Below are 144,179 nucleotides of genomic sequence, written 5' to 3' on the forward strand. Positions count from 1 at the left end.
CGAAACCGCATCCCAAATACCTCGGCCTCCCGGCCTCTTCGCAATCTCCACATGGGTACCCGAACTTTCACCACTAAATCGATTGGGAGAGCCATTTCCAATAGTAGCCCAATAGGAGATTGTTTTATAAACACCAGTGCATATAATTAAGGCTCTGCGCTGGGCACTCGTTAAATTTTGAAGAAGATTCATACCCATCTATGCACCCAAACGGGTGCGTAAGATTATAACAGGATTTTTTTTTTTCACCTACAACTTCTCTATTTTCCCTTTTCCGGCATATCCTTCAGGTTCTTATCGTTTCAGCTCACTCTGCTTCTTTTTGCCCCGAATGTAGATCACCACCCCAAAATTTTTAACCACTTTTTTTGGAACAACCCTTTTTTCTTCCCCCGACCGCTACCCCCACCCCGAAAATAGCGTGTGTAGTGTCCAGGGACTTGGGTTTTGGCGCTCTTAACAATGCAGAGGAGGAAATCACTCCAAAAACTCGAGACTTCGGTTCCGGGTCCGTCAAGGGGTGGACCGGCAGCAAAGCCGAAGAAAACTGAAGTTAAGAAAGGAAATAAGAGAGCACGGTCTGTGTCATCGGAAGAAGAAGAAGAAGGCCCCTTGAGGTCGATGGAGGTTTGACCAATCAGCTGAATGTGCTTCTCTTTATGCTTAAACAAAATTACGGGGAAAGATTACAACAGTGTATTATTCAAACCGAGAAGGAGTTGAATCTGATTTTTAAGGGCTTTGTGGCTCTTAAAGATGTATCTCCTCCGATAAATCCTTTCTCAGGCTTTACAGACAAAGGCTCATAGTGAGAATGTGTTGGTGAAACTTGTCTATGACTCCGCAACAGATGAAGACCTTGTGAAACTTGCAGCCAGGAGGTGGCCAGCAGAATTGACTTACAACATACGGATGATCGAAGACTTACCGAAAGAAGGCGATATATGCCTTATACAAGATCTGGAGCAGGCGCGAAAAGCAGTCAAAGCAAGAGATTCGACGAGTGATGTTAGATCAGCAGAGATAATTAAAGAGGAATCTAGAGTAATGGGAAGAGATATTCCCTCCAATCCCAAACGTAAATGCTCTGTGTTTTACGACCCTTCCGCGCCGAAGGAAGAGGTGCTGATGGTGATCTTAGGTTCAGAAAAATGTGGACTTGAGGAGTCATCACACCCGGTTTTTGTGTTACCGGGAGGAAGGCTGGATGGCTTAATTAAGAAAGTACTAGCGCACACATTAAGAAGACGCCAATGACGTCAATGAGATGATCCAAAGAAACTTTACGCGCAGAGGGAAGCCAAATCTCAGGTGTCTAAGATTCCGGGATTGCGGTCTGCCCCGGCAGTGAGAGACAGCAGGACTCTAGTTATTAAATATAGCGGGAAAACATATGTGGATCTGGTAAAGTATATGAAAGAAGTCATTACAAGAGATGAGGCTGTCGAGGTGTTGTTGCTTAGAAGGGGCAATGAAGATACATTATGCATCCGGATCAAAGGTGCTTAGAAAGCGGAAGAGTTTCAATCTATTCTGAGAAACAAAGCAGCGTTCCACGAGAACTTAAAGTCAAAAAATAATAGAAGATAGGTAGTTCACATTAAGGATGTAGAGGCGAAACCACCGAACAGGAAATTAATAACGCAGTGGCCCAAGTTGTTGGGGGGGATGAGTTGGGATGAATATCGTCGGTTCAACCCACTTTTGCGGATACCAAGAATGCAACTATTATCACCGGCCTGCAAGCAGCCAAGAAACTTACTGAGGCACGGGTGAAAATAGGGTGGGTGCACTGCCGCACCTATATAAGAGAGTATGAAGATAGATGTTTTAGATGTTGGGGCACGGCCACATGTCCTGTGCCTGCTCTGGCATCGATAGAACGTCGCTATGTTTCAATTGTGGCCACTGACGGGCAGTTCGTGTAGCCGGCAGTCTGTGCAATTTGTGACAATAAGGGTCACAGGTCGATGGATTGCAGGGTCTGGAAATGAGATTCCTGCAACTTAACACGAACAGGAACAGGCAGTCGGTCAACCTGTGTTGGGAGTTGACATTGCGGAATCGCGTGGACGGAACAGAATATAACTCAATGGATGAACTGTCTTGGTTAGTCGACCCAAAAAAGGCTACGGCGATCGGATTTCCACTTCCTGGAATTTTGGTACATGCGAGTAGTTATGGAAACAGATTTGTATGGGCAGACCTGGGTGACAAGATCACTTTTTCATATCATCATACACCTAATACAGAAGTGGAGGAGTTTGTTGCCTATTTACAGTTTCTAAGGGAGAAGGTCCATCAAAATCCTGGAAGAACTCTTTTCGTGATGGGGAATTTTAATGCAAAATTCCCCGAACTCGGAGGTGTTGATCGTAATGTCCGAAGAACGTATTTTGTGGAATGCACAAAGAGCCCTGGCTCTCGCTTGTGTTAACGGAGATGCAGCTACGTTCGAACGGGGTTCATCGCATTTTGTCTTACATCTTGTGTTAATAACATCTGGGCGCATCAATGTGGTACACGGGTGGGCTGTACTTGAGGGTGGTAGTCTTTCGGACCATCCTTACCATAATCCTTTCGAGATTCGATTAGGCGGTCACCGCCAAGTTGGCCCTAGACTTGTCACCTCGAAGGCTAGTTGTGTATTTTTTGCTGAGCAAGTAGGCAGATCTCTGGACGAGGTACCAGCGAACGAGTTTCTTGCAGTGATCAAAGAAGAGTGTGCTCACTGTCGAGTCCTGGTCAATCTTCGATCGAATAATCACGCATACTGGTGGACAGCCGAACTTGAGGATCTCCGAACTCTATCTGCTCGACGGAAATATTAGCGTGCCGGTGGTCGGAATAATCCTGAAGCCAGAGAGAGATGTTACCAGGGTTTTATCGGGCCTAGGAACTTGTTGCGATATAAAATCAACAGGCGAAGGGAAAGAAATGGAAGGAGGTTATTAACAACATCGATCCGGGACCCTTGTGGTAAGGGATTTCAAATAGTCAGCGGCAGGTTCGGATGGTGACTCCCGATGCTTTCAGAGAACAAAGTTAGAGACTGTGTGGCGTTTCTCTTTCCGGCAGTTCCTGAACCATAGAGGGATGAAGTGGCTGTGGATGAAATAATCCCTTTTAACCGTCGGAATATGATTACAGCAGAGAATATACAAATAGAAAAATAGAATACACAAGAGTCCGAACCCGGACGGATCCCGGTGGAGGTGATTCCTATTATGGTTGAGGTATTACCAATTCCAGTTCTTAATATTATGAACCGCATACTTCACAAAAGATATATTCCACCCAGGTTGAAAGAGTCCCCAGACTCGTTATTTTGCGGAAGCCGTGTTCAGAAGATGTTCCAGAGGGGTACCGATCCAACTATCTCTTTAACAATTTCACCAAACTCTTCGAAAGAATGTTGTCGCGCTTGGTGGATGATATTAACATCACCAGAGGTTTAAGCGATCACCAATTTGGACTCCTAGTCAAGAGATCAACAGTAGAATCTGCCAGAAGGCTTGTCCAGCTAGCGGATAGGGCAGCGGAGGGAACGTGGAGGATCCGCTTAATTCCGGTTCTAGTGACTCTAGATATAAAAAATGCGTTTAACTTCCGGATTTGGTTTCAGGGAGCTCAGAGACAGAGGCATTAAGGGTTATCTGCGGCGCTTCGTCCAGAGTTACCTGCAGGACAAGTTCTTGGTATACAGGAAGGATGAGAGAGGGCTTAAGTTCCGTGCCGCATGTGGGTCCCTCAGGAGTCTGTTCTGGGCTCCCTGTTGTGAAACGCAGTCTATGAGGGGGTACTCGGGGGTTACCCCCAACTGCTTTAGGAATTCTAGTTACGGTTAAGAGGGAAGATTTGGTCATACCTGCAGCCAGCGGGACGGTTGGTCTTGTTCATCGGTGGCTTGAAACGAGAGGCTTACAGTTGTCCCCGGATAAGGCGAGAGTTGTCGTTATGGCAGGAATGAGAAAGAACACTCCGATAGCTATTAAAATTGGTGAATTCACCGCGGTTCCTCAACTGGCCGCTAGGTACTTACTTTTTTATATTTCAAGAATTTATTTTCTTAATTATTAATATATATTTTAATTACATTTATTTTCTTAATTTTACGAGGGTTAACTCTGTAGTAAAGACCGCTGAGAAATTTCTCTGCTTAAGGTTGGCGAATCGGTGCCGTTCATGTCTTAATTCATGTGGCGATTATATAGTGAAGAGTATAAGATATCTAGTTTAAGAGAAATAAAAAATATTTACAAAGTTTTCAGAAAAACGTTTTTTTACAATGAAACGGTTTTTACTTTATAGCTAACTTCTCGTATAATTAATTGTGTCTTTTGTAAAGCTGCTCTGATCAGGGATTTACAACGGTTTCTCTTAATCCATTCGGGCAGCCAAGAACTTGGAATATTTTCTTTTTTTTTTACATATGACTACCATACCTATCATTCCTGACGTGATTTTTGTAATGCATTATTACGTACCGATCGGAATAAAATATTTATTTTATTTTATTATACTCAGCAAGATAAGAAAAATATTATTAGTTTATGAAATAACAATTTCGTAAAATATACGGCTTATAACCATGAAATAAAACCAAGTCTAAATTCATGGTTTTAAGCTTATGATACCGTAGAAATAACGTTGACTTGTAATAAAGACTACCATCACATGTAGTGTTTGACGAACATTTTTTCATCCAATTTATTTTTTTAGTAAATTGAATCTGCTGTTTCAGATTAATAAAAAAATAGAACATGTTTGTCAACTACTGAATTAATGTGATTAAATCTAATGAAATATTTCAAAAGCAGTTATTACTCAAAATAAATAAAGGGCAATGTGGCTAAAGCTTGTACACGTTTGAAAAGCAACTTATAAAAACTAATAATTTGCCCTTTTTTACTTTTAGACCTACCTCTGTGATAAATTCATAAGAGACTAACTGATGTAACAAAATAAAAATAAAAAACAAAATAATAAAAATTACTTATAACCTCTAATATCTAAACTATTATTTTTAAGATACAGGAATAATAATAATTCTACTGACTAAAGAATAGGATAGGTAACCCATAAGCCTAAATCCGGAATAACACCCATTAACCGACAATTTCAATTTCTCTTGTATATTTTTACGAGAACACAGTTAGTGTTTTATTTTTAAGAATTATATGGTGCAATTCAATTGTTCCCAAGTAGTTTGTTGGTACTTTAATAATAATTTGTTATACTGCTACCTCAGCGTCATACTGTATAGTATAGAAAAATAAATATAAAAAATAATTGAACGATGAAAAGGCAATTTACCTGTTCTATTAAATTTTAATACTTCGAGAACTTTAAGAAATCTTCATTTATTCATTGTTAAAAACTAGTGCTTTACTTTAGTATATAAAATTGTATATGCTATATAATTATCCTAGCATATTTATTTTCTTTTATATAACCTGAGAATTTGTAAAAACTTTGTTTTTTTTTTTTAAGTTATGTAATTTTTTCCGGTTATGATCGGACATTACTGTTTTTTTTTTTTTTTTAATGAAGTATTTTTGTATCGAATAGATTTTTAAAAACTGATTGCATTTATGTTATAGCATGGTTGTGTAAAAGTTTAATACCTAAAATATAATATCTACAAATTTAACTAGAAGAAATAACACGAAATGAAGTGAACTTTTAATAATATAATACTACAAAAAAAATAATTTTCAATATTCTGAAACTGTATAGAATAAAAATATAATACATGAAATAGTGAAAAGGTTGTTTGTTATGAACCCCTACAATTGTTTGATGTCGGTAGACTTTGCCGTGCTTCACCATTTCTATCTCCTTGTCGAAATTCAAAATAGGATATTAATTATACCCTTCATCTTATGTTATTCTTTTTATATGTTCTTAAAAAAGGAGATCGAGGTCAATCGGACAGGCGGAGTAAGTTTTGAAAAAAAGAAACCTTTAAATATCTGGGTAGTGTAAGAAGCGAAATAAAATAGGTAGACAAAAAAAGAATGACCCTTTCAATAAGCCTAATTAGATCTAGTGAATAACACTTGTTAATTAAGGTTAAGAAAAAAGCTAACAAAACGAATGAAAAATATATTAAATAGTCTATGGTCCAGCCTTGAAATGTACAAGACAAATACTAGAGTATTTTTTTTATTTTTTTTTTGCTTGATGATATCGCCACATAATCTTGAAGCTTGTGCGTGTGATATAGAAATGTAGCGTATGAAAAATGTCATGCATGACCGACCGGGATTCGAATCCAGGCCCTCCGGATGAATGGCCGAGACGCTATCATTCGCGCCACGGAAGCCGGCGCGGTCTTCATGTTTCTTAATACGTTTATCAAATTTCATTCCCATACTCAGAATAATAATAATAATCCATTGTAATATTGTACTTGTAATATTTTGTTCCAAAACGACACACGGTATAATGAATACGATTCATAGCGTAACAGTAATAAAACAAGAAATGTGACCGATTTCACTACCACAGGGATTTCACTACCAAAGGGTAGAATGAGATCTGTAGCTTAAGTTGGATAGTTTACAAGAAAAAAAAGAACGTTGAAAATGTATTTAGATAATTGGTAAAAGAATGGAATAAACAGAACGACAAGAAAGAATAAAAAACCTTTTCAAACGAATATGTTAAAAAATAAAACTATAACATTTTTTTTTTCAATAAGGAGGCAATTTGAAATAAATATCTCGCCGTAAAATATTTCGTAAAATAATGGAAAACTCATACTGCTTAATTAAAAAAGTTAGGGTGAAAATTAAAAATTCTGAAATGTAGACGAATTTTTAAAATATATTATATAAAATATATCAGCTAAAAGGAGTGAGAATATGACAAAGAATAAATTTGTGCTACTAAAAGAATAAAAAACGTTTATCCGAGAAAAGTTCAGATCTTGCTGTTTACACAGTGAATGGGATAAATAATGGTTGATAAAGAATTTTCAAGACTACAATCAGGAATCAATCTCTAAAAGTAGAAAATCTAAGCTACATGATCTCCATCGTAACAGAAAACTTAAAAATGACAACGTATTCAAAAGGAAAAACAAGAAAATTACATTACTCGATATACCATATTTTTTTTAAGATAAGTAAGCAAAGCGTAATGGTAGCACACAGCCGAAATACTGTTATAAAAAGTCACATTAATCCTATACTTATATAAAAGAAAAAAGGGTTAATATGAAATTAAAAGAATTTTTACTACTTATGTAAGTAAAATATTTAATAAAGTAACGGTGCTGAAGGATCCAAACAATCCAAAATAACAATAACACAGAATCAATGATATTTTAAACAGGTTTAAGATAGGAAAAAAAATTCGATAAATATGGAATATGCATGGAAATATAAGACATTTTCTACGTTGAAATTTTTAAGGGAAATCTTAAATATGTCATTTCCAAGCAATGCGAACTATAATATTCTTAGTGTAAAGTTAATTTAGTGTGAAGTTGCCAGGAACAACTGAATTACTATTGAGCATGCACCGACAATTGACTACTAAATACTAACTATCGTGTTTTAAATGCATTTTTCCAAGTGCACTTTATGCATCAGAAGAAAATGTCACAAACTACGAGTGAGATGAAACGTAGTATTATAAGAACAAAGCTTTCTTAATATTTTAGCTACTCTAACAACCCTATTCTACAGCCTCTTAAAGCAGTTTCAGTCTGTTAAAGGACTTTTGTACCGGTAATAACAGATAGCATACTCATAATAGAGTATAAAATAGTTGAAAATAGCTTAATTGACTTGGATCACGCAACTATCTAACTGGCGATAGTCATGATATGATAATGGTAGTATATTAATTTTGGCTTAAAACTATTGGCTTAAACAAGTGCTGCCTAGACTATGTACGACAGCAAAAACTAAAATTTAAACTAATTCATTATATTAACCCATTAAGTTTTTCGTACGTAAAGTTTACTTTTGACCACTTTTATAGCAAAACAAATGTATAAGATACAACATATTTACTAAATTTTGCCGTTTAATCTTCATAAAATGGCTTTTAAAAACTCCAAACAGGTAAAACTATTGCTGAATGCATAATACACAATTTTGAACTTCTAACACAAGTCACAATAAGGAAAATTCGCAAATATTGAAAGTAGTTTTCATTCATTCAATAAAGGTCCTTACTTCAGAATACAGATAACCTTGTATACAAATCCTTGTTTATTGAATATTTAAATGAATATGTAAAAGCACATTTTTTGACCATATCCTATTCAAAATAATAATTACTTATTTCCTACTCCTTTCCAAACTCATTTCCTTTTGGAATGATCCTGCTTTCGAGTTTACCAAGGTCAAGAACTATCTGAATTTAACAAACTAGAACCAAAAGTCTCAGAAGGATCAATCCTTTCTCTATTCCTTTTTAGCTGTGAATACAGCCAACTTATCCAGTTCAGGTGATATGCTGAACTTCTTACATCAAGGATAAGTTAATTCTATCCATCGGATCACTGTCTGATGTTATCTATTCAAGAAAAATTCATTTTGAAAATTGATTTCAAAAATAAAAGATCAAAATTAGTAATAAAAACATATCAAATTTACATTAAGTCGACTTTGCCTTTTGTTATTTTTTAAAGATCCTATTAAAGGAAACGAAAAAAAATTTCGTTTTTGGTTATACAAGCTTTTACCGTGAAACCCTTCCTCATACTAAAATAAAAATGCTTAAATCAAATAATCGATTCACGATTCTATATAATTTACTTTTGCGTAAATCAAATTAAGAACAATACCATTCTTAATCTATCAAGCTATTTGGATGTACAGCATACAACTATTAGGATTAGCTTCTTGAACGAATCTATAAAAAGAAATCACAATACTTCAATAATCTTAACTACGACAATTGATGCTCCTTTTATATAAACAATTTAGTGTTATATTCAGAACTTATGATACCGTACTCAAAATACATAATTAACAAATCTGTATCTCAGATCTCACAGTAATGTTATTGCAGCAAGTCCTCTAGTAAGTCGCTGGATTTCGACGTCACTGGAGTACCAATTAAAATTTTCTCCCAGGTCTTCAAATTTGTTATTAATGTAATTAAATTTAATTAATCAGGATAATTAAATATATAAAGTAATAATTATATTTATTGCTTATTGTTAATGCAGGCGATTCACGGGAATCAACAACACATTCTTTCCCCAACTACCTTGAAATTTTCGATTCATTAATAAGAATAGTATTGTACAAAAAAAAATTATATTTAGAAAATCTTAAACTGCCCCCTGTGGAGCCGTAGTGCGTCTGCACTTGTGCGGATGGGTAACGGTGATGAAGAACGGGGACTCTGGACTCCTGGGCCCGTGAAATGCTTCAACTGCAAGACCGACCCCGGATGAGGAGGAACGGTGAGATAGAAGTATTAGTCTGTAGGGTGCGGGTACTCATAGGCTCTTAATAACATCTAGCCGAACCCGTGCGAATCCGACACTTCCCCATTTATGGGGGGGTGCGTAAATGGCATTTCTCAGACTCATCTATAACAACAAAAAAAAAAAACGTACAGTTAGACTGTGTTAAAGTAAGAATCAGTACATAATACTATGTTAATAGTAAAATTTCAGTAATATTGCATTTAAATTTAAATATATAGTATGTAATAATATTTATCCACAAAGATCGCCGAAGTTAATTATAATAAAAATTAGGGAAAACTACTGAACCGATCCAGACATCAAAGTGCTCCATCTTGATAAAAATAAATATATAATATAAAATTATTTAATGGAATATTATATTAAAACATGAAAACTTCCCCAACTAAGTGAATAACGTTTTAAAATATATGATTTATGATAGAATTATCATTTTCCTTTCAGACTGTAGTGATTGTAATGATTTAAAGAAAAACATGTACAAGGTTTTTTAACATTTTTTACTAGATTTTGTTCAGTTAAAAAGCAACGAAATATGATTTTCCAATAAATATAAAATTGTTTCAAAACGTTCTTAAATAAAAATAAATTTTTTGTAAACAAAAAAAGATTGTTTTGTTATTTTAAAGGTATATGGTATAATTATAAGGTATGTGATTATATGTTGTAATAAAGATATTATTTCAAACGTAATTTTCACGAAGACTTAGTGCTACCTGATGTACTAAGACTAAGAACTGAGAATGTACAAGACTACACTTCATTTACCCTCATGCATATCATCCTCTGAAGAATTATCTAAACGGTAGTTACCGGAGGCTAAACAGGAAAAGGAAAGAAAGAAAGTACTACCTGATGTAGCTCGTTGATCCGTAGTAACTAAAGTAAAAAAATAAGAGAAAGATCGTCTATTGTCTATAAAAAGTAATACAATTTGAAATAATTTTTTGATTCTACTGTATCCTAAATTTAGACAAATAAAAAGGCATGCGACTCAAAGAAACAAGACAAACATGCAAAGTTTGAAACAACTGTAGAAACGATTCTTATTTATTCTTCATTGAATAGATGTAGGTCTACAGTAGGTTATAGAAAAATACAGAGAAATAGTTATTTAGAAATCTGGTATAATAATTACGTACCGTGGGCATTAGTGTATTTAGGTACACCTTCAGCCTTCACTGGTATCTCCGTGAAGATATCACATATCATCAGATATCAGGATGTTACTTGTTAACCCACCGGGTTGTTTTGTGATGAACTCGCATCGCAGCTGACTTCGAAGTCGAGAGTTCTAGCGTTCAAATACTAAAGGCAATACGGATTTGAAATCTAGATCGTGGATACCGGTGATCTTTGGTGGTTGGGTTTCAATTAACACACATCTCAGGAATGGTCGAGCTGAGACTGTACAAGACTACACTTCATTTACACTCATACATATCATCCTCATTCATCCTCTGAAGTAATGCCTAACGGTGATTCCGAAGGCTAAACAGTAAAAGAAAGAAAGAAGGATGGAAGGAAAGAAGGTGTCTTGTAAGGTCAAATGACGCTTACATTTCAGTGATCCTGACATTGATATGCAACAATACTCAGCTTCCGTAAAGACAAAAACAATGAAAAAATATTTCATACTGAACTTTCCTTATAACACGTGACAGGAAAGTTTGCTGTTTGTGGGCGTGATTATGCCGTTTTTCAGACCATTGAAAAGTTGATGAACGATATTTAGGAAAATGAAATAAGAAGACGAGATTACTGTAATAACAAACAATAATAGAGAGGTGACGAAAATTTCACGTTAAAATATTAAAAAAGTACTATATAAATCTCAACAAAAAAAATTTCACTGTTACTTAACTGTAAATGAAGTGTAAGGACCACCAAAAATATACATTTTTGATATTATCTAGTGTGAATTTAATCATAACAAAAAAATTAATTAAAATATTAATACTCTAGAGCAGCAAAATTTGTGCTGAAGCAAAAAATGACAAATACAGTTTATGAAATATTTATTGCACATAAGAATAATAAAAAAAAGGACATAAAATTATACATGCTTTTTTCTTATTTTACTCGCTTAAATGAAGGTCACAGTCGTATGCTTCAAGACGCCTCACATGAGATATACTAATCTCCGAAAACAGTATAAAACGTTAAAAAATAAGAATTATTTCATAATTATTAAATAAAGCGAAGAAAAAATTGGGTTGCACTGCTTTCTTCACCGAGCCGAAAATAGTGCTGCATATCACGAGTAAGAACCATTAAAATACAAATGATATTCAGCCCCCACATGTGACAACTTTACTCTGATCATTTCAGGAATTGGCTAAATAATAAATATTATTCTACTGAGAAACCATACTGACTAATACTACTTATATCTCACATACTAAACACATGACATAATTATTTATGAAGAAATCAGTGCACTGATTTCACTCAGTAGGGAACCGTAAGTATATAAATATAAAATAATTAAACAAACACATACGAATGCAATTTGATGTAACAGCATAATTTAATAAAGACCTTAATACAATTTCACGAGGAATGTGCAGCATGTTTGTTTTTACAATACAGAACGAATGTTGCAGAAATAAATTATAGCATATTTTCTCTTGGAAAAAGATATAAAGTTTAGTGAAGAATATGATTCAGTTTAATTCATAGGCAAGAAATTAAAATACGCTTCGATTTAAAGTTGTCCTACGCTTATTCAGTTGTCACTTCTCATGTTACTTTTCCACCGTCGTTTTTAACAGCTTTACTCTAACGTTACTTGGAGACGTTTCTGAAATTAAATCTCTTTTTAAAATATTATGATAATAATTGTAAACAAGTCTGGATTTGAATATTTAATGCAAATTAAAATAATTTTTGTATAATTTTTATTAAATATAATACCTATTTTAAAAACAAGGCTCAAATCGGATAAAAAAAAGGAATAAAAAGATCGTGATTTAAATAATAAGCGAGTAGATTTTTTAAAAAATTTATACAGGTATATTTTGCTGACATTTATGCAGGGAAGAGCTACCTACTTTCATATAATAATATAAAGAAATAAATAAATGATTTATGAATACTTTTATTTATTCCATATTGAATATTACTGCTATTATTATTATACATAAATGTAAATTCTTCGTTTCATACGGTTGAATGTATCAGCTTGAATACTGCAATTTAGATAAGTAAAGCAATAAACCATTTTCTGCGTTATCTGAAGCTGTTAAAACGATCTGCTGTTAAAGAAACAAGAGACGAGCAGAATGTTGATGAGAAAACAAGAAAGATAGTACGAGTGAATGGAGAACTAAGAGAAAGAAACGAAATAAACGGGACTGGAGAATAGGGAAGTTATATTTATCAGTATTAGACACTTTGTCGCTGGTCGGTCAGCATCCAGCAGCGGGTACAGCAGGTGGTCAACGCCATTAAAGTAGAAGAATACTGTAAGGCTTAGTGAACGATTACGTTTACATCGAACCGAACTATCTAATGAAATATTCATTCAATGTACTCATCTGAACTGGTTTTAGATGACATGTTGTACATAATATAGTGAAAATAATAGTTTCTTTAAAAAGATAATTAATATACCTTCTTTGAATTTTCAATAACAGAAATTAACTCAATTTTTATAGCTAAAAATATTTAATAAGAGACCAATTAAATCAAATTAAAAACGACTATTTAACATTCGACCATATAGCAACTACTACCTCTAATGCCGAACTCGGTTTTATAACACATAAATGAAAACAAACATTGTTTTCAGCGTGTGCTTTTAAACTTGGATTTAACCGGTTTCTACTCTTCATCAGTACATCTCTTCGTAGTACCTAAGATTTATATAGCAAATTGATAATACTAATCAGACCAAAGCAGCCATCGAGCTGAAGACCTATCTACGCATGAGCGTACGAACGTATGGACGCATGAACGTGCACACACACACACACACACATATATATATATATATATATATATATATATATATATATATCCACACACAATGCTGCATATATAATGTAAAAATACAAAAGTTGTAGTATATGAGTAAAAAATCTCCCTCACAAATATTAGAAACTAGTATGACCTCAAAGAGCAAGGTTCATTTTTATCATTAAGTTTAAAGCTTAACTTTCTTCATAACAATGGTAAAAAAAGAAGGGAAATCCTATTTTATTCCCCAGTTACTTTCCTTTTAACTTATTACAGTTTCATTTCTTTAATAAAACTTTTCTTCAATAAAATTAATGAAAGGTGGAATTTTTTTTTACTAGTTTTATGTTAATTCAATTTACGTCCGTTCCAGTGAAAAACACGCAGTAATAGTAAAAGTAGAGAACCCAGAACTCTAGGAATTAAAATATTCTCATTTTTCTCGCTTAACTTAAGCATTTTTAAACTACAATTGCATAATTGTTGGCCAATTTTTTTCCAACTATTATCTATACCAATCAAAATGTTTATTTTTAAAAATTGATAAAGTACAGAAACCTTAATTAGATGAATAAGAAAATGAGTGAAGTACTGAAATAGATCTATTATTATCATGGATAAAATGAAATTTCTATATTAAAATGTGTTTGTTTCGTACTACTACGACCGACATATAATAACTTTTGCAAGAAAATTATTAACCGACCTCAGGTCTTACAAACAGAAATCTATAACATCAACTATTTAGTGTTACGGGACTGAGATAGACTACATCGCTCCTACTATCGTACTGCATAGCACGTAATGTAACAATTACTTAAAAGAAAAAAGATTTTTTTCAGATATTATTTCCTCACTGTGTTGTAATAACAGCTACTTTTTAATTACTATACACATTATTTCATTCGAATTATTAAAAGAAACTTACTGTTTTGTTTTTTAAATGATTATAAATACTGAATAAAAAACATTTTTCGAGGTTTTTTTTTATGTTACATGGAATATAAAGTCAAGTTAGGTAAAAAAAGCAGTCAACAAAAGTAAAGTTTAGTAATGAAGTAAAATGCATACTTTAATACAAAAGTGATTGGGTAATAAAATATTACACCCTAAGGTTTTATCGCAATTGTGAGCTGAACTGTTAAGTTTCAAACTCATTAGCAAAGATAAAACGCGAATACCGTGTATCATATTTTGACTCAAAATCAATTTGTGTATCGAAACTCAATAATTAAGAATTATATATTCCTTATAAAACAACAGAAATTTATAATTTTAACGTCTATATTATCCCAAATTTTATGAAAAAGGACAGTATTAAGAATAAGAGATTATAGTAGTAAGAAACTAATTTAAAAAAAAAAAAAGTAAATGAAGAAAATAACTTGCAAAAGACTTAAATTACTGAACTGACTCCATTACATATCCCAAAACTGTAACTCATCAAATTATAGACAAATTCTCCTTCCGTAGTCAAAAAAACCAAACCACCCTACAAAATTCTCAATGAACTCAATTCAACCGTTGAAAATTAACAAAATTAAAAGTACAAATAAATATAATATGCTTAACTGGTGAAAACCACCGAGGTAGAATATTTACCAACAAAAAGTTTTCTCCTAAGTGGTTGTGAATTTTATTATTATAGGAAAAAATTAAAATTTTATTTTTAAATAGTTGGGATAAAAGATAAATTGTGAAAAACTAAATGTATTTTATTAACAATATAAATTTATTCAGTTCAGAATATAAATACACTCAGTTTATGTTAGGTGAAATTTAAATTATTATTTTTATTATATATTTTTTTTTTTTTGCTGTTATTGTTATTACAAACATCGTAATTATTACTTTTAATTCAGAATTTTATTAACTGAAAAAACTTCAATTTTTGAGTTTTTTTTTAAAATGATATAAAATGTTGTACTCAGGCATATTAAGGTAGATTATTTCATTTAAAAATAAATTAAAATTCCGAATAATATAATAAGTTTATTTATTTTTTTAATATTTCAGTTTTGCTGTCATATTATCCGTTCTTTAAATTCATAATGAAATACCTAAGCTGAACGAAGAACTTTATATGATAATCATTTAATAAATTTTATAATATCTTAAAAAATTGTGGATCGTGAAAAACTGGTTTTAAATATATGTATATTCCGTTGTTGTCACTTTATTTATTCTTATACCGTAGAAAAAAGCGGGTATTTTTTTAATTTCCTTCATTGTGTACAGTGAAAGTGTAACCCGCAAGCGATATTTGTGTGTTTGTGTATCGACAAAAAACTTCATTAATTCTTATATGGGATTTGAAATTGTGTTAATTATTAGAAATCCACCTTTAAAAACGTTTTCATGGTTTATTTTTATTTAAAAATTCGATCAAATATAAAAAATTACGAAGATTGTGTTCTCAACTGAAATTAACGGCTATACTTATTTAAGTTTGGTTGTTTAAGCACACATTAAAAAAACTTGTTAGAAAAATTAAGGAACGAAATGCATTCCTGTTGCCTTCAGTGAGCATAATATACTATTTTTATCGGCCCTACAAGTTAAAAATTCACTTTGATTAGCGTAGTTTAATGATTATCATTAATTACAGAGAAATCAACTGTATCTTTAACTACCTTACATCTTTCAGAGCCATAAGAAAGACAGGAACGTATGACGTAAAATAAATGTCCCAGGAAATAAATATTTACAAAATAAATAGCATAAGAAACGAAATTACTCGTATTTATAAAAATATATTTTTTCTATTACTTACTGTTTATTTTCTCTACGTTTAGCACTTTCTAAGAGATCTCGTCTTCGTCAGAACGTATTAACGAATACATAGAAATTCATTAAAAACGTATTTAAAAATTAAAAATATGGAGAGATAAGATTAGCATTTATCTTAACTATTAATATAAAACTGATATTTTTTACATTTTTAATGAATTTTCATACAAAAAATCCTACGTTGTAAGGATGCAGCGATCCCTGGGAAAGTATAAATGTAGAGAAAAATAAATAAATGAAAAAAATGATGTAATTTTCTTGACTGATTATTAAAACGAAATTATTAACAGCGAAGGCAAAAGAGAAGTCTTTAATGAAAATGCAATTTTGACTTGAGATGTAGTACACAATAATTAAAACGTTCATACGTATATTGATAGTTTTTTATGTGCTAAAAATAAATAATCTGTTTGCTCCCTTGTGACATTAAAAGATCAATCATCAGCCCTGCCAAAAGAAGATCAGAAGTTGATGAGTTAACTTTGTCTATTTCTACTTACTTATTATTTTTGAAAACTTTAAACAAATTTAAACAATTTTTTTATTTGCATACATTTACTAGAAGGATCTCTGTGATTTTGTGAAACAAAATAACCGATTCATTTTCACTCTTATTCTTTTTCACTACTTAAGACTGATAAATTTTTCGTGAAGGAATCAGAAATATTAAAATCTAGAATAATGAAGTCTGAATTAGTGATGCTTAACTAGATTTATTTCTTTCGATAAGAGTTAATTGCAAGTTAAGTGGGAGAAGAGACTGGTTATGCTATAATTTCGTATATTAAAGTAAAGCCAGATTTTTATTCAGTTCACGAAGGTTTTACAATTCACACTACATCTTTCTATACAAAAAAAAGATAATTTTTTCTAATCTTTTTTTATAGATAATTAATACCGTAGGAATTATATATAAATAAAATACTGCTGTATATCAGATTACGTGATGGACTAATAAGGGAGAGAATTATAATAGAGTAACCAGTTTTATATAATTAATTGTTTTTATTCATATATTTTTTTAGAAACTAATAATTCAAATTATTTATAGACTTATTAGTAAAAAATTATAACCTTTATCAAAACTACAATTACAATAAACGAGTAGGCCGCAAGGTATATAATTTATAGAGAAAATTTTAAAAGCCAACCAAATGGAAACCTCTCGCCAAATGGAAAATTTACTCTAATGTGGGGATGGTAGAGATGACCTATTCTGTAAAATTTCAAAGTTTTATTTCTATAAAAAAAAAAGATTTGAGCGAATTTTATGAAATTGTAATACATTTATTTCTACAGAAGAATCAGTTTCAACAAACATATAGTCAATGCAGAGTTTTTTTTTTTAAATTATAGTAAGAAAAAATCATTTCTCTTAAAGTAGTTTTATACTGTCGCCTGTCATTTTAGAATTATTTGTAGAATTTCACGTTTTTCATCGTAAGGTGGAGTTTAAGATATGAATTTATAACCGCCACTAAATAACCAATAATCCGCCCGATAAAAAAAAGACACAGAAGCAAGGGACTTCGTCTAGGCTCTGCGATCTGTAGGGAGAAATAATTAAACTCCCGCCATTCTTGCGTTCCGTTAAGATATGAATAATAAAAAAAAAAAAAAAAAAATACTTAAAATAAAATCTCAAATAGTTACGATACATAATCAATAAATTTCAATATGGTTACTCTTCATCCATTCGACAAACATTCAGTTGATTTTCAGTTTCTCTACATATAGGATGTAGCGTATCATTTGCTGTGGTTGTAACTGCTTCCTTAATTCTTTCCTTTAAGTGATTCAGGTCACATAACCTTTGCGAGCAAACAATATTTTTAAAATATCCCCACAAGAAAATACCACAAGTGGTTAGGTCCGGACTTCATGAAGCCTAAGGTTGGGTTCATCTACCTGCAAATTTTTCATTCATCTATATGACGGATCAGTTAAAGTATGAGGTGCACCAACTTGTTGGAAATAAATTAGCTGAACATTTTCAAGCTGATAAAATCTCGATAAAGATTATAGAAAACTATGGTCATTTGACATATTAAGAAAAATATTTTCGCTGTCTTTTCAGCATAGAAAAAAAAGGGTCAGTTACATATTTTTTTCAATAAAACATACCAAACATTAACACTGTCGCGTGCCTTCTGAAAAATAACACGCGAGTTTTCAGATACTAATATTCGTGAATTGCAATAAATCCAGTAAGATGAAAAGGTAGTTCTATCCGTAAAAATTATTCGTTTGAATGCCTACAAGGCCAACCTTTAACGTAAAACTATACGGATGATTGTTATTTGAATTTCTAACCTTGCAATGGATTTATTAGTTATCCTAATTGCAGGTTGTCTAAATCGTTCAAGACTTTCTTCTGATACCTGTGGGTTCAGGCAATTTTTGTTTGAGAATATCTCCTGCTTTGTTAAACCAATAAAACCAGCGTCTTACCCTGTTTTCATGTGGTAGCTCGGTTTCACATTTACTACGTTGGAATCTATATTGAATTAAATTTATAGACTTCAGTTTGACATACAAGAAAATAAACTGTGATCTTTCTTGAACAGAAAAAATAACACAGACTCATGTTTAGTTAAAAACGGCTTTCCACGCCACCAACGCACTTGTAATTTTTCAAAATGTTCCTAATGCCTTGATTTGAGCAACTAAAACTTCATCGTTCTTTTGAGATAACTCGGTGTAAAGATTTATAGATATAATATGTATACAATAGCTTCCCCGTCGCGGCTTCGCCCACTCTATGTGGTTGCTTGCGTTTCCCGATGCGGTTAATTTTTTTATTTTATGTTTTTTAGTCAAGTAACTGGGTGCAGTCAGTTGTGTCGCATATACAGCAACACGACCGTGGCTATATTGGTTGAACCACCGCGGTGTACAGCGTTGCATCCCTTAAAAAATTTAAAATCAAAAAGCCCGATTATAGTTTTAGATATTTATTTGAAGAGTATTTGCAAATCCAAATCTACTTTATATTTTTTTTTTTTAGTACAGTCGGACATGGGCAAAATTTGCAATCATTGTTGAAAATATTTTTACCTTTCTTCACCCCTTTCAAGGTCGAATTTCAGAAAAACTAGAAATCTGTTTTTAAATATTTACATACGATTACACCAAAAATCAAGTCGACATTTACATTTTTTACAAAAATAGTAAATTTCATTGTTACACCATTTTAATCCTTTAAACTCGGAATTTTAAAAATTCCTTTCTTAATGTGCACTTATACCGTAAGAAGAACATACATACAAATTTCCATCAGTTTATCTTCAGCGGTTTTTGCTGGGCGTTGACGAATCAGTCAGGATGTGTATACTCGTACTTTTTTATTTTGCCTAAAAGAGAGTGTTGTATCCGAGTTGCGGATACAAAAATTCAAATATATAGTCTAAGCAACGTATAGTGGATGTTTCGAATCACCGGAATTTTTTTTCTAATTTTATAATTTAAAAAAATTCTACTTTTGGTGATTTTCAGATTTAAGGTTCACTTCTTACCTACAGATGGATGTTGTAAAAATGTATAATTTGATAGAGATAAACAATTTTGATCACCTTAAATGAAAATTCTTTACTTCGATTCCTTAAATGAGAATTTTCTCAAAAGTTTTTTAATATTATCAATATTTTACTTTTTATTCTTTAAAAATGTTTATATTATCTTTTACGGGTTGATATGCATTAACCTAATCGAGTTTAGCAATAAACCTTAAACTGAATTCAAATTTCTGACAGGTAACACAGCAGGTAGTGGCATTCACCGATTAAACTGATATCATTTACGGAAATAAATCTTTAAAACAAAAATGTTATTTTTTATTACGCTGGCACTCATTACTTAATCATTAAAAACACATTCCTATATTATTTACCATTAATTTAGATTACCGTTAAAAGTCGCAACTAATAAGAAATATTTTTTTCTATTCTTTTCCCCTGTCTTACAGAGATGATCTTAATGCTTTTGTACTTTCAGAATACTAATTTAATTTCCTTTCCGTACGTGAATCGAAACCTATACAACTGGAATATTCAATATATACTCGTATATTTATGTATATAAGTACGTCTGAATATTTATATCAGATACTCTTATTGTGAATATCAACATAATTTATAAACTTACAGTTTACATTTAAAAAAGCGGGTATTACAATTGTAAATTTCCTCTGGAACTTATCATCTTGCGCGTTGTACAACCTATATAACAGGAACAATGTGTGGGCCTATATATGGATCTACAATACTGTGAAGGTACAGTTGAAAAGATGCATGAAGCGATAGTTCAGCATCTACAATAGTTCTTTTTAGAATGGATCAAATATGTTTAGAGTTGTTTGAATATTTTAAAAAGGGAGGTGTTATGCTATTAGATAGTAGAAAAAGGGATGTAAGTCCACCTTTCACCGAGTAGGAACGTGGAAACACCTTAGATCGTGACTAGTAATGCTATTATTTCATAATATACTTTAAATCAGATCGTATGGAATTGTAATATAATATTACACTAATATTCTACATACGTATTATAAATAGATATAATAATAAATGCAACTGCATTTTAATTATGAATTCCATATATATATGTGTGTGTGTGTGTGTGTGTGTAAGAGTGTGTTTATTTATAAATATAATTTATTATTAAGTAAAATTATTGCATTGCAATTACATATTACAATTAATTAGGTTCATTTCAAAAATAAATAGTAATGTTAAAGAAATGATTAATTGTTAAAACCTTAGAAATGCGGAAACATGTTAGTGTCTCGCACATAATCTGATCATATTCCATAGAACACGCTAGTTTCTGATAAAAAAAATTAATATTGAATTATAATATTATTATTTATTATATTAAAATAAAATTAAAACAAATAATAATAATAAAACGATATAAAAATGAGTAGTTATTGAATAATTCTTTAAATTTCTATTTTTTTCTACTTTTCGAATACAAATTAAAATCGTCTACCAACAATAATATTAATTTCATGTCAATTTGAAAAAATCAAAATTAAGGAAAAATTGTGAAAAAGGTCGGTTTTACTTTTCTAAAAAGCTTATTTTTACATTTTCAAGAAAAATATAATAAGAAAAGAAAGCAGAGAAACGACATAATAAATACTGTTAACAGGAATTATCTATAACTATTTAAATAATTAATACATGTCGAAAGAATAATACCCGAATTTTAATTTGTTATAATATCTCTTGGTTGAGGTGTGCAATGATGATTAATGGCAAAAGACACAGAGCAAAAAGAACAGTGTTAGTTGTGCGCATGGACGTAGATTGATTCCCTTCTTTGCCGCTTGACATCGCTACTAACAAAGATGGCGAATCCTGAACAAAAAGACTTTTGCGTTTTGAAGTTTGCTAAATGTGAATCTGTAGTGCCAGTTCAACGTGCGTTCCATACGAAGTCGTAATCCTCTTTGTGACAATAACATTCTCGAGGCATAATCAATTTGAAACGACCGGATGTCTGTTTAAAGGGAAGAGTACGAGACGAAGAAGAATGTCTGAAGAAAATTTTGAACATATCTGGAAGTCTTCCCGCTTAGTCATAAAAAATCTATTACAATGGCCAGCTGTGAAATTGCAATGCCTGAATAATAATGTGAAATGTTTTAAGGAAACACCTACATATGCGTCAATATAGTACATATATGCCATACCATACGTACCATACATACTATGTATGCATGTACAACTGTTGCAGGATTTGAAGCCTACAGACTAAATTGTGCTTGCCGACTTTGAAATTGAAATGTTGCTGCACGAAGATAACGGCTGTCTTAATCGTATTGCGTTCTGGCCATGAGCCTACATTTCATCTAAGTGAAAAAGTTAATACACTGGGCGTCAGAGAATTCCCGTGAACTCCTAAAATACAAAAGATATTCCCTAAAATTAATTTTTTTCTGTGCAATATCCCGACGCAAGTTTACGGTGAAACAGAAGTTACAGGAGTTTATTTGAATATGCCGGTAATATGGCTCTTTCTTCATCTGGAAGATGGATGAACGAATTTTATTTGGTAACAAGATGGTGCGTCTGCTCACCGGCATAATTCTATAACGGGTTGGTTGAATGACTTTTCTCCAACCGCTGGATCGATCGGTATGGACCCGATAACAGAACTTGTTTGTGGTAGACTCCAAGATCAGCCTATCTGACCTCTGTGATTTTTTCCTTTGAAGTTTTATAAAGGGATTTTGTGTATGCGTCTCCGCTACCTACTAATCTCTCTGATTTGAGGTACAGGATTGAAGCATCTTCGCTTCCATAATTCCAAACATGCCGGTTAAAGTACCGGGTGAATTCCGTATCGGTTGAATAGGGGTCGCTTGATGAAAGATGCTCACATTGTATACTTGTAAGGAAGCTGTACTAATTATTCCTTCATTTTTTTGTGATCCATTACTATATAATATATCCATTATTATTATTTGTGATCCATTATTAAAATAATTAGTATAAAGTTAAGAGATATCAATTAGCATTAATACCCCGATATTTTCTTTTTTACACTTAAATTATTTTTACTCTTAGATTTTTCAAGCAATATTTCTTCATTTTCGAATACCATGTTTATACGAATATAATGTTTGGAGGCAACAGCACTGTGCTGTAAATGCTTAACACTACAATGCAAAAAATGACGTGACTACAACAAGGACTCTCATTAGAAAATAACAGGAAACGTATCATCAAAGCATAATCATTTGGTGAAGCGTCGAATATACCGAAGCAAAAACAAAAACATATAAGATCGAAATTAGGACCTCCTTTTTTAAAGTCGGATAATAAATACTATTTTAACTATCGTAATCGTTAATACAATATAAATGTATTTTTAGGCAAATCCATGAAAAAGTATTTTATATTCTGCTATTCATAAAAATTTAACTGTAACTACTGTGATAATAAAACAAATACATTAATAATAAAAGTGAAGCAAACAAAGAAACAAATTGATGAAACAAAAAAAAAAAATATTCATGAATTTATAAAGTTCTATAGACAAAAAAAAATAGCGTACCAGGTTGATTTTAAAGCAGAAAGTGGATGACACAACAAACCAATAACATTTTAGGACAACACTCTCGTTGTACATGCATTTAACAACAACGTAATTGGTAAATATGTATGTTACTAGTATGTATGTACTGTAAATAAATGACTATTCGTGCGTGTGTGTGTTACTGTATATTTCAATAATCTCATCAATATGTAAAATACCCTTTTTTAATGCTAATTGCTTCTTTTGTCACTCGGTTCATTTCACATTTCTGAAAGAAATGACTGTTTTACCGAAAGACATACCCTAAAAGCATAGTGTACTAAATATAAACCTTTCTTTTTAAACAAGTAAAAAATAAAAGTCAAGTTAAACAATTTAAAAAAAGAATCTCGAGGCGAAGTATTTTAAATTATACATTATAATAGCGCTTTAAATATAATGTTAAAATGTTCAGTCCAACAAAGTGAATAATTTATTGTTGCTTTTGAAACCTCTTCATCATATATATATATATATATATATAATTATATCGGTCTACATATTATTAAACAGATCATAATAAATGAGTTTTACAAAGCAATAGTGAAACTTCATTCTCAGCGCTAGCAAGAACAGAAGTATGACCTGCGGCTAAGCACAAGTCCTATAGTCATAAAAGTATATTTCATATATAATATTTAGTAATATACTCTTACACAAGTTAATGGTTTTATATTTATCCCGTGATATTATTACTTTCTTGCTTCGATTTCTACCCTAAAAGCCCTTCCGAATTCGCTTACTTGTTTATGTATTATATAATTCTGCTGATTTTCAACAGAATTTCAAAACACATTCAGTCTGTACACGTAACAGGCAGAAGAAGTTAAAAAGAAAGAAAAATCATCAAGTTTCAAATCTTATGCTTCCAAAGTAATTTATTATAAATAAAGAACGTCAAAATATAGGTTACGTATAATAATTATCTAATTATCCATTTCCATATTTTCAAAAACATTATGAATATTGCGACTTAAATTTACCCATCATCTTCCCCTGCCACAATTATCGAGAACAGTGAATGTATCTACTACATACAGTCCGAGCCTTTCTTTCATTTCCTTGACAAAACACTCTAGATCTGCATCGTCTTTGAAAGTGCAATTTTTTTCTTTTTTTGTAGCACTCAATGTAGAATATATTCACATACGGTAAGTGTCAGACACAAAGCATAGAATGAATTTCGTGATAATTCTTCTATAAAAGAAATAAATGTCATCTTACTTTCATGTTTAAGTAAAACTAGAACTTTTCAAAAGTGTCACTAAATATATAAAATGCTTGTTTTATTATATTAATTCTTCACTATGGCCCGTGATGTTTTAATTAGGCCAGCTGAAAAATACTGTAAAAAAATATATTATTCTCGCATATCTTGGCTTACTGGCACAGAATTGTCATCGTGGATGGACGTCATTTCCAACCTCTGCTGCAAATGCACTGAGATAAGACAATATACTCGAGTGATTTGATGCAATGGAAGAAGATGCAACTATCTTTGTTAGGAAACGAGCGCTGCGAGAGTATAATATTGAATTTGGTGTTGACTTCCTTCCCACCGTAATCTCGAAATCTGATTCATTGACTTTTTGGAACATGCTTGGAGTGTCAAATGAGCAGTCTCTGTAATTTATTTTGAATGAATTTGAATGTGCTATACAAAAGAAAAAAAAGTAAAGTAGTTACTGCAGGTAGGTAGTGTAACAATGCTCCCAAGAAAGCAGAATTTCATTGGATAGGTAAATCTGAAAGCAAAGACAAATTTTATCGATTTTTTGATACCTATCCTCTTTTGAATAAAAGTAATATCATAATCGAACCGTTCTTTATCAAACTAAGTACTATCTTCAAATAATAAAATATAAAGTAATAGTTATTGTAATAAAATAAAATATTTTAATTTTTGTCAAATTAAACAAACTCTTTTGTAAAATTTCAACTGACTTTTTATGTATAAGAACGTTTCGGCTTGATTTTCTTCATTCTATAAAATGATAACAAACTACGTTATACTTGTACGCATATTTTTATAATATTTCAACTTAGGAATTCTTTAATCACAGAAGTGTAAACTGTTTTTTAAAAGAAATTATAGTTATTAATTTATAATTTAACTTTCGAAGTTCCAACGCTGATGTTCATAATGCAGAATTGAAAATAATAATTTTAAGTAAATTAACCAAAAACGTCAATGCAGCATCTCCAGTGGAATGTTTAATGAAGAAAAAAACATAGAAACATTATAGTGGATCTAAAAATTGCTGTTGAACAATAAGAACGCTTACATTTTTTTCTTTTTCGTGAAATGCGTCATGAAAGTAACTGTGGAACAGTTAACGCCAAAGAAATGTACTTGTTCATGGTACCAATCATCTGAAATTATATTTTATGATAAATTATCAATATCAGTTGATAATCAAGTACGTTATATGTATAATTTATGTTCTGGAAATGATGTAATAATAAAGCATAATTTATGAATGTTATTTACAGCAATATTCATTTCTATTAATATATAATGCCTAAGAGAAAAATATAATTTTCTAAGATGTATTGAATATTTTATCATGGTATTTTTTTAGTTAAACTTCAAAAATTAAAAATTTAAGTTACACCGTTATGATTTTTACACGTTTAATTTTTGTTCTAACTGAATGCACCGATATTGATGATTTAAAACAAAAATTATAAGGGAGTTCCTTTGTTTGTCGATCTCGTAGTTAGAGATCGACAAAGGTTCTTTTTCCACATAAGTACTGTAAAAAAATCACTTTTTAATAGAATATTTAAATATGTTTATATTTTTTTATGTCGTTAATATTACTTAGTGATCGATTGTTTTCAATTGTTTACAGCCTGTTGTGACCGATTTAAAAGTATTTTCATGAAAAAAGTTCGAGAAAATTAACTGGAAAACAAGATAAAACATAATATCAAATTCCAAAAAGTCTTAGCCCATGCTCCGTACTGCTCTTTTTAGATAATTTCTTTTCATTCATTAGTCATATTTATCAAGAGTATACTAATGAAAGTACACTAACAAATATAAAGGTTTCACTACTTATGTATTTCTTGCGTATTTTTTTTTCTTGGCGTATATTTTCTTCATAGGCTGACCGTCATTTTACACAAAGATAAAAGCAAACAGTTTAAAATAAATAAATCTTAAAAAAACAACAAAAAAAACGCCATAAAACGCATTAAAAAATAAATGTTTTTCAATTTTGCTATAAATTTTGACTTTTAGAAAAACGGTGCCTAAAATTAAGGGTTAATAATAAAATCTGCTTTGATAGTTGTTTTAATTTGGTGTGGACTTCAAAAAATAAAAAAAATAAAGATGAACTGGAAAAGCATATTTTATGTTATTAGTACATTTTTTTTGGTGGTAAAATCAATAGACGCCACCAATCCACCATGGAGGTCGTCTGTTCTAACATTTGAAAAGATAGGAAATAATTAAGATTATCGACAGGACAAGCAATTTAAAATTATTCTTGAACGCATTATATCGTAAAATTATTTATGATTACACAAAATTTATATAAACGAACATAGTTTTTGCAATATTATCTTGTTTCTAAAAATAAATGAGGTAGAAACAATAAGCCAATTATGAAAAATGTAAACAAACAGCGGATCGTACGAGTAAAATGTGTAATAGTGGTAAATATATATACGTAAATGGAAATAAAGCACGAGTAAAATCATTATAGTTGTATGAATGAAAGAATAAATGATTATATGCCTTTAATGGATAAGGCGAACTGAACTTACTTAGTGTATACTAGCTATTGTAGAATGTCATTGCCTTCTAGATCTGAAGTTCTTTTCACCACCTTCTATACTGAAACATAATAGAAGCATACAAGACCATTACTCTTACTGTGTGAATATATGTGTATATGTACGGGAACTAAATAGCAGATGTCAGACAATGATAAATAAATATTATCCGTTATCTCTTTCATAATTAACTTAATTGCGACTATAAGTCAGAAAGTTGTATAGAAAATGCATTAGTTTGGTTATAAATTGGTTTAATTTAATTATAGAATTCCATGTTAAACAATTATTTATTATTAATGATTATTATTCATTAATATTTCATTTACTTAAGTACTCAATAATATGCGTACGGTAGATAGAATAAATAATGGGACTTTGCCATTATTGTTAGTAATACCAATAAGACAGCAGTCATTAAATGTACTAGGAAGGCACTGACGGTTGTGTGTAATTAATTAATTAAAGAATCGACCGATTCTTTAAACAAAAATTGATAATATCAAGAAAACTTGAATTAATATGGATGACAAATTGTTCTTTACAAAAGACGTGGCAAACAAGTCTCACGAGCAAAAAATAACCTGGGATTTGTTCACTGGATAAACCAAAACTTCCAAACTTAAATGCGCTCCGTACAGATTGTATCAAACAATCGATCGCTCTTTTCTTGGCAACAATTCAAATATTTGAAATTATGATAAGGCATCTACTAAGGATAAGATTTAACATTTAGGAAATGGTTATCTCTTTTTTTGATTTAAAAGAAGCGGTCTTTTGCTTGTTGCTCGTAATGAAATGTATAAGCGCCGTACCTACAACTCGAAAACTAAATATACAAAAAAAAAACAAAGAAACTGCTCTCTACATCTACAGAAAGTTTGATCTGTTTCACTTGTAGGTCAAATATCCCCTTACAAGATGTTATCTAATACAGACAATCGTATAATCTGGCAGAATCAATCACTACCGTTCTAAATACAGAGTGCATAACAAAATTGATTTTTGTTGAAATCCTAATTCACTATTTAAAGAATTTCTACTACTTTGAAATGATTAAGTGTAGTTTGTCAAAGATGTATTATGAACTGTCATAATACATTTTTAGCCATAATACATGCAAACGAACATAATACTTACATACAGTCATAATACATAGAAACGAAGAAAGCAAAACATGAAGGTAATAAAGAAATGCTATCTGCGACGTCCTGCACACGGTACAATATTCCCTTAACTGTACTATTAGCAGTGCCAACATTACTTCTGACACTTTAAGATAAAATTGTAAAGTTTATTTATAATTAAAAGGATGTTTTTTTTTTTTAAATTGATGTTTAAAATCGCCCAGTATATTAAGGTTAGACTGTTCTGCAACAATGTTCTTTTCGACAGTACTCAATTAGGTCGTACTTAATGAAGAAAACGGCTTTTAGGAATTCACCATTATTAAAAGCAGTTCAATTGTATTAAATAATTATGAACAGGAAAATTCTTTTTGTCTTCTATTACGCGGCTTAGTAAAACTTACTAGAAGTACCCTAATGTCAAGATGCTAAATATCAATTTTCTTTTAAAGGAACCACTATTTTGTTGAAAATCCTGCCGTAAAACGGTGAACCAGGTCGGTTTGAATGTTTATACTTATCCAGGGGTTTTTTTTTTGTAATTGGACAGAATTTTAGGCGTTAAAATCTCTAAGATAAAGATTAGCCGAGAATCCACGATGTGTATTAAAAGCATATTGAAATCGAAAGAACTTGAAGGAATGCTAAATGCATAAAACAATAAAATAACTGATTTCAAAGAAATATGGAACTTTTATTTTTAAACTTATTATATAGTACACTTCATTTTAAGGTAAAAGTTATGAATACTGTATCAGAATCTAAACTAGATTTGTCCTAAATTAAACTACTTCAGAGATTGCCGTTGGTACAGCTGAGTTGTCGTTACCGTTGTGTCGTTGCAAAAATGTCGTGGTACTGTTCGTGGAAAATGTTTGTAATGTACTGAAATAGTGCGTGAAATCATATATACCATAAACAACAAAGATCCTTCAAAACCTAATCTAAATACCTGGACCATGATATTCCTCCAAAGACAAAACACTCAGCGCTACCAGCGTTAATCTCTCAAGAAGGTTGATTAGAACAAAAACTAGTTTAGGCTCAGCTAAATTTTTTTTTCATTTTAACATGATAATAAATTTTACTCGATTTAAAATATAATATTTTTAAATACGGTAAGTCAAGGAACCAAAATTCAGTTAAAATATAATTATATTTTTTATTAAATTGAGGACGAATTAAAAATCAACTTAAAGGGATATAAGATTCTCATTACAATCATATAATTACACTAACAAACATAATTAAAAAATTAATATAGGAGTGATTTAAAGTTAACATATATATATATATATATATAGACAATATATAGACAATTCATATATAGACAATTCATCCATACAAAATATATATATATATATATATATATTTTGTATGTGTAATTTTCATGCGAACATCTAAAAAATAATTTCTAAATTATTTAAAATTCTGTGTTTAAGGGTTAAAAATAGATTTCGTTTTTTTTTTAAATCAGGTTATTTTTTTAATTTCTCGGTAATAAATGAAGATATTAACTTAATTTTTGGTGTTTGTAATTCTCACTTAATATCTAAAAACAAGTTTCTAGATTTTTCGAAATTCGACCTCGAAAAAGGTGAAGAAACGTAAAAAAATGTTTAAAATGATTGCAAATTTTCCCCATTTCCGACTATACTAAATGAGATATTCAATAGATTGGGGTTTTCAAATACTCTTCAGATAAATATATAAAAACAATTTTCGGGATTTTTTGAACTTAGATTTTTTAAGTGGTGCGACGTTGTACGGTACGGCGGTTCAACCAACACAGCCACTGTTACTGCATGTGCGACACGACTGGCTGCACCCGTCTCTAAAAAGCATTCAGTAAAATATATGAAATAAAAATAATTAAAAAAGTTTAAAAAATGAGAAAGAAGTACGGTCACCTCCTAATGGTGTTTGTTGGGTTAGGCTAAGAACCGAGTAACATACTTTTTTACCCGTACAAAGTACGAGTAAAAAATAAAATATATATATTATAATATTATATTATTTAATATTTATTTAATATTTTTATTATTATATAATATTATAATATAATATTATTATTATTATTATTATTATTATTATATAATATTATATTAGTAATAACTAATATTTTTAAGATGGTGGCCGACTGTTTTTAAACCCACATTCTTAAATCACTCAGTGTTTCGGGTACTGTACTGACCAAGCTGTTGCTTTGAAGAAATTACAATTCACTGATATTTTTTATAAATTGAAAAGGGTCTAATTTTAGTTTATCATTATTGTTCTCACAAGCTTGAGTTTAATGAACACAGCAGGATCCAAGGACCAGAGCCCTCTGGCTGGACGGGAAGGCCGAGCGAAGCGAGCCATGACCCGGTAAATATCCCCTGATCACAACGGGAAACGCAAGTAACCATACTACGAGGGGCGAAGCCCCGACGGGGATGCAAAAAATGACGATTTATATGTCTAAAGGACAATAGTTGAAGTTGGCAGGAGTTAACTTAAAAAAGGGCAGTTTCTCTCTGGGAAAATTTTATGTGGCTTGCGCTAGAGTAAGTACACGAAGCAGCTTATTCATTCTAGCACCACAAAAAAAAAAAAAATTGCCAATAGTTTCATTAAATGCCGCGAAAGGGATTTAATGAAAATCTAAAACCAATATTCTTGATTAAATAATTTTTATTTGTAAATAAATAAGTTTACTATTAAAACAATATTGCGATTGAAGCCGTGACTGGGAAATGCCATTATTTATTATAAAATATAACGCACAATTAATTGTAAAGATTACTTTTTATTTTTTTTTAAATTTTAATGTTCTCAAAAGAAGATATTTAATTCTTGTTTTACTTATACTTTATCATAAAACAATTAATGAAATTTTCCATATTATGATTCAAATTAATTAATGTGGGTTGATACTTACGTCATTTTAAGGTAGGTCTAATGAATTACAATAATAAAAAGATATTTCTTTATTTGCATTTAAATGTCTATCTTTAATTTTCCATGTCAATTGAAGATACGTTTTATTACTTTTTCTTTTTTTAATATCACCAGCTTATTTAAGAAAGAAATCAAAAAATAATATTTTCGTGCAGCTACTGCAGGTGTACTATTTTACATATAACCTTGAAAGTTAAAAATCTTTAATATACGGCTCAGTAGAATGTTCTGTTTAAATGAACGACCTAATTAGAATTTTTTTTAAATGGTTTTTAATATCATACAATTCAGATTCAAAAGATGTTCTACACATATTACGGAGCAGCATTCTATTATAGAACAAAAAAGAAAAAAAACGTTACGCTAAACATTTAAATTATCTTTCTGATTAACATCTATAAAATTAAGAAAGTTAAATCACCTTTTTTATTATTCATTGTAAAATTTTATGACGTTTAATTTATAAATTTTATTATGATAACAAAAATAAATAATAGAAATAAATATTTTACTTTATGTACTTTTTTACTAATTTAAAGTTTTTCATATAACTTTAAAAAATAGTAATAAAACGTAGAATTATTAAAAGTAAGTGATATTAAAATGATATGTTAATCAAATGTAAATGCAAATATAAATAACTTGTATCAAGAATTAATTTTGATAACTGCCCATCAATGTAAAAATGACTCTTCAATTAAAGTAAGACTACGCGTATCAATAGGCATAATGTACCCAAAAAACCAGGGAAAACATTGACATAAAATTAACTATCAATTATGTCATGAATAGCGTGGAATGCTATTGAATAAAATATCCATTAAATGAATGAATGAACATATGATTCAGAAAACAGACCATATAAGTAAATCTTTACAGAATTATATATTAGGAAACATTTTTCTACTCTTAGGCAACATAATTATAGTCAGAATTCTTATTTTATATTTTCTAAATAAAATTTTATCTTTCAACTAATTCAAGATTAAATAAATCATCTTTCCATTACACAGGCCTTCTTAAAACGGATACATCCATGTTTTAAATCATTCTTCTATCTTTGTCAACAAAAAAAAGGATAATTTTCAATAACTTAGTACATTAAAGTCTAATAATAGTCTAGTTTTTGACCCGAACATATTAAAACGCGATTATAGTTCAGTCAAATTCTCCTCATCTCTCAGATTATAAAAAATTTTAACTGAAAAATTAATTTCTCATATCAAATCTGAGATAAACTTTTATGGATCCGTTTTGCCTTTTAATTTTAATGAGCTTATATCCAAAGGCGTAATTATAAAGTGAAACAATAAAAAAAATAAATTTGTAAGTTAATCCTGATCGTGTTTTCTTACGCCGAAACCCAAACGGTTTTCGGATACTGAAGATTGAAGTAAAAAAGGAAATAATAGGAGGCACACTGTTTGCACAATGGAAGAATAAAAGAAAAAGATGAATTAAGCAATTAAAATCTTTTAAAATTATTTAAATTTTTAATGGGGATTAAGTGAGAAGAAAAGACTGACTAATTGGAATCAACAGAGAGGAACGAAATTCCGTTACATTTTAACGTAATATTTTTCTCCTACTATTAAAAAATTTTAAATCGTATTCGAATAAAATACAATATTCCGGCAAATTGTAAAATATAACTAAAACGGAATAAATTTTCCGTTTTCGATTAATTTGATTTTTCAGAAAGTAGTAGCTAATATAAACATTTAAAAAAATATATTATTCAAAGTATTGAACGTATAATAAAAATTAAAAATTTGATTGTTCGATTAGAATAAAAATTTCACAAAAAAATTCGGATTTTGTATATATTATAAATACCCATATTAAAATGAAATAAAATAGTAATATCACTATTATTGTTTCAAAAAAACTGAAAAGATTAAAAATATAGAAACGTATTATATTTACAACGACGCAACCAAATGAGCAGGCTGATCAAGACGCTATAGACGACTACGAGGTAACAGGCTTGACTTAAACGCAGCCTAAACTTCCTGAAAGATCAACAACTTGTTAAATATATGCATATTATTGTTATACCTTAAGGCAAACACGGTCTTGGTGAATGACCGTATCGGGAAGATAATAATAACATCGTGTAGAATGTTATTTATAATAATAAAATGAATACAAAAAATTTTCTGAATTATACAAAATCACATTTAAGATATACATTGTAAAAAATCAAACTGATACCGTATTTCAAAAAGGACATTTTAAGTAATTTAGTTCAAGTAAGGTGAACTGCATACGAATTACAAAATTTAAACTAGTATTTACACTAGAATAATAACGAACAGTTTCTCAGAATTCCTGATTAAAGAATAGGAAAAAACAAAATAAACAGTTTCGTAAATATATGTGCCGTTAAATAACAACTATACACTATACTCAGATAACTTATAACATAGTTAACATGATATTTTTATTATTGCAAATTACTATAATTATTGGATTTAGTATATCATAATTTATCCCTAACGATGTACAGTATCATAATTTTCACCTAACATTATAATTTGATTCCATACGAACATAGACTAGAGTTTTAATTCGAATTCAATTATACATTCTTAGAGATGTAATATTAAGGTTTCAATAAATAAAAAAGGTACTAAAATGGAATAAATTTACAGTTATATTAAAAGCGTTTAGATTATTAAAGAAGAAATTCTGGAACAGCTCCGAGGAAGGAGCTCTTCCTGAAACAGACTTAAAAAACAAAGTAATCCTGCAAGGAACCCCCTCCACTAGTTTCCGTTTCCGTGTAATAGATGGACTCTCAAGACCAGACTTATAATAATTAGCCGAGGAGACAGTCCCCTTAACTGCGATCCTTATAGTCAAATATTAGAACATTTAATTTAGAACTGTCCTAGAGTATTTTTATTAATACTGATAAAACGATTAATTGACTTCTAAATTTTGACATAAATAGAAACGTAAATTTAGAAAAAGAAAAACTATCTGTCAAACTGATCAAAAGTCAAAATGATCTTTTTCAGATCATTCTGAGTTTTATTAATTCTAACTCGAATGCGAGTATAAAGATATTTATATTTTTATTATTTTATTTTATATACATATAAAAGTAAAACGACGTAACTATATAATAGTATATGAATTAGAAGAAGGGTGTATTACTATGTTACCGGCAATGACTGAAATCAGGTAATGACGACATTGCCTAAAATCATCCGACATTGTTGAAACTGACTTATGATTTTAGGCAATTCTCTAGGCATTGTTGACAAATCCGCAAGTGCTCTTGGCAATGACTTTTCACGAATATTAATTTATTTGGGTATGATTTACGAGAAGAATGCTATAAATGATATGATGATTTGGTTTCAGTGAAAATAAATTAAGAATGACATTAAATTCACTAAGAGGAAGACTAAATTAAGTTAGGTTGAGCTTAAGGCATGGGTTTTGGTAAATCTGCAATATAAAATAATTAATAAAGAAAATAAACTGGTTTAAGTGAAATTTAATTGAATTTAGTTAGGTTTACGTCAAGGTTAAGGTTAGGTTAGATTAAGCAACCGATTCCGTACTGAGCTTTATATGATATCAACATAATCTACCGGTTGCTTCGTTCGCTACCATCGTGTAATTAACCTTAAATAATTAATTGGCCGATTGTTAGGCTGACTCCATAATTGTTTACAATAATCAATTATTTAGTCCGAAAATAATATGCATTACATTACACTTGTACAGTGTTGAATTACGATATTTTTAGAGACTATACTATGTAATTCGCGAGGAAGTAAGAGGGATGAAAGACGTTTCCGACGAAATTTTAATTTTAACGAATAACTTAGGTCCTAAATAAGGTATACTCTAAATTTCATCAAAATGAAATTGAGTCCATAACTAGACTCACCTCCTAGGTTTTGCCTAAAACTGTCAGGTAATGTCGACAACGCATTTCGGTCATTGCCGGTTTTTTATATATATATATATATATATATATATATATATAATATAATAATAATATTAATAATAATAATATAATATAATAATAATTATAATAATAATATATATAATATTAATATATAGTATAATATAATAATATTTATACATATACAATTATTTAAATATAAAATCACAAAGATCTCCTCCATTTTGTTTCTCACATTTCAACAGTCTTGAGCGTAAGATACCGATCACATTTTGCAGTAAGGGGAACATAAAGTCGAGCCCTTTCTTTTCTGACTTGTTTTATAAGATCTTGAAAGTTGCGTCATAATATAAAACGTGTGATTTCAAGACCTACAAAAGAAATAATCATATGAAGACAGATCCGGTGAACCTGCGAACTGTGTAATACCGCTCTTTGAGATGATGTAATTAGGAAACAATTTTTTTACAACTGACATTTAAGCCCTTTTGAAGTATGCTTCTACCACCGTCTTGTTGAAATTAACTTGTTCTGATTTACAGGATGACGAGTTAATTCAGGCTGAAAACGTTTTCTAACATGCTAATGTAGTATCGCCGACGTCCGTTTGGGCGCATAGGTGGGAAAGAAATCGAGCACTTTTTCAAAATTTAAGGAGTGCCCAGCGAAGAGCCTTAATTGTATGCACTGGTGTTTTTAAAACACCTTCTACGAGGCTACCACTTATTGGGAAAGGCTCTCCCAATCGATTTAGTGGTGAAAGTTCGGGCGACCATGTGGAAATTGCGAAGAGGCAGAGAGGCCGAGGTATTTGGGATCTTGGTGCAGAATCCTCCTGACGCTCTGATCACAAATGCCTGGTGATACTGCGTTGTCATGCTCATCGGATAAAACTTTTTTCCACTTTTGCAAAATCTCTGGCTTACGCACACATTTAAAGCTTCCAGTTCTTCTTTTCAATGTAGAGCTCGTTTCCTCGACGTTTTTAACCCAGATTTTGACTCTGTGGACAGAATGCACCGAACCATGATAAGAATATTAAAATGATTCCGTAATACTTGCTACGCGATCACGTAACTGTCAGTTTTTGTAACACGCTTTAATAGCAAATGCAGAGTACGTACCGCTCCACTACTTCATTGTGACGGATTGGAAAAACAAGGCCTACAAGTAGATATGCTTTCATTCTTCCCGCTTATCAATGGTACACTGTTTCCAGTGATGCCAAATCACTCGATTTACACCAGCACACGTTAAATTGTTATAAATTTATGAAGGAAATTTATTCTATATTCGATATTTAGAAGACTGGTACTCCAAATAGAGTTAAACAAGCAAAACGTAGTTAAAATAAGATTTACGTTCTAGGTTAAGGATTTAGTCGAATGTACAGCTGTTATACGTATATTAATTGTATAAATAATTAAAAAGACAGAGTATTAATCTGTAGAGTTAAATTAAAAGATCAGTGAACAATACAACAAACTTCTACATAAAAAGCAAAACAGAAAAATCCTTGTATAATACATTACTTATTTTCTTGGAACAGTTACTCTATTGATAATAAAAAAAGGGTTGTGGTTCGTATAATTTTACTACGAGCCGTTAGGAAGCTAGTAACAACCAATAATAAAATTATAGGTATAAGAACAAGGAAACCCACCCATTAAATTTATTTTGAACATCTCTATTACCAACTTTGTGCTCACAGTAAAACTGAAATAAATTTTTTATTATGTTTAGACTAAATAAGATAATTTATAAATTCGAAATCTAAAGGTTAAAAGGATAAATGGTGTCAGTTGCGTAAGTTACTATAAAAACATGCAATCCAGCACGTGCGCATCCAGCTACATTATATATTAAGTATCCTCTTAAAAACAAAGAATATACGTAAATATTCAATGTTATGCAGTTAAACAGGTCGTTGAGATGCATTGTGAATAAATAGTAGGCTAATGAAGAATAGCTACCGAGTCATCTGACAGGAAATTTAAGTATAGTTCATTCATGAACAACGATACAATTAAATTATTATTCGATTACTCAGTGTTCATCGAGAAAAAATTGGCAACTTTTGCATTGTTTAAGTACATATAATTATTGTTACTATGTAATGACTACAAACAAAGAAACTAACACAGGCCATAGTTACACGTAAATGCAACTAATAGAAAAGTACTCCAAACTGTAAAATGCAATTTTACATTATGAATCATTAATGTAATTTACATTATGTTACATTATTTACATTATTTACATTAATGTAATTTTACATTATGAATCGTTTTTTTAAAACTTGCAGGGTAAATCTTATATTCATGTAGGAGAATAAGGATTTTTACTTCCATGTACGAACTAAAGGGAGTATTGTGATCGCGAAAAATTGCAGTTTTCAGATTTCAACGGAAATATCCAATTTGACCATCCCTGAATCCATTTTGACTAATTTCGGCGTGACGTCTGTACATACGTAACTATGTATCTTGCTTAACCTAAAAACGATTAGCTGTAGGATGTTGAAATTTTGAATTTAAAATTGTTGTAACATCTAGTTATGCACCTCCCCTTTTGATTGCAATCGACTGGACAAAAAGTGCCCAAAAAAGCCCAAAATCCAAAAAGTTGGATTTTTGATTTTTTTCTTAACTGCAATTTTCAACGATATATCATGTGGTACTTATTTTAATTCATTCCACAGTTATAGCAAAATGAAATTTTAATTAATGAAATATTTGGATCTTACAAGGGGAAGGCACATCGGTTCCAACCTGACTTCATCTCCTTTTATTTTTTTTTTAACTTTTTTTTATTTTAAATATATTGATTTTTATTAATAATTATTAACGTCGGATTGTAAAAATAGTTTTACAATAAATAATTATTCAATAATAACAATAAAAAAAAAAAAAAATCAGAAGTTATTTGTGAAATAAAATTTTATGTATTTTTCATTTAAAAAAAAAGTGTAAATGTAATTTAATAGGCGTACAAGGAAGTCATGTGATGTCCACATCAGTTTTTTTTTTTAAAAACACCAATGAGACTAACATCTTCTAAAGATATCTCCTAGCTATTAAACACATAGTTTATCTGAGTAAAATACCGATAAACTATAAGCAAGGAATTACATAAAAGGCTATAGAGTCGCTACTTTATTGAATAAAAAGATTAGATACAGATACTGATGATAGATTCAAGTAACCTGGTAATGATGTAGATTGTAGTCCAGAATTGCGGCAGATCTTTTCAAAATATCCCTCATTATGAAGGAAATGTAATATTTTATAAAAAGTGTGAAAATTTGTCTGTTTGTTTGCAAGAGCATCACGCGAGAACAAACCGACCAATTGCTTTAAAATTTTCGTAATACATTCTTGTTATATCAGGGAAGGTTTTAAGCCATAGGTCGAGCCCTTAGCCCCCTTGGCAGTTAAGGTATTAAAGATATTTAATGAAAACAAAATCTGATGTGGACACCACATGGCTTTCTTGTACGCCTATTAAATTACATATACATATTTTTTTGCTACACTTCATTTAAACATATTTCATTTGTAAGTGAGAAACGATCCTCCAATTTTTTAATAAAAGCGGACAGTTACACAATTGCTAAAATATTTGTTTTTATTAACGTCAAATATTTATACAATTATTAATTCAACTACCTTACACGAAATATTAGGATAGAGTCAAAGTCCCTTTATTACTTGTATTCCTAGATCAGTATTATTCGAATCTTCGTGAGTTGCTGACTAACAAAAGTTTCAGATTTCTGGTGTGTCGTATAAATAAAAGTTAATAATTATACTATTCCGTTTAGTGAACCCTTGTATACTGGTCACAAATGTTAATTTCGAACTTTCCGAGTAAAATACTGTTTTTATTGTTGGATTATTTGGCTAATAATCAAAAATAAAAAAGAAACAATCACACAGGAAAAAGAAAGATAACATGAAGAATTATATCTCAGAAAAACGACAAGATGAATATAAAGAGAGAGAAAATTTTAAAACTAGAGAATGTGTGCTCAAATTAAAATCAGAAGTATATATATATATATAAATACTTCTTACTTATATATATATATATATATATAAGAAAATATATATAATCGTATATGTATTTTAAAACAAAAAATGTATCCCATAAATCTTTTTTTGGCAAGTATTTCCAAGAATTGAGGCAATACTTGCCACATCGATTTAAAATACCGTATATACCTTATAGCTCTATTTAAACTTTTATACTTGAATTCATTCCTACAATTGATGAAATTACGATTTATTTTTATAATCTACATAATTTTATTCAATTAGAAAACAAGTTGAATAAAACTAAAGAATAGAAATAAAAATTTGATACAGATACAGGAAAAGTTGTTTCATATTTTTTTTCAGGGAAACTGTATCCCCTGCTGATCAAATATCTATTTCTATAACCTATTCCCTCACAACACAAACAAGAAAATCGATTGATTTCCGAGAAAGCTAAACAGTGCAGGAGTGTTTTTCACGATTTTGACCAAGTCAACATAAGAAAAATACAAGATTTTTTAGGAAAAACAAGAGTTTTTTCTTATTGTATAAAAAAAATGAAAAATTAAATAGGAAGTTCAAAAACTAAACGTAATACTGTAACATAAATGAAGTTCACAAAAATTACGTGATTAAGAAAAAACATTCTTGTTCTTTATTATCAGGAAAGTAAGTATGTGCAATTTTTCACTGAAACTCATTAATTTAGAGAAAACTCAAATAAACCGTTTTTAAACGTTAAAAATTTTATGTTGGATTGTTTATTATAAAATTATAGCCGGGTTAAAACAATTAAAATAAAACTTAACGGTTTTATTTTATTGTTTAATGAATCCATCTAAAATACTTTTTTTCACACAATCAATAACATAACCATTTGTCACTCGGCAAATATCCAAGATATTAAATTTCTGCTCACATACTGACTTTATCTATTTTTATGATTGAAATTGCTTCCTTAATCCCTTTAAGTGATTTAGGTCACGTAATTATTGTGAATAAACAATGAAACAATTTTAAATATCCCAAATGAAAAAGAGGACGGTACTTTATAGGTGGTGGCCAGGATATGGGGACGTTTGAGCCTATCCACCTATCTCGAAATTTTTCACTCAAAATTTGGCAAACATTACAATAAAATATTATGTTGAAACATCTTTATCTATTACGTAAATACTGTTTGTATTTTCGAGTTGAGAAAAGAAATAACTATTTAATTATCAAGAAAAATAAATCCATTAATAAGTATTTAAATAAAGTACAAAGACCCAAACAGAAGATTTTTCGTGGAACCATGTAAAAGAATAAGTAAATACTTTTCCGAACAGAGTGCCCGAAAAGTCCCCGCACCATAGGCGAATATGACAAAAAATTCAATATGTCCTCCGTCGAATTTCGAATAAGTCTGTATCATGGGAGCCATAAAGATTGTCTATGGTAGGCATTACTCCTCCATCCTGGTGCATAGATGGACCATATCCTGAAATTTCACACTGTTCATCCTTGATTTCAGTTACTTCAGTCTATTTAATAGGTCTTCTTCGATCGATTCAATGTTCAGAAAAGCTTTCATCCGGCCAGCGTCATACAATACTCGCGTTGTGCGGTGGGGCATCGTTTTCTATGAAACATTCAGGACGCTTTCAAATGATATCTAATGCGGTCATCAGCCAATCTCAAAGCATTTGCAGGTACTTTTAGCTATCACATTTCCTTTAGAAAAGTATGAGCCGATGATACGATCATTCCAAATGCCCCACCACACAACTAGGTGGTGGGTTCTGATGACCAAAACCCGGCTGTATGGAAGGATCGTATCGATGATGATTTTCCTGTGATCATAGTGAAGAGTTTATCTCTTAACTTCACCTTTCTCGTAAAAATGGACTCTTCGAAAAACAGTATAGAGGATAGGAAGTCAGCATTCTTCTCAGTCTGTCCAGAAATTAGCCACACATTTCCATCATACAATCAGGATCATGTTCCGGTAAGTACTACAAGAATCGGAACTTGAACGGGTGAAATTTTTCCTTCTCAGGATGTAGTGAACAGTGAATCGAGGAACGTTATCATCAGTTCATGGCCTTCCCGATCGGAGCAAATCGGCAATATGACAACGATTAGACTCATTACTACATATATGCTGAAATTCATGATAAATTAAAATCATTGTATTAAGTTCAGTAACTCAAAGAACATCCTGGATTTGTAAAAAAAAAAAATAAGTATAATAATTATACTAAATAATAGTGCTGTAACTATGCTAAGATAATAAATAAAAACGATAAAAAATAAGTAGCAATTTTGACGTCGCTAATTGAATAATTTTAGAGAACATATTCAAGTAGATGATGTTAAACCAGTGTGCAAAAAATTCAGGTTTTACTAATTACTATTATTCAGAAACTAATCAGAATTATAATGATATTTTTGGAAGATAAATTATTCTTTTCATTTTATTTTAATCAGATTTGTCAGAGAATTTCTTAGGTCATTAGTATAATAACAGAAATTGAAGGATTATTAGGTCTCCCTTTTCATGGTTCGGAGTATTGTGCTGTGTAGCGCGTAAATCTTTCTGTCTGATTTAATATAAGTGAGTACTGCAATTTATGAGGAACAAATAACAATAAGAAACATCAACTTTAAGATTGCTGTGTCCTTTATCAACATGTGGGTATGGCTTTTCAATTCCCTAAATATTAGTCAAATCATAGTTTACATCTATTAGATCAAGAGAAATGCTGTATCCTACGTAAAAATTACATAATTTAAAAACGACTTGCTGCACTGTTTTAATTTAAACTTGAATTAATAAATCGCCAAATTTTTTTCTATGTGATTTAGATTTCACGGAAAATTGAATTTGATGTGCATGAATATGAATCCTTTATGTAACCGGAATTGTTGCTTTCAGAATTTCCAATCCCAGACTTTAACTAGAGATAGATTTCCTATGTTACTTAACTGATTCGTCAATTTCTGCTCTACTAGTGGCCTTCCAGGAGATTAATGTTTGATGACGTATCACATTCCAGACTTTGAACTAGTAAAAAAATCGTACGCTTTTCAATACGTTAGTGTCTTAGCATAGCTGAAATTCAAAATGAAATGAAATTTAAGTTTGGCAAGCCAAACCATATTACTTTTAATCTAGTGGAAAATGCAATAAAAAACATACCTTGATAATTCAACAATTACTTTTGATAGGGATGAAATTACGGTTACATGAAGCAGTTGTAAGTAATCCAGTGTTCCAACGTAATTCTTTAAATACCTTTATATCTTATTATTAACTATCAAAATTCCGCATTAATTTTATAACTAGCCGGCCCGTCCAGCCAGAACCTGGAACCTCTGGGCTCAGGTCAGCCCAGGCAAATCCCGGAGCCAAGTCAGGGGCTCCTCAGGACCTTCCGGGACCAAGGGCGCAGAGCTCCTTTCGCTCATCATTCCCACTTTGAAAGGGGGACCGGCGCCCTGGACACCCGCACAACTTGATTCGATTGTCATTCTCATCTATCCAGAGGACTCCGCTCCCTGAACCCCCGCACTGTATATTATCCATATATCCACAAGTTTGTGAGAATAATACTGATAAATAATAATTATAATATTCAGGCTTTATAAAAAACTTGGAAAAAAACTACATTACAAAAGATAGAATATAAGAAACTTTTTTCCTATTTAGCCTCCAGGAATCACCACCTGGTATTACTTCAGAGGATGAATGAAGATGATATGTATAGTCTTATATGTAAGTGTAGTCTTGTACAGTCTCAGGTCGACCATTTCTGAGATATGTGGTTAATTGAAACCCAAACACCGGTATCCACGATCTAGTATTCAAATCTGTATAAAAGTAACTGCCTTTACTAGGAACTGAACGTTGGAACTCTCGACTTCGAAATCAGCTGATTTGCAAAGACGCGTTCACTACTAGAAAAACCCGGTGGGTCTTGAGAATATTAGTAACTACGGTAACTAAAGTACGTATGTACTTTAGTTACCGTAGTTACAGTTACTAAAAATATACCTTTGACGAAAAATTGATAATTTTTTCTTTGCCATGGTGGCAGAAATATAATAATGAATCAAAAGGATTAATCTATTCTTTCCTTAATGAATATTTTTATTCACAACTTCACCATCCTTCTGGAGGGGGGGAAGAAATAATGAATATTTTTAACACCCTAACCCCGTAGGGGATCTAGGGCCTTAGTCGATAGCTTAAAATCTTCCCTGGTATATCACGAATGTGTTCTGCAAATTTGAAAATAATCGGTTGGTAGGTTCTCGCGTGATGCGATTGGTTTTATATACAAAAAAGTATTTGTATATAATATACATTTTAGAACAATTGTCATCTGTTAGATCGAGAGTGTACCTGATGCGTGGGAAAGTTAGCTTTCAACTTACTAACACGATTGTACCGACAGTGTTATCTGGAGTCGACAAATTCAGGGCTGTGTCAAAATATATAACAACGATACTGCAGAACAAAGGCAGGGATGACGAGTTAGCGAAGGGGTGATGGATAGTCTTCTGCGGAGTCGTAGTTCGTCCGGAATTGCCGGGTGATGGATAGTCTTCTGCGGAGTCGTAGTTCGTCCGGAATTGCCGGGATGGGCAGCGACGATGAGACACTAGGGCTCCGTCGCCCTCCAGCTGTTAAGACCGAGACCCGCTGGAGCTCCCTCGGGGCCCGGTTAGAGGCAGGCAGCTGTTAAAAGACCGAGATTCGGTGTGGGCCCTCTTTATGGGATGCTCACATTGGAAGGAAGGCATCAAGACAGAGTCCCGGGCCCTAAGGTAGGGTTCAGGAACGACATAGTCGGGTCTGGATACCTTGCCTTAGGGGTTAGAGGCAGGTACTGAAACGATCCGTTAGAGTGGACAATCCCCTGGGCTGTGCTTATAATTCACGATGAAACCAGTCCAGGGGAGTAGGGAAACAAGATTAAAAAAAAAACTTACTAACAAATATCCCGTCTGAATTTTTAAAATTAGACGATTGCCGAGATATTATAAGAGCACCCCACTGCACTTCCCAAAACAGCCCCTCAGGTGCACCCCGTCTGTTACTAGTTGACGGTGACGTCGGTTTAGCCTCTCACGAGGTGCTGTATAATCTCAACACTCTAGCCTCACACGCAGTCCCCACGGGAAGACCATAATTCTTAAACAGAAATTATTTAAATTTATTTAGTATTATTTTATTTAACGTGAATTTAATTCTATTATATTTTTAATATTATTAATTCGAGCCATGTAGTTCAAATCCAGCTGAAACAGTGATAGAGATTCACCGTTCACAGTTTATTAATTCAATTCATTAAAGTTTGTGCTTCAACCGGCAAATCTCCACTAGCGTATATTTTTTCGAGATTTTTTGAGATGAAATATATCAAAAAATCTTCTCAGTTATTCCAAGAGATGCGTGTAAAAATTTGGTTGCGATTAATGGAGTAGTTTTTTGTTTACCCCGAACAAACAAAAACCCTCTTCTTCTTTATACTGTACAATAGTATAGATAACCATATATTTCCAAACTGTCGATCGATGATGCGGGTTTTTATTAATATTCAATGCATTTATATATTCGTTTACCCGCCTTGTGCTGAAGAATACACCCGTAAAAATTTCATAATTCAGTCAAATACGGTCCAGATTTACATAACAAACACAAAAGGAACAAAAGTAGCCAAATAGAGAAGACCGAAGTGTTAGAGAAGCCTGAGAACCGCAGTTTCCGTTTTAGTTTGTAATAGAATAAACTTTAAAGTGAAAATGTTCAACTCATTATCATACATTGTTAATAAATAATAATGAATAAAAATAACCTTAGGGCAGTTGAGAGTAAGAACAAAAAAAAACTGAGATAAATAAAAAGATGAATTGTGATTGTAATAGTAATAATAATAATAATAATAAAACTAATAATAGAAAGAAAATAAGAAGAAATAATAAAGAATAAGAAGAAGAAAGATAATGGAACTAGTCAGGCATAGTTGTTGCTGTCTGACATTAATTCTAAACTTACATTGTAACACTTCTCTTCATAGGTGTACATAGGCTATATGCATACTTAACTGTGACATAACAATAGTTATATTGTTATTCATATATAAAAAGATTTGGTTACTAGGTCGCTTTGTTTTTACGTGCTTTTTAAAACGATCTACCAATAAAATGAAGGCTTTGCTTTTCTTTTATGTAAATAATATTACATTCATTCAAAATGGCGACGGTATGACATATATTAAAATAAAAAGTAAATCGTAATATTATAATGTATTCATCAGAGTGCTTTTAAAAGTTAATTATAAAAATGCCCGGTGTTTAAAAAAATTACGAGTAGATTTTCTTTTCATTTTTGAGCTGTTCAATGAAGCTAAAAGAGCCTGAAACACGTACACTATTGTCAAACAAACATCATACTAAGAGTAATATAAGAATTCATTAATAAACAGTCTCCACCAATAAGCCAAAGATGGATAGCCTACTAAATCTATACATATACACGAACATGCGCCAACTGGACATTGTTCTCTTTACAAGTATGTTCATAATAAATTTACCCCTCCACTAAAAAAACCTACAGTTATAAACGGCTTAATTTTTACTTAGTTGAATATCTGTGAAACATCTAATATATCAGCAAAGTAATAAAAATACTCTACAGTATCAACAGCATACCAGTAATATTGCACACCGTATTTTTGCCTAATACATCTCTCCTTATTGCGCCAAAAAACTATTAGAGCTCCAGATACTCTGTATACATTCCCGGTTTGCAATTTCGAGAGTTTGTGGAACTAGGTGGGGAACTGAATGTTGAAGACCAGAAATGTCTTGTTTATACGACAAAAAAAACGTCTTGTCTATAAATTTGCATAGAACGAAGAAAAATAATCAATAAAATGTCGAATTAATTTTTTTAACTATTTCCAAAAAATGTAAGTCTTCCTCAAGCCACATTAAGATTGAATAAGACAGAAGTAATGAAATACGTTCTAAATAAATTAAACTACTGGTAACTTTAAGTGACGTATTCTAAAAGAGAACAATTTTTAGTCGTACATATAAACATAATCTAATAAATTTGTCAGACTTTAATAAAATTCAGACGTTATTATATAATTTTATGTAAAAATAATTTTAATCGTGGAAAAATACTTCTGGTCATTAGCCGGAAGATTCTGGTACTACAATAATTCATTAATACATGATTAAAGAGGAATACTAGCCAAAATTTGGGTTAGGAAAGTAGATAAGATCTATAATCTCATCGCTCAATAAATTAGTGATGCATAAATCCTATAAAATATTACAAGCTCTAAGATGCCAAGATGAAGGGATTACTATTACTTAAATATTAAACTAATCGTCCCGAGTTTGATTTCCAGCAATTTTTGTTTATTATATTTTTATTTTATCATCATGATAACTGGGTGTACGCCAGTAGAAAGTGAGCATACATAAAAAAAAAAAATATATATATGTAAGAAAACGTTTAATATAACACTATTAAACTCTGAATTATGATCAAATCAGCCAGATTCAAAGCCAACAGAGGATTAAATTATTTCTAAATAATTTCTGTAGAACATAATAGAATTTTAAAATTCCTTCCATTTACTGACTTTTAAACGCTACATATAAACATTTATAACACATGACTACATTACTACCTACGTATTATGGAAAAGACAGATTATTTTCTCACCATCAGAGCTCTATTCTGTCATCAAACACAACCTACACGTAAATATGAATATAAATACATGTGAAATGATCGTTGTATAAATTTCCATATCGAAAGCAATATTTAAATACTGAATCCCTTAACAATGTCTATATCGAATTCTTCATAGGGAAACTTGTTATAATACCGTACTATAAAAATCGATATAATAGGAATACGTACAAATGATTTAGATAATCTTTCAGTATTGATCCGTTTAAAAACATACGTAAAATTTCTTAAAGGATAGAAATACTTAACAATTACTTTGATGAACTTTTCTGGTGTTTGTATAAAAATTGAAGAATAATTTCTCCCTCATAGATAAAAATAAACATTTATTTTCATAATTACTACATCTAAGTCGTTATATCTTTTTAGATATAACTATAACTAAACACAATAAAGCAATGTGTGGATCGATTTGTTGAACAATAACAAAAATATTTCCAAATAATTTGATGATAACATTCGGTGGCTGTTTTCAGCCTTTGGAAACTTCCTTTTAAACAAATTTTTAAATTTACCAAAGTATCCATTTGTCAGTGATCGATGAATAATAAGTTTGATGAATTTCGATAGGATAGTTAATTTCTAAATCGAAATAGAATTTTTTGTAAATTAAAATCTCTTACATGAGAACAATAATTCATTTCTACTCCATTTGAAAAACAGCGCCTTCTACAACCCTTCAGATCCATTTAATCCAAAAAATCTAGTAAAATCGATACTATCTCACTATTATCAACCGTCACATTAGATTACGTAGTTTCACTTCAAACCTTCAATATAAAAAAAACAAGCACTAACCGACATTCATACTGAACATTTTTTTATTTTTTGTTAGGACTGAATACTTTCTTTACTACCGAATCGATACAATGTTGTTAAATAATACTTTACAACAGCAAAATATTAAAGATTTTCTTTATCTAATAGTATTTAATAATGTAAATCTAATTTCTTAGGCAAAAAGAGCAAATTAATCACTTCGGCTGCTAATATTAATCGAATTTTGTTTGGCTTGGCATCTGCGGAACCATAACTGGACCATTCGTCAGCAGCATCTTTATTTTCGAAGCATCCTGTTTGAGACGAAAATATTATCGCAGCGCATGAAAGATTGCATGAACATCATTCCTTTTTTATCATCTGGCCAATATAGGGTGCGTAAGATAACTTTCGGGATTTAATAAACTATTCTTCGTTTGTTAAAATATCTCTTAATGTAAGAAGTTATAGATACACCTTTATATACATGTATAAAATGTACTAGTAAAGGTAAGTTTATTAAAGTTTAATTTAGGCAATAATTTACTTTAAATTCAGCATACAATATTGTATTATGTTCATAAAACCTTCTTTATAGTAATTCATTATTTAAAGGATGGACATAAACCATAGTGTAAGGAGACAGAAATGAAATTGAGAGAATAGTTATCAATGGGTGTTTTCTCACATTCCGTTTTTATACATCAAGCGCAAAAAAACGGATATTTAATTTATACAACAAAAAATTATTAATGAAGAAGCCAACGAGAGAAATCACTTCAATCCTCATTTTCCTAGACAAACTCGGCACCTGAACTTTATACTTGACTATATCAACACACATTCAAGAGGGACGTGTGAATCGTGTAAGGTAGCTTACAACTGTTATGTTTTATCTAAAAACCAGAAGTTATACTCCTACTTCTTTTGTATGGTATAATTTTCAATAATGCAAACATATGACATCTCATCGATTGCAAAACAGTGAAATCAAATTTATATTTCTAAATAAAATTTTCATGGCCGTTGGAATTAAATAAATCTTTTTTTTCTGAAATCGAATAACTAGTTAAGACTATTCAATCTATTTATCAACAAATGCTATAGAAATCCTTTTATAAATTTTAAATTCAGTATTTATGAGAAAGATATAGAACTTATAATTACATTATCCGCTGTAAACTTTACGACTAAAACTTTTGAATATACATCTACATATTCGTAATTAAAATCATAAAGTAATATGCTGATCAAATATATTCATATATAAATGTTATGCTAAAAGTTAACATAAATAAACTGTATAACTATATTTAAATGTAGTAATCTTTTTAAATAATTTGTATTCTGATATATATATATATATATATACTATCATATTTAATATTAATAATATCATAAATTTGTTAAGTGCTTCGAAAAATTATTAAACTATATTATCAATTTTTAATTAATAATAATTTACTACTCGTATATTTTATTGTACTGATTATTGATACTGTATTAATATTAAATTTAACTTCAAATATGATATAAAGTAATGGATGTAATATGATTATAACATATATCTTTAGCTATATAAGAAGAACCACTTCTCTATCCTTTGTTAATGTCACTTAGGACAACTCTATACACAAGAAATTAAAATTTTCTAAACGTTTACTTACAGATCATACCAATTAGGTGAAGAAATTAGATAAAACCGTAAGTTTTCATCCAAAATAATAATAATAAAGGATAACAGAAATTCATGAATCTTTATAATAAATTTAACCCTACTTTGGTGAAAATTACACAAGTTTATTTCTGAGTTTTAGTTTAAATTTTCACCTTTAAACAGTTCGTAAAACAAACAAAAAACAAATCATAATTATTTATTGTAAATAATTTATCATCACGGGTATATTCCTAAAAAGTTGTGGATGATAATTCTGGATGAATTTCTTTTTAATTCCAGCTCCGATATTCTCCTTATAGCCCGTGTATTTGAATGTTTATTGGTATTATGTAAGGAAAAAAACGGCTTAAATAACATATCCTGGACTACTTACGAAAAATTCCTTTTAAAAAAATGTTCCTTTATTCACAGTAATAAAAATTAAAAACTAACCTTTCTTCAATAATGTAAACTGAAATTAAAAAATAAAAGAATGCTGATTATAAAAAAACTACAATAGGAAGTAAAAAATAAAACTATTGAATTCTTGAAATTTGTAAATTTTTAATTTGAAGTGGGTACAATCAAAAACATAAATAACCAGGTAACGTTTACCTGGAACCGATTTGTAGATTAAAAATTTAATAAAGAATAGAAAAATTCTACCTTTTAGTTTGCTTTTTTTTAACTTCTATGTATATTTTTTCTAGATTGTACTTAATTAAAAATGTAACTTTAATTTAAATGTGGATTTGTAATACAAAAAACCGCTCGTATGAAAAACAGAGAGCTCACAAGAAATGAAAAAGACAAAAAATCTAGTATTCAAATCCGTATAAAAATAACTGCCTTTACTAGGACTTGAACGCTGGAAATCTCGCGCTCAGCACTAGACCAACCGGTGTGTACCGAGTGTCACCTAAGCTCAAGTTTGCTGACTCACTTTTGCCCGAACGTAGTATAAACATCAGCTACTTTTAACATTATCCTACCATAATCTATGTACTAAGTAATGATTATAATTAACAAATAAAAAATAAATTCCCATTATATGTGTTCAGATTAATTTGTTTTCTTTATCCTTTTGCTTAATGTAAACATCTCCTGTCACCTTCTTTCTTATTTGTTAATGAACCGGCTGATCTTATTACTGTTAGAATTTATTATATGAATTTACTTTCCTTTAAGATGTTTTAGCAACATCACTAAATCTTTATTGTTCTTGCTAGACGTATTTAACATATATTTAAAACTCGAATAAATGCAATTTTTAATTAATGAAGTGTAAATTTTGAAAGTAAATAAAGGAAGTGATTATTAATAATTGGTTATCCAGCATTACTTAATGTATGCAGTTTAAATAACCAACGAATTGTTTCGTGGCTAAAATTATTGTACATTATTTTAGATCTTCCAGGCCGGATCATTAACAAATATATAGATAAGATCGGATAATTATGTGAAATATCAGCTACATGTGAAGTTCTAATATTGTGATATATATATATAAATACACTATAGCCTGGCAAATTCAATCTTCATTGGTGATCTTCAATAATAATAATAAACTTATGAATGAACGAAAATATTATTTTGGAGTTTTCTTCACTACACTGAAACTGGGTTCGTAATTTACGTTAATACCTATGCAATATTATTTGCGGAATTTGGTTTACTTTGTTTTTTTGGTCAAATTAGTTATTGTAATTATTATGGATAAAGAACAATTATTAAGATAAAGAATCAATAAAGGCTTCCATTATAAGAACTGGAAAATTTACGGATAAATTTGCCGCGTCACAAGATGACAGCTACGCTTTGCAAGTCAAATTACGAAATCTAATCGATTTGCACCGCAAATATGATTCCGTTCAGATAAATTAGAAATGGACGTTGATGATGACACTTTGTCTTTAGATCGAGAATAAGTCGAGGAAAATTTATACAACGTAGAATGTAAGTTGTAACATTTATTAAATAGTCAGCATAGAGTAAATAATCAAGAATATTCTTTAGACACAGATATTAAACAATTACAATTGCAACCTATCAATTTACCATTGTTTAAAGGTGACATTATTGAACGGCCTCACTTGTTTAATATACTTAATGATTTAATCCATACTCGAAAAGATTTAACAAATATTCAAAACTTACACTCGTCGCTAAGAGACGAAGACTTAGCCATTATTAAAAATCTTCCGTTAACCAATGAAAATTATAAAATCACATTAGATTTATTGATAAAACGATTTGATAACAAATTTATAATTGCATATTTTAATACAAATCGCATTTTAAAAATAATTTTTTTAAACAGAGAAATATTATTTCTTTATATGTTAACTCACTTGAAGCAATGCTACTTCCAGTTAACGTATTCGAATTCACTGTAATTAATTTCTTACAACAAAGCTAGATTATAATACTGCCAGATTATGAAGGAAAGATTTCAAATAAGGGCTGTCCAAACTTTCAAGAGTGCCTTGAATTTCTTGAGAACAGAAAACGCATCCTAGAAAATCTTAGTTTAACTACAACAAACTCACAATTCAGTAATGGAAATGTTAAAGGACAACATTACAATGCATTTAAATCTCATCACAAGCATCCTACTTCAAATGTTAACAAGATTCATAAACAACATTATGTTACTTATTATTCTAGATCTAACTTTAAACATTATTTATTTTGTAATCTCAATCATAAATTAGAAAAATGCAAACAATTTTTAAATTTATCCAATGATGAACGAAGAGACTTTATAGAACATAATTGTCTCATATGTTTTCACAAAGGTAGTAACAATAGTAACAATCAATGTTACTCAAATAACTGTGATTTTTCAACAAAGACAACACACTCGTCATACTGATAAAATTAATGATTCTAAATTAAGTAATGATAAATTTAGTAATAATGACTATTGTTCAAAATTAAACAAAAATGTAATTTTGTCAACTACCTGTATGTAATGTAGATGATGTTTTTGATCATTCTCATTTGTGTAGAATCTTGTTACTCTCAGGCAGTCAATTAAACATTTTCACATATAAGTTTGTTCGCAAATTGGGACTTCAACTCAGTAGAAGATTTGACTATGTTATAAATAATGCATTAGCCAAATCTGATTATAGTGTAGTACTTAACATTGCATTCACAATACAAAAACTTTTCATTCAAGGCACATTTTGCTGTTTTGTCAGACATAACTAATAACCTTCCATTACATACATTTGAAACTTCTCATCTTATTCTCCTCAAAATCTATTCTTTGCAGATCTAAATTTAATATATCAAAGGATATTTTAATCAGAGCTGAATTTTATTTTAATCTTATTTTACCTCGTAAATTTATTAGAGATTCAAGATATCCTATTATTCAAGAGATTAAGTTAAAGTATATTCTTAGTGGTTGTCTTCCTACTACATTTAAACATAAGAATACTGTTACATCCCTTTTTACAAGCAACAAAAACTTAGATCATTCAACTGTACTTGAAATTTTTTGGAAAATTCATGAAACTGATTCTGATATTTCAGTTAATGAAACTTCTGCATGTGAAACACATTTCCAACTTAATATTACTAGGAACAATCAAGGCAGATTTATTGTCTCATTACCACGTAAATCCAATAAACTCCGGCTAAGTGATTCTTTCATTAATGCTAATATTTTCTTATATCTGAAACGAAGATTATGCAACAATTCTAATCTTAAAAGGGAATATTCCACCTTTTTGCAAGAATACTTAAGATTAAGTCATATGTCATTACTTAATTCTGACGATTTATTAACTAATGAATCAAATATATATTACTTATCTCACCACCCAATATTTAAGCCCAGTATAACTACTAAAATGCTCTGACCATGTAGATGAAACTATCTAACTAAAGGTTGATATTTCTAATTTACTCAAACGTTATGGTTTTCCATTTCATCAATGGTTCTCTAATAATCATAATATTGCTACTCCTGAGCATAATTGTTCTATTCTTTAGCCCAGGAACATGAGTTATGTACCATAGGCATTTTATGGAACAATTCTAGACACATTATCAATTCAAATTACTCAATCTATTGATACTAAAATTTATACTAAAAGAATTATTCTCTCTATTATTGCAGAAATAGTTGGTCCATTAGGTCTTAGTAGTCCTATTATTTTCTGTCATAAATGTTTTATGCAATCTTTATGGCAACTTAGAATTAATTGGAATGATAGATTACCCACAACGATGCTATGTCAATAGTATAAATTATACAGTCAGCTGCACTTAACTGAATTAAGATAAGTCATCCAATTAAATTCAAAAATTGTGCTTGAGGTTAACTCAACCCAAATACAGTGATTTTAAGACACCTCCATAAAGGGTTATGGCTGCTGTATCTACATTCAAACTTTATTTTCTAATCAAACAATTTCTGTAATTTATTTTGTTCCAAATCAAAATTTGCTCCTTTAAAGTAAATAACATTACAAAAGCGTGAGTTATCTGGTTGTTTACTATTCTCACATTAATTAGTGAAGGTAATAAATTCTTTGAATATACATACATATTGATGAAATACTAGTATTCAGATTCAACAATAGCATTGTCCTGGGTTCATGGACATCTGTCTGTTTGGAAGGTATTTAAGTAATAAAATTACTGAAATTCAAAGAGATACTTCAAATGCTAAATGGTACTATATTAAGTCTTTGGAAAATCCAGCTGACATATTGTCTACAGGTTGTAACCCAAGTAAATTAATTGGTATGTCACTTTGGTGGCATGGTCCTCCTTCACTCTTACAATTTTCATTTCATTGGCCAAATACTCATATTAACTTTAACAACTACAGTTAGGATACGGAATGCCTTATAAAAAACATAAAAGCTTTATCAACAGCTCTAGCACATACTAGTTTTGTTGACTACACACAAGAATTTTCATCTTTACATAAGCTAATTTGTAAATTTAGCTTTTGTTTCTGATTTATTCACATTCTTAAATTAAATCAGACCGAATGAAACACTAGTCATTTAACTACAAAGGAATTAAATCAAACCCTTATCTTTTTCATACAACAGTCTCACATGTACATTTTTAGTAATGAAATAAATAAACTTAAGAACAAATTATTTCTAATCAAAGTAAAATCATTTCACTTCATCCATTTCTGGATGACTACGAGTGGGAGGTAGATTACAACACTCTTTATTATATTATCAAGCTAAACATCCTATTATCCTACACTCAAAGGAAAATATAACTAAATTAATTATTACTCCTGAGTATTTACGTGTTTTACATTCTGGAATACAATTGACAGATTATTCATTACACCAGAAATACTGGATCTTAAATGTTAAAACAAGCATTTCATCAATCATTAATAATTGTTTGAACTCTTTTCATTTTAATGCAAAAACTAAAATGCAACAACTAGGTCAGTTACCACCTTTCAGAGTAGCATCTTCTCGTCATTCTGTCTGTGCAATAAACTATGGAGGTCCTCTTACAATTTGTCATGGTGAGCAGCAGTCCAAAGCCTTAAGTAAATCTTATATTACACTTTTTATATGATTCAGTACCAAGGCAATTCATTTTGAATTAGTCTCGAATTTGACTAGAGTCATTCACAGCAACACTCAAGAGATTTATTTCACAAAGAGGTATTCCTACCCAAACTTTTCTGATATGGTTCCAACTTCTGTTCTGAAAAAATATTTTGTATGAGTTGTTTAAATTCTTAAATTCTGATTATCATGGTCATTTGTTCCACCTTCTTCGCCCCATTTTGGTGGCTTATGGAAGAGTGCGATTAAAAGCGTAAAATATCATCTATGTCGTGTAGGAGGGCAAACAGTCTTGAACTTTGAAGAATTGTATACGTTTTTAAGATAGGTTGAAGTCTGTCTTAATTCTCATCCCATTTTCACTGTTTCTACAGATCATAGGGGCCCAGAACCACTATCGCCTGGACATTTTTTTATCGATTGTCCATTTATGTCTTTACCTGAACTCGATTACAAGAAAACTGATGAAATTAACCACTAGGTAATTGGCATTTACTCCAGAAATTTGTCCAATCCATCTGGAAATGATGGTCTAAGAACTATCTTCATTATCTCCAGCAGAGAAATAGATGGCGTTTACCTTTGTGTAATCTATCTATTGGAGACTTTAATCTAAGGAGAACTGTTCACCAATGCAATGGAAATTCAGAATTATCAGTAAAGTTTATCCAGGTTCTGATTAATTAGTTCGAGTTGTCGATAATATTAGTTTGAGTTGACTGCTAATGGTCAGCTCCAAAGACCTGTGCAAGCTGACAATTAACTGAATATTGTTTATTTAAAAAAAACCCTTTCACATGTTACTAATTGAAAATATTTCTAAAATAATAATTTTATTCATTGATATTATACTTCTTTATTGTAATTTTGTATTGTATTTTATTAAAATGCTTTCAATTGTGATTTATATTATGGTCATAAACATTATAAATTATTATTATTATAATATAATATTTTATATTTATATCAATATATTTATATCTTAATTATGTGCTCTTAAACTTCTAACACTCTACTCTATGGACTAATTATTATACTTCATTTATATCTACATATGTACACACACACACACACACACACACACACACACACACACACACACACACACACACACACACACACACACACACACACACACAACATCACAAACGACATATTTAAAGAAGTCCAATCACTATAAAATTATAGATACTAGTTTACAAGAATATACATATTTACGTATATTATTACAAAGTTATTAATATTATGAGTATTATGATTATTCTGATTATTGTTATATATTTATGATTGTCATATCAAGATTAATGAAACTATGAGTATTATGATTATTATTCTTATTTTATTACTATTTTTATATGTTGTCATTGATTTGTGATCACTGTTATATATTACACTGATAAAAAAAAGAAATTAAAATAATTTACTTGGTTTATCTTACTATTGAATCATATCAATGATATAATTTGTATTTGTTTAGTATAACATTTATGTACCTTATATTATAACTTAATTATATTGATATTCTCATGTTACTATAGGAGAAAAGAACTTCTTTTTTGACAGAGTATGTTCAGATTTGTTTTTTTTTGTCTCTTGCTTAATGCAAACATCTCCTGTCATCTTCTTTCTTCTTATTTGTTAATGAATCAGCTGATCTTAATTATTGTTAGAATTTATTATATGAATTTACTTTCCTTTAAGATGTATTAGCAACAATATATTTAATGTATACCTAAAATGTGAATAAATGTGAACTTAACTAAAAACATAAATTATTTTAACTCATTGCAATGTTTAATTAATGAAGTGTAAATTTTGAAAGTAAATAAAGGAAGTGATTACTAATAATTGGTTATCTGGCATTACTTAATTTGTTGAAAGCAATTCGTAGCTTGTGTGAAGGATGTACACAGTTTACATAACCAACGAATTGCTCCGTGGCTGAAATTGTTGTTCAATATGCTTAGATCTTGTAATTTTCTGTTTGAAAAAATTTACGCTTAAATTAATAGGAAGAAACTTTTACAGGCTTACAAGAGGAAATTCTCCCAATAAATATAAAACTAACTAAGATCGTTGCGTTTATTGTGTATATGATTTAAATATACACAAAAAAAATTCTTCTTGGATTAAAAACATTCTCATTTTTTTTCTTAATTGTTTAAAAAGATTTTTAAAAAAATTACGTTAAGGATAAAATAATGTAATAATAAATAAGAAAATTTTATAAAACTTCGATTTTTAGGGATGGGGAGCTTACTTAATTACTTTTATTAGTTTTCAAAAAAATTATATTCTATAAATTAAAAAAATAATAAAAATTAAATGAAATACCACCTACTTCGAAAAATAGCTTTCCCTCAATGTCATGCGATCCTCTTTTCTGAGTTTTTTAAACCTTAACTAATACTCTTCCTGATAGTTAAGATCATGTAAAAATTCGTGATTTTACGTTGAAACATTCTTGAAATTCGAATTAACTTTAAAAGTGTGTGTTTTTTTTTTATTTATTTTTATTTTAAGTTTTTTCACTTTTAAAAACACCTTAAAACACTTATAAATACCAATCTCCGAAGAGTCTTTTTTTGATAAATATTTCCGTTTGCGATATATTATAGTACGAGTATAACAACCATAAAAATCAAAATTGAGACTGTTTATAAATAGCATAACGAACACGAGATGATAAAAATAGAATTTTATTGCAAGATGTTTGGACAGAGGCGGGTAACATAGATTAGCTCATTAGTTACCGAACAGACTGATAAATCGTTTGTATTGAAGATTCATACATATGAGAATTCTAATAAGGAACTTATCATTAATGTAAATCTGCATTCACAAACAATGTAAATGTTCATTACAAAGTCTTATGTAAATGTTGATACACGAAAATCTTCTACAAAGAATACTTAAAAGCTACTTAATCTAAGAAAAGTAGCTTATATCGATGGTGCTCCGAACATGGTAAATCCATCAGAATATAATTTAATCTCAGTAACTGCTTAGATAAACCTGTAAGGCTAGTTGAGCCTGAAGTTTCATAATGATAGGCTTCGAGAATAGCTTAGCGAATAGGACTATTTGATGTTCATGTATCTACAATATTATACGATTTAAGAAAAGAAGTACCGATACATATTTATAATTTTTATATTTTTATTTATATGCGGCTTATTTATTTGTTGTTTGATAACAGGACAATCAAAATACAAAATATGTTCTAAAGTTCTCATCGAAATGAGTGGAGAACACATATTTTGGCGCCGATTCAAAAAAGTGTTTTAAGGAATTAAGTATTTGGACGAGTCGGCCTCTGTGGCGCGAGCGGTAGCGTCTCGGCCTTTTATCCAGAGGTCCCAGGTTCGAATCCCGGTTAAGCACGGCATTTTCACATACGCTACAAAATCATTCATCGTATCCTCTGAAGCAATACCTAACGGTGGTTCCGGAGGTTAAAAAAAAAGTACGAAATATTTCTTACTCTTAGCGCATTTTGATGCGGTTCCATTTTAAAAAAAAAATTATAATTATTTCATAATTTTCTGTGTCCGATTAATAACGATAAGTTGTTCGGCGGAAATAATGTGCATTTTTTTGGTGATTTCCCAAAGCTGTTTCCCAAAGGCCATTGGTGTTTTCTTTAACCTCCTTGGTATGAAGTAGAAATAAATTTGTGGCATCAGTTTTCATTTTGTAAGCTAACATTAAACACGAGACAAATAAATGCCGTGAAGTTCATCGAGTTATTAAATAACTTACTTTCTGGAGAAGTTATAACTGGCCAATTGAAAAAGCTTTGCGAAAAAAGGAGGGTAGCTTTAACAGACGAATTTGCAGATGGAAATGCTGTAAGAATAATCCCAACTAATGATGAATATAATCGTAGTATGGCTGATATGATACGAAAAACAAATAGTTTATATTATTAACGCTATTGATGAATCACGAGAAGCTGTAAAATATGGGAAAACTCCCTCCGAGAATAACATTCCCGGGGTGAATAGATGTCAATAACTGTGGTGGCCTGTTGCATAATGTACAATTGGTTCGAGAGTTATGTTAAGCGTAATGTATAGATTTCTGATGGTTTAGTTAATGGCGCTTAAGGAATTGTAAAGAAATTCAAATGTCCTGCCCTTCGAAGGAACCAACTAGAAAGGAATGTTACAAAAACTATGTTAATAAAATTCGATGTCGAAACAATAGGTAAAAAAATTAAAGATGAAGACGGTTGTGTAGCTATTACAACAGAAAGTACAACCTTTCGAGCTACTAAAGATTATGAAGATGTAGAAGAAACACGTATGCTACCTTTAATTTTAAGTTGGGTGCTATCGGTGCACAAATTACAAGGTACAAGATTAAATAGAGTTGTAATAGTTTTGGGGAAAAGTATTTGCAAAAGGAGAAGTTCATGCTGCTATAAGTTGAGTCAGAAGCTTAGAAGGTTTAGCTTTGAGTGATTTTGATCCACATAAAGTACTAAATAGCCCACACAATAAAAAATCACTTGTTGAGACGGAAAGAAACATTACACAAAATTGAATAATGCGCTATACTTTGTTCAACACGTAGATACGTTGATTATTACGAAATTAATTTGAGTATTAAGAAATTTATTTGTCCGTCTTGCGAGAGACCGCAAAACACCATGTAGTGTGATGCACGAGTACAGAACTACATACTACTACCGATGTATATTATATATAATGTATATCGGGTTTGAAAGGTTTGGGACCAGATATCTCGATTTTTGATGATTTTATTAACGGTGCTACATATCTTGTACAGAAACTAACATTAATAGAAGACCATATAACATCATCTAACGTGTACACATACAGAATATTAGAATTTCTCACTGTCTCCTACCTAACCGGCGAAAACACTTTTTTTTATCAATTTTAGACCGATATTTTATGTCTAAAACGTTTTATCAACATCGTGGTACCATCGCCTAAAAATAGCATAGACTGCAACAAGATTTATTTGTAAAAAAATTACGCGCCAACATAAAAAAAAAAAAATTTATCAAATATATAACCTCTTTTTTTTGAAGTCGGTTTATGTCTAAAAAATGATGGTATCACTGCTAAAAACAGCTGCGTTGATTGCAAAAATACTTATTTCAATCGATTAATAGGCAAAAAGATATGCGCGAACAAATATTAAAAAAATAAGGGTCGAATATATTAACCCTCCTTTATAAGTCGGTCAAAAATACTTCGAAACTACGATTAGTCGGATCAACACTATCTTGTGTTTGTCCGATATGCGTTCCTATACCATTCATCCGATTGTGATGAAACTTTAGTGAGTTGTTGTGCGCACGCACGCAAAGGTTTCTGAATTAGTTTGAGTCCGCTAGGTGGCGCTGGGGTCGAGATATTTCGAAAAATTGTATTTAAGGTCCGATTTGGCTTAATATTCCGAATATGTATTAGTTACGTGAGAAAAAAAAATTGAAAAAACTATAACCGCTAGGTATGATGTCGACATATTTACGAAGCAAACAAATATACAAAAATACTTTCTTCTTCTATATATACAAGGTGTGTGAGAAAAGTAATGAGATTGGTAACACTGCGACCGATCTGGCAACGCTGTGTCTACATGTCTGTGCTAGACCGGTTTGTTCATCCCTTCCATATGCTCGGTACGAGTTTCAACTCCGTTCAGCCAACACATTATCTTTGATACCGCCCCAACAAAAATGGACATCGGAATTTACAGCAACGTTGTGCAATGAAGATTTTTGTTAAACTTGGGAATCCGCGAGTGTGATTTTTGAAAAGTTGAAACAGGCATATGTTCAAACAGGCATATGGGGAACATTGCTTATCAAGAGCACAAGTTTTTGGCCGGAACAAATCATTTTAGGAAGGCCGAGAACACGTTGAAGATCAACCTAGCTCAGGGAGACCTTTGATTTCAAAATCTGACGAAAACGTGAAGCGTGTGAGGGTTCTTTTGAGATGAAACATTAAGGATGACGAGTGAACAGTTAAATTTAAACGCTTTCATCTTACATCAAATTTTGACAGACGATTTGGACATGCGAAAGGTTTGTGCGAAATCGGTGACGAAAAACCTCACAACGGAAAAGAAGGACAATCGAAGAAACGTGTCCGGTGATCTCCTTGAGAGGATCGACAACGACCAATAATTCTTCAGTCGTGTGATCACAGGTGATCAATCCTGGATATTTGAAACAAAACGGCAAAGCGAAGAGTGGCACACTCGACCGAAAAAATGTCGAATAAGCAAATCAAAGATCAAAATCTTGCCGATTTGCTTTTTTGACAATAGGGGTATCGTGCGTAAAGAATTTGTTCCTCCAGGACAAACTGGCAACGAAGCGTTTTACAAAGGTGTCCTTGAAAGGCTCAGAAAAAGAGTGATTCGCGTGAGACCAGACATCGCAGACAAGTGGATGCTTCATCATGACAATTCCCCGTATCATACGTCCATTTCCATCAGGGATTTTTTGACCTCAAAACGCATTTCTACTGTTTCTCAACCACCCCCCCCCCCCCTATTCGCCTGATTTGAGTCCTTGTGATTTTTTCCTTTTCCCGAAATTGAAACATATCTTAAAAGACGTCATTTTGGAACTCTGGAGAACATTCAAAAGATTGTGACCGACCGGTTAAAAGTCCTACTAGTTGAAGCCTTCCAGCGCTGCTACAAGGAGTGGGAACAACTCCGCCGGTGCATAGCTGTCCAAGGGAACTACTTTAAAGGGGATAATATTGTTGTTTGAAAAAAATAAAAACTTTTTCTCATTACTATTCTCACACACCTCCCACATAGTCTCATCTTTAAATAGTTCCCTTGGGAAAGCTTCAAATGATTTTCCCATCCTTTATAGCAATGTTGGAACTAAAAACACGGGAATATCCTTCAAATGGTCGGTTATTATTTTTTTTGTGTTTTCTACTGTTCCAAAATGGTAAACTTAGAGGTGTTTGTTTATTGTCTGGAACAGGAAAAAGTCCCGAAAACTCAAGTTAGGTGAATAATTTGGTCGAGGAACTACAGGAATGTTTTTCTTTGCCCAAAAACTCATTAATTGAGAATGGAGTGTGAGAAAGTCCATTATCATGATCCAGTTGTCTTTGATTCCTGGAATTACGCGTGCTTTTCTGCAGTCTTTCAACGTTTTCCCGGTAAATTGTAAATTAATATATTTACCGGGAACTCGTTGACACTATATTTTCATTCATTAATTTAATTCTATTATTTTTATAATATTTTACGTTATATAAAATAATATTAAATAAATTTAAAAAATGTCTGTTTAACAATAATGGACTTCCCGTGTGGACTGCATATGAGGCTAGAGTGATGTGGTATGCGAGCACCTCGTGGGAGGCTAGACCAATCTTCACCAACAACTGGTAAGAAACAAAATGCCCCTGGAGTGCTGTTTTGGTAGGTGTAAAACGGGATTCTTCCATGATATACTCTCGATCTATGGTATTTATAGTCGAATCATGGTATCGATTACGTTAGGTAGCTTTCTCATGAAATCTACCTAAAGCTTACCTTGAAATTTATGAATTTCTTTCTTGAAAGCCAAAACAGCCTTCAAAAATGTTTGGGCAAAAAAGTATTTTACTATTCTTTAATTTAAAATATTTATTTTTTATTTAAATATAATATATTTTTTTTATTAATCCTATACTTCTAATTAAAACGTATGCGTATACCGTACTACATTCGTGCCGGTGTAGAAGTACTAGCAACCTCTTTAAATAAGTTTAGGTAGATTTCATAAGAAAGCTAGCTATTGTAATGTTACCATGATTCGAATTCCAGAAATTCCGACATATCTTCATGTTTCACATCCCCCCACCCAAAATCACCGTCAATTCAAAAGTTTATTTATATATATATATATATATATATATATTTCACTTTCTTGTGGACACGATAACTGTTTAATCTTGCACCAATCATTTTCAAATATATAGATAAGATATAACAACCCAAAATCTCGTACAGTTCGTTAATTGTAACAAAATCGAACCATAAGGGTGGAAATGGGAGGGCTTTTTCGAAAAAACAAAATATCGCTGTAACTTTCTTATTAAGTAAAATATCGAATTCGTTTAAAGTTCCTACTATTAGTTGTATAAGGGCCTAAAGTTTATAAAGGTAAAGTTTTTTGATATCATCAACCATCAGCCCAGGGGGTAGAAAAAATGGGGTTTCAAAGACAAAAATTCATATCTCCCTTAATAGGTACAGTATAGAATCGGTTTAAAGTGGTCGTTTGTCCTCTAAACATTACCTAAAACTCTGTCTGAAACTATTTCTGATATGACCAACCGTTACGAAAAGGGATGACCAAAGTTTAAGAAGATGGGGCTTGTCGTATGCTAAACATGCAACCATTGTCGTATTGAGTAAATTTGAAGTTTTTCTTAACTTTAAGGTGGAAATCTTTTTTATCCCCTACCGGTAAAATCTACCTCCGCCTTCTAGCGTGCCGAAAGGAATATTTGTACACTTTAAATATTATTCATTTATTTAATTTCTTCCGCTCACCTGTGACGTAACAACACAGTAGGCAACAAGAGCAGCTGTACATCAGTGCTACTCTAGCGATCCTTGTGAGGAGAGCGGATATTTATGATACTTAGCCTTAGAGTTTATTTAGAGCAATTTTTTTGGGTGGAAGGGCGATTTTTCGAAAATGTTTTTGGAAATATTATTATATTTTAATTGTTAACAAATGTGCTTAAGAAAAATAAGACTTTAATAAATCGAAATCTCGAGATACTGAGGGGGACCTTGGATCTATAGCAACCCCCCCCCCCCCCCCTTGTCGTTTGAGGTTGAAAATATAAAGGCATCAATAGCTCATATATTGAAGTAATGTACTCAAGTTTGGTCATAATCGGTCCAGTAGTTCTGGAAATATTAGGTGTTATAGACAACACCTAACACCGAACACACTGAAGTACTAACGAACATCCGGAAAATTTCCATCTTGTTTTTTGGGTTCGTTATATGTCAAAATGTCAAGATCCGGTAAAAAACGCATATGCCCAAATTGGACCGAATACAATACTTTCTCTTCTAGAGATATAGCACTAAACGGGAAAGTAACCTAATTATCTCGATTAAGTCATAGAAAAGTTATTAAATTGAAAAAAGCGGGCAAACAGGTGAATAATTTACCTGGATTTATGGAGAGAAATTTTATTTCAGGCACCTCATAGGATTTTAAAAAATTATTGACTTCATTATGCAATATTTAAAGTAACATTGCGAAATAAAACATCAAAATGTTGAATAAAAAAACGTTAGGCAGGTTTGACTTGTCTTGGATTGATTCGCTTTATTATTTTGACATTGTTTAAAATAAAGACAACAGAATTAAACTCAAAGCTTAAAGAGGATAAAAAGAGGTTTTCAAAAGATTGAAGGAAATGATAAAGGACGAGAATCAAACAAAAAATATTTTTTCGTTATTTCATAGAATGACGTAACTGTTTTCCCCTTTCACATAAATAACATTTATTCTTTCCATTAATTCGTAAAATTATGACTTTATTTTGTAATAGGTTAAAAATATATCCTGTATTACTCGGGTCCTCTAAAAGGACTGTGATTCCTTATCAAAAGTTGATTCATGAGCAAATGTATTCACTACGAAGTGTCATGAAAAACTTCATGAAATTATTCAGTAAATATTTTTTACATAAAAAATATAAATTACTTTTGTGTATATATATATATATATATATATGGAATGATTCAGGAGGAAGGAAAAATAATTTAGGACCTAATTCCACACTTGGAAAAAGGAAAAATGTTCATAGTAAATTAATGTAGTGGCTTCTAGGTCAGCCGGTCTTAGTTTTAATTCTTGCCCAGGGTTCGATATATTTACCACAATCATTTTAAAAATTTTATCGAAGTAAATAAAATATATGTCGCCAATTGGTAAGCCACGGCATAGCCTACCGTTATTTTTATTATTTTCATCTTAGGCTTGTCACCCATTGACAAGCAAAATGTTACCAGTTGAGCGCCCGAACGAGCTGTTGCTTCCCGATGGGGTGATCGGCGGAATATAAAAATCCGTTGCTGAGCTTGTCAGGGCACCTAACTGGAAACATCCTGCTTGTCACCCAATGGCTCAATGAGCCCAGTGTCTCAACTGGTGCCCAGCCACCCATTGGCGGCCATGGTACCATGGCACAAACCACCCATCGACAAGCTTTAAGAACTAAATATGAATTTCATTTTAGTTACGCGTTTTGAACTGTTGCTATGAAACAGTATTTATATTAATTTTATTGTTACTTTAATTTTAATTTTATGTACTTTGAATATTTTTTTATAATTATTTTTATATATAAAGAGTGTTTCTAAAATGTTGGACTGGCTATAATTTTTCGGATTCTACTTGTAAAACTAAACAAAAAATATCCTTGGGAAAAATGGCAATTTCTCCTTCGTTGTTCCCCTGTCCCCCATTTTTTAAATTTTATATATAAAAATATATATCACAAGTTCGGAGAGAGAAATCACATTAATATTTCATAAGCGTCTTGGGGGTAAAATTTTAAAATTAGCTAAAAATTATGACTTAAACACTTTCGTAGTTTACAAAATGGCTGCGATGTTTATTTTTCAGTCGGATTGAAAAATAAACGTGGCAGCCATTTAGTTTTAAGTTTAGTTTTAGTTTTAGTGGTGGCAGCCACAAATATTATTTTTTTCTAAAATTATGTTGATTACTAAAATATTAAGCGTATTATTTTGAACAAAACGACATTTTATTTTCTAAAATCGGTTAAGAAAGAGTCGAGTTATGGCAGCAATTGATGTTGTAATTTTGTGAGATAATTATTATGAAAGAAAATTATTACTTAATTTGATACATACTAGAATTAACAATAAATAAATGAAATAAACTCTGAATGACATAAATAAACAATGAAATAAATAAGTTAAACTCGGTAAGAATGCTACTGAAACGTTTACAAAATTGAAAAGGGCGTATGGAGATACGCTCTGTCACGTAACCAAGTTTTTAGAAGGTTTAAAGCCGTTTTAGTTAGCCAGGAATCAGTTGTGTACGATCTGGAAGACCATTAACGTCAAAAAGTAACGAAAATGTTGAGCGAATAGAAGATTTGATAAGGTAAGACCGGCGATTAAATGTCAAAATGACTGAAAAACAATTAAATTTGAATAATACGACAGTCCATCAAATTTTGACAAACGAATTGGACGTGAAAAAAGTTTGACCAAAGTTGACGAGTGTGAGGGACGGTGGGGGAGACAGATATAGATATAGACAGCGTGAGGGATAAAGAGAGATAGACAGAGAGACACTGAGCGAGTAAGAGAAAGAAAGAGAGACTGTATGTGAGACAGAGCGAGAGAGAGAGAGAGAGAGAGAGCGATAGATAGAGAGAGAGAGAGAGTGAGCGATGAAGGACGAAAATAAAACAGAGAGAGAGACGGATATAGAGCGAAAGTGAGAGGATGTGACACAGTGAGAGAGGGAGAGTGAAAGACAGAGCCAGCGAGGGGGAAAGAGAAATAGAAAGAGACTGATTGAGAGAGAGTGTGATTGAGACAGAGAGAGAGAAAGACAGTGAGAGAGACAGAGTAACAGAAAGCGAGAGGGAGACAAAATATAGAAAAAAATGGAAATGTGGGGGAGACAGATATAGATAGAGACAGCGCGAGGGAGAGATACTGTGAGAGAGAGAGAGAGCGTGTGAAGGAGGGCGAAAAAGAAACAGAGACGGAGATAGAGTGAGAGTGAGAGGGGTGACACAGTGAGAGAGGGAGAGAGGGAGAGTGAAAGACAGACCCAGATAACGGGAGAGAGTAAGAGAGAGACAGATTGAGAGAGAGTGTGACTGAGACACAGTGAGAGAGAGACAGAGTAACAGAAAGCGAGAGAGAGAGACAAATATAAGCGAGAGAGAGTGAGCGTTTGGAAGTGTGGGGGAGACAGATATAGATGGAGACAGCGGAGGGAGAAAAGGAGAGCCAGAGAGATGGATTGAGAAACACAGAGAGCGAGTAAGAGAAAGAAAGAGAGACTGTATGACTAAGACACACACACACACACACACACACACACACACACAGAGAGAGAGAGAGAGAGAGAGAGAGAGAGAGAGACAGTGAGAGAGAGAGAGACAGTGAGAGAGAGACCGAAACAGAGATCCTCGGAGAAAGAGAGAGGAATAGGCCGAGAGAGAGAGAGACAACACGAGAGAGCAATAGTGACTGAGACAGAGGAAGAGGGTCTGAGATAGGGAATAAGCGAGAGAAAGAGAGACAGTGACAGAAAAAAGCGAGATAGTTTTAGAGAGAAAAAATGAAGGAGACACAGTGAGAGAGTGACAGAGAGGGAATGACAGAGAGAATGAGAGAGAGACAGAAACAGAGATCCTCGGGGAGAGAGAGAGAGAGAGAGACTGTGAGAAAGAGAGAGAGTGAGTGGGCCCGAGAGAAACAGAGATAGTCACAGTTAGAGAGAATGAGCGTGAGAAGGGGGATGAAAAAGAAACAGAGGCTGAGACAGAGTGAGAGTGTGAGGGGTGACACAGTGAGAGAGGGTGAGTGAAAGACAAGAGCCAGAGAGCGGGAAAGAGTAAGAGAGAGGCAGATTGAGAGAGAGTTTGACTGAGACAGAGAGAGAGAGAGAAAGACAGTGAGAGAGACAGAGTAACAGAAAGCGAGAGAGAGACAAATATAGAAAAAAATGGAAATGTGGGGGAGACAGCTATAGATAGAGACAGCGTGAGGGTGAAAGAGAGAGCCAGAGAGATAGATAGAGAAACAATGAGCGAGTACGTGAAAGAAAGAGAAAGTATAACTAAGACAGAGAGAGAGTGAGACAGTCAGTGATGGGAGGGAAGAGATAGAGAGTTAGAGCGACACTGATAGAAAAAAAGATTGTTTTAGAGAGAGGATGAGTAAGAGACTGACAGAGTGAGAGAGAGGGAATGACAGAAAGAGTCAGTGAGAGAAAGACCGAAACAGAGATCCTCGGAGAGAGAAAGAGAAAGTGGGAGAGCCTGAGAGAGAGAGAGAGAGAGACAGAAAGAGAGAGCAATAGAGACTGAGACAGAGGAAGAGGGTCAGAGATGGGAATAAGCGAGAGAAGCGAGAGAAAGAGTGAGAGTGTGACAGTGACAGAATAAAGCGAGATAGTTTTAGAGAGAGGAAGAGAAGTAGGCTGACAGAGAGAGGAAATGACAGAGAGGGAATGAGAGAGATCCTTGGAGAGAGAGAGACAGAGTGAGTCAGAGGAGAGAGCGAGAGAGAGACAGAAACAGAGCGAGAACACACCGTTGAAACGAAAAGCAGAGGATAGAAAGCAGGAAAAGCAGGATAGCAGAGGAAAAGCAGGATAGAAGTGTGCCGCGATCTTCTAGGGCGAATTGAAACCGATCCTGATTTTGTAAAAAGATTTATTACTGGTGATGAATCTTGGATATTTGAGTACGATAAAGAAAAAAACGCTGGAAGAAGAAGTAACACACTTCAAATTCACCACGTTTCAAAAAACAAAAAATGAGCAAATCAAAACCATGCTAATTTAGTTTCTTCGATAGTAATGGCATTTTCTATAAGGGGTTTTCCTACAGGACAAGACATATTAATTTACAGTCTGTTCTGTAAATTAATAATACACGTTCGTATCGTTTGCATTCATAATGCAAATGTGCAGCTTGATGTGACCTCCGGGTTAAAGCCGACGTACTGGCCATCGGATCTGAGTAAGGTACTGGACCTACTGGACTTTTATGTGTCTTCTGGTGTATCGTCTGTATACACTGCTGTGAGGTTTAGCTATAACTCAACATCTGATCATTTTGCCTGTCCTACTCACTATAAGCACAGTCGTAATTAAAAAGTAGAAACCCCGATTTTGTACAAGACCAACTGGAAGTCTTACAGGAGCTGGATCGAGGACAAACTTATTGTTAAGATATCCGGCTGATATAGACTGTGTGACCGAATACCTGAGCTCGGAGTTGAGGCAGCCTGGAGCTCAATTCCTGGAGGCAAGCATGAGGGGCAGGTGAAGCGGACTATCCATGGGAGGTAAAGGATGTCATCTTAAGGAAGAGGAGATGACAGAGAAGGAGATGGCAGAGTTACAGGAGACCAGAGGATAAAATTCTTAAAGTAAGGCTGCTCGAAGGTAAAAACGGGTGCAATAGTCTTTCTAGGAGGAGGCATCTAAAAATTACCTCAGTAATCTTTCACCTTCAAAAAGAAACGACTACTCTTTGTGGAAGGCCACGAAGAGATTTTGACAACTGTCGCCTCAGTTCCCTCAATTTAATAAATCAGATAGATTATGGACTATAAGTGATAATAAGAAGGTCAACCTGTTTGATATACACTTGTAGTCGGTCTTTCAGCCACTTGACATCCATATATCTGGTGAAAGGGTATTATGAACTTTTAGAGAGCCCGATTCCGATGAGTCTTCCGATTAAGTCCTTCTCATGTAGGAAAGTGCTGAATATGACTGAGAAGGAGCGAAACTCACAGAAATCACTTGGCTTTGACTTGATTATCAACAAAATGCTCGCTAAGCTCTCATCTAAGGCCGTAATATATATGATTAAACTTTTTAATGGTAACTTTCGAACGACATGCTACCTGTCAGAGTGGAAGGTGTTTCAAATAGTGGTAGTACCTAATCCGGCAAGTCAGCGCATTAGGTGTCCTCATACAGGCGAATAAGTTTACTACCTACTATGTATTCGAAAGGCTATTCCTTCGAAGCCCATGGCCAGTTTTTAGAGCTAGGACAAGTTATTCCTGACCACCAATTCGGTTTCCGCAGTGGTCACTCCACCATTGAACAGGATCACCTTTACGCAGAATCATTCGTATTGTCACCAAATGCTTAAAGGAAAAAAATTGTTCTGCTGTCTTTCTAGATGTCCAGCAAGCGTTCGATAAGGTCTGGCTACCTGGTCCTCTATACAAATTAAAAACCGAGTCTAGCTCAAATCATTCTATTTGATATTACGTAGTTAGTTAGATGGACGGTTTCTCAAGATAAGGAGCTTTTATCTGATTTCTTTGACCCTTTCTCGGGTGTTCGCCAGGGCTGTCTTGGGACTATCCTCTACATCGTCTTCACTGCAGACATTCCGGTCAAGTACGATACCACTATTCCATCGTTTGTCGATGGCACGGCAATCATGCTGTCAATGATGATGCTACTCAAGTCTCAGCCAGGTTGTAATCGGGACTGAACCTTCTAGCCGGGTCGTTGAGGAAATGGAAAATACAAGTGAATCAAGCGAAGTCGAATCATATGATCATATGACATTCGAGGGGTGACTGCTTCATCACTTCCAGAATAAATTTGTGAGATTCATAACGTAAGCGCTGAGGTTGTTCGGAACACCGAAATCCATGAGTACTTGGGTTACCATTTGTTCCGGAAGAAGTTAATCGATTGGAAACCAAGTGCAAAATAAAGCTTACTGACCACGTGAGCCATATAGATGTTAACATTTTCGACAATGGCGAAGATGATAGGTGGTTAACATTTGTATTAGACCTAGGAGCCTAATATTGTTACTCAGGACGAAGTTACTATTCTTAATTATCATCTAAGTATTTATATTTATGATTGTTTACCTTATGGTTTTATTCGTATTGCTCGACTTTTTACGAATTCTATGCGTAGTTGTCCTACACTTTATCATTACATACGCTATTTTTGATTTACTATTGATTTTGTTATAATACATTTAATTAAGGTATTTCCAGAAAAATCTTTTCCACTTGCTTATTGTGAGATTTATTTATGGTCTCTACCTATAAAACCGATAATTTACATGATGTAAATATAATTTGAGACACGAAAAGATTTTAGAAATAATACGTACTGTTTATAAAACATATAATGCGGTTTGCCAGTAAAAATGTTTGTAGGTGCGAGCTCCTTTACTATTTATTACATTAGAGCGTTTAAACTTAAATAATGAATATTTAAAAATTAATTGTCATATTGTTTAAAATTTCCCACACATTTCTTCTATTAAAAATAATATATAATAAAAACAGACATTCTTTAGTAATTTACTGAACGTCAAGACAAATAATCTTAACAAAGTGTCATTATATATAACAGACTTTAACCGTAGAATTTAACAAAAAAATAAAATTGATTGAATTTTAAAGAAATTTATTACGCATAAAACGTTAACCGAAAGACATAAAATAAACCAATAAGTATATTTTTAAGTTTCACATAAATATAATGTAATCGTCACCGTAAAATTTGATTTTACATTATTTATATTTAGCTATTTTTATTTCATCTCTTTTTTACTACAGTACTTATAATTTTAAATTATTTTTTTATAGATCACTTCTATTACAGTGATATTTACCTTTAAAATAGTTTTTAATCAGGAAATTATAACCTATTTTACAATTTAGTCAAACCACTTAAATCAACAATACAAATCAGATTGGTGATGTGACTAAAAAGTGTATCGAAAATCAAAAAAGAAAAAACTGGATTAATTTTGAAAAGAAAAATTAATAAACTCGATTAATGTTAAAAATTTTATTAGAATAAAGAATAAAATATAATTTAACAAACAAAACCGACTTAAGGAGAAATACTTTTCAGTTATTTATATTTTTTAAGTATGCCAAATTAGTATTATCAAAAAGTCAAAAAACTGTATATTTGGAGCAATGTTTTAAAAGTCAAAATTTACGAATTATTATTTTTATTTTTAATATTTAAGTTTTATTGTATTATTTATTATACGAATTTTAGTGTTACAAGCCTAAAAAAATTACTCCTACTAAAAAAAATTTCTCGCAGTAAAATTAATGTCAAAACCAGTGCCTTAGGATAAGAAATGTAAAGAAAGTTGGAAAAAACGAAAAATAAGCAACAGAAAAAGCTCTCTGGAATTAGAGTAAATTTTTTATCTTTGATATTTAAACTAATTCTCTCTAATTTTCACATGAAAATACTCGTTCGTACTTTGAATATGAGAATGACATAAATGGCAACGTGTTAATTTGTATAACAATTTAATAATAATCAATGATAACTAAAAAAATATAGTCTTCAAATCGTATGTTAAGATCATGTAATTTTTCATTTAGCAGTCTGGAAAAATACTTACTGCATTTCTGCGAAAAGACTAGAAAAGCTTCTATAAAATTAAAATAGAATCGTCGGCCTGTTGGCAAAACTTACATTTAAAAAAGTAATAAAATACGTACGGGTAGATATGAAAACTACATTTTTTAAGTCTGTTAAAAATACGATTTAGGTGTTTGTTCACAAATTTATGAAGTTAATATTAGCGTGTAAGCGGGAATAATACTTAATATTTCAAGGTACAAAAAATTAATAAATGATTACGATTACAAAATCAAAAAATTGTCATTTTCACGTAACGTACAAGTAAAAATAACAGTACAACTAATGATTTTCAATTACATCAATTTTTTTCTGAAAATAAATTAGTTTTAAAAAAAATACCGTTTCCAAACTGGATCTATTACACTTTTTCCACTGTTATTTTAAAACGGAATTGTAATTATAAAATTGGTTTGTACGGCATATATAAAAATACACGGCGAAAGATTGAGAACACTTTAAAGACGGTACAAGATAAGATTTTTCTACCTGATGTCGACAGGTGGTTTAAAAAAAGGGTAAGTGGAGTGGGTGAATAATGGTAAGTAAAAGAAAGAGAGAAAAAATCATGAGTAGTGGGGAAAGGCCATAGATAATTTTCCCTTTCTAACAAAGGATAAGAATAAAAAGAAGGGTTGAAAAGGTTGTGAGAAAGAAAAAAATAATGAAGGGTCTCTTCTTTTAAAAACCAAAACAGTCCAGTTTTATGTTTAAAGATTCAGGATGTATGCAATAGTATACCTGTAACTCTTAAGAATTCATGGTAGCTTAAATAAATTAAATGCGACGTAAAGAACATATATGATAATTATCTACGAGAGAAAAGACAAAATATTATATAAAAACACATGTTCCAGTCGAAAAATAACTTGATGCGTCTCATATTTCCCAAATTATGCCGGAATTGAAGATATAAAAAGGAAAGTAACTGCTAATTTACGATATTTTTTACGTTATCACACTACAGCTTCTCCAGACAATAAATAAACAGACTAAAGTAGTATACAAATTTTTTTATCAGGAAACGTTAAAGCTGATAGAAATACTGGGTTCTTGTCAAATAACAAATGTTTTTAGTAACTCGTAAAATGTTATTCCATACAGCAGAATAAGTAGTTAAACTAACGACTTTAAGCAAACAAACAATTTGGGTTGGTCATTGAGCCTCTCCCCCTTTTGTCTACCACTAGGTTCTCGTCTTCTCCAAGTATCCTGAGATAATTTTGGCTTTTATCTAATCTTTGGTCTGCCAAGGAGTCTAATCCCATCTGTTCTTTTTCTCCAAATCTCCTTCAGTTTGATGCCATCTTTTCTTCTCTTGATAGATCCTACCTACCAAAAATGTTTATTCTAATTCAGCAATAATATCTCAACCTTTGTAAAGGTCAATACTTGTATCTTTAATCCTGTTCTTTTTTATTTTTCATGCCACACATTTTTTAAGAGTCCTAGATATTAAACTGAACTTATTTCAGATGCTATCAGTCATTTTTCAGTTTTTTTGAGCTATATTTACCCTGATGTTTTATATCCATACATTTCTTGTTTTGACAGTTTGCTTTTACTTCCAGGTATTTAAATTAATCTGCTACAAAAAAAGAAGAGTATCTTCGACATCCTACCTCCTTTTGTTCCTTAATAGCTCTTCCAGAATCACAACCTTGGTCTAAGCCTTATTAATTTCTATATCCTAATCCTGGCTTCAAGTATGAATATCGTGAAAATTTCCTTCCAGCATCTCAGATCCACAGTAACCACAGCAATGTTTGAAAAATGTTTTCATTTTTCAAACATTGGTGTGTTACACGTTTTATTTGACCATACAACGTGTAATGGTCAAAATACAATTTTTACCGATTTACCTTACCCTCTGTAGTGGACCTTGAAGGTGCTATGTTAAAAAGGATATATTTAGGCCATTTCCTTGTCGAACTCTAGCTTTTACAACAATAAAACCAAACATAGCTATAAATACTAGAAATTTTGATATTTAAGAGTTATTTGGAATAACTCCTTATTAAATAAAGAACCTCTGTTATTTCTGGCTATGCTATTCGTCGGAATAGAATATCTTACTAAAGAAATAAAAAAATTCCAATTTGTAAAAAAAAAAAAAAAATAAACTGATGTATCATAAAATACCGCTAAGTAGTATTTTTTTTTTTATAACCTAATGTGAGATACAAAAAATGAGAACTTTCAAAGCACTCATTGCAACAGTTTCAATCCAGTCTCTATATAGTGTGAAGTAGATATTAATAAAAGCTCACCGGTAGATTAGCGGGTTGGTCTAGTGGTTAACTTGTCAGCACAAATCAACTGATTTCGAAATTGAGAGTTCTAAGGTTCAAATCCTAGTAGAGGCAGTTACTTTCATACGATTTTATTACTAGATGGTGGATACCAGTGTTCTCTGGTGGTTGGGTTTTAATTAACCACACATCTCAGGAATGGTCGACCTGAGACTGTAAAAGACTACACTTCATTTACGTATTCATCATATCATCCTCATTCATTCTCTGAAGTAATACCTTATAGTGGTTCCGGAGATTAAAAGAAAAATAGAGATGTTAATAAAAATAGCGACAGTTTTTCACCTTCTCACATTTTCAAGTCAACTCATCGAATAATCTAAACACATTTATACCCGAAACATTAATAAAAAAAAATAATAATAAAAAAAGTGAAACTACCTTACAAGTTTTACAGAAATATTTTTTCTTTTTATTAAAAAAATTATTTAATTTTCTCGCTTTTTAATCGATTTCAAATAAAACAGGAAATTCTTAAGGAATATAAACATATATAAGTTTTTATTCGTGTGCGTGGGTGCGTGCGTACGTGTGTATCTTTTTGTTCAAGCCTTACTCATCAAGAACATATTCCAATGATATTATTAGTCTGAAATTGCATCTAGTGGTCCCTTCATGTAAGTACCATAGTTTTAAACGAAAAGCAGCATTTTTCAACGTAGATGATATTAAGATATTTTTGTCATTTTTGTAATTATTGCTTAGCAGTGTAGTGTTTGTTATAATAAAACTATGTCTAGTAAATGAAAATTGAGTAAAAAAATATAAAAAAACTATTATTTATTGATACAGTAGAATTATAGTTTCCTACGGGTCCTATACTAGTACGTATAAACACAGAGTATGTCAAGGCTATGTCTATGCGTTAAATGAATTCTTTTGATTAAATATGACTCATTTTCCTCCTGTTCTTCTAATCCTTTTAAAACATACTTAGTTAATTTATAGAAAAAAGAGATAATAGTAAATCTTTTGATTTACTACTTACCACGTGTACGAATACTCAGCACATTCAAGGTTACTACCATACTACGAGTATATTATAATTTTCGAAGTACTATAACAGACAAATAATATAATACTAAATCTATTGGAAATAGTGCTTTTAAGAACACCTTCAGATGATTCATCATAAAATATTTTTCCACGAAAAAGGAGCGGTATCAACAAATGACGTAAATTATATTTAACAAGTACTTTTATAGTTTTTCCTTAATATTTTTATATTTTCCTTAACACTACGATTAAGGAAACAGTATTACTAGTTAATAACTGTCTGTTTTACGGCTGCACTATTAGTTAATTAAGTCTAGTTGTAAATTTAAATAGTTAAATTATATTTTAGGAACCTAGCGGGATACTATCATGTAATTGTTAAGGAAAACTACGATTCATCGTTTTCCAACAAATCAAATTTTAAATCTTCTTTCAATTTCAACTTTTACGAGTCAACGCCAGGTTAAAACCGACATTACTCTCAAGTTAATTTTACAATTTTTAATTTGCTTTAATTTAATTTACTGATACGTCTAAAGAAAATGCTGCTCTTTAAAAAAGCAAGACGTTCCTAAGAAACACAAAGGTGTTTTAACACCTAAATATTAATAAAAATAAAAAAAGGATTATACAGATGCGACCTTAAGTGATCGGTACTTAAACTTATCTTAACGGTACTTTTACTTATCTTAAACTTAAGATAATACTTTGTACAATATAGGTAAATCCATATATTTACCAAAGTTTCCAATTAATATTCTTGAATTTTCTTCCGAAGATATTTTTAATATGAAAATGATATCAGCCTGTTCATGACTTTCCTTCTACGATCAAATACTAAGAAATAATGACGAAAAAACGATAAAATATGTCTTCAAACCGTCTTAACTGATGCTGAAGTTCAAGGTTAAAAATATTTTATACTAGCAGACCCGGCAATGCTTCGGTATTGTTAGATTTGAGTATATATAAATATTAAATAAACACAATTGAAAGTCTGATAAAACATTAACATAGTGAGCACAACGGAACTTCACAAAATTTAACCTATCCCTTTTACCCTTCCCTCTTTCCTTTTCCTTTTCTCCGTTTCTCAATTTTCTTTTCCCATTCCTCCTCTCTCAATTTCATTTTAACATATTCCCTTCCCCCATTTCCCTCTTTCACTTTCCACAGTTTTCCCCATTTCCTCTCCTTCCTCCATTTATCTTCACCCCCTTTTACCCCTCTTTCCTTTTTTATTTTTTATCCTTTCACCTTTCTATTTCCTTTGACTGTTTTTCCTTTCCTCGTTTTCCCATTTTTTATTTTTTTCCATTTTGCCCTTATTCCCTTTTTACCTTTACAAAAATGGATTTATCTTTTACCTTTTTTGAGTTTTCCCTTTTCTGATTTTTCCCTTTTTCCCCGCGCGTAAATCGGTCCAGTAGTTTTTTAGTCTATAGCACACACACATATCAGAAACAGTGAAATGGAATCGTGAAACGTTTACTATGGCTTGTGTTGCTTTTACGTCCAACAGATGCGCTGTTTTAAAAAAAAAAAATATTTTTTTACCTTTCGCAGATGTGACATTAAGATTTATAAATAATAGGTACATAAAAACACGCGCGTATTCGAATGCAACGTTGTGTCAAAATTTCAATGTCTCGATGAAGAACTTTCGGACATTTAAAATTTTGAACAAATGAATATTTACATTTTTATTAATATAGATATATGACATCTGGAAGAAAAATTAACACCACCAGATTTTCTCTAAAAAATAAAAAGAAGAATAATAGCGTAAAATTAATTAAAACGGTATACTACAACGCAATACAAATTTTCAGAAAGAATAACGGAATAAACGTAATAAAAAACAAATCAAATGTTTAAAGTACAACATAACAAAACAGAAAAATATTTCGAAGTGGTGAAGGAACGCCCACAAAACAGAAAGGATTAAACCAAAATGGATGTAATCCATCGTTCAGAAAAAAAAAATGTAAAATTAAAAACAACATAACTAATCTTACTAGATTAAGATGTATTCTTTCTATAAACATTTCATTGTATGTTCATATGTGACACACATAACCCACACCCAAATGTATAAAAACACACACAGACACACACACACCCACACACCTTTGGTATTAATAAATGTCACCAAAATTAACATTTAATTTATTAAAATTTCATATTAAAGTCTGATAGATAGGAATTTAAAAAGCTAAATTTAAAAGCTAGTTTTGGCTGTATCATCATCTAAAATATCTGGAATTCTGACCTAGTTTCAATCTACTACGCAAAGCTGCATTACACACACGATCAAGAAGAATTTAAGTATGCGGTGGTTAATCCAATGGACGCATGAATTATTTTTAAAAATCCGAGGTTTAAAAACTGTCGTTAATATAATACTACTAAACTACTAAATACATCTTAATATTTAAGTTTTGAGGTATGAGGTGTTCGAAAATACCGTACACTTCAATTTTGGTTCCCTTATATATTTGTTAATTTATTTGTTGGCCTAAGTATAAACTTTTGTAGCCCAAAAATCTTAAAAACTACCTAATTAGTTTCATTGAAATTTAAATATGCTGTACTAGTGTATCTGAAGTTGTGCATGTGAAAATTTTATGAAGATTAGTTGATTCGTTCTTGATTTACACTCAATTTAAGGGCGAAAATATTTGAGCTGGGCGAGTTAGAAGCTCGTTATGATGCTTCAAATTGGAAAGTGGAAACAAAATAAAATAACAAAAAGTCGAACTTCTTGAGAATAACTGAGCAAGGTTTTTTAAATTGTAGTAATTTAAAAATTATCAAGAACATTACTACTTAATTATGCGTAAAACGCTAATAAAAGTCTTACATCACTCAATTTTTCAACTGTGCAATTTTACTACAAGTGAGCAAATTATTCAGACCTACCGATAAATTTTTTTTGAAGGTCTGCCATATTTTGATATGTTTTAATAAACTTTGAAGCACTTGCGTTTGTATTTAGTTTGTGTGGACTTTAATCATACCATTTTACTCAGAGTCAAATTTACAAGTTTTGTTTAAAACTTTTATGAGTTTACCATCCATTTAACAAATTTATTTTATGCTAAACATAAAATAGTATGTTTTTTGACCCTAATTTTTTATCTTTTACCCCAGATTTTTCGAAAACTACTAAGAATAGAGTTCTGGCACCTACTTTTTTCCATTTTTTCAGGCAAGATTTCACGTAAAACCTTCAAATATTCCGCTTAAATTGAATCCCAGGAATTACTATCTGGCTTAATTTTAACACGCTTAATTTATAAAATGTGACCTTTCCCGAAGAAAACATGAAAAAGAAGATAAATCTCGAATTTAAATTGATGAGGAAGAAATATTACATGAAGCGACCAATCTTTTTCATTCAATTTTACTAATAAGATTGTAATAAGGAAGATACAAAATAATTGTTAGATAATGATATTTGCGCGACCATCGTTATCACTTTTAAACGAGGCTGGAATTTTAAATTTTATTACAGAAACCTGTGCTAGCGAGAATGATTTCGACGAAAATGATAGTAGGTCAGATGGACCAATTAACCCCTACACTGGACCAATTAAGCGTAAGCTTTTTCACTATATTGCAACTTGCTAAGCTGGGTGACCGCTAACTTGTTCCCAGCATCAACTGAATCTTGTCTATGCAACTACTTTCGTTAAAAAAAATAAAAAATAATTTTAAAAAATGCTTTAATATAACATCAACTATTTTAAAGAAGAACTAATTTTTCTTTTAATAATCATTTTATGCAAGTTTATTTAAAAACATGTTTTAAATTTTTGTATTGTGTTTTTGTGTACCAAATTTTGTATAGGTACTATGTTTTTATAACTATGTATGTACATATAACTATGCTTTTGTAGAGTACTTTAAATAAATAAGTGTTAAAGTAATTTTAAAAATTATCAACTTATATAGTTAAAAATTACTTTTTTTTTGGCTATTTTAGTTTTGTAAAGTTATTTTACTTTATTTAGTCTAAATTAAAAATAATTACGTACATTAATATTTTAATTGATTAATTTTAATACTTCGCTATTCTGTTATTTTAATGCTTAATGTCAACAACAAAAAGAAAATCGTACTTAAGTGAAAACTGTACATAATCAGGTACAAAAGTAACTACATACCAAATTTTTACCAATAAAGTTTTGCTAAAAGCTTCCTAAAAGATGAAAAAATTGATCTGGATAGTAAATATAAAACCGTTAAAAGCTCACAACAGAAATTCAATAGTTTTTAACTCTTTGTTTCTAACAAAATTACTAAATTCTAACACAACTACTATTTGTAGTTACAGGAATAACAATGAACGTTTAATATTTCTAGATCTAAGGATATTAAAATGGAATAGAATATAACGACTATGAATTATTTTTGGTTGCAAAAATATGCTTATTTTTCCAACTACAAAACATCAAATAAAACTCAACAAACATTAGGTGCGTTTGTAAATAGAAGATTAAAGATTGGATTTTTTACATTCCTTAAAATATTTTTTCAAACTTATGATTTAAAAATCTTTTTTATAGGCAAAAATTATTGCAATTATTACAGGTATAATAAAAAAAGATATTTCTTTACTTTTACCGCATACTGTACCGGTAAGGCAAAATTCAAACTTTCTAAGTAAATTTTTAAGATGATGAAGTTCATTTCAATGTTGTCAGTCGACAGAAAAGAATTATTACAGACTTTTCGTGTTAATATAATTGCTATAATTTTATGATAACTATAAAAAGGGACAATACATTGTAATATATATATATATAACTTTATTTAAATAACTTTAAATTTTTGTGTAATTTAAATCTAATTACAGTTATTTAATTCTACAACTAATTAACAGATGTTAAATAACAAACTAGGTAAAAGTGGAATCAAAAGTTATATAGTATTTAATTCCATACAAATGCTGTTCCTCCAACAGCATTTTTTTGGGGTGGAGATATGAAGATTTTGCAAATAATAAATAAAGATTTTGCAAATATTGTTATATTTTAATCGTTAAAAAATAAGCCAAAGAAAAATATGACCTTAATTAGACAAAATCTCGAGATCCTGAGGGTGCCTCGCGCTAAAGCCTCATCCCCTTGATCTTTTAATTTAAAAATTTAATGATCTAATTCCCCACGTATAGAAGAAATCTGACCAAGTTTGATGAAAATCGGTCCAGTAGTTTTAGAGATATAAGGTGATTTAGAAGCCAATACCGAACACACGTACATACGAACATTAAAATCCGGAAAATTACCATCCTGTTTTTTGGGTTCCTTAGGTGTCAAAACGTCAAATCCGGTGAAAACCGAATACATCCAAATTGGATTGATTACAATAGATTTCTTTCCCTTCTATAGCAGAGCTATGCTATACCACTATCTAGACGGGAAATTAAAAACTTTTTATTTTTGGTTTTTAATCTTTTAATAGCCTACAGATAAAAATATCGAAAAGAGACGCAAGAATTTTAAGAAAATAACTTCATCAAAAGTTTTAACAGCATAAATATATAATTTTTAAATAAAAGACTGTCCACACAAACATCTATTAATTGATTAAATAAATATTATTACAATAATAATTAAACTGTAATGCCCGGATTTATTTATTTAATAGCATATAATAACGGTTGTAATAGCATAAATTAGTTGTCGGCTATTGTTTTGTTATATTTAATAATATTATCTTTGATCACGGATTCAGTAGCATTTTTGTTTGACATTGAGTGCTTTTAACAGACCGCGGGAAAAAATAAAATCCGTTTGTCCATTATGTGTTGTTTCCCGTGAAAGCATAATGATTCGAGTCACGAATTCGTATAAAATTACATATATGTTAAATCATTAATTAAAATATAATATTAATAACAATATGAGTCATAATATTGTATCGTAATTATTAATAACCTAAGCAAAACTAATAAGTGTTTTTCCTTATAACCATAAGTAACGCAATTAATAGATATAGATACAATAAGAATTTACATTGTAGAACGAATAGAATTACGTAAAACTATTAAGATTAAAGAGGAACGTCTGTCTGCAAAAATAATAATTGAAGATTTCTGTTTTTTTTTTGTTTTTTTTAACTTTCTTTATATTCATAAGAAACAAAGATTTTAACACTATTTTGACTTTTTTTTCATTGACCGTTGTTTCGAGTGGTATGAAAATAGAAGTTAAAAGTTGAATTTTATAAAATTAACAAATACTCAAATGGAGAAGTTTCAGCAGGAAAAATGTCAAAATATTGATAAATGTGAGTTATATATTATTTTACAAAAACACTTTCACTGAAAGTATTTTGTAATTGAAGTTTTACGATTTGATATTGCTATACAATACTAAACAACGTAATATACTGACGATCAGCGAGGTCGATGTGAGGGCTTATTATAAGTAATTGTTGGTTATAAAATACCCTTATTGATTAATAATGATAGGTTTATTTACAATATCAATTACGGTAAAAGAATGGACGTCAGGTTTAAAGTTATATGGCTCTCAAATTTATACGTAACCTATATATAGGTATATGTTACGTAACCCATCCAGTTTCTTGTTCAAATTTTTTATATCAAACGTTCTACACCTACAACAGCGAAGTTTACAAAAATAAAAGCTATTCCTGGAAATTGAAATATCCTCAGTTCATGCAACTGAAAATGTGTTTTAAGTTATAGTTTTATAAAATAATTATAAAACAAACAATACATTTTGACACATTAATAATAATATAATGCTCAAATTTCAAAATTTTATCAAAGAATTTTGATATTACTACAGAAAAGGTTCCCTCCGTCCAAACAAATGATGTAACGTATTACGATATTCAGAAAAATCAAATAGTTAGTCCCTATTTTCATATTATCGGTGTAATACATAATAATAAACATCCTACAAAATATCGGTTAAAATGCTTCCGTTATTTCTACTAATTCATGAGATATTTATTTCACGTACGTATCTTTAAGCAATATTTTATGAAAGCCTATTTTACACTTCAGTAGTCTTATGAACAAAACAGCTTAATTCAAAATAGTCAAAACTACGATAAATTCAAAGGAAAAATTGTAGAGCGGTATATAAATAACTAAAATAGAAAGAGCATAAATATATTACACATACTTAAAGTAGTATGTTAACATATATCTTTCTTTTAATTGCACATCCAGTCTTTTGAGTTCGTTCGCAGTACGCATATATTACTGTGCTCATGTGTTAAATCATGAGTATAGTTCATAACCGATTTAATCGCTGAGCTCGAGTAGTACGATAAGCCAAATTTAAGCGTACCAAAAATTGAGTTATTGTTGATATCTGTTATCACTAAATGTATTTTTTTTAATACATTCTCTTGTTATTAGGCTATATGATAAAAAATGTTTTAATACATTTACATTGGAGAATATAATATATATATTTATAATATATGATATAGTATGTATTTTACAAAACAAAAAATGTTCACACAAAATAACTAGAAACAAAAAAAAAACATCCTACAAAGATATTCAAGAAACATTTTTCTTCATTTTCAGAAAAAAAGAAGCAATAAATTGAACTCACACCACAATAAATAAATAAAAAAATAAAAATGTAAGGGTTAGACAGATACATTGACCTGTTCTAAAGAATTCAGGAAAAGGAAGCACCCCCCCCCCCCATATATATATATATATATGTTAGTTATAATATGTACTATGAAAGAAGTCTTATAAAAACACCGGCTTTTGGTCGACCAAAACAAGAATAGTGAAATATTTGAAAGGTTTGTCGTTCGTAATATATCAATATCATATTGAGTAATTCTAGATCTACTTACGTAACACTGGGTATTGTATATATTTTTCTTATAGACGGTACATTGACCTTTCATATTTTATTTTATAGTACCTCATAACTAAATGGATACTCTTTGGGAAAAAGAATCTTCAATTTTATAATAAAAAGAGAGCAAACATTTAAAATAGAACTTATGTACACCCAAATAAGGATTTATCGAACAAGTTAAAAATCAATAATAATAAAGAACAGAAAAACTAATGGTATAAAGAAATACATATGTCTTTTCTCCTTGAATAGGTTTCAGTAATGTTGAAGGCGATGACAAAATATAGCGTCAATTAAAATGTATTCGGTAGTTTAATTATATTCTAATTAAAAGGTAGAAAGCTTTCAGACAGGTTAACTTGTTTAAGATATCCTAAATGTTAATTTAGTCAGGTTATATCGTCCGTCTCTTATACTAACGTGTTATAATTTTAAACCGAATTTTAACATGTCCATTTTATCACGATTTTAATCGTCTGGTTAACTTCCACGGTTATTACTTACAGGTTAACATATGATTTCCATGTTGAATAAATAACTTTTCTTAGGACGTTCAAAAAAATTTATTACAGTCAGAATTATAGAAACCGCTTTTAACTACTGAACTGTAGCTATTCATAAGAGATGTTCTGAGGATTATCCTATGCTAAGAATTTTATAAGCATAGCGAATTTAAAATGTTGAGATAGGAAAATGTCAGCAAACAATCCACCTGATTTCTAATAACATAAACGCTCATTTCCGAAACATTTAATATTACTAATAAACCCAGCAATTCTTCAGTATTACTAGATTTGAGTGTATATATATATATATATATATATATATATATATATATAATAAATGAATACAATTGAAAGTTTGACGAAACATTAGAAAATGGACATTAAGGAACTTCACAAAATTTAACCTTTCACTTTATCCCTTTTCTCCTTTTTCCCTATTCCCTATTTTCCTTTTGCCCTTCTCTCTTTTGTTTTTTCCCTCTTTTCCCCCTTTTCTCTTTTCCCTTTATCTCCTTTTCCCTTTCTCCTATTTCCCCTTTTCATTATTTCTCTTTTTCCATTTTTCCCTATTTCCTTTTCCCTTTTATCCTTTTTCCCCCGTACGTAAATCGGTTCAGTAGTTTTTTAGTTTATAGCGGACACACATATGAACATTGCCTTTTATATATATATATATATATATATACAAAAGAAGAAAGTCTGTTTGTATATTTGTTTTGTAAATATCTCGACACGGCTTCACCTTGCGCGTATAGTTTTTGCTAAAACTTTTTTTTCACGAAACCAATGTATGTTTTCTGAATATGAGCCAAATCGGTCCAACTAAATTTTTCTAAATAAAAATTTTTACAACTATCTCAACAAAACAATTAAACAATAATTCAAAATATCTCAACTCCAGTGCCACCTAGCAGGTCCATTTTTTGCAGAGGTTTTTCTTTGCATGTAAGTAACACATATTCTGAATATGAGCGATATAGGATCATAAATACGATTTTTCGAAATATCTCGACCCCAGCGCCATCTAGTGGGTCCAAACTAATTTAGAAACCTTCGCTAGCGTGCGCACAAAAACTCACTTAAGTTTCATCGCAATCAGATGAATGGTATAAGAATCCATACGGGGCAAACAAACATTCATTTATATATAAATATATATATATATTATAAGATTTGCAGCCTTTGCCTTCCATTTGTTGTGATCATCGGTTAACTAACTACTGATCCAGTGTTTATTCTAATAAAAGAATAGATTTTTTTATTACTACGGTAATAAAAATGTAGCACTTTCTTCAGATACAGCAGTATTATTCAATTTTTATATGATTAGTTAAGCTCTTGGAATATTAACTCCCTCTCTAATATGTATGAATAAAAAAGGATTTTTTTTTTGCATTTATTTCATTTTGTTTATTTTTTCCTAGGAGTAAACATGCATATACACCTGCATTTAAACATCGGTATTTACTTAAGTTTTCCGATTAGAATCTATTAAAAAAAAACTGAAGCCATGGAACCAAGTGACTATTAATTCTGCAAGCAGCTCACAGGGAACTGATTATATTTTAACTTTTATTTTAAACTGAATTATCTTTAGGAACGTCTTTCAAACTTTAGAAGCTTAAATTGGTCTCGATGTATTTTTTATTTATTACACACTGGCGTTTTAAAAACTGCAAAAAAGAATAACTAAGTAAATAAATGTGCATTTTATAGATTATATTTTTTAAAAACTATATAATACAACCAATTTTGATTTCGCCGTCACTATTTAATTATTAATAATAATTATCGATAGAAATAGGTACGCCTATTTCCTGTATAAATGGGGTAAAACACCGACGCCCCTTTGTGAGTAAGGTGAAAATCAAACTATCAGACACATCACAGAAGTTTGCCCAAGAACAGCTTATGAAGATTTCCTGATGGCGATTCCACAATCAATAGCATATATTCGTCTGTTAAATCTTTGTTTATAATTTTGACTGTAATTGGTGTTATGTTTTAGTGCCACACGTTAAATAAATAAATCGATAGAAATTAAAAAATAAAATTTTACAAATAGTAGTAATAACTGAATAACGGAAATAAATTTAACGGAATTTAATTTTAATGTTTAATTGTAATGATGTTCGTCCATTAACGCCGTCTGGAAATTAATTGCAGATGAATAATAATCTATCCGCTAGGACACGCTACATTTTTAATGGTCTACACAAAGATCATCGCCCTCTATACGCATGGTACCGTTTTCTCTTGAATTATTTTATCCACTAAAGACAACAAACCAAACGAATATTTTCATAAATGAATAGGCTATTTGTGAAAAATCTTTCCTCATCGATCAATATTGCCTGATCATTCCTCGGATATAAATCCTTAAATCCTTAGAATCAATGATATACAGTTATTTTCAGAAATTACAACGTAATATTTTTATCAAATTATAGTCAAAAAGTATTTTAATCGTGTTTTAATAGTAACGCTATAAAAAAGGTTATGAGCTATTTTTAAACGGCTAGTTGTAGCCGTAAATATAGGCAAACTAAGAGTTGTTTGGCTCTCGTGAACCGATTAAAAAAAAGAATAACACAGGAACCAAATGCTTCTTTTCGTATATGACTCCTTTCGCACATAATTTCTTACTGAATGTTATAAATACGATGTCAGAACAAATAAACTTTGTTTTATTATTTAAAAATTAGTAATTCAACGGAAAATACTTTTGATGAGCTATTTCTAACAGGATGTAACAGTTTACCAAGAAAAATGACACGGCCGTTCTTCAGAGTAACAAGAAACTTGTGTCATACTTACTTGTTAGTAAGATAAAAGAGTAAACGTGTTTCAGTTGCTAACGTCAAGGAGTTAAATATCCCTTTGCATATCAGAATACCAAACCCATTTAATACAGGTGATATTCAGGCCTGCTAGAGACACCTTTACTCTATTTATCTAGGGTTGGCTGTATAGTGATTTTCATTGCTCTCATAAAAAACTAGTCAAACCAGCGACTCTTTAATTTCAGGTACTTTAAATGCATCACAAGTGTAACAAATACTGGCAATCATTGTAAAGAAACGAATTAGTCTATCTCTTTCTGTTGGAATACAAAGCATTCTATAAGCATCCTCTAAATAATAAGAGGGAAAATCATATAAAAAGATATAACACGTACATTTACTTTGTTATATCGCAGATCCATAACATGTTTCATGTATCAAGCGATGTGTGGTACTGTTTGTACCACCCATTCATACACTTAAGGATACAAGAAAAGAAATGATAAGTTTTAATGATGACAAGATAGGTCCATAGTTCTTAACGGGAAGAAAATTCAGACTATTATTTTAATTTTATTCCCAATTCCCAATCACATAAAACGCAGTATAATCAAACTGCTAATAGTCCAAATGTAGTTCTCTTTCAGAACTGTACAATAACGACCATACATCATTAATTAGTTATGATTTTTTTATTCAACATCGTATTTACTAGCCAAAAACATACGCCGTAGGAATCAAAATAAGAGAAATTAGAGTTCAGCCTAATCCTAACGAGAAATACGATTTTTTTCTTTTGTTTTCTAACAGTTTGTTTTAACTATAAAATTAGTTTGTTGTACAAGAAGACATTTTCAGGTGTAAAATCTCATGAATAATTTTGTAATCGGTAATCATATATGTGCATAACACATAAATACATACTACCACTACTACATACTATTATTTATAACATAAATACTACAACTGTTAAATAAATAAATGCAGTTTTAGAGTAAACGCGAAATTAAAACGAATAAAAAAATTTCTGATAAAGTTCTTGAAATCTTAATGGCTAATAAATAATTTATTACAAAAACAATATATTTAGGATAAACAGTATTCGTTAGCTTACTCCACACGGAAAAAATATATTTTACAAGTAAATACTCATATTACAAGTTTTTATCAGGGTTTATCAACAATTATTAGAATTTAAACCCTTTTCACATTGGCTTCAGAGGATGACGTCCCAGGTTGTTGACTGCTTGTAAAAAAGTGAATTTAGAAGGTTATCAAGTTCACTTTCCGGGTCCCACCCCTTGCCGAGAGTAAAGTAATATTTATAACTCTGACTCTTCTCAAACGACCAACCCTTTCATAATAAATAAAAAAAGGTACTGTCCTATCTACGCCTACAAAACTGTGACAAGTAAAAGGAAAAGGTTTCACTTTTGTAACTGTCTACAATACATGTTTTCATAGAAACTAATATAAATATTGAACTTTTAAAATTGAAAACAGTAATGAGGAAGTTCCTCGGTTTATAAATTAAATTATGTGCGGTCTATTCTTAAAGATACAAAGAAAAAATTTAGCCGTAAATCTTTCAGGATGTTTCTATGAAATAAAAGAAAACAAATTTTTTTACGAATATCAATTTTTAAAACGTATGTTATAATTTACACACGGTTAGGTTATCGAAGTAAATCAATATTCATATGTTTAGAATTTTGTATACACAAGTCTAAATTAAACACAGAAGATTACAACAATTTAAATAAAATATTGTAAATCAATACCAGTTTAAACATTTTCTAGTGCCCAAACTTCAAAATTGATGTTATTCCATTAACAGCTTTATTTCCCCTCAAAATCTTTACTATAAACAAATACGAAATTTTAATTTCACGTAGTTAGAAATGGTTATTATAAACAAGACCTTTTTGGATAATGTAGAGTAAAAAGTTACAGAACTATTATTTACCAAATAGTAGCTCGTATATTTGTAAAAAAAAAAAAAAAAACACTTTTAAATTCTAACAAAATGTTACAACATTAAACATTAACTTGAAATCAGTTTACGAAGATTACATATAAACATAAACATGTAAGATTAAAACATGTGCAATTTAAAATTAATTTAGTTCTCACTTTCCCTAACACGTCTGGCAATAGATACTTGTGAAGCATGAATAAGCCATTTTATGGTACGACTTGTGTCTCGTCTCAGGTTGTCTACAACTATTACGGTTATCGGGACTAACAGGTTACTGCATTAACAGCTACACAGACAGTTTAAAAACGTGAAGATTTCAGAAGTAACAATATAATAAAAGTGTACAAAAGATTCATAATTCGGCATAAAACATATAAAATATTCATCATGCGGCTATGATGAATTGGTGAAATTTCATCATGCAGTTTACTTGCAAGAAGCGAATAAATTAATCATTGTAATGACTAATGAAACAGAAATAAACTAATGAAAATAGAACCCAACACGGTTCTTTTTTTGCTTTTGCACTCCGATTCGATTCCAGTGTTATTCTGGTACAATCCAATTTTACTGTACTTTTATGCCGTAATTTTTCAGTTTGATTTCAATTCCCGTGTTACGGCTGGTACGAAAGCAGTTTGTGTTCAGTTAACAGCACTGAAAAACAAATTAATGAACTGAGGTGAGAGAAAACAAGCTCCTTATGTTGTAATTGGGTTTATATTGTAATTGGACAAAACTCGAAATAAAGTAGACAAAAAAATTTATTACAATCTAAACAATAGATTCGTGATAATTAAATATGAAGGAAGTAACTGAACTGAGAACTAGTTTTAATCTCAGTAATATCACCTATGAAACCTTATAATATAAATCTTATATTTTTGCCGATGAGTTTAAATGCTTCATCAATAGGATAAATAATTGAGGATTATCCTATTTTATACTAAAGTATCTTTTTTTTTGACTAGTTAAAAAGAGATTTGAAAGCCACTGAAAACGCATAAAAAGTTATAAAATGATTTTCCCTTAATTTCTTAATAAATACATTCTTTTTAATTGCCTTTCTAGTCTGAAATTTTTAAACCAATAGTTTTTTGCTTATCGATCATTTTCCAAATGGAAAATAACTGCTAAAATGTCAATGGATAAATGCCAAAATTGTCGAAGACAATGAAAAGATTAAGTTACTAAAACAGTTAATATATTTGGAAATTAATTTTTAGGATTTTTTTCATTTTCTCGTAAAGGTGAATAAGATAGAAAGTATAATAAGGCATAATAATATAAATAAGATATAATAGTATAATATGATAAACACACCGGGTTGGACTAGTGGTAAACTCGTAGTCGTAAATCAGCTGATTTCGAAGTCGAGAGGTCTCAAGTTCAAATTTTAATAAAGATAGTTGCTTTTATTTGGATTTGAATACTATATCGTGAATTCAGGTGTTCTTTGATTGTTGGGTTTCAATTAACCACACGTCTCAGGAATAGTCAGCCTGAGTTTGTTCAAAAATACATTTTTACCGGTACAGTTACATTACACTGATAAGTTGCTGATGACTTTAATTGTTGATGCGACTAAAAATAAAAATATTTTAAAAAAAGATAAGTATTTTTTTAATCAATTTTCTATGATAACTGTTTTTACACGCTTATTTTATTACTAAGCTTATCAAAAGGAGCAAAGTCTTTTTTTAATATTTATGGCACAAGAGGTATGGCCCAAAAAATTGCCTATTTAACTGTAAAAAAACTTAGTTCAAAAAAGCTTTTCTTGGGCGAGAATAGTAGGAAGTATATTAGTTTTAACGTTATAATTTTAGAATTGTCTGTTTTTCATTCGGGCGCATATTATTAAATTTTGTTAAAAAGTAGAAGAAAAAGTATTTTTCTTTAGTTTTTGAACAGAAAATTTTAGTAAGATCCCTAAGTAAAATTCCCTAGATCCATGAAATGTCACTGATAAATAAAATAAGGCTATCTTCGACTCTTTAACGTTATCATGGAATATATTATTAAGACTTTAACTCCTGGATAAAGATATAACGCGGATAGTATATTTCACGTCGAGAAGTGGTTTACCCAACATCACTTTATGGGTAACAGACAGTTCCTTTTCCTAATCATTCTGTGCTGGAATATAGATGACATAAAATCAGGTAAAAGAGTTAAACAAACAAACAAACAGCTGATTCCAGTAGGATGGCAAAAAGCTACACTTATTTATTAACAAAAAAATTCTTAACAATGAACAAAAAATTACACTTAGATTTCAGTTTCATTAATTACTACTGCATTCTTGTCAATGAGTGACAAAATTCCTACAACACTTAACTGGCAAATTGTTTTTTTCTTTTCCTTTTTGATTGTTATAAAGAACAGCTGCAGTTCATAAAAAAACCTTATGAAGGGTTGAGTTACGATATACCGTGTTATTTCATAAAAAAAAACCCTTTTTTTTGCTGTTTCATTACATTCTCTTCAGTTTGTTGGTGAGAAAGAAGGTAGAAAATTGGAATCGGAACTCCAAGTCATTTTTTTCTTTTCTGAACACCCGCATATAATACGCGAGTAAATTTTTTTTTTTATCGTATATAACTCACCATCTTCCGATTTTTTAATATAGAAATTCATTATTTTAAAGCATTTCGAAATAATTTTAGTTTGGCAACTGTTTCAAGCATAAATTCTTATTATCATAAATAGAACTTAATGAAGAATATAACTGATCAGATCAGCTTAATGAAACTCCATTTTTTGTAGAAAAAATGTTGAAGCATAAAGATTTCCGTCTTTTCTATATACCTTCTAAAGAAAAATTACGCAATTTGTAGTTATTATAAATAATAAACAAAAACAACAATATTTATGAATGGAATTTCATATTTTTTCTAATGATTGGACACAGTGTATATGACCACAGGGAGTTGCTTCCCAGAGAACGGAATACATTAATTGATTGCTTTACAATATTTCTACCAGTTTTTCATAGGGTTGTGACAGATGGAAAACATCTGAAAGACAAACGGCACAAATCTGAGTTGTTTTTTTCTAAGAGTAGTGATGCTAACTGCATATTCATTCTTTTTTTAAACCAGAGTGATATGGGACTTGCAGTCCCCACATTACCAGCATTTCAGAGCGGATTTCTCATTCCGATATGTAAAAATACTGTTCCAATCATTGTTAATACTTCATTCGGATGAATGAAGATCGCTCCATTCCTTGTTTTTATTAGTTAAGCCTGGCATGGGATGTTTGTTATTAGTCAGTTATAGAGAATTGTTATGCAATTTTTCGGGGTTAATTTGTCTCGTATGAAATGCCTAAAATACAAATACGTTTATTATACAAGTTTTGATAAGTTCGATTGCATTACAACATTCAAATTTAAAATAATTTATACAGGATCCATAAACGAAATCAGGAAGAGAATAATCATCGGCTACAAGTTGAAGAGCATCTCCAAATTAAATTAGTCGAGTAGAAAGTAATTTAACCTTAGATGATTTGTACACCAAATACTTTTCAGAAAAATACTTTAAATACTACCAAAAAGTTTATAAATAATATTTTTGAACGACAAAATAATAGGGTATTCGGGTCCGTTTTTTCTTGAATAACAACGAATATTTATCAAAAAGTGTTTAAAAAAATAATTTTACTGAAATGAATTTAAAAAATAAGTACTTCATTAATTCGCCACCAGTTTTACTTTTTTCTGCTTGATAGAAGAAAAATTCACTCAAACTTCCAGGAATTTATAAAAGCAACAGATGTGATTAATTAGTACGATAAGTAGTATAGGTTTTTCAAAATTTGTTATTTCACCAAAAGGCGAAGAAAAATATGTACTATTGTAAAAATGGAAAATATGATTTTACAATGTATAAAATTACTGGTTAACAGCAAATGAAGATGTAACTGCATATTTAAACTCAGTTGAAATAATTTAAACAGCTGTAATTTTCCATTTAGTCCATTCGATATGGTTTTCTTTTTATTATATAACTGCGGATTTCTTACCCGTACTGTTAATTTATAATTTAAAGTTTAATACTACTACTTAATACGGGGAGGTGCTTTTACGGAGAGTTTACGAACTACTAATGTGTACAATCACGTTCCAGTTGTTCTAGTAAAGTAATTGCGACTTCTGCTGTGAGATTAACTACTGTTTTAAACATTGCTGTCTGTGTGTATGGACGCAGAAGAAAATCATGAAATATTATGTAACATTATTATTTATTAGGCTTTATTTGTATTAATTTCATTTAATGAATTAATTGATGTCATCTTAATTCCAACGTTTAATAATAAAATATCAGTTTTTCTTCTACTAAATTACGGCTATTTTTGTGTAAATAATCAATTTTATATTTTGCCCTGTTATTTTGTAGTAACAGCAATTGTTTTCTTAATCAATGTAGTTTAAAACACAAGCACGATGAAAATATGTCGTATTAAAAAAGTATACACAAGTAAATAAAGTATAAATTTCTTACATTAATTGTTTTGGTTTAAGTAATGATATTATGACGAACAGAGACGGATGAGTCATAGAATTATGGGTTAAAAGTGAGGCGTGTAGTTATAAGCATTACGCAATTTTTGGACTTGTTATTACTAATAAAAACAAATAAAATATTCTCTGTTGTTTGAATTGGAAACTTAAGCTGGTCTGTAGTAACTGACATCAGTAAAATCGGATATGAAGGCTAATGGTTCTCAAATTCAAACGCCAAAGAAAAAAATATATACTCACAATAAATATGAAATAGATGATTTCAACAGGTGTGTTATTAGAAGAGAATCTCTTAAACATTTCAAATTCTACAAGGAAATACCTACTGTACGAAAAATACACAATTTTTTTCGCAAAGTTAATTTTACCGCTAGTAGGGAAATACTAAGGAAAATTATAAAATTATGAATTTTTAATTCAGGAAGTGTAAAAACAATAGACTGATTTTGTATGAACGATATGATGTAATTACGAAACGTACATTTTTTCTTAGGAATCTAGAAAAAGTGCAACTTCTGAGCAAAAGGGACCGGTCGGATATTTAAATGAAACTTGGATGCACACATTATACGGTAAAAAAATGCCGGCAAAGTGACGGAGTGTTTTTGTTAATACAAGTGCCGGTGATCGTTTAAATGTGGCTCATGCGGGTGGGTACATGAGATTCAGAGATAGTGGTTTTTTTTTAATGTACGATTCCATGAACAAAACAGATGATTACCACAAAGAGATAACAATGAAAATTTTTTAAAGAATTTATTTTTTATATTTCAGTCATCGATAACGCACCTTACCATAATAAACAAAAAATAAACCTCCGTCATTCAATTCATTGAGCAAAGATATTCAAGAATGGCTCAAAAAAAATTACTAGATCTAACAAAAAACCAAATTTTAGAAATTTGTTTTTTTTTTTTTTTGGTCAAACTACACCGCCCAGAACAACAATATGAATTAGACAAGATACTAAACAACAAAAGAATTACAGTGCTTAGATTGCCACCTTATCACTAAGATTTTAACCCAATTAAATTTATTTGGAATATAGTTGAAAAAAAATTCGAGATCGTAACATTAATTATCATTAACAGAACTGAGAGATGACAGAACGATGACGAGACGTGAGGTAGGGAAGACGAATCGAAATTAATTCCGATGAAGTGAAACTGAGTCAACCTCAGAAATCGAGAGGTGTTGGCCTATCACAGAAGACAGTTCTACGGAAATTGTAGACAAAATGTTTTAAGGACTGTATTGATCGTTTAATTATTAAGTAAATTAATATAAAAATATTTTACTTTTTATTTCTCAGCTACATCCAACTTGTTGCAATTCCGTAGGCCTATATGTCCAAGTAATTACTATCAGTGTTGAATATAATGCAGTAAACATCGTTTTAGTGAAAAAGTTTACTTAGTTAAATTATTGTAATTAATTCCAGGTTAAATTTATTTCATTTATAAATACAGTAATGTAAATTAATATTTTTAATCGTGTTATTACCGTATCAGAAAGAAATTATTGGTTCCAAAAAAATGCAGAAATCTATTTTGAACGGATAAAATGTCTTGTTTAGAACGGATTGACAAGCATGTCACTTTGTTCAGTAGGACTAAGCCCAGATTGTATGATATATCTCCATCTCTATAACCAAACAAAACAACAGCGCTGCGGTCCTCCACGAATATGAACTTCGCCTTGTCGACCTGTACGTATTCCGTATGAGATTTTCAGTTCGTCAATCGTGCTTGGCCTGTTGCGATACACCGCTTGTTTTGCTGCCACCCTACAGAAAGTAATCTGGGGGAGTCAGCTTGGGCGATCGTGCAGGCCACTCCTCGAAATGATTAGTTCACCAAAGACATTTTGTAAAAACGTTACTGAACTATTAGATGTGTACGCTGTGGACCATCTTGTTGAAACCAACCGTGATTGATTTCCATTTCTGTTAACTGATTAATGAAGTTTGTTAAAAGAGCACAATAACGATCACTATTATATGTATTTTCAAAAAAAAATTGAACCTGCAATTCGCGTTCTTCTCATACCAACCCAGTTTTCACTTGGCGTAATTCATTGGGATTAGTTGCCGACCGTAGCCTGTATTTTGTGAATTATTATACCCTTCCCGATGAGACCACGCTTCGTCTGTAAAAAAAAAAGTAATCTTGAGGATACCTACGGAATTTTGGTCAATAAAATAATTAAACCATTGACAATAATTTAGTCTTTTGGCATGATCTGTTGGTTTCAGTTCTTGAAAACTCACTACTTTGTAGGAAAAAAGTTTCAGTCCTTTTCTCGCAGCTTTATGTGCGGTAGCAAGTCCGATATCTTGCTGCTATGCTAACTTACGCAATGAATTTGATGAACTTAGCAACCGAAATATCAAATTCGTTTAGTTTAGGTGGTCTTTCACGATCAGCGTCTTCAATCAGAACTTTTTCAATAAGAGTTCGAATTGCATTGCGATGACTACATTTTCACAAAAAAACTTTTATGTCGCTCTTTAGTGATATTTTAAATTTTCTCACATAAGCGATAAAATATACAGTAAATAAAGGAGTGTGTTAAAATCCATTCAACCATAACAATTAAAAAATCATTACGAGTAAGCATTACATAATACTTTCCAGAAATCCGACGGGCAGGACTGAAGAAAATTGAAATTTAATTTTGTTTTTCGCAGATAAATGTACGTTGAAACGATTACTTTGCACAAAAACTATACAACCTAACCAATTAAACACTCATTTACAATTTTTTATTTGTATTTTATGCATCATTCTATACAACCAAAAACGTTTCCTTGATCTGAGGTGAGTCGAATGATAATGTTGTAGTATAATAAGAATATTTTACCTGTTTTTTTAAACTGTAACAGTTAAAAAATAAGGTATACAGGCAACGACAAACTTAAATTCAGCCAAATATTAAGATTTTAAAATAATATTATTTATCATGAAGAAAAGATTAAATAATTCATTTAGTAAATCGGTAAGCGAGCAAAAATCAAATTCTTTAATCTAGCCTTTTCTCCTTTATTAAGGTAAAAGTTTTTTTTAAACTCAACCCCCACCTGTTAAAATTGAAATGCATGTATTTTGTTCTTTTGCTCTACCTCCCTTCAGTTAATAGATGAGGAGGAGTTCCCCAGGGATCAGTTCTGGGACCCATATTATGGAATATTTTTTACGATGGGATCTTCAGACTACCCTACCCTGTAGGCGTAGACATTGTCAGATATGCAGACGACGTGGCCGTCCTCGTAAAAGACATAAATATTGAGCATAAATATCATATCGTCAGGAGCATAAATATTGAGAAAAGAGATGAAAACATACGAGAAGTCAACAACGAAAAATACCTAGCACTGTACTTAGACAGAAGCCTAAAATTCGGCAACATATAAACATGGTCTGTCAAAAGATTGCCCCAACAACCAAAGCCCTAAGAGCATTATTTAATAATCGCGGTGCACCAAAATTGGCAGTTAGGCGGCTCATTACATCAGCACTGATGTCAACTATACTATACTCAGCCCCAGTCTTGGAAAGTGCTATGAACGTAACAAAAGCAAAATGAGAAGCGTACACAGAGTGGCCTTAATCCGAGTAGTTCTAGGCACCAATACGATTCATTAATAAAGTAATAAGACCAGAATATAAAGAAACTCTATTTTGATAATAAATAACTAAACGGTAAGATACCAGTCCTATATCTTACAGAACTATATCTTACGACGCATTATGTGTACTAGCTGAGATTCCTCCTATAGAGCTTCAAATAAAAGGCAGAAGAATGAGGGCGGAAGGCATGACAAAATCTGAGGTGGAAAACATGATTATTAATAGTTGGCAAACCGTTTGGTCCGCTTCTCAAGTGGGACAGTGGACACGAAGGCTAATCCCTGATCTGAAGGAGTGGACAAACAAAGTAAAAGGTGGATTAAATTTCCATACGACCCAACTCTTAACAGGACACGGGTCGTTTGGCAAGTATCTCTTTAGAATAGGGAAAAGGCAGACTTCACAATGTTCAGATTGCCACGAGGAGGGCGACGCGGAACACATTATTTTCAACTGTTGAAAATGGGAGGGTTTCAGATATGAAATCAGGAGTAATAATCTCACACCGGATAACCTTGTCAAATGGTTATTACAAGATAGCAGGAACTGGGACTGGTTCTCTAATTTCGCGAGCTCGATCCTCAGAATCAAAGAGGAAGAAGAGAGGCATCGTGGGGGACAGGTGTGACGATAGGGCCGGGAGGACAGTTCCATCCTGGAGGGCCGGCATGCTTAGGTATGTCGGTACCAGAGAAGGGGTGGGAACTCCTGGGGAGTCTAACAGGGGTCAAGTAAAGACCGAGTCCCGGCCGGTGGCGCCGGTTCCTGAGGGCGCTTCGGCGCTTGCTGAGGCTGGTGCTATCGGTTTGAGGCAGGCATGAAAAGACCGAGACCCGGTCCTCCACGGGCGGGGGGAGACGGCATAGCCGGGTCTTCCTTGCGCGCGGAGGATTAGAGGCAGGCAATATGAAAATATCCGGAACCGGGGGGGCTGACCTACCGTGCCGGACGTTCTGCCGGTGGGTGGGAAGGCCCTCTTAGAGTCACAAGGACACGTCCCTGGGCCGCGTATACTTTAGTGGATGTCCGGCCCAGGGATGTAGGGGGAAAAAAAAGTTTAAAAATCATAAAGAAGAATATACACATGGAAAAAGTCAGGTGATACTGCAAGGTATCAGATAGATTATATCATGATGGTTAAGCAAAGATTTAGAAATCAACTCGTCGACTGCAAAGCTTACCATGGAGCAGACATTGATAGCGACCATAATTTAGTGATAATGACATGTAGATTGGGGTTTAAATTCCTGAAGAAAAGTTGTCAGATGAATCAATGGAATTTAAAGAAGCTTGAGGAAGAGAAGTTAATGAAGATTTTTGAGGAGGACATCGCAATAGGTCTGAATAAAAAAAAAATAAGGTAGAAAATGTAGAAGAAGAATGGGAGAATATTAAAAGGGAAATTCTTAAATCGGCAGAAGCGAACTTAGGCGGAACAAAGAGAACTGGTAGAAAACCTTGGATTTCAGAGAATGTATTGCGGCTGATGGATGAACGTAGAAAACGTAAGAATGCTAGTGATGAAGAAAGTAAAAGGAACTATCGACAATTAAGAAATACTATAAACAAGAAGTGCAAACTAGTGAATTAAAGAAAAGTGTTCAGAAGTGGAAAGAGAAATGAACATTGGAAAATAGACGGAGCATACAGAAAAGTTAAGGAAAATTTTGGGGTACATAAATTAAAATCTAATAATGTGTTAAACACATCCGAGTCCGACAAGGATGTTCCCTATCCCCGTTACTTTTTAGTCTTTACATAGAACTAGCAGTTAATGATGTTAGAACAATTTAGACCCGGAGTAACAGTACAAGGTGAAAAGATAAAGATGCTACGATTTGCTAATGATATAGTAAGTAATTCTAGCTGAGAGTAAAAAAGATTTAGAAGAAGCAATGAACCGCATGGATGAAGTCCTACGCAAGAACTACCGCATGAAAATAAACAAGAACAAAACGAAAGTAATGAAATGTAGTAGAAATAACGATCATGGACCACTGAATGTAAAAATAGGAAGATAAAAGATTATGGAGGTAGAAGAATTTTGTTATTTGGGAAGCAGAATTACTAAAGATGGACGAATAAGAGCGATATAAAATGCCGAATAGCACAGGCGAAACAATCCTTCAGTCGGAAATATAATTTGTTTACATCAAAAATTAATTTAAACGTCAGGAAAAGATTTTTGAAAGTGTATGTTTTGGAGCGAAAAGGTGTTACGGCAAATCGATGAAGAAAAAAGCATTTCGAAAAATATAGTTAAAAGAAGAGACAGACTTATAGGCCACATATTAAGGCATCCTGTAATAGTCGCTTTAATATTGGAGGGACAGGTAGAAAGAAAAAATTGTGTAGGCAGGCATCGTTTGGAATATGTAAAACAAATTGTTAGAGATGTAGGATGTAGGGGGTATACCGAAATGAAACGACTTGCACTAGATAGGGAATCTTGGAGAACTGCATCAAATCAGTCAAATGACTGAAGACAAAAACAAAAAACAAAAATAGAACCAAAAATTACTACTTTTTCTTTTGGTAATCACATCAAAACACTTACACCTTAAAGTAAAAAAAAGAACTTAAGATTTTAAAGATCTATAAATAGACCTTAAGCGAGTACTTTCTAGCATAATATTAAAAATAATCAAAAGCCGTCATACCTTTGTAAGTAATAAAACAGAGAAATTGCCTTTAATGTCACATTTCAAGGCCAAATGATTCTTGTTAGCTGTAAAAACAATATATTTTCCTAATGCTTCTTAATTTACCTACTCATTCAACAAACATAAAATTGCTATTAACTTTTAAATTATAATAAACATAAAAATAAATATTCCATGCACTTTAAATTTTATAAGACAAGAAAATATACTTGGAAATAGCGGGTAAGTTTGTTTTGTGACATGTAACTAGAAACAAACAATAATAATATGACTAAAAATCAACTACTAAAAAATATCTTGTAGCCGTTCTAATAGCCTTAAAAATTATTAATAATAATAATAAGGCACATATAAAAATCCCGATTTATATGAAAACTCAGAATCATTATTTTAAACAATCGTCAACCATACTTTCAAGATGACCTTTCAAAGTTTAAAATATTTATTTTTATTTATTTCTTGGATCGTAAGAATCTCCAATGAGTGAATTTCCGCATCCGGGTGATAGACGTTAAGTCAGTTTTGCCTGCAAAATACCTTGGCAGAAATTCAATCAACAAACCGTATTTTTTCGCAATATCATTCACTGAAATTATCTAGTAACAAAATAATTATATATAATTTCTTAATTGTAGAATGTAAGAAACTTATTACAGTATTGCTTACCGCTGATGCTGCATGTTACCCTAACAGATGGTTTTAGATTATAACATAATGTTTCGTAAAAACAGTAAGTTTTTCTTTTATAAATAACGATAAAATATTTTTCAAGGTACAGATGCAAACTAATTTTATAGAAAATTGTAGTTTTAAAAAATTTATTTGCATATCTTAATATATAAACAAGAAATAACGTTGATTAAAAAATACTCTCCTTAAAAGTTGAATTGTTTTTATTTTTATTTTTTTTATTAAATTATGTTTTTCTTTAATTCTCAGTAACTAGACCGCTGTCCTATGAAGAAATAATTAAGTAGCCTTAAAACGTTTCGCAATGTTGCTATGGTAATTTTTTTTAACTCAGCTACACTGATTTAAAGATTTCTGTGCCCAAGACGAAGGTTTTGCTTCTCAAGGGCGTAGACAAAATTCATACTCTCGTAACCCCCATATTAAATATAAAGGCTGTGTAATCACCCGAGTTAGACTTCATAAGTACCTAAGTGTTTTGTTTGATGAAAAGTAGCTGTTTAGTCTGTTTAACTACAGACACCTTATGAGGAAAAACACTAATAATTCTTGTTGAATTATGTCAGCTTCTAAAACACAAACACATACATGTATATTGTTTTTTAAACATTAGAAAATTCTAAAGACGTTTTCAAAACGTGTTCATAAGATTCACTCAGAATGTAATCTAACCTACTGATAAAATAAAAGTTACCGATGTTGGAACTGCTTAACTCATTCCATTTTAATGAAATACGAATATTAATATATTTCATAACAAATTTTATAATTACAAATTAGGAATTACTTTACAGGCTATGATTTTTAAAACAAAATTTAGATCAAATAAATTAAAAAAGAATTTTTTTTTGTACCTTTTATTATTTAGTGTTTGTTAATTATTTTAGCTACATTATATTATATCTGTTTACCTTTATTAAATGGGAAAAGGTACAAATTGTACAACATGTCTAATAAAATTTGCAATCTTACAGCAGTCAACAAATAAAAGATCTTTTTCGTTATGAGGACTGTTAACCGACCTTTAATTCGAAGAAACATACTGTTTTTAAAAGACTGCATTCTTTCTACCCTTGATCATATCAGAAAAAAACGATGTTAGCGTGTCAAAGAATAATATTATTATAATGCATTACGCATAACATAGTGATTCTTTTGTAGAAAAACGAATGTAATGATGAGCTTTTAGAATCCTTTAAAATGAAGTAAAGAATTATATGTCCAATAAAGGTGTACTTAAAAATAATAGTAAATAAATAAAATTATTTACATGTTTAATCGTCTAACGATACTTGTACTTTTTATCAACATGATATGTTGAATTTATTAATAAAATATTCCTACGTCAACCCAGGTTTATGGGAAATGCTGCACGCAATGTATAGATTAAAGAGCGAACATCATAATTAGATAAAAATTACAGGAATATGGTAATTAAGTTTAATGTTACTATTACGACTATCATTCATCTAAAAAAAAAACAACATTGAAAACATTATGATTCTGTTAAAAAAAAATCAGCGGGAATACAGATAAAAAACATTTAATGTTCAATTTTCAGGTTTAAGAATTCGCATGGTGTTTTTGTTCATCTTTAAACTAATGTTACAAATATTTTCTTACAAAATAATGACTTAAAGAAAACTAAAATCAAAAAATTAAATTGTTTTATTTATATATTCTTAACGATGATTACTTATCGTATACATATATATATATATATATAAAATGATATAAAAGATGTATTTAAAAATAATAATAAATAAATAAAACTATTTACACGTACAAATATATATATATAATAAAAGGATATATAAAAAAAAATCAAAATTACAGCCATGTTCCCATCGTTCACCAATATTATACAATATTACATTAAAATTATGGCTAATGGCCTTACCAGCAGAAACCATTAAAAAAAATCTGATGTGTACACCATATGACTTCCTTGTACGCCTATTAAATTGCATATACACATTTTTGCTTCAGTTCATTTAAACTTATTTCATTTGAAAGTAAAAGTCCCTTTATTACTGACCATATTAATTTCTATTGATATTACTATGATACTGATCATACTTTATTACTGATTTACTAGATCAGTATTATTCGTATCTTCGTGATTTGGTGATTAACAAAAGTTTCAGATTTCTGTTGTGTCGTATAAATAAAAATTAATAATAAACTATTTCGTTTAGTGAACTCCTGTACACTGGTAACAAATGTTAATTTTGACCTTACGGTGTATAAAATATTCAGTTTTTATTATTGGATTATTTGGTGAATAAACAAAAACGAAAAAGAAACAATCACATAGGAAAAAGAAAGATAACATGTCGAAATATATCTCAAAAAACCGAAAAGAAGAATATGAAGAGGAAGAAAATGTTAAGAACACAGAAAGAATTAAAAAATTAAGATAAAATGATAAATATAAAGAAGAAGAGAATGTAAAAACCAAAGAAAAAATAAGAGCATTGAGAGAAAATGATAAATATAAAGAAAAAGAAAATTTTAATACCGAAGAAAGAACACAAAGATTAAAAGCAAATAATAAATATAAACAGGAAGAAAATGTTAAAATCAAAGAAACAATAAAAAGGAAGAAAATGTTGCAAACAAAGAAAGAATAAAAACATTAAGAGATGATAAATATAAAGAGGAAGAAAATGTTAAAATCAAAGAAAGAATAAAAAGATTAAGAGAAGATGATAAATATAAAGAGAGGAAAACTTTGAAAACTACAGAACGTGCACACAAATTAAAATTAGAAGAATTACATCAAACTAAAGAGCGATTAAATTATTGGCATTAAAAACAAATAAACGAAATGATGATAAACTCCGACTTAGAGAGAATATTGTCCGGAAATATCAGAGGAGTTATGAACTAAAAGATAAGAATGTTTTGCAAATTATTAAATATCGGGCATGTATGCCTCAGTGCATATGTTGTTCTTGCAAGGGTCTATTTTTAAGTCGCTCTGTAGTTAACTTTAATGTAGATAAAATTAAACAGAAATTCCAGAATAATTAAATAACAGAAATTAAACTAGGAAATCCAAAAATAATACGATTCTAAATTATAATCTTCAATTAATACTAAATAATTAGATGTTTCATCAATTCTATTACTTAAAAACATATGTAATTATGCCTATTAAATTATATATACACATTTTAAAAGTACACATAATTTTATTTCACTAATAACTTCTGATTTTTTTCATATTTTTGTTTTTAATTGTTAGTACCGAATTGTTATTTATTGTAAAATTTTTTTACAATCACGGGTTAATAATTATTAATAAATCAATAAATTTAAATTTAAAGAAAGTTAAAACAAAAAAAAAATGAAATCTGATTCGAACCATAAGATCCAAATATTACATTAATTAAAGTTTTATTTGGCTATGACTCTGGAACCAATGAAAATAAGTACCACTTTATATATATCGTTGGAAAGCTCTCAACGAGGGGTTATTACTGCAGTTAAGAAAAAGTCCAAAATTCAGTTTGTTTTGGATTTTGGACTTTATTGGACACTTTTGGTTCAGTCGATTGCAATTAAAATGGAAGGTGCACAACTAGATGTTTAAACAGTCCTAAATCCAAACATTTCAACATCCTACGGCTAATCGTCTTTGAGTTATGCGTACGCACAGATGTCACACCGAAACTAGTCAAAATGAATTCAGGGATGGTCAAAATGGATATTTTCGTTGAAATCTAAAAATCGAAATTTATCGCGACCACAATTCTTCCTTTACTTCGTACAAGGAAGTTCAATATATGAAAACAACTCGTGACGGACGATTATATATATCAGTATGTTTTAAAAAACGGAGTTCCGTTAAGTAATCACAATGAATTCTTTCAAATCGTTTACTAAATTAATATGTAAGAACGATCAACGGAATTTATAAAAGAGTTTACACATTGGTAATAATTAAAAAGTTTGAACTTTTATGCAAAAAGTTTTTCCATTACTTTTTTTTTAAATTACGCATAATTATAAAAATATAATAATAAATAAAATTTATAAAGTTACTAGGAATTTTTTTATATTAAGCAAAAAATAAAAAAAAATAGTAGTGGTTCTTCTAATAATCTCACGAAAGCCATCGCATTAATAAGGAGGCAATTAAAACAAGGAAACTTCCTTTCCTGCATTCATAATATACGATTATTACGTATAAAACTGGTGAGTATTTTATACTTATTACTGTTGTAATAATGAACGGTAAAAAGAAATCAGTTCAGACACAAATTCCTCAACGTTATTTAATACCATAATTTAAAATAATATGTACTACAATAAAATTAACAAAAAGATTTAATAGAACGTTTTTAAAAAAAAAAAAATCGGCATTCTTTTTATTCTATAATAACTTACAGATTATCGGTATTTACTGTTATGTTTTCGTATACTTCAGAATTATTACAAATATAATAATAGTTATCACTGTTGTGCGAAAAAATGTTTGAACAAAATAAGATCAAATTTATAAAATGTCACAATTAAAGATATAAGTATTTTTGAATGTATAACTTCAGGATTCCCTTGCAATGTACAAAAAGCATTATTTCACAACAGAAAGGGATATATTAAAATCATAGCTTTAAACTATCAAACGCAGACTTCCCTACTAATATAATGCACGTAAAGCATTTGAGGTACAAGAAACACTAATCGGTCATTTTCTCTGATTTTCGTAATAGTGCTGTGGCGAACAAAATAAAAATATCGCTTGTAGGGCTGAATATCATTTGACATTTCAGTGGGCTTAGCATGCTGGTATGCGACAATATATTATTCTCAATGAAAAAGGCTACAGGAAACCACTTCAAGCCCCACTTTTCTTATTAAGTCTGGATTGGGGTGCTTGTTATTCTTCGGTATGATTACTATTTATGGGAGTAAAACGGTTGATCTTGCCAACCTCAATCTAACAATTCTTGAGCAATGACGACCATAGAATATTAACTACCAAAGTCAATTGGGGTACCGTAGTACAATGGGGTATTAAACTCCATTTAAAAAATAAAGTAGATTAAATTAATTTGAAAAGTTCCTTCGATATTACAAAACAGCTGATCGACGATTGTGTATACACCTTAAACGGTTACTTTTTATTTTTTTTAAGGAATACCATCTCAAATTAAAAATTGCTCAGATATATTTATGTGTTGCAAATATAATTAAAATTCATTCAAAATTGTTTTAAATTCACGTTTAAAAAGTTCTACACATGAACAAGCCTAAAGTACAATACCAGTAAATTAGTTATGGTTTTCAGGATTTTATCTACAACGTATGTCAGCTACAATTTATTATAATTCCCACATTTACATATAACGTAGATAGAAATTTATAATACGCCTACCTGGTTTAATATAGGTATATTCGTATATATAAATACGAATATAAATAATATAGGCAAAGGTAGTCCAAGAAACCATGTTTTTAACAACTCTCAAGAATAGAATAGATTTTATGGTAATACCTAATGGTTACCTTACACAACAATGATTTTGAGCAACAATGGCATCTACCGAATATAACCTATAGTATGTCTGTAAATTTATATAAGATAAATAAGTTATTCTATGTGTTATAGAAATAAACTACATCATCTATATATTTTGTAAAAATAGAAAAAATTAATCCAAAATCAAATATTTTTACACGTATATTCATAAATCAAAATTATTAGAGATGCATTTAAAATGATATCATATATCAACATAACACAAAAAACTTTCTCGATTTGACTGTACGTCAGGACTACATGCTTACTTGTCTAACGGAAAAATTGGTTGAAACACATTTTAATGAAATTCCATCTTTTTCTACAGTCGACTTAGAAAAACACAGCCAGATAGAAAAAAATATTCATATATAAATGATTTTATAGAAACTCCATTAATTTAGTGATCAGCAAACCATACTTTTGGAAGTCAACATGGAAAAAAATAACTCATACTATTTATAATTTCATTTATTAACATTTTTAATTTGTACTTTGTCATTTTATTTATTTATTTATTTATAAATTTATATATTACTATTATATTTATGCTTATTAAGTATTTTATTTTACATCATATATAAAATACATAACCTATTTTTGTTTATCTATTTATTTTTATAGAGAGCAAATTATAAAGAACAGTTACTTGCTAAATTTGCCACATTAAACAAAAGAAAAAGCAGTTTCTTTTAACCTTGTTGTAATTCAAGTGCCATCAAGAGTCAAGCAACTTCATCATTTCAATATATTGCAAAATAACAATTTTTGCTCCAGCCCCTACAGAATAAATAAATGTGAGTACAATATAATCGTATACGATTTTTGTCCTTACTTAAAAACCAAAATTAATAAATTAAATATCTTATTAAATGCACGAATATCTTCTCTATAATTTAGTAAGATTCTTATAAATTCTGGAAATTGCCGTGATAGGAAGGGAAAAAATAAAAGTTACGTAACTTACAGAGGTGGATCCAGGATTTTAAACCAATCAACAAACGACACGGATTAATCCTGAAGCCTGAATCGCGTTCGCTTACGAAAATATTTGTAACCTTAATACTTTACATAAATATATAATTTAAACCAAATGATTATTTTAATTATTAGAATCTAAACTGCTATCGCAAATTATAATTAGATGTCAAATGTTTTATTCCACAAATAAAACACTTCCGAATTACTTTTGATATTACCAACTGTAATAATAGTCATAATTTATAAACGAAAACGTAGATTCGATATCAATAAGTAATTATATTTATTAAAATCTGAAACAGACAGGTAATTTTTAATTGAAACGCTTATCCGTTTTTGGGTTGCAATTAACAACCCAAAAACAATTTTTTTTATTGTCCTCACGATTATTTAAAATAATTAGGATTATGAGGAATTTTAAAAGATCTACTGTATAATAAAATTAAACTGTGCAAAAAAATTCTCGTTTTTCTCCAAGGTTTTACCTTCTCCAAACTACTTACGAATATTTTAAGTTATTGTGTTATTTAAGGTAAAACAATATTAAAATATTAATAATTATAATATATTTCACCAACGGGAATGGTTATTTACTTCAATATTTTCCCTGTAACAGAACCTGTAAAATTTATAAAATAGGAATAGAGTAGAGCAGTTAATATAGACAGATCGTTATCATAGTGGTTAACATCTTAGACTCATCGTTCTGCAGCCTATTATAGGCAGCATTATTACTAAATAATAGTTACGTGTACCCAGGCCGCTTACCAAACGACTTGTTTACATAATTGTAAATTCTATTAAAAAGAAGAAACTGCCGATGGTAACAACTGTTCTGAAGTCGTTAAAACCGTACCTTATATTGTTATGCTACCGTACAAACAACTACAGTAGTTTTATTATTGTTCACGTTAACAAACATAAAACGAAGTTTTCTATAAAAGGTATTCAAATTATCGCAAAAAGTTAACAGTACCAAATAATAATGTCTAAATGTAATAAATAACGTTTAGCGATGAAATAATAAGACATAAAATCTTTTAAATTAAATTTTGATTTTCAAATCTTCAAGTTTTTCAATAATTGTGCATGTTTTACCGGATATATTAATAATTTTGATTATAATAAGTATTTTAAAATAAATTTAGGATCTTTTTTAAGGAGAATTAAAAACACCCACTTTATTACCATGCTATTTCTATACAAATTCCTGAGATACTTATTATGTAGCACCCGCTTAGATTTAAGATAATTTGTATTTTAAATTTAAAAAATACCCTTTACGACTGATATAAGTTTGATAAACTGGAAATTAATATTAACTTTTCTCGTAGGCATGACAAAAGGATTTTGTCACTTTTCTACGTGACAAAAGGATGGTGGAGTTTGAAATCATAAAATATTCGTATATCAGACTCTAATGTAAAATAATTAACGATTTATGCCGATATAGTCTGTCTTACAAAAGGAAAAAGTGGCTTTTACTAGTTAAGTAATGATCTATTAAATCTTTTAACATTAATTAAGCGTTAGAAAATGAGGCTTACTTTATTACGTTTAGCCGAATGAATATATATATATAATCATAATCGAAGTACCATGAAAAATTAAATCGTAATTTTATTATGGTTAATTGAGTTATTTTTTCAGTTAAGAATCATTACACAATTAATGAAATTTGATTCGCTCAAACATTATCATCTTGAAAAATAATACAATTTTTAATTAAATTAATGTATTAAATTTTCCAGTAAAATCTTTTTTTGTCTCTTACTTTAAAATTAGGACTGTACCTAATGTACGCCATTGAAAAAGAATTTCTGGAAGGAAGCCAGCATACCGAAGCTGTTCATAAAGGACTAGTCAGTTATAGGTGCGATGGTTATCTGTAATCTGCTTTCAACGAACGATTATATTAATTGAAATTTTATTTCTTTAAACGAATTGTACGATATATTTCATACAACATACTTTTTACATGAAAGGATATAAATGTAATTAAACCTTTTTTAACGTAATTTCATGTATATATTATTTTTATTAAAAAAGTTGTACGTTAACTCTGTTGTTGAACTTAGTTTAGTAAAAAGTTGTATCGTAGAATAATTAATTAGTAAAAAAATGTGGAATTGTTTCTCAAATGACTGATAAGTAGATAATTTTCTGTAAAAGTAAAATAATAAAACAAATATGTTTATTTTAATTTTAAATATATTTTTGTAAAATCATTTTCCGCAATAAATAAATTTTTACTTTTGATTGTTGTTAAATAATAATATGAATAAAATGTTGCATGAAATAGAATACGACTTGTAATTTGTATTATAATTTATGACTTAATTTGTCTAATAATAAAATTAATAGATCATATAACAAAATAAAAAATAACAGTTAAAAAAGCCATAAAAGACTCATTATTGCAGAGTACAAGTCACAAATACAGTTGCTAATACCTATCGCTGCCAGAAATTGGAGTATAAATTGAAAAACGAAAAACAATAAAAAAACACGTATGCGTGTTCGGACATAAACCTATCGGGAATAATATAAAACATGGATATTATTATTTTTTTGAATCACTATGATTTAAAGGCAATTCAAGCTACTTAGCGAATGATTGACAGTTGCAATTATGGGACGAACGTCGCGATGCGAATCTGGCATCGCGGCATGTAATTACTCAAGATATCATAGGATTCCCATCACAGAGGTGGGCCTGTAATGAGGCCAGTACGTGTCTGGAGGGGGAAGTTTCCGCGTAGCTCCGTCCTGCTCTAAAGGTCAATGTTCTCCCGTGTCCTCAGACTCTGAGTACTGTGGAGACTTGTATGTTAGATAGAACAGTATGCGCTATACCGTGTACATTGGTATTTCTTTTATATTGTAATTAAAATTGTTTATCTTTTATTATTTAAAAGTCGTTTTATGGCGAAATGAGACAAAAATATCATCGCAGCTTCGGAAAACAACAATGCTACAAAACAAATGTCGATTACATAAGTAAAAATTATTTTTTGTTTTAGTTCCGTAATTAATGGAGTGTAATATTAAAATAAAAAAGATTTATAGTATAAAGTAATAACCCAAAATTTGAAAACAATAAAAAGTTAAATTTTTAAGAAGAATTCTGATCAAATGCAACGTAAAATATATGCAAAAATTTTTACGAGGATATGTACACCACTATTAACGTGTAGGACTAATAAATGTTATATAATTTTGTTAAAATATACTCTCCTTGAATATTATTTGAAAAAAAGAACTCGAAATTCACGAAACTTAGATACACTATTATACTGAGAAGAAAAAAATGAAAGATAACACGAAGAATACTTTGTTGCATAATGTTACACCATCCATATAAATCGCAGTCACTGATGGATAAAAATTTCTACAATATTTCTTATTTTATAAAAAAAAAAAAAAAAAAAAAATAGATACAAAAGAGTAACTTGAACAGAAACAAGATGACTGAATAATTTACAGATTATTCTCATTCCAATACAATCTCGTAGACCGATCGAAATAACTCATTTAGAGGGGAACAAAATTGTTGCCTAGACTTTTATAAGTGGAAATGGTAAAGGGGCTTACAATAAACGTGACAAAAAATAAATGCGAGAGCGGTGGTAGAGGAAGGTTGATTTGGGGGTTGAAAAGGGGGTGAAAAATGGTATTATTGTGATTTCCAGCGAAAGTTGACGACAAAACAAATTGTGGTTATTTAAACACAGAAAGGTATACTTTCACCAAATTTCATCAAAATTAAATTATATTTGCGGAAATGAAAAATAAATAACGGAAAAAAAGAAGATATTTCGCATTTTTCTCGGAAATTTTGAAGTTATGTTAAAAAGTGACCTCTAAAAATGTAGATTTTTGCATGATCTACAACTTTTGTATTGGAAAATTTTATTTTCAACCCCCCCAAATCACCCCTCCTCAACCACCGCTAATGCAATTTTTTTAACGTTTATTATAAGCCCGTTTACCATTTCCACTTATAAAAGTCCAGGAAAATTTTTTTTCAAGTGTAATTTGGCTGGACTATAGATCGTGCATTTAACGCAGATTTTATTGAAAAACAAGAAATGAAAACACAGAAAAAGTGCTAGAAACACACCACGAAATGGAAAAGCTAGTTAAACAGAAGAATTAAAAAAAAAGTAATACTTGACTTAAGCCACCAGCTTGGTCTAGTGGTGAATGCGTCTTTTCAAATAGGTTGATTTTGAAGACGAGAGTTCCAACGTTCAAATTCTAGTAAAGGCTTTTATACGGATTTGAGTACCAGATAGCGATACCGGTGTTCTTTTTACATCTCATAGTGATAAGCCTGGCCTCGTTGGGATGCCACCGATGTAAATTCCTCGATAGACATTTACATAAGTGATTTTTAAACTCAGCTTTTGTCTTCACTGTAGGCCTAATTTGTTGGGGACATTACATGATGTCTACAACATATTCCTAGGCACAAGGTTTGAGATTATTTAGAAAATTACAAAAATCATCTAAAAAAAGATGTGAAATTTTTTAATAAAGCAAGTTGGAGAAATATCAAGGCGTAATAATGAATAATCCCGATTTAAATTCTATCCACCTCGATTACGGTACTAATTTAATTTAAGGGAAACATTAAACAGATTTATATAGATCTTAATATTCCTGTTTACTGGAGGAAAAACCTACGTAATTCACGAAGTCATTTACGTCATCAACTATTACATGTTTAAAACCTTGAAAAATGTGTAACCTCATTCGTCTTAATAAGTTTTGCAGTTGAATTTAGTTAAAATTAGACAAAATTTTATACTAATATATCTCATATTTATTAGTAATAATTATGATGAAAATTTAAATAATTTTTAATTATTTTAATGATTTTTTAATGAGAATTCTTTCTCGGCAATAAGTTCACCTAGTTTTAACTTTTACTTTCTGCTAATATATTAATAAAAACGCAAATTTGAGCATTATTATTTTTTGCGATTGTTATTCTACTATTATATTTTTCCTTCAGAATATTGTTTTCTTCTGTAAAGTAAAAAATCTGTTACGATGGAGTACGATGACGCTTACCCTATCGTCCACTACTTTCAGTTAGTAAACAATTTCTGTATCTCTATAATCAAAACAAATATTTCTTTACATTTTAAAGGAAGGTTTTTTCTCTTTAACCTGTCATTTTGTCTGAAGACAAAATTTATTTCCATTTAAACACATCTATACTTTGAAGAAGCATTATATTATCCAATGTATATTTAACTAAAACATTTGAAAACGTATTTTGCTATTTTAGAATGAACAATATATATTTTGTTATTACCTTATTTCCTAGAGATAGTAAAATAAAGGAAATAGTAAAATAAAATTTAAAAATACAGAGTTTGCAAAACCGTACGAATATTGAGAAGTCTCAGTGATATAGGAAAACAAGTGGCCAGTTCAACGTTACAGTCAACATTACATCTCCTATAATGAATTCTTTGGCACCCTATTTTGCTAAGAAATAAAGTTTGATTATAAATAGTTTTAGATTTATTGTAATTTTTTTTTTTTTTTTTTAGTGCAATTAACTAAAGGTGTTGAAATATATCTTTCACCATCTTCAATGAGTAGTTTGTAACTTAAATAATCATAATAGGTATATCGAATTCTATAAAAATCCACATCTTTCAGGATTTTCGGCTTATTTGTTAGATATTTACTGAATAAACAAAATTATTAATCCTCATAGTCGAATGATTCAACTCAAAATGACCGTAAGTAAAGGTAAAGAATTTTCTATTTTCTTATTTCCTTCTCCCTTTGTTATTTCGTCCTACGGTATTAAGCAATTACCGCAGTAACCGCTTCGTCACTGGAGTGGAAATCTTCTAACTGTAACATTGCAGAGTACGATTACAAGTTATTATTGTGGTAAACAGAATATAATCCATTCGTCAAAGAAGTTTTTTTAGTAGATGAATAAAACACTAAGTTTTTAGTTTATTAGAACGGAAATATTTATTTATTTTTCTAATTATATTATAGATATTGGGTAAATGTATTTGGGTAGATGATAAACAAAAGATTTTCAAATATATTATTAAATGTGAATGATATACACACACACACACACACACAATAAAATAAGAAATATGACATTTTAAAGATGAATTCGATTAATTTAAGAATTTTGTAAAGAGAATAACTTGACTTGAATCCAAACATAACACGACTTGAATCCATTAATTAATTCAGTTGGTCAAGAAAGACGAAGCAGAAATTTAAAAACTGTAAATGAAAGCAAAGCGATGTTAGGTATCGTACCCAAAAAGTCTCTCCTGAAACTGACAGAATAATTCCTAAGACAACAAGAATTCCATGCCAGGGTTAATAAACAAAATAAGGAATGTAGTGTTTTCTTGTTACTTCTTTAATTAGTTAAAAATACTGCCGTAAATCGGCTAGTGGCGTTCACCGAAATGGAGAAGATGTTCAGCTCTATATGTAATATGATGTAGATAGAGCAGTACTCATCCGGATACCCTTCCTGGTTCCAACCTACCATAGTATACCAACAGCATTCTTTTTCTTCAATATATAATCATCAAATAAATCGTAATTCATTTAACTAATTATGTTAAAACAATAAATAATTATAAGAAAGAAAAAACACTGCTTTAAAATACGTTGTAAGAGTAATAAAATTTTCCGTCATTTATCCCCGAAAAAACGGAGTAAATATAAATGCATTATTCGGTGTTGTTTTCGATTGATCATAGAGGCAAAAGTACATATTATGCATTTAAGTATCCATCAACAGACTCTTTAAAGTTATATATATTACTTTAAAAGTCTGACTGAATAATGAACATCATTACTATTACAGAAATCAAATCCGATTAGTACCTCAAGAACCTCGAATTTTAAAAAAAAAGGTTATTTTTAAATAAAAATCCATGAATAAAAACTGATACAGATTTCCCTTCTGTTTCTGGGAATATTAACAGATATTAGAAATAAATGAAAAAGTAATCAATATGTGTTACCAAAAAAATAAATAAATAAAAATCATTTCTAAGGTCGAATTATCTTACACAATATTCACCAACTTTATATACGTGACATTATTAGCTTTTCCTCAGCCTAGTTTTAATATGTAGATAGCAAATTCATAGAAAAAAAAAAATTTAAGGATAATTAAACTTGTTCATCCAACAAATTCATGTTCATCAAACAACATATATTAGTACTATCAACAAAAATTTTAGTTTTTTTTTAATAATGATTATCTTGATCGATAAACAATATTTTATCATAAGGAATAAATAAAGCTCTCTCAAGCATATTATGCATTTAAGTATCCATCAACAGACTTTAAAGTTATATATATTACTTTAAAAGACTGACTGAATAATGAACATGATGATGAACATGATGTTATGATAATGATGTTACAATAATGATCAATAAAAAGTTATAGATGAACGGATGGTACCAAGTTTCAATCCAACCTGGACTTTTTTATACCGAGTTTGAACTTTCTTGGCCCGTAACTTCTAAGAAACAAAAATAGAAAGAAAATTAATTCGCTGAATGTACAGACGTAATAAACATTTACTATTATTATTATTAATTATTTCACATTTCGTGCTCTTAAATATACCTTGATGTTTGTAACTTTAATCAAAATAAATACAGCCACGAGAAATCATGTTTTTTTTTCAGAAAGCTAATTAAGAGCATAATGAAAATAATTACATGATTAAACCAATTTTAATTCCTTATTTACAGAGTGTGATTGGATTATGAGTAAATTGGATTTTAATACTGTGTCCATTTCAAAGAATATATATATATATATATATATTTTGAGAGAGAGAGAGAGAAATCTATTGTTTTGTTACTTTAAATGTATTACTTGATTAAATATTCTTACTAATAAAATTGACAAGAAATTATAAAAGTCTATATTTTAATATAAATAAATCAGACTTTAATATAATGGTTTCTTTTAATGATTAATTAGACTTTAGTCTAATTAATCTAAATATATATTTAATTTTTAAAATAAAAAATTAAATAAAGTAACATTCAGTACTGAAAACCGATTTGTACTAAATATGCCAGTCAACAGCTCATTTGACTGGCGTATATCATTTATTTACAGAACAGGATAATTACCTATCGTAGTAGGAATATTTTCTCAACGTCTATTAATCATTAAAATAAGATTCTTCGTATACAAATTTGTTTTAACAAATAATTTTTTGTCTTTTACTCACATTTTACCAGATTCTTTGGCCTCGGTGGGAATAATTTTTTTTTTTAATTTTACATCCGGATACCCTTCCTGGTTCCAACCTGCCATAGAATACCGACAGCATCCTCTTTCTTCAATATATAATCATCAGATAAATCGTAATTCATTCGAATAATTATGACAAAACAATTATTATTTCTTTCCTATAAATATATAAGAAGGAAATAACACTGCTTTAAAATAAGAGGGGGTGCTGAAAGGTTCCTGGCTTTGATGCCTTGTGGTTGAAATAGAAAAATAACTTTGAGCTGATCTGGAAGTTTCAAACTTAATATGTAAAAATGCAAATATCAGGTGTCCAGGATTCGTACAATTTTTTCTGTTGCCGGTGAAAGCCGAGATGGCGGAGTCTCAAGCAAGTTTCTCGTCAGTGGGCTACGGGTCGTCATGAAGTTTTTGTTTCTCCAGGGAGAGTCAGTAAAGGACATTCACACTGAGAAATCACAAACACTGGGAGAGAAATGTGCTTCCTACAGCACTATGGAAACTTGGATATCTCGTTTCAAGATTGGCCATTTCACTGTTGAAGATGAATCCTGCAGTTGGCGCCCTCAAATCGCAACCGACACTGCTACATGCAATGCTGTCTATGAGTTCATTCTTGAGGACCGGAAAATATCCGCCAAAAAGATAGCCCAGACACTGAAAATTTCCAGGGAGCGTGTTGGTTTCATTATTATTACAATTCTAGATATGCGCAAGCTTCCAAATGGGTGCCCAAATGTTTGAACTGTGATCAGTGGAAGGAACGAGTTGAGACATCCAAAGCCGTATTGCACAATTTTAAAGTTCCAGAGACCTTTTTGGCTACGTCAGTGACTGAGGATGAAACTTGGCTTCACATTTATGATCCTGAAACCAAGGAACAGTCAAAAGAATGGCGCCACAGCGGTTCCCCTCTGCCGAAAAAGTTCCGCACCCAGAAATCGGCCAAATAAGTGATGGCGTCAGTTTTCTGAGACAATGACGGCATTCTGTTGGTGACTATTTACCCCCAGGAATCTAGTTTAACCGGAAAATATTATGCAATTAAGAAGAAATGTCGAGGGAAGTTGGCCAAAGGGATCCTTTTGTTGCATGACAATGCACTTGCGCACACGTGCAACGTTGTGGCTGGCAAATTGACGACCCTGGGTTTCCAACTGGTCAATAATCCTCCTTACTCATCAGACGTAGCCCCTTTGGAGTATTATCTGTTTCCGAACTTGAAGAATCACCTGAAGGGTATTTGTTTTGAGGACATTAAAGATGCCAAAGAGGCTGCTGAGAGCTGGTTTTGCATACAATCACAGGACTTTTATTTGCACGGATTACAAAGGCTTCAGCAACGACGTACCAAGTGTATAATTCTCAGGGGAGAATATATTTAATAAGTGGATAATTTCAAAACTCTGGCTCGATTCTTTCTAGGCAAAGCCAGGAACATTTCAGCACCCCCTCGTATGTAGTAAGAGTAATAAAATCTTAATCTTTTTCTAAAAAGTCATTTTTACCTCCAAAAAAACGGAGCAGATATTCGTATATATACATTATCCGGTATTGTTTTCTATTTATCTGGAGGCCTATAGACGCAAAAGTACATATTCTTCATTTAGAATTTTTGCAGCTAAATAACCTTTAGTAACCTTTTTTTTCACGAATGTAAAAAATCATTTCTTTATATGCACGATTTATTTGCATTGTCATACACTAACCCGCGTATTGTGCTGTATGTACTCAACAATCCGAGTTACAAATTAATTTCAATGAATTTTATTTTAAAAATCGATTTGTTTACAAGGAAGTCTTAAAAAAATGAAATTGATGATTGTGGTAAGAGGTACATTACATGTTTTAGATATTTAATTATATATTTTTTAAGAACTCCACGTTCACATTAACTCTGTTAAATCCACGAAATCCGGAGCTGATAGTGCAGTAATGTTATTTAACTACTATATTCCGAATTCTATGAGAAATAAATTAAAGTTTTTCGTTTAAATGAAATGGGAAGTTTAGACTACTAATATTTAAGACTGTACTACCAGATGCATCCCAGGATCCCCGGTTCATGTTCACTCTTATAACTGCAATCACGCACGCGCGAACGGTTACAGCATGATGTTAACATTTTATACTTCTTATAATTTAATTAAAATCTGATAATACCTAACATTAATTAGGAGAATAATAGAAATAAAGTAATATTCTACTACAGCGATACTGTAATTTAGAAAAGTTAATTGAAAGTTCAAGCTGAACTAGAAAGAAATGAGACAACGATATAGTCTAACCAGATTTTTTTTTATAACTGAAGTAGAATCATATATAAGATTAAAAGTTATCGGAGGAAATATCAATCCAAGAGAAGTAAAAATTAGATGAAACTAGGAAAACTAATTTTGAAGTTAATAAGCAGGGAAGTTCTATTCGTAAATAAACAAAGGTAATGTGGAATTTAATAGAATGGAAGATAATCAATTAGTTAATTTACAAAACAATACTTTACATCATAATCAGCAAACTTTTCATTAGCCAAATTATAAAGGACTAACGAAGTAGACTTAACAAAAGCAAAATACCAAATCCGGGAAAGTTTTCAAACGTAAAAGCGGTCTGATATCATTAGAAATAAATTCTTTATAAATAATTATATAGAGGTTAAATTTAATGACGATGAAATGTGGAAAATACCTTTTCAAAAAAGAAAAAGAAGGATAGTGAATTTTTTTAAATTAGGTGTAATTATAAAAGAGTAGTTTAACAGATTCTCTGAAGAAGTACAAGGTCCACGGATAATTTATTGGGCATCTATCGTTAATTTGGTCGTAAAAGGAAATGTAAATGATAAAAATAAAACGGCTGGATTTAATCGAAGACAAAGATCAACTATTAAAAGCAGATGATTAATATAAGATATATCAGGTAGTTTAAAAGGATATTAAAGAATGGAAAAGGGCAAATGAGATGACAAAAAAATATATATACTTATTAAGAAAAGTTTCCTTAATTAAATACAAGCATTTTATATTACGAATAAGCAGGATATTTGTTTCTCGGAAAACCCATTACAAACAGACAAATTATACTCACTACACATATACGAAAACTAGTGTTATAAAATGAAGTACCGTTATTTCTTAGAAACAATTCCGAACAGAATAGTTAATTTAAAAAGTATTGTCAATAGAATCGAGTTAGTAAGTTAGTAAGATATTTTGTGGGCGACCATATTCATATATGTACCGTGAATATCTGCGCGTTGTGTTTACTAACTAGATAAACGAGATGAAGAGGAACAGGAGAGACACTATTAGCGCTATCAAAGGTTTACGTCACTACTCATGTTTCCCCGTACTATTTATAGGCTACAAGGAACCGCATTTGGCCTTCATATAACAAACAACCTGTAAGGTTTCAGTTATTGCTAGTCTTATTTAGGTCACAAGTGTGTTAACGAAGTATCATCGCCGTCATCATTAGTCTATCGATAAAACAAATTTCAAACAATGTAAATAAATTACTTCTCTTAAAAAGCAAAGAAACTAAATTATTTTAATTTTTTAACACGTAATAACCACATTTTTTACTTTTATTTACCTATATTTAATTAAATATATAATATGTTTATAATAAACATAAAATAATAAAAAAATTCTTAATATACAAATCGAATACTATAATAATTTTTACCTAACATTTGTATTGAAAATGTCTAGAAACTTTTATTTTTTATTGAGTACTTCCATCACTGGACTAGCTGTAGAAAAAGACAAACCTAAGAAATTCGAAAATGAGATAAATCAGGATAGAGCAAAGATAACGAATAATTTTATTGTCGCTTATTTTATATACTCGGTTAAAACCATTAATGACGTTGAGCATTTAGTGGACAATTAATTATTCTTGAGATGTTTCAATTACAAATTAAAAAATCCCTTTCGGCACGCCGAAGGCGGAGGTAGATTTCACCAGTGCTAAGTACGGGATAAAAAAGATTTCCACCTTAAACTTAAGAAAAACTTCAAATTTACTCAATACGACAATGATTTCATGTGAAAAAAAGTTTCACATGTTTAGCATACGACAAGCCTCATCTTCTTAAAATTCCAGCAAAATTTTGGCCATCCCTTGCCTTAAGGGTTGGTCATATCAAACATTGTTTCAAAGTTTTAGGTAATGTTTAAAGGACTAACGACCACTTTAAACCGATTCGATATTGTGCCTATTTAGGAAAGTATGATTTTTTTGTCTTCGAAATCCCATTTTTCCACCCCCAGGACCAATAGTTGTGATATCAAATATTTTTCTTAGATAAGTTTTAAACCCTTATCCAAAGAATAATAGGAACTTTAAACGAATTCGACATATAACTTAATAAGAAAGTTATAGCAATACTTTGTTTTTTCGAATAAGCCCCCCATTTCCACCCCCATGGTCCAATTTTGGTCGTTAACGAACTCGGCCGACATTTTGGAATGAATTATTTTTAAGGAACAATTTGAAATTGATTGGCGCAAAATTACGGCAGTTATAGTGTCCACAAGAAAGTGAAATATATATACATATAAACTTTTGAGCTGACGGTGGTTTTGGGGTCTGATGGATGTGAAACGAAAAGATATGTCGAAATTTTCCGGAAGTCGAATCATATTACTCATTACAATACGTAGCTTTCTCATGAAATCTACCTAAAATCTTTAACAGGAATGTTTAACCTAGGACGTACCGAGAATCTTCACAATATTTCGGTAGGCCAGTCCGCCTTCCATCTAATAAATAAATGAAAACGATGGACCAGAAGCCTTAATGTGATATATAATCAATTTCACTAGAAAATTTCATTAGCGAACGGATAATTTTAACAAAACATTAACTACCAATTTAATTCCTAAACTCCTCAGCCAGTGTGAAGTATTCACATAGAAACAGTTTAAAATCTAGCTCCTGACCAACACTCTGTACATCAAGAGACTCTGAATTTATCCAACAATAATTGGCCAGCATATTAGGATTCCATTTGCCTTGATACCTCTTTTCCGTAGCTGAACTCTCCGATGAAAGTTTTCCCCATGTTCATCGCTCATGGCGCCAAGATTTTCCGGGAAGAAATCTACGTGCGAGTGCAGGAAGTGTAATTTTAAGAACATATTACAACCCAAATTTTTACAAAATGTTATAAGATCGTTGAATATATCACGGTAATTTTCCGCCTTTTGATTTCCTAAAAAAATTCAGAGTAACATTTTTGAATGCTTGCCAATCTGCTTTCTCCAGTGGATTCAATAGTTCCTCAGATTTTACATCATACATTAGCGATCGTATTTGCGGGCTCACAAATATTTCTTCTTTAATTTTGCATCACTAATTTTAGGAAACTTCTGTTTTAAGTACATGAAACCAGGAGTATTGTCGATGGTCTTGACAAATTCATTAACCCTAGTTTGATATGTAACGGAGATAGATACACATTCTTAGAATTACACAATGGGTCGTGTTTCACATTTTTCTGTTTAGGAATGAGTGATTCGCGTTTAGGCCATTCTTTTCTAATGAAATGATTTTTTCTATCCCATTCACACAAAAAACAACAGAACTTTGTGTAAACAAGCTGTAGACCAGGAATAATTGCAATTACCTTCAAATCACCACAAATATTTCATTCATACACTGTATATTGAAGCTTTTCCAATATAAATTTAAAGTTTCCATATGTTTTTTTCACTAGCAGAGTGAGCTACAGGTACTGATGGAACTTTATTGCCATTATGCAGAAGCACAGCTTTTAAACTAAGTTTAGAGGAATCAATGAGCAACCGCAATTCTGATTGTTTTTTCGATAACTTTAAATCTCGTATGAGGTCATTAAGATTTTCTTGAGGCTCAGAGGAACTGCTTTGTTCAAAAGTTGTATCACCAGGATCTATTTCTTTTTCTTCCTTACTTCAATCACACTTTGAGCTCTCTTCATTTAATGTCACATGTTCTGGAGGCTTTGGTAGGGGCAATTCTTTGCAGTGTGGAAGTGGTCACATTGCAGATTACAAGTTAGGGTACACAATTGTATGTTTTGACAACAAATTGTATGTTTTGTAAGTGTTTACGTAATCACTTTAATATCTGTTAAGCAGAATGATCTTTGGGTTCCCTCCAAATCGTAGGGATAACAAATGGCATGTGGCGTATGCCATTTTTCCATGCAGTGAGAAGCCTAGAACACAATAAACAGATATGCGGGGACCAGGCCCTTGCTCGTGACTTTTTACGTTACTTTTGGGTGACTTTACACCCAAAATAAAGTTCATAACACTTTTTTACTAATGGATTAAGGTATCGCCTTTGGGAATTGAGTTACGCTACTCTTTAAGTTAGCTCATTCGATTCCATCATATTTGCAATGCTGTAGGAGCTTATACTTGACAATGAACAAATGGATGAAAAAATGTTTTAAAATATTAAAAAAAATTAAAGTAACAAAAAAACTGTGAGTGATGGAGAAATTTCGAATACATATTTGAAAACAGGATAAAAAACTGCATTAAGTACACCTACTGGTACTTGTGAGTCAAAAATCATGTTGACCAGTGTAATACGAGGATACTACGTCCTTAAAAAACAGGCAAAAATTTTTTTAAATGTATGAAAAAATATACTAAGATATTCCTGCTATAATATTAAGTTAATGTATTACCGGTTTAATTTACAATTAAATCAAATCTGGAATTTAAAAAAAGAAAAACTAGGGATATAAAACATTCAAAAAAACTTTTACTACGACAAACTCATTCCAGATTTTACCACCGATCTACAGGTTCACGTATATCGACCGTATAGCGGAAATCTCGACCGCTGGCACATCTAATCTTTCTTGTCAGAAAGATAAAGTAAATTATTTTTTCCAAGAATAAAGGAGGCGTAAACTGTATTATTCCTAATGGCAAGATTCTTCTCTTAAGGAAAAAAGGTTTGTATGTAATATACAATGTCATATGACATAAATGAAGAGTTTGATACGATATTCCTGAAATTCAAAATAATTTAATCGTTATAAAATCAATATTTAATCACATTAATATAATTCATACCATAATATTCATCTAATACTCAAGTGTATAAATTTCATACTTCAGAACATTTTCAAACGGATTTAAATCATGATAAAGGCTTTTAGTCTACAACCTGTAGACCCCAACTACAATTATTAATTCTAATCAATGTGGCTAACCATATACGTTTCACCAAAAACTCAATTAACTCGAACAAGGATTTTCTTACACCACAGTTTTCACAAATTATACGATCTTAAAGGAAGAACATCTAAAAGTCACAGCTTGAAAGTCACTAATCAAAATAGTTTGTACTTATGGCTGGTCAGCTTTTAGATAATGTCATAATTCCACATTAAATATAATTCAAGGACATCAATCATACTCTAAGAGCCGTGGAAAACGAACCGTAATATGTAACAAATCATACCTTGCACAATTTATTAAAACTGTCAGCAGTTTTCGAACACATTAGGCACACACACATATATTTATCACGGTCGAACAGTTAGTCACCTGAACCCTTATGTATCTTTATTATCTTCAGAGAATCTTCTTCCAAGCAGAGGTTTAAAACGAAAATGGATCAAGGACCAATTACGACCTCCGTAACATAATTACTAGGAAACCGACTCACAATAATAAGCTACACAATTAACGATAAATTACAAATAATCACAAATCTATGCAAGTTATTAATACTTTATTAATAATCTTTTCTTTTTTTTAATACTTACATAACGCAAATGGACATTGGGCCAAATAATTTTATGACATTCTTGTCGCATATTACACGTGTTATTCTATCCGTTAGCTGTATTTGAACAAAGTTGTAGATAACAAAATAAAGCAGAAAAAACGCATACCGTGTGATTCGTCTTTCTTTTCTTTCAGTACCAATTTCATATTATTTTTATACAGAATTTCTAATTATTTTCAAATTTATTTTAATTATTTGTAAATCTTTTATTTTTCCCTAAGAATTATTTATCTTTAAAAAGTTTATTGACTGTAGAGCGCAGTCCTGTTTCAACTTGAAATTTTATAACACCGTCTGTTTATATGTTTGTGTGCAGTTATACGACCATTGTAAATTCAAATTTTCATAAAATCTTGCATTCATATTCCGGTAATTACTTAGAACGACATATTCGTAACCAATTTTTATAAAATGTTCCGTTTAAAAATGGCAGGCAGATATTTTTCTAAGAGAATGAGTGAAGAAGAAGTGCGATGGAGGGAATCTTTTCGTTTCCAAACCACCAGCCTTTGGTTTCCCCTCTATTTATAATTCTCATTCATTTTGTCTTTCAACGGCTTCACGTTTGTACTTCACTCTTTTAAGTCTTTTTCTATCTTTAAGCTTCACGTTTGTCTCTGAGACTGTTTTCTTTCTATTATACATTATTGTTCCTTTCATTCTGTACTAATTCAACAAATTAATATTGCGTTGGTTTTTGATAAACTTACTTTTATTTTCGAACTCCTTACTTTCAATAAACTGATCAATACAAAAAAAAAAGAAAAAAATAGAATATGGTGGAGGTCTTCTCGGCAGTTAGTGATGTCTAGCGGTACTGTAACAGCAGTACTTATGATATTGCTAATGCACTAATATCGTTTTTGCCACCGGTTATAATCAATTAAGATCGACAATTATTTCTAATCTGTACTTTTAATTAATCTAATATTTATTATACTTTAACATGCGTCTATAAATTCTTCCATGATTACAAAAATTTATTACAAAAAAACTATTACAGTTACACTTATGCGGTTTGTGGCCAAAGAAAGAAAAAATTATCAAGTTTTTTTATATTGGTTTGTTGCAGGTATAGGCAGAGGAGAGACACTGTGATCAATTTTTTTATAAAATGGCGTCAATCCAGGAGAAAGCGCATTGTGTGATCACAGTCGAAATCATCAATTACTGTATAGCGAAATTTTAGGAGGGAATACGGACGATCAACACCTTATAGCAAGAGTATCTTTGCGTAGTATGCAAAGTTTAAGGAAATTGGAAGTGCAGTCGACCTTCCGCGAACAGGGCGGCCATCCGTTAGTGAAGAGAAGGTTGAGGTCGCAAGCATTTCTACATAGCTCTTTCAAATCTACCCGTCATGCATCTCGTGAACTGCGGATTCCCCGGTCATCATTGCACAAACTTTTACATAAAAAACTAAGGTTGTACGCGTTTAAAGTTCAGATATTGCAATATCTACAGCCTGATGACAGCCCTCGTCGTGCTGCCTTTGCGACCGATATTTTGCAACGGATTGATAACAACGATGAGTACCTGCAGTATGTGTGTTTTTCAGACGAGGCTACTTTTCCACCTCAGGGAAAGTAAACAGGCACAATGTGAGAATATGGGGCTCAGAAAATCCGTACTTACCAGGGAAAAATTAGAGATTCCCGTAAAGTAATGTGTGATGCGGTTTGATGCACAACAAAATCATTGATCCCTTCCTTTTCATTGATTAATCAATAATAGCTAACATTTACCTGGATATGCCGCAACACTTTGCTATACCTCAACTAAATGACTTTCAAACTTGGGTGGTTATCCAGCAGGATGGCGCACCACCACATTGGGGATTACAAGTTCGAGATTTTCGGAATGAATCATTTCATGGCAGATGGATTGGGCGCGATGGTCCCAATCCCTGGCCACCACGATCACTGGCCAGACGTAACTCTCTTCGACTTTTTCCTCTGGGGTTGTGTTACGGAAAGAGTTTGTGTAACACCCGTACCCCATCTGGACACAATGATGCGCAGAATAACTGAAGCTGTTGCTAGTGTTATCGAAGAAATGTTGACCAACACATGGCGTGAAATTGATTATCGGTTGGACACTCTACGAGCGACAAAAGGTGCACATGTTGAAGTTTATTAACGTAGTAAAACATTTAATAATTTTTTCTTGCTTTTGTCACAAACCTCACAGTTGTGTAATAGTATTTTTTGTAATTATGGAATGACTTTACAAACATTCTGTATATTAATTTAACATATTTTATACGATTTAATATTAATTTAATTAATACCCTTTTGTACAAAAAGATTAGCGGTTTTATTTTTTTTTATGATTAATAAAAATGATAATTTTAATACATACTGAAGATGTGTACTTAGCCTCTAGAAAATGCTCTCCAAACTGATAAGCAGGTGCTTAGTCACCGTATTTCTATAAGCTAAATAAAGTATGATTACAGTATAGTACAAATACAAAGTTAGAAAAAGAAATACATGTTGCATGTGTGTGCGTGCGCATTAATGTTGACTGACATATACATACGTGCGAATATGGATTAGATTTTATTCTGAAAATAAGAAACTCTTTTTTTACTCTATTTTAATTAATAAATTGAAAAGAGGAAAGTATATTAAAAAACCAACAAATTTGAAAACAATTTGGTTTATTCTAGGGCTGAAACTGGAAGGAAAAAAAACATGAAATGTTAAAAATAATACATTATTCTTAGCAAAGATATAACGTCATAGACACAAAAAAATTAATAATAATAATATTACTTCATTATTGAATTTTTAGATTTTATTCTAAAAATGTTTAAATATTCATTAGTTCAATTAGGTGCGGTTTCATGATTACAAATTTTTTAAATACATTTTTTTTAATAACTATGAAAACCTCTAACGGTTGAAATATTATAATTTGGTAGTAATAAAAATTTATAGTATAATAAAATTAATCTGTCATTGTTATTATTATTATTTTTTTTTGGAGGGATTTTAGGGGAATCGACTACTTTGGTCATTAGCCCCGTCACACTTCAAAAAAAAATTTAAAAAAAGGTTCAAAATTTCACATTCTGATAACTTTCAAATCCAAAGTTTACCGCCTAGACTTTCCTTTCGGCCATCCTTTCTTGCACCTTTTTCCATTCTGCGAACGGCCTCAACTTCCGATGACAGTGTGTCTGAGGCCTCGGACATGGCATCTTCTTCTCTTTCTGATGCCAATGACGTTCGCCGGCTTACATCAGGTGATGAAAGCTTCGTTAGTGCTGTTAGCATCGTTGCTATGGAATCTAAACTAGCAAGCGATGCACTTTCGGCGGCTGATGAACTGTATTCAGTCTCTAAGGCTGTGCTTGGGCCGGCTGATATAGATGCTCTCGCCGCGGCTGCTCTCTGAGCTTTTGGAGGCTCTATGCATACAGTTTTATTATCGTCTGTGTCTGGTGCTTTTTCAATAATGACTTGCATCTCCATTTCGGTAGACCCAGACTTTTCCTGTGGAAAACGGAAGGGTCTCCGTTACACCTGCAATAACATTGACTCTGGCCGCTACATCGCCAGCTCTAAATATGGTATGTGTCCACTTCCTAATCGTTTAATTGTTCATATCCTGCAGGTGGCCGAAAAATCAAATCTGTCTGGTGACCTGAAGATGGAAATAGGTCCAAAAAGTAGTATATCCAAGGAATTTACTCGGAGTCCCGTTAGCCAGCTATATGTATTGTACATAAGTACAGGTGTTGCCGCCCTGGACGTGGGGCGGCAACACTGTAGATGTTGTGTTCCGGACGTGGGGATTACCTACCTCAGGGCATTATTAATAATATTATTATTATTACTTTTATAATGAATTTTATTTATTCTACTTTTTTATGACTCATAAGTAAATATATATACATATCCTTTTAACTAATGTAAAAGGGATCTACTTTTGTTAGGCCACTTTACCGCAGCGATAGAGTAGCCCAATACAATTTATACATAAAAACTTTCATAGCCTATACAAATTTTATTAACGGAATTTAAATAATTAGAAAAACAGTTTGTTTCAGAGGAAGTTCAGTTTTTACATTTTACTTTCCCGATTGTTGCACAATATAGCAGTGGAAAAGTCTTTGATCTATAAAAAAACGAACAAAAATAGTTTACTTAAAAATAAAGTAATATTTTACAGTAAAATATTATATTTAAAAGGATTTTTTTTATAGTTATCAGGAAATGCATGCTTGTATTGGAATTTTTTAATTTGTTTCAGTATTTCAAGAACGGTTTAGTTAAAAATAATTAGATCTGATAATATAGCTTCTTAAAAGAATTTATTATTAATTTTTTGAAAAATAAATTTATTTTTTTAAATTACGCTGATGCTATATTGCAGATATATAGTACATAATTAAGGGGGTTGAATTTCATGGGATTCGTAAAAAATACCCAATATAATTTGTTCTGGAAATAGAAAAAATGTTTTTAAAAAAAATTTAACAAACATTCTCTCCTGAAAGCTAGAGTTTTATATATATTTTTTAATTTTTACTTTTCAACCGACAGATGGTCAGTATATATATATTATTATTATTACTATTATTATTCCTAACGTGTACGTTGTAATCTGTTCAATTGGTGAACAATAAGCTATCCCCCACATGGCCCAATGAGATGAGGATGCTATGTATGGACATGTAAATGAGGTGTAGTCTTGTGACTCAGGCCGACCATTCCTGATTTGTGTGGTTAACTACGAAAATCAGCTGTTGCCCAAGCGATTTGTGACGACTTTACCACTAGACCACACGGTAGGCTGATTATATCTATGTGGTATAAAATTTTTTTTTGGATGTATGCCTGATGGAATAACCGTAACGATTGGAAGTGAGCTGTCCACCAACTCTCAGAAACGGCGTACTTATTCTTAAGAAAAAATTTCATCCCGTTTTAAGTTTACTATGAAATGTGCTTAGTGAAATGGTTTCCACGTTGCCTTCTTCATTGAGCCGAATATACTGATGCATATAAGTAAGCTAAGCCCATAGAAATTCTTGTAGTATTCAGTCCTATAAGTGAAATCATTTTATTCATCACAGCAACTGCTGTACAGTGAACATCATTGCCAAAGAAAGCAACGACAGCTAGTAAGCACCAATTGAATCTCAGATCTTTAAACGTTTTTCAAGAAAAAACTTTTATTTTGAACATTATCATTATCATTATGCTGGGGAGATGAACTGTAACCTTTATGGAAATTCTGGGAAAGTTCAGAACATTTTTGCTACCTTGCATTTAATCTTACTTAAATTTGTTTGTTTTATTTTTTTTTTTATTAATAAAATACAATCGGGAGTAAAAATCTAGACAAATTTTTAAAAATAAACAGATAAAAATGAAAACAATGATAAATTAATAAAAAACCGTATTAATAAAACTTGCGATAAGTAACAATAAACAATTGTTATTTTTGAAAAAATAACTTAAAAATGATGCAATACGCAACCGCTGAAATGATTTCAAAAAGAATAAAGAGAAAATTACTACAAAAGCTTAATAGAAGAAATTTACTTAGTATAACAATCAATCATTTAGGACACAACTGTCAATGATTTAGAATAGTTTTTGAAACTTTAAATCTGTTCTGAAAAATATTTTTAGTTTAATTAAAGACCTATATTCATCATAATAAAAAGTCTTTTCTTGATGGCCAAGAAAAATATCTGCGGAAATTACGTCATATCCAGGTAACTTCCGTTCAGGAAGACGAATTATTTTAAAACTGAACAACTTCATTAATATGGTATCAATTTAAAGTACGTAAGCTAAATAATTAATTTTCTATTACCAAATATATTTAACGCGTAGTAAATACTACATACATTTTCAGAAGTCGACGACAAAAATAAAAAAAAAAAGAAATAGAATCAATAATTTTTACACATTTATTATCTATCATTTTTTTTTTAAATAAATAATTTAAAAGAATATGTAACATATCCAAATATTTTTAAATAAATAAACTGATAGCAGGCATCAAAAGTATATTGTTGAAGTGAGTTATAAATGCGTAAAATTAAACGTACAAGTATCCAGAAATTCTACAAACAGAAAGTACTCGTACATACCACGAAACATAACACTCAAGGTGCACAAACGCGCGCTCGCAAACACACACAATATAAAACTTTGATCGTAAGTTACTCACTGTCTGTCTCGAGAACTATTATACTTATCAAATTTTTTAAATGCGTAGGAAATCCATTAAAAGAATAATAGAATACCTATTATAAAAATCTCAGGTTTAATGGAAAGTAACAACTTTCCATTAAACCTGAGATTTTTTAAATTTATTTTAAATTCATTTTAGATTCAGTCAACTACCTTTTTTTAAGTATAAATTTTTTAATACTACCTTATCAGACTTGTAAGTTGTTTAAACTAGACTAAGCTCTTCGATAAAAAAAAAATATATATTCCTTCTCAAGTGTACTTAAAAAAATAAAACAAAAGACATCGGAAATCGGATCAAAACAACAGCTTCTATAGATTTTATAATAGAAACTGTACTTTCCATATTTACTGGAACTAAAATTTAATTGATTTTTTTTTCAGTCGCAGTAGTTCTGGGTTATCCGAAGCAAAAATTTTCATATCATTTATAAATTTCTACTCTGTTAAAGAAAGAAAGTTTTGTTTAAATATGAATGTCAATCGATATGATTTATCTTATACTTGAAATTCCCTAACGCACGATATAACCCGAAGTTAAAATTTAATAGAAAAATAATAATGATAATATAACATTTTTATGTGTATTACCTTCCACCGATTATTCACAGACGATTACTGATGTCAGTATACAGTACATACAAAGTGCGTTTTTCATTAAAAGACCGACTTAAACTGACAAAGTTTCAGGTAATAGCCTTTTGAACCAACAGATTAGAATGTACATTCCCACATGTGAGAGGTAAAACTACTTCTACCAAAACACAAATTCCAGTACATCTAAAACTCCCCTATGTCCTTAGAATTTAGCACACATCCTCTGAGCATTTAGCAAAAACGTAAGGAGTACGCCGAAAGTGAAGGAGGAAAAATAAGGGGGAAGGGATGGTTAAGGAAAGTACGATTACCCACAGAGAAAATTAAAAACTAGAAAAATTACTTCACTAAAAGAAGTGCTTCAAGGCAATGGACATCAATCCCGCCTACAATTTCTTACAGATCGTACGGAACCTTTACTTAGGGTGGAAACAGCACATTACTGTTTAACGATTTTTTCCACTCGCCATTTCAAATACGTGCTGAATAATTATTTTTCGTTCAAATATTTACGAAAAGGTCTAGGTTTCTTTAATGAAAACCCTCGCTTAAATTAATTACTTGGCATATGGAAATACTCAACAGAACTGCAAACAGTTGAGTCATATCCTTCCCGTCTATTCTTTTTTACTTTTATAGCTCCAGACTGTGGAGCTAAAATTAATATATATATATATATATATATATATATATATATATATATATATATATATGTGTGTGTGTGTAGGTGTGTGTGTGTATATATATATATATATATATATTATATTAATGATATAACGTGGAAGGAAAGTGGAAGAAATAAAGCAAACATATAAACAAGTATAAACAGTCAAAATGAAATACAAGTATTCTCCCAATTTTATGTGGTTAGTAACGACGTGAGAATCCACACGAAGGAAGCAATGATGAAGGAGAAGGGAAGTCTTGTGTTGCTTCCTGCCGTGCGATTATGTTCGCGCCATTAATGTACCGCTTCATGGTTTCACTTGGCCAACCATGCCGCTACGTCTTGTTCGCTGTTCTTCGTCAGGGTCAAGTTCAAAAAACTCTTGGTCCCACCTAACCGCAGCAACCGTACTTTCCACCTTTCTTACTATCATAACAACCTTTCTAATACACGTGCACTAACGTACATATATTAAAGTTTTATATATATATATATTCTAAGTGTGTGTGTGTGTCTATATATATATATATATATATAGACACACACACACACACACACACACACACACTTCAACGTGTTTAATTTAACCAAACCATTCAGTGAAAGCTATTAGTTTTGGATATATTACCCTTATAAACAGTTACTTTTTTTCATATTTTCAAGTATTCTTAACCATTATAATACGTACTAATCAAATGAACACAATATAATATTAAAACAACCGCCAGAATAAAATTTTTACGAAGGTGTAATATCGTTATTATTATTATTATTATCGATTATTTATATTTGCTATAATAATAGACGCATCTCAAATAGTTTTAATAAATAAGCAAGATAAATTAAGAAAAACCTGTGAAGAAGCTTTTTCTTCTTCTTTTTTTCCGTCAGTAATCTCCCTGTCCCCCCGGAGCCGGATCTACAATTACGCATAAACTCAGCTCGGAGGGGTGCCTTCGCCTCAGACTACCTCGGTAGGTCGCTAGGCCCCACCCAAGTAGCCGGGACTCGGTCTGTGAAGAAGTTTAACTACGGATAACTTGAATATTACATGCGATGTTAATTGAATCATAACAATACACATCTGAAAACAGTAAATAAATACTTTTATTTGGGAAAGAGCAGAACAAAATTATATAATTTCTAATAACTGTATTACGATGCTTTGAAAAAGATCTAGATGCTTTACTGATACTAAATTACAACTATTATTATTATTATTATTATTAATTAAAGGTAACGATTTTTTATTTTGTTTTTTTGTTTAATAGGCTTGTTTCTGCTTTAATTCTCCGAATATTCCTTTTTATGAAAATTCAAAGTTCTTTTGATGTTGTAAATACAGTATATGTAAGATGACGTTACGGTAAGAGTTGTATACAACGTAACGTGATCTTCACCCTCTCTTGAAAATAGCATAGCTGTTCTTAAACGTAAAAAGCATACTATACATAACAGGAAAAACTAGGAACGAAATCGCTATCCATTAGCTTAGTGTTGTACGTCAACTTGCCAGGCCTACTGAAATGTAATTGATATTGTACCTTCTAAACGTCATCTTCATTCTGTTCACAGTTGTAAATATCTGTTAAGTTAAAATGATTACTTTCAAAGAAACTATAATTAGTGTATCTTGCAATAAAATGAATGAAATCTTGAATATTGAACACTGCATTAAAAGTTGCTCCCAGTCTCAATTCAAAATAAATAAATTTTTTTTTTGTATTCTCTTATTTTACTATTAATAAACTATTTTTATATTATACCATAACACCACTACATCATTATGTATATAGCAGTGGTGTTATGGTATATACTGAAAAAAAAAAATTTATATATATATGTGTGTGTGTGTTTTCAGTATCTATTTCGAATTAATTAAATAATTTTACCAAAAATTTTCAATTTTTAGTTATAATTTAAATTTATGTATATATTTATTAAAACACGAAGCAAAGCCTCGACATTACTTTATGAAGTTAAGAGGATTCATTTTAATTTATTTGAATTATTTTTTAAATAATTGAAAACCTAACTAAATTTTATATATACAACGGTTTTAGTAACTTCAAAAAAGGTTTCATTTGCCTTTACTTACATCTTCATTGATTCTGAAATTACTGAAGATGACTAATAAAATGTCGACTGTAAACGTTTAGTAAATTATTAAAAAATTGTAGTACAAATTTTGCTTCGATTTATCTCTTCGAATATACTACGTGTATCTGATATTCGTTTTTCAAACCCTTAAATTGAAATCCTGTTTGATAATTTAAAAATAATTTTGGTTTTTCGGAATAGAAAAAATTAATTCTAACGCCAAGAATTTTTTTTCTTTTTTAATGTTCATTTGTGCAATGACAATCTCCTTATAAACAAGAATCGTTAAGAAACTAATGTAGCCAATCGGGTTACAAGGGAAAAATTATCCAAAATACCATTTCCACCCATTCCCTTAGTATTGTAACTGAATATTACAGCTTACAGAAAAAAATTTAAGGATCTATCAGAGGAATGATCGACTTAAGGCTGGATAAAATAGTAGTAATTGAACATAGAAGCTGTTGTGAATAAGAATAATCTAAAAAAGGATAAAACTTCTGTAACATAAAATATTTCGCATGAATTTTAAATTTTTAGGCAGCCTAGTAAAAGAAATATGGCTCTAGAAGGAGCTATCACTTATAATTATTCTTAATTCCTTGAATAATCGTTAAACCTAATATCTTTAAAAAAAAAAATTATTATTGCAAAAATTTATTGAACATCTATTGTAGTTACAGAGCTTCAATAGTTCTAAATATAGCAACTGTAAGTTATTTAAATGATAAGGGTTGGTTAACCAACAACAATCTGTCCTAGTAAACGTTAACACATTCTGTAATAGATGCATTTATTTAATCTATAAGGTTATTTTTTCTATAATTTTGAACCTAAAGCTTGTTTATTATAACTTTAAAATAAAACACCTTTTAGAAAAATTCTAATCTTCACATGTAATTACAGAACCTTCATATATGTTATTACATGTGTATTCACATGTATTTATTGCGTACAGGATTTATCAAATACACATTATTTTCTGTAAAAAAGAAAATAAATGTGCGGGTGATGATGACAACGTCAATGTCAAAGAAGACAGCTGTATTTTGATGAAATAAACTAAATAACAAATTAACAGTACAGTAAATCGATATTTATATTTTAAGATAAATTACATAAATACCTGACTTTTTATATACCATATTTTACCATTAACGTTGTTTAATAACAATAACGTAACTTTTCACTTCAGAATCTATTGACATTATAATTTTTTCACATAACTCAACCAAAACGAGATAAACTTTTCCAAAACTATCTCCTCCATTTACTCTAATTGAACAGTCAGTTAAGACACTTTTTTTATTTTTCTGTTTAGCCTCTGGAACCACCGTGAGGTATTACGTCTGAGGATGATATGTATGAATGTAAATGAACTGTAGTCTTGTACAGTCTCAGGGCGAAAATTTCTGAGAGGTTTAGTTAGTTGAAACCCAACCACCAAAAAACACCGGTATCTACGATCTAGTATTCAAATCCGTATAAAAGTAACTGCCTTTACTAAGATTTGAACCTTAAAACTCTCGACTTTGAAATCAGCTGATTTACGACAACAAGTTTACTACTAGACCAACCCGGTGGGTTAGTTTATACACTTAGGTTAGTATAACTGAACAGGTCAACAACCATTAAAATCCGGAGGTAGCCAATATTGTTCGTTTAAGAACCATATATCCGTTTCTAGATAAATCTTCAATGTCTGAAAGAAAATAAATTTTTACTTCTGCATATATAAAATTATCCAACACAAAATCGTTAATAATGTGCCACCCGGTTAATAATTTCTCGATCTCCAGAGGTCTGCGGACGGGATGGAAGCATCCTGAAATGAAGAGATTTTAAGCTTTATGATAAAGTTTTTTTTGTCTTAGAATGCGAGATTAGATGGCAGTTTGTAAATACTTTTGTTTATCTTAAATCTTTTCTTCTCTATTTTTTATTATGCGAGTAAAGACCGTAACCTGCAAAGTCTATGCTGAAAGTCTACCGCGGAACGTACAGAAACAGGGCATACTTTGTATTAGCTTGAAAGGATGAAACAAATATACAAGACTAATTCTGCTCAGTGGTTATACAAAATAATAAGTCGTTTTTTGGGTAATGAAAGGAGCTTCTATTTTTTAAAAAATACAATTATCACTAAAAAAAAACACTATTTTAAATGAATGTACATTTTTTGCAAATCTAGGGTAAAGCTGATAGAACTACCTCCGAAAATCACTGAAATCCTTCCCTAACATACCTTTAAATGACTCATTAAAGAGCACCAGAGATAAAAGAAATTCTTTAAAAAGAATTTTAAAATTTGTTATTAATTGATTGGATCTCTGATTAGAAACAAAATTGTACTACAGACTGATCATTACATGAAAGTAATTACAATAAATAAATATTAAAACAAAAATTATACGAATAACCACTAAACTGCAAATAATTTAAATAGATCTAAACTTCAAATCAACAATCGTATATATCAGGATAAGATTACATATTTAATTAACTAAACTTAGTTCAAATCATATTAAATAGTTTGTTACATTATGAATGTGATCGATTTGAATGAATTGACTACGAAATTCATATCATATGGAAATTACCCAACAGAATCATCTCTGTATAGTCATTAACAAAACTGCTCAAATGAAAATTATTACGACCAAAACTAATATGGTTGATTAGTAAATTTTTATATGGTATAAATAAGTCCAACGATTGATTTACAGCTTATATATGCGTATATACATTTATTCAAATGAGAATAAAAGCCTTAAATAGTTCGTGTGAGGACACGATATTTTCATAGCTCCGGAGAAATAATCATAGCTCTAGAGCTATGCTGCAAGAAGGAAAGCATTTCAATCAGCCAAAAAATAGGGTATGGGTATTTTTGCATTTCTCCACGTTTAGAATAATAAATAATAAGAATAAATAACCAATGCCAGAGAAATATTACAACTTTTTGGTCAGATTTTTTTTTTAATTTATGATTTCTAGTTTAAATTAACCCACGATAACTCCGGTAAATTAACTGTTAAACAAAAAAAATCTACCATTTAGACTTCTACATTGGTCTATTCATTTATCGATGATTTTATTTTAACCGATGAGTTTCAAATTTAATACTCTGTGATTAACGTGAGAGAGATCGAGGAATTTTTGTAGTCGGTAATTTTTCCTCTACATTCTTCCAAGTCTGATAATATCAGAGATTTTATTCAACTCTGAAATGCTCTTAATCGATAATTTCCTTTTTTTACAACACTAATCTTAGAATATCTACTACATAAATAACGCTGAAAATTTAAACAACTCAAACTGATTTTCGAAAATTAAGCTAATTAATATGGTAGTTTTACTACTATACTGGCGTGTTACATTGAACAAACACATAAAATATTCAACTGAATATTTTAGGCTGATTTTCTATTATCCGTTTCGAATAGATTATACTCTGTTATTCATAACTATAGAGTTTGCTTATACATATATATCATGTATAATAAGCAAAAATGCTACTTTAAATTAAATTTACAGTAAAAATTGTGTAACGAAAAACGATTTAATTATTTTTAAACAGAAATTCAGTTGATTTTCACGATTCGTTATAATTATTCACGTATAACTTGTACATAAATTACTTAATAAAAAGTTAGTTGAAAGGAGATATAAATTCATTTATTTATTGTTTACTATGATAAATTTTATCTGAAATAAACTATAAGAAACTTGTAAGGACTTCCTGAGGCACTAACATCGTAACACTATCTAATGACTATCCTTTCTCTTTATCAGAGCACAATCTCATTTTTCATTCTAACCGATACTTATAATAAGCAGTCATACTACTTCTACAATCAACAACCACTGTAATAGGCAGATTAAATGCATAAAATGTAACAAAACTCTACACATATATTTTAATACAAGTTATTTTTATAACGGACGGTGGATAAGGTAATTTATATTATGTTTATAATATTTAAACAGTAGTTTTATTCTGAAATAAATTTTTATATCAACTCCGTCGTTGTTTTATCATCAAGGTCTTACATAGTAATTTTTATCAGTTATATAATAAAATTGATTATTAATGTAAAATAAATTCAAGCCTTTTAAAGAAGTATAAAGGAAAACAACAAAAGTGATAAAGACGAACTGGAATCCCTAGAGAAAATTTATGCTATAGTATTACCAGTATATTTATGAAGTTTTTCGGAGAATAGATTTCTAACGGCAGAAAAAGATTAAGAATAATTTTCCACGGTCATTTTTTCAAATGACAGAATGAAAAAAAATTCGATTAAGAGAGAAAAATAGGCTGTGAGTTAGACTAACAGATTGGAAAACGAAGTTCCACCAGTTTTAATGCCAAATCCAGCATACTTTTTCCCGTTATAATTTGCTTATAACATATATATCGTGTACAATAGGCAAGAATGCTACTTTAAATTAAGTTTACAATTTAAAACTGCGTAACCTAAAACAACTGAATTATTTTTAAACAAAAATTCAGCTAATCTGTTTTAATTTAATTTTACGTTTAATTAAGAATGTAATTTTTTCTTGGTCTCTTTCAATATTGCGAATTTGTTAAATATTTTTTCACATTTAAATTTACATTAATTTATTAATGCCTTCAATAATGTAACCATTTTTTGGTTGCTATAAAAACTTTATTGAATTAATTTCTTAATTTAATTTAATCATATAATCTGTACAGGTTTTTTTGCAATTAAAACATCGCACACAGTTCTTTACATTTTAAATAAAGAGTAAAATATGTTTATATATACTTGTTTCTGCTCCTTTAGAAACGATTTTTAATAACAACAAAAAACTAAAGCTACAAAGATATATATTTACTATCTCAGTATTTTTTGTAGAAGTAAAGTTAAATATATTTTTCCTCTTTATTACAGTACGATGCTGGATATAAAAAAAATAATATCTTGATACCATCTCAAGTAATTTTTAAATATAAATCATAAATATTTGAATAATTTACATTAAACGTACTATTTCCTTGAACTAACAAACATTTTTCTTAACGACTTTAGATGTTTCACATTTATTTTATTGATTTTTCTGTATGAAAATATATTTATTTTCCCTATTGTGATTAACGGAATTATTTTTCTGTTGAGTGTATTTTTATGTTTGTAAATCTTCCTTTAAGCGATTTTTTGAGTTCCTATTGGTCATTTCTGACAACACTCGCTTGATTTTGAAAACTAAATATTTTTACAAAGATTACGATTATATTAGTTTATTTAAAAGTTATTGAATCTTGTAAATGTGTCAAAAAAGAAAATCAATAATTTTTCAATTTTATTTTAAGAAAAGGGAGAATCCGACTCAGATCGTTAAAAACAATCTGTGATTGTTTATGAGCATGATGAGGTATCAGTACGTGTGGCACAAACCTGATTCAAGCGTTTTCAGTCTGTAAATCTTGATGGCAATGGTGCATCTCCCTCTGGTCGACCAATAACTGAAAAAGTACATAAAATCATGGAAAAATTGAGCAGATTAGCAGTTATCAGTAACAGATTAAACATCGGTCACAGAACAGTTTTAAACCTTTGAAGCGTTTTTAAAAAAAAACAAAATGTTTGGGTGCCATGTGATTTAACAATGAAAAATTTATTGGATCGAATTTCTATCCGCTAATCGTTGCTTAAACGTAACGAAATCGAACCATTTTTGAAACGTCTCAGTACGGGCGATGAAAAATGGATTGCGTACGATAATAATAGTACTCAGGTGTCCATAATAATAATAGTATCCAGTATCCTGGTGGGATAGAGCAGATCCCACCACGCAGGTGAGATCGGAAAAGGGATTGTTCATTATGAGCTGCTGTGGCACGGTCAAACGATTCATTCTAATCTTTACTGTTAACAAAATACGAGAAAGTTTTTCCCTTTATTTTGAGGAAATAACGTGAATACCTGCTTACTCTGGGAATAATATTTCTCCTTCATAAAAACATTAGTCATAAATACTGTATATAATCCCTAAACACAAAAAATATATGTTTAATAAAATCACAAAATTTAGTCCTAGTAAAATTTAAACCAATCAAACTTTAACACAATAGTTTTTTTCTCAGTTCTATATCCAGTTAAAACTTTTTTATAACATATTATTTGGCAATACATTCTGGCTTGGCAGGTCTACAAAACATCACAGTTAAAAATGCATCGGTCGATTCATGAAAGAGATACATTACCTGAGGGTTCCGTTTATAAAAGCGAACTAAATATTCCACAGACTTCCTGATCACCACACTATTTAGTGATTCAATAATGAATGATGGGTCATATAGAATCCACGGTCGGGTTCAGAATTTATACAGTAATAATTTGCAACAAACTCAGGGTTGCAGAAGGTGGGGAAAATTCTGAAAAGACAGATATATGGAACACACGTCAGACTAGTCAAGAAATTGAATAAAAGCAACTGTTTTGAATAGTAAATACAATAAAATAGTGAGAAACCCTAGATATCCTGTACTGTAAAGAGGAAAAGATAAGTATGGAGTAGATTACTTAAGATAATTATTTTTATACAATATTCCACCGATTAATAAACTACACAAATCAATACAATATTACACAAATTACTTCTTAAAAGGATAATAAAATATTTAAAAAATGTCAAAGATTTATGAACGAATACATAAGTAACCGAGAGGCAATTCTTTTTTATAGATTTCCCACGAAGAATCATATACATATTTATAAACTTTTTCATAAACAGAATATTATAAAATATCGTATAATACCTGCTGTGAGTGTGGTGACAGGAATACACGGTCACGGTTTTTGAAGCGTCGTGCAGGTCGTGGGTTACCCAAAGGCCACGAATTTGAAACTTTTATTACGGGGAGATAATCAAAATAGTTAATAAACTGTTTATAAATGGCCGATAAAATATAATTTATTTTAATTTTTCTTTTCGTATTATACAGAAATATTATTTTTATTTATTTATTTTTTTAAGAATAACTTAACCAATTCAATTTATAATAGGTCGACATTTTAATTTCTAATGGTTTAACTCTACAATAATATTATAATATTATTCAACATTTTATTTTTAAGACTTAACTAAGACGTAATAATATCAAAATGGGATATATTAGATTGGAAAAAATTATGAAATTTATCATCCCATAATAAAGTAAGGAAAAAATTCCGAGCTAATGTAAGGAAAAAATTCCGAGGACTAACAACCTGAACAATTTTTATATCAGTGAACCACGATGTTGATGTGTGTCCTTTCCCATATAATTATAACGCTAAGTATTAGAGTTTTTACCACTAGTTATCATCAGATTATTCTAGAACAAAATTATTGAAGACCTCATCTGAAATTTACAAAAAATATTATTCGCTCGACAAAAATCATATTGGCAAACTTGATTCACTGGCCAGTAGACGTCAAAATAAAAATTTCTATTAATCTTGAATAATAAAAGAAAAAAAGACTTCTTTATAGATTAATAAGTAAAAGAATTAAGCGAATGCAATAATAATAATAATAATAATAATAATAGAAAACTAATTTAAATCTGAATCATTAAATCATAATCCTTGGGATATTTTGCCAAATAATTTACAACTTATGCAATATCCTAATTGATTTAGTTGTAGTAGTTGATTGTTTAAAATAATTGTTAAATATTCTATCATTTACATCGACAATTAACTATTTATTCATAAATAACAATAAGCTTTATGAATAATTTATCAATTTTATTTTACTGTAAGTTACTGCTCGTTGATACATAAAGTATTATAAGTGCACAATATTCAGCAGACATGATAGTAAGAAAATATGATTTATTCCATTCTCATTTAAACACAAACATTAATTTTTTCTATTCTTGGAAAACAGTCAAATGTCAGTTTATAATAAATAAATATTTCTACAGCCATGATAAATATATCCCTTTATGAATACTTAATTATGAAAATAGAGCAAGTTTATCTTAGAAACAATATTTATACCGAGTTAATATAATATCAAATGACGTAGAAGTTCATTGTAGGTGTTAGAAATACGGTAGTCTGCATAAAGTACAGCATGATATTTAAAGGTGAACCCGAAGGAAAGATATTACCAACTGTTTAATACTTGACGTCATATTTGGTTTTGTTAAGAAGTAAAACAGGATTTTTTTAAATCTACAAAACAGTAACAAAAATAAAAATCTAAACTAGCTGATAATCAATACGACGTGATCGTGGGTACTTAAAAATAATAAGGTTCGTAGATCTATGTCACTGATTAGTGAAGAAATAAATAATGGTGTATAACCAATACGGGTATGAAACAGATTATAAGTATGCACATATTATAGAAATAGATTAGGCTTAATTTTTATTCATAATATTATAAAAGAAATTTTTTTAAATTTAAAAACGATACTGCTCTGAAATTGTCCCAACTGAAATGAATTTTGTTTTGAAAAATATTTAATATTTATTTAATATTTATTTTTAATATTGTTTTGAGGACTTAATTCTTCAAGAATTAAGTCCTCAAGAAGACAATTACTAAAAAAGAAAAAATAGCATTTATAAGCCGAATATATCCCCATCAAATAGAACACTAATTAATGTGTACGGTGAAACTTCAACGAGTGACAGCAAAGTGCGACAATGGTGCAGGAACTTTAAAGCAGTACGTACAGATGTTCATGATGCAGGCGGTCAGGGAAGGAAGCGAGTGTCAACCGATTATCTCGTTGAGCGAGTGGATGAGGTAATTCGAGAAAATCATCGGTTTACAATTTCTGTATTGATTGATTCGTTTCCTGAAATTTCAAGGTCAGCTCTCTACACCACAGTGAGAGAGATTTCAGTACCGCAAACTGTGTGCGAGATGGGTTGTCCGACCATCACAAAACAATGAAAATGGACGCCTCCCTAACGTTTCTCCAGCGCTACCACAATGAAGGAGAAGATTTTTTGAACAAAATTGTCACAGGGGACGAGACATAGATCCATTTCGAAACAATCCCAACAGTGGATGCATTCTCATTCTCCCAGTAAACCAAAGAAGTTCAAGCGAACCTTCTCCAACAGAAAGCGTATGGCTACTGTGTTCTGGGATCGGAATAGAGTTCTCTTGGTGAAATTCATGGAACGTGGCACGACCATCACTGCAGCCTCATACTGCGTGACTCTCGTGTTTTAATTTCGTGACCGATCGGATCTTGAAAAAAAATAACCCTCGTATATGGATCTTTTCCACTATAGGACTGCGCGGCTTAAACGTTTTGATGGCAGTCAAATATTAAAATAATTTAAATAGTGGAAGAAATTACGCAATTTATAGTCCCAGAATTATTGAAATTATTAAATAATTTCTCAACAATAAAAAAAAAAAAACAAATAAAAATAGATTAATTTTGTTTCTAGAGAAACGTTGTTAATAAATTCTCATTTCTCTAAAAGTAGTTACAGATTATACACGCACAACTGCCTTTGTCACTGGAATGAATTTTAAGTTGATTTTACAGAGGGTACCTCCGCTCCGATTCTGTTATTATGCCAAAAACACAACACAAACAAGTTAGGCGAAGTTGAGGGGAAGCGCATGCATCCCCTCAACTTAAACGTACATTAGGACCGGGAAGGGTATCTCCCCAGGGGAGGGTCACCTAGGCTACAGAAGAAAAATTCGGCTTGTTTTCAAGATCCAGGGGGTCCCGATGGGGGCCTCGGCCCCCATCGTGAGAAACCGCCCTATCAGATTAGGTGAGAGTAGGTCAGAATAGGTCAATGACACATGCCGTTTTTATTCACATTTCCACAGTGTACACCAACACAGGGTCGCGAGACGGGCGAGTATCGAACAAAAGTTACACTTACGTGGTAGAATACACTAACACACAAGTAGGAATTCACACGTAGGGGCTTGCCTGTCAAATGACTTAGATATCAAGTGTGTATTAACAGGAAGGAGTGGACGTTCCCTTACAATAATATTAATTTATGTTTTGTTTCGAAAAACGAAAACCAAAAACACAACATTTTTAAAGAAAATAATACATTTGCATTAATGTATTAATTGCATTCAAATAGTTATAGTTACTCATAAACAAACAATTACTCATGGAAACAATTACTCATGGAAAACAATTACTCATGGAAACAATTACTCATATAAACAATTACTCATGGAAAATACCTAGTTGATGTAGAATACATTTACGAATAGAGTAGTATAATGTGTATTACAAGCACCTTCCTCTTACAACTATAGTACTAGGAATTTTTTTTAAATTTACGGAACTGATCAAATTTGACGCACCTGAATAGCTTAAAAACTATTATTAAAGATACCTATGCTTGTAATATTGCACTAGGCTTTATGTAAATAACATATATTTTAAACAGTATGTACGAGAGTCAAATATAATATCCCCCTCAAATAGAACACGAACTTTGTCTTCAAGGCTCGTATATGAGCATGAGGGAGCTGGCGCAAAGGGAGATGTAAGAAGAGATGCTGAAGTTTCCAGCAGCCTCAGCTTATGTATTTCTGATCAGCAGCGTCTTGTCAGAGCAAATTGTTAATACCGAGAATTATCTCGAGAATGAGGGCTCAAATCTATGAAATTTTTACTAACCTTCTTGCGTAGTTTGGGGATATGACGTCATGTAGCGAATTCAGCCGCCACGCTATAACCCACCGTCCCCAATCTCAAATCAAACAATGAAATGGTCGCTCAACGACTCCTCTTTAGTGAGCTCCTCCCACCTCCACGACCCCTCTGCCAACTTCGACGAGGCAAATGTAACATCCACAAACAAGCATCCATTTACCTTCACCAGGGTACGCGCTGTCCCATTATTGAGCATCACCCAACCCAACTCGGCTATGTACTCCTCCAGAATCCGCCCTCTATGGTTCGTGATATGTCCTTTCCATGTCACGTTCCTTGCGTTAAGATCACCCACCAATCACGACTACATCCTTTCGAAGAGGATGAATCACACCGCTCAGATCCTCCAAGCATTTTTCATAATCATCCTGACCAGAGTTCGGCGAAATATAAACAGAAAAGACCACAACGTCTGGAAGCTCAATCCATACGAATCCATTTCTCTCACCGGTGATTAGGATCGGCACACCGCTCCCATAAACCACCGCACTCCTCAGCCCATCAACTGTGCAGCCGCCTTCCCTCACTTTCCTCAAATTAGGCTCAGACACTAACAAAAGGTCTGCTCCCTTCCGCCTTCCCAATTCCAGGAGCGCGTCATATGATGCCACGCTCGTATTCGTGTTTAACTGCAGAATTCTAAGCATTTCTCTTACCGCAAAGAGTGCTACCAATCTGATTGGGCCAGTTCCCCCACAGCTCAAACATTTCGCCATGACCTTGCACCCTTTGGCCTGGTATCCTTCCTCACCTCAGTTATTACACAAGGCCGACCCGTCATGGCCACTTCATCTGGCTGCAATGTGTCCCACCTGTAGCATCGTGGCTCTTCCGTAATCAGGAACACCTGAGTAGATCCATCCAACGCGAATTCTTCTCCTGGCCGCTAACGCCGTCGCCAACACTGCTGACATCGCGACTGTGACTCTCTTCGTACCACCAAAGACCGAGCGTAAGGAGGTCACCCTCACTCATATCCTTCATTTTTCCATTGTCGCCAATCGCCACACTGATGGAGTTTAGAAGCTCCACTTCTGTCACTTCCTCCTCAAGATCCTTAACGATAATGAGGCCTGTCCTACGCGACCCACTTGTGATATTCACACTCTCTAGTTAGTTCATCTAACTAGGTTCATCTTCTTCTGAACCTCTAAAACTTCTTCTTTGTTGGCCCTCACTTTCATATGCATGAATTCCCCATCACCTTCCCTGATGGATAGTGTGTCCCCAATCTCTTCTTTGGTCACACCATTTTTTACTTTTTTGAGGAGATTCCACCTGCCGCACTCGAAGACCACGT

The sequence above is a fragment of the Lycorma delicatula genome, chromosome 2 (genome assembly GCF_047948215.1).
Source record: "Lycorma delicatula isolate Av1 chromosome 2, ASM4794821v1, whole genome shotgun sequence".
Lineage (NCBI taxonomy): Eukaryota > Metazoa > Arthropoda > Insecta > Hemiptera > Fulgoridae > Lycorma > Lycorma delicatula.